Raw genomic sequence first — 144,179 nt, 5'->3', positions numbered from 1 at the left:
GATACCACCACTTTGAAGACGTATATCTACTTACTGTGTTTTTGTTTCATGGTGTCCAATTAACAATTCTCTGGGGATTTCAAAACTTGCCGACATTTTCGCTGCTTGGAATTTTTTTATTATTATTTTTTTTTTTTAATAAAAAGTCATTTTAAAAAATCGTACAGAGAATGAATTGGGGAAAAAATCAGAAATAGGTGATGTGTCGTCGGATTGCTTAAATTAGGACTTGTTTGATGTAACAGCACTTAACTTTTTTTTCATATGGAATGCAGTTAATGTATTTATGCATATAATAGCAATAATCCCCTTTGTGATCTGCTATTGAAATTCATTGGTTTGACATTGAAATGGCTGCATTAAATTATTATTATTATTTATTTCTTAGGACGCCCTTATCCAGGGCGACTTACAATTGTTACAAGATATCACATTATTTTTACATACAATTACCCATTTATACAGTTGGGTTTTTACTGGAGCAATCTAGGTAAAGTACCTTGCTCAAGGGTACAACAGCAGTGTCCTCGACCGGGGATTGAACCCACGACCCTCCAGTCAAGAGCCCAGAGCCCTGACCACTACTCCACACTGCTGCCCAATTTTTGATGGATCAAGTCCATCAAAAATTGAGGGTTACAATATGTGTACCAATAAGTCAAACTGGACTTGGAGAGAATCAGCTGTATATCAGATCTGAACCATTATCCTAAAGCTTGTGAAATCTGAAATAAATAAATAAATAAAGTCACATGACTGCGCAACGTCAATCATTGCTTGAGGTGTCTGAAAATAGCCCTGTAAATATCTGGTCCACCGTTTAAATATGAAATCAAGGCTTAAACTTTTCAGGTTGTGTTTTTAATCACATGATGTCCATTTAAACTTATTTTGAGCCAACTCAGAAAAAGCTGTTAATTGCAAAACAATGTCACTTGTTTTTACCTTCATGTCTTGAGAGAGCCTGATTCTGTTTCACAAATGACGTCAATTGCTTATTGCTGATCCTAATTGCAGCTGTCTAGTTTATCCTCGTGCTTTAGTTATTTTCACTCATTTAACAGATTTGTCCTGACAGATTTTCTATTCAGCATAAAATACCTGGCACAGAGTGTACACCGAGATCAAGTCCATCATTTAAAATCTCCTAGCAAATAAAACAATTATCTTAAATCCGGTTTGTAAATAATCTCTTTATTAGGATGCAGACAGAGCTTAATAAGTACTAATTAACATTTAAAAGGAGGGGCTCCCGAGTGGCGCAAAGGCGCTCCTCGCAGGATGTGCCCTATAGCCTGGAGATCGCAGGTTCGAATCCATGTCACAGCTGACAGTGACCGAGAGTTCCTAGGGGGCGGCGCACAATTGGCTGAGCGCTGCCCGGGTAGGGAGGGCTTAGGTCGGCAGGGGAATCCACGGCTCACCGCGCATCAGCGACCCCTGTGGCCGATAGGGCGCCTGTGGCTCTTCAGCGGAGCCGCCAGATCTGTGTTGTCCTCCGGCACTATAGGTCTGGTGGCATTGCTGTGGATCTGCAGTGCGAAAAATGACGGCTTGGAAGGAGCACGTTTCGGAGGACGCGTGTTCCAGCCTCCGTTTCCCGAGTCGGCGGGGGGGGGTTGCGAGCAGTGAGCCGGGGATACAGATAATAATTGGGCATGCTAAATTGGGGTGAAAACCGGGGTAAAAATAATTGGCGACGACTAAATAAAAAAAATAAAAAAAACATTTAAAAGGGAGGTCGAGATTTGGCAAATAAAAACTGAAAAATTCAAGCCCTAAATAGTTGTAAGGAGTTAAACATGCAGGTTAAAGAGAACGAGACGTCGCCACCTCTGCAAGATGAAATGAAAGGCCGCTCTGTGGTTGGTGGTCCTGACTGCATTGACTGTATCAATAATTTAGCGATTAAAAAAAGATGAAGAGACTGAGAGAGCGTTGCAGAGACAAGGCAACAGAGCTGAAAAATAAGAGAGATGCAGGAGAGGTTCAAAGATAATCATTTATTTTCTAATTAAATTCTCCCACTAGGGCTTTCGGGAATCAGTATTTTTTAATTTATGTGCATAAAATGTGCGGCTAAACTGAAATACACCTCTGTGTGTGTGCGACAGTGAATGTCCCTCGAAATCTAATCCAGTCCAGGTTTTCACTCCAAGCAGGTTCTAATGTAGTTAATTGAATCTGCCAAGAAGCAATGATCTAATTCAGGACCTGGTTGGAATAAAGATCAGGACTGGAATGGATCTCGAGGGTCAGAGTTGAGCACCGCTGGTGCAGAGTATGTCTGTGTGCTTGCTAACATTGCAAACAATGCTTTAAAACATATATATAATTTATAAAATATCTATTTTAATGATCTAAACTTTGTTTTATTTAAGCGGCTTATATTTATTTCCAACAAGCAACAGATTTCTGATAGAAACATATTTTAAAACCTTGGTTTGCACGCCTTTAAAAAAAAGGTCAACCAGTCAGTGAAAACGTTTACCAATAAGAGGTAAGAAAATGGATCGCTCTCTTTTAAAAGAGGGACCGCTGATAATGTTACCACGGCTACTAAGAAATACATTTTTAGAAAAAAAAAAAACCTTTGGTAGTCCTCCTTTGAATGGAAGCCAGCGACCATGACCCCTGTGCTAATGAGAGGCAACACATGATTTTAGAGCAGTGGTCAGCACTCCTTTTAAGGTAGTCCAGTGGCAATGTTGCTGGTACTAATATGAGGCAAGAAAATTGATTTTAAATCCTTGGTTTACCACGAAGCCCTACTGTTCTCGAGCCCCGGATAATGTGATGATTACTCCTGTTAGTCACACATTCCATCAGGGCTCTTCAAACCCTGGGGGCATCTTAGGGTTATTTTTTTAAAATTTATTTTAGATATTTCTATAAATTATTTAGGCAGGGTTACTAAAAGCCCCCCCATGAGGCCTGTGGCTTTAAGCCCCACAGCGGTCCACCCCCCCCCCCCAACACCCCACCTGTGTTGATTTATTGAAAAAAAAAAAAAAAAAAATGCACTCACTCATGCAAAACACAACTCTCAGCACCATTCCCAAATGCAGACACTGTAAAACAGTAAAGAGGAGTAGCTAACACGTGTCTTTTAATTACCTGTGTGTTTGTAGCTGTGTTCCTTTTAATATATGGCCTGTTTGTAGCAATATAGCTTTCAATATTCTGCACACACAGTCCGTTAGCCAAGTTTCTTTCAAGACCTCTAGTGTGTGCTTGCTGTTGTCATTCACATTCTATTACTACTACAGTTTACAGTTTTAATAAATACTTGATTTTAAACCTGCCTCCCATTTCACCTAATTTGCTGCAACCCGACATCACATGCGTGCATTTGTACAGTTAAAAACGATTCCTTTTAAAATAGATTATTTGTGGGGGAGTAGGGGTTATATTATATAAAATAATGTTAATTAGAATTAATACAGATTTAAAGATAGAAGTAAAAATGATGTCACAATATATAGAACACAATTACATCATGCAACAATAAATCATGGATTTGAATACAAAACAATAACAAGTCTTTGTCATGCTGTCAAAAAACTATAAATACCTCCAATGTTTTGATTCAAACACATGCTCCCTTGAGAAAGATATGTGGGCAGCTGGCTCTTTGAGCTAAAATATATATACACTGTTCAAGCAGCGGCCGGAGAGGAATTGTGTATTAAACAGGAACCTGATTGTTAAGACTCCTGCTGCCATATCATTTTAATAATATACTCAACTGGGGGGACTGACTGCAGAGCTAGGCAGAGTTTATCAACCCCCCAATTTGCAGCAGTGCACAGCTTCGGCCAAAAGTTTAGCAACAAGCATGGAGTTCATGACTTTGTAACATTTCTCTTAATACACACAAAACAATCACGAACAGACGCTTATTTTATAGTGTTACCAAAAGAAAATATATTACAAAACTACAAAATGATATCGCAAAAAAAAGTTTAGCGGAAGCCATAATATTAGTACAGTATTTCATGTCACATTTTTCAATTTTTGTCAGCTGAAGCAGAATGTAATTCAATATGTTAACGTTACATTATCCAGCAGGTTTCATGGCGCAAAATTAGTCTATAGGGTGGTGGTGCAACACTCTCTAGCATTACTAAACACACACAATAACAGCACAGCAAGCACAGAATTGCTCTCCATGAACATCCCCTCCCCCTCCCCCTCCCTCTGTACTGTATGTGGAGTGGTCTAGTGTTGGGTGTTCCCTGAACAGTATACAGATCAGAAGTGGAGTTTTCTTTCTTAAGGTAGTGGGCAGCAGTGTGGAGTAGTGGTTAGAGCTCTGGACTCTTGACCGGAGGGTCGTGGGTTCAATCCCAGGTGGAGGACACTGCTGCTGTACCCTTGAGCAAGGTACTTTACCTAGATTGCTCCAGTAAAAAGCCAACTGTATAAATGGGTAATTGTATGTAAAAATAATGTGATATCTTGTAACAATTGTAAGTCGCCCTGGATGAGGGCGTCTGCTAAGAAATAAATAAATAATAATAATAATAATAGTGCTGTACAGAGGTCTGCCGTGTTGACAGAATTAACATCCAGGCTCTTATCGTCTCCACTCCAAGTCTCTCAACCCACGCAGCCTCTGGTAAACAGTACTTGAAAACACACATTAACTCCATCAAAACCTGCTCCAATTTTTTTTAATTTTTTTTTGGTGCCTCATTAAGAATGACTGTGCGAGGACAGCGCAGTGATGATTTTTTTAAAATTAAAAAGGCAATCACAAGGCTCCTGTGCTCTCCCTCCATCGCCCATATGGTATACACTGTGTTTAGAGAAAAAGTAATGAAATTACTTATTCAAAAGGCCAGTGGCTCCATATATATATATATATATATATATATATATATATATATATATATATATATATATATATATATATATATATATATACAGTGCCTTGCAAAAGTATTCAGACCCCTGACCAATTCTCTCATATTACTGAATTACAAATGGTACATTGAAATTTCGTTCCGTTTGATATTTTATTTTAAAACACTGAAACTCAAAATCAATTATTGTAAGGTGACATTGGTTTTATGTTGGGAAATATTTTTAAGAAAAATAACAATTGATTGGTAAGGGCAGGTGGGTGCTTTACACACAGTAGACTTGTTAATACAGGTTTCACTGCACTTTGAAAACTGTACACCTTGCACAGTATGTTGAGTTTTTCTTTTTGATTATGCTTGATTTTCTCTCTTTCTTACTCTGCTCCTCAGCCAGGCAGCATAGTAAAAGAGCTGTGGTGGGAGTTTTCATGAATTGTTTATGTAGATGTGATAATGGGAAGCTCAGTGGTTTCAGTGGGGACTGGCGGCTGGCCAAGGTACTGGTGAGGGCAGATGCCAGCGCTGCACACCAGCGGACGATAAACATGTAGCGCAAAGGACACACACCAAGACACAGAGACACGCAGGGAAAGACAGACACAGACACACGCATTCGATACAGTCATTTATACATCTTGATACACGAATGAATATGAACATTTCTGCCACCAGATACATTTCACGCAGTGTTTGAGCATCTGTCCCAGCATGAATTAGTATAAATGCATGTGTTTGTGTAAGCAAGGTGAAGCCACTCCTGGTTTTGCAAGCCTCTTGTCCCAGGCTTGCTGCAGATACAGCAGGTTGAATGACACAGCAGAGGATGTGTTGAAAGCTCAGGGGACAAAACGGCAGCTCTCAGCGACGTGGCAACAGCTGATCAGCACAGTAATAAACACACGCGCACGCAAGCTCATCCTTTACAGGAGGGCTTATAGAACAGAAATGTCAGCAACATCCACCTCCCACCATGGAGGTATAGCAACAGTATATACAGAAAAGGGTACCGCTTTACATTGTGTCTCTAATGACACTGTATTTACATTGTAGTAAACGCATGTGTGTTTGCACAAATACAATATTAGCGTGCGTAGTTACAATGTACTATTTGCATGCTATGTCCCTAACCCTAACTCTAAACTCTAACCCTAATCCTAACCCCAGAACACTTTCCGGATACAACTGTGCACATACATATAGTGTGCAAAAGTACATTATAACCATGCATAATAACATTGTAATTATGCTTTTGTAATTATTTTCTAAATAACGCAGTAAAATCGAAACACTTCATGTAAAGTGGCACCCAGAAAAGTATAGAATAATTGGGTGTCATTAATTGGGTGTCATTAGGTAAGCAAATGAAGTGCTAGTATAATGGGGTATTTTAAAACAATCAGAAGCTTCCATCTGAGCAAGAGGTATATTACTGATGCTCAGTAAAATTAGATGTTCAATTATTTCCGCAGTCCTTAAATAAAAACACTAAAGTTGTGGAAGTCAACGTCAAGAATAACGCATTTCGGTCCTAAACAGCGTGCCGTCAGCAGTTAAGCTCCACAGTCTGTCGTGTTTAATAATGGATGCGAACGTTTTGGAGCAGATTAATGGGTTTTAAATCTGCTGGTGAAACTGCGTCAGAATTGTTCTTTCCGTGTCGATACATCTAATTGCCGAGCTCATTACAGAAATCCGGCTTGCTACTCGAATTTTAATGACGCAATTCATTCTCACTCTTTTAGAGTTAGTATTATGATTATTAATTAAGTGATTATGAGGGACGGATTGCACTGGCTACAGTGGGTCTTGGTGCGAGACTATAACGTATTACACTGTGCTATACTATCGGGGTATTTAAACTTTGAAACCTAAGCCAATTAAATATTGCCTATACTGGGGTTACCATGTGACTCCATGTAACCCAGGCAATATTATGATTATTTATTTCTTATACAGTTGGGTTTTTACTGGAGCAATCTAGGTAAAGTACCTTGCTCAAGGGTACAGCAGCAGTGTCCCCCCACCTGGGATTGAACCCGTTGATTCGTTTTCAAGGGATGAGACAAGATGCAACACAAACAACTTCAAACATGCTTGCAAACGAACCGTATTCCTTCGAATTTAAGACGCAGCCCAAATTTCCCACCCTCAATTTGAGGAATGATGCGCTGCTTCTCATTTCCAGTTGTGATTACTCACAGCTCTCCCAGTTTGTGAACTGGCATGTCAGAAAATACGGGGGTCTGATTCCCGGTCCGTCCAAGCTGGCATGGTTAGCAAAAGCTTCTCTTTTTAAATTCCTCAGGAAGCTGACAACGCTTCTTTAAAAACGGCTGCCTGTATGTCATGGATGATTCGAGACTTTTCTCAGGCAGTCAGTCACGTTGCTGTTTGTGTACTCGGGTAGTCACATCTTTTGTTGGCGGTTTCAACACACGCATCACTATACTGTACTCGAATTTAAGACGCAGGCTATTTCTGAGAAGCAAAAAATGGCTCAAAAAGTCTTAAATTCGAAGGAATACAGTATTTTAGAGTAAAGTCAACAACAGAAAATCAGAAAGGCAAGTGTCAAAGAGCAAGATCTATTAATTATTATTATTTATTTCTTAGCAGACGCCCTTATCCAGGGTGACTTACAATTGTTACAAGATATCACATTATTTTTACATACAATTACATTATTTTTACATATTATTTTTTTTACATACAGTTACCCATTTATACAGTTGGGTTTTTACTAGAGCAATCTAGGTAAAGTACCTTGCTCAAGGGTACAGCAGCAGTGTCCCCCACCTGGGATTGAACCCACGACCCTCCAGTCAAGAGTCCAGAGCCCTAACCAATGCAGCTAGTGGGAAACAGTTAAAGTGAAAATAGAAATTAGTTAAACTTAAAAAAAAAACAGGATGACTGCAAACACAGCATTGCAAAGGTAACAAAACACACACACACATTAAAACTAATATTTACCCTTCACTCTTTAGAAAGATCAGCTTACCCTCCCGTCCCCACTCCCCCTTCTCCCCAGAAGGCAGGATTATAAAAACACAAGGATTACATCTTTCTTATACTCCTTTTATTAAAACATTTTTTCAGCATAAAAAAAGGACATTTTAAACTTTAATTACGATGCCTGTCATGTGGGGATTTTTAAGAGACTTGCTGGGCTTCTGAGATAGACAACGTTAAAACCTTCTGAAAACGGCTCAAAAAGTAGAAGAAAAAAAAAAAGAGAGACCAGCCTGTTCTTCAATAGACCTCTTCGGGAGACACACAATAATACAGTAATGAATATTTTATTAGTTAGACGTGAGCAAATAAACTGTATTGTACAGGTCTCTATATAACGTCAACTCTGCCAGACTAAAGACATTAAAAAAGACAGCAGTGTGCCACCTCTTATTATTAACAACACTGTTAACCTTTTTAATTTGCTGGAATTTATTTTCACTGTGACTCAGGAGAAAGAGAGGACACTCAAGAGTGCAGGACTGTAGCTATTTGACAACTGAGCCATTCTAATTTATAAAATAACCACATCTCTGTGTACATTCACCCTGTCTCGTCTATTCCACCTTTAACAAGGGCAATGCACGCCAAAGAACTTATGTTTAACCCTAAAATAAACAGCGGAGGTGTGAGATCCTTCAGTGGAGTTTCGCACTTAGCAACGCTGTGTAGTTTGGTTGCACCCAAGCATTGATCCTGAACTGATACATATAGATTAGAGGTTTTATTATTGACGTTCGAAGTACACGATCGATTGATCACGCCTGTTTGCTGGTGATACGAAACTGGATTAAAAGACAATTGCACGTAATCACTTTGTGACGTAATCTGACTATTTTTCTTTTGAGCTGTTCTGACCGTGTGCTGGGCTGCAGTGTGGAAAGCAGCGGGTTTGAGGAGCTCAGTGGTTAGATAAAGAAAGCGCTGGGCTGCAGTGTGGAAAGCAGCGGGTTCGAGGAGCTCAGTGGTTAGATAAAGAAAGCGCTGGGCTGCAGTGTGGAAGGCAGCGGGTTTGAGGAGCTCAGTGGTTAGATAAAGAAAGCGCTGGGCTGCAGTGTGGAAGGCAGCGGGTTTGAGGAGCTCAGTGGTTAGATAAAGAAAGCGCTGGGCTGCAGTGTGGAAGGCAGCGGGTTTGAGGAGTTCAGTGGTTAGATAAAGAAAGCGCTGGGCTGCAGTGTGGAAGGCAGCGGGTTCGAGGAGCTCAGTGGTTAGATAAAGAAAGCGCTGGGCTGCAGTGTGGAAGGCAGCGGGTTTGAGGAGCTCAGTGGTTAGATAAAGAAAGCGCTGGGCTGCAGTGTGGAAGGCAGCGGGTTTGAGGAGCTCAGTGGTTAGATAAAGAAAGCGCTGGGCTGCAGTGTGGAAGGCAGCGGGTTTGAGGAGCTCAGTGGTTAGATAAAGAAAGCGCTGGGCTGCAGTGTGGAAGGCAGCGGGTTTGAGGAGCTCAGTGGTTAGATAAAGAAAGCGCTGGGCTGCAGTGTGCAAGAATGAAAGAACAAAATAAAATCTGTCTTAAAGTTTAAACACTTTCAAGTACCTTACAGAAGCATTCTTCTTAATAAACTGCCTCTTCCTTATTGTTTGTGAATCCCTGACCCAAGCCTTGGACTCTGTTTGCTGTCTAGTTTTATGGACTATTTCATCATCCACGCATCAGAATTTCCCTCCCCTTTCATCAGCTTTACAAACGCAGTCTTGTAATAGGAAGATGATATATGGTAACACTTCTGAAATATGATTATTTAGTGCTGTCGACTCAGTACAAAGTGGCGTCTGGTTTAATTTACTGTACAAAATACACCGACAGGCAGGTTTGAGAGACCAGGTTGTAAATCCTCCCGTTTTAGGACTAGAACGTCAGTTTTTTAAAAAAAGGAGCACGACTGATCAAATATTCATAATGAAAAATATGATCAAATATTGATAGCTACTAGTAGTTATGAAAAGTGCAAAACAGCACTGAGAAAACAGGCCAGTGCAGAGAGAAAGAAAGAATGAAAGAAACTCACTCTATGTTGCTTACTGCAAAACTAAAACAGCAAAAAAAAGATCATAATTGGTCAAACCTTGACTTAATTGATAGTACAGCAGGGTTAGAAACTCAACTCTGTTGCTGCTGCTGCTGCTGCACCCAGTCCTGGTGTTCAGAACTCCACTCAATGAAGTCTAGTATTATTATTATTAATATTGAAATGATCAGGAGCCAGGAGTTTGAGCAGGGTTACAAACTCACACTAGCCCTGCTGCTGCTGCTGCTGCACCCAGTCCTGGGGTTCAGAACTCCCCTCAATGAAGTCTATTATTATTATTATTAATATTGAAATGATCAGGAGCCAGGAGTTTGAGCAGGGTTAGAAACTCACACTAGCCCTGCTGCTGCTGCTGCTGCACCCAGTCCTGGGGTTCAGAGCTCCCCTCAATGAAGTCTAGTATTATTATTATTAATATTGAAATGATCAGGAGCCAGGAGTTTGAGCAGGGTTACAAACTCACACTAGCCCTGCTGCTGCTGCTGCTGCACCCAGTCCTGGGGTTCAGAGCTCCCCTCAATGAAGTCTAGTATTATTATTATTAATATTGAAATGATCAGGAGCCAGGAGTTTGAGCAGGGTTACAAACTCACACTAGCCCTGCTGCTGCTGCTGCCGCACCCAGTCCTGGGGTTCAGAACTCCCCTCAATGAAGTCTAGTATTATTATTATTATTATTATTATTAATATTGAAATGATCAGGAGCCAGGAGTTTGAGCAGGGTTACAAACTCACACTAGCCCTGCTGCTGCTGCTGCTGCACCCAGTCCTGGGGTTCAGAGCTCCCCTCAATGAAGTCTAGTATTATTATTATTAATATTGAAATGATCAGGAGCCAGGAGTTTGAGCAGTGTTAGAAACTCACACTAGCCTGCTGCTGCTGCACCCAGTCCTGGGGTTCAGAGCTCCCCTCAATGAAGTCTAGTATTATTATTATTAATATTGAAATGATCAGGAGCCAGGAGTTTGAGCAGGGTTAGAAACTCACACTAGCCCTGCTGCTGCTGCTGCTGCTGCTGCACCCAGTCCTGTGGTTCAGAACTCCACTCTAATTAGTGTGTGCTTACACATAATTACAATGTTATTATGCACAGTTACAATGTACTTAAGCTGTATCTTTTAGCATGTGTAAATTCACAATTGTATCCGGAAAGGGTTAGGTTTAGAGTTAGGGTTAATTATGTGTAAGCACACATGTATTTACTAAGTAACTACAATACAGACACACAGTAATTATCGACGCTTCATGTAAAGGGTTACAGTCTTTCATTCGTGTTCCAAACAGTCAATTCTCTAGCAGATACTCATGGCTGCTGTGTCGGAAATTAATTAATGATTGGGACAATCTTAAAACAAACAAACAGAAAAAATCTACATTTAAAAAGTAAATCATTTTGCCTGCATAAGTGACAAAGCAATATTTTCCTGCCTAACCCATTAGTGCATCATTACATTTACAGAAGCAGCAAAAAGAAATAAGAGATAAAAATGTCATGAAGTAATTAACGAACAAAACAAACAATCATATTGCTAAAGAGGGTTTTTTCTTCAAACCCTGAGTGCTTCTCATTAGTAGGGAAGCTGACTCATCCCTTATAAAACGGAGGGGGAAGAGCGACGCCCAGATATGTTTTAACACAGAAATAATTTGAATCCACTGTTTGAGGCTGCATGTAGTATTTGTGGATTCTAAATGCAATTACATTACACATATTAAAAATCATACGACTACCATTGAACAGTACAGTTTGGATAAACAAAGGGTCCTGATGGCAGTGTAAAAGCTCTGTTGGTGCACGGGGGGGGGGGGGTGTTTGTAGGGGGGGGGCAAAGAGGAGTTAAATCCCTTGCAAAAACATGTGGGAATGTGGCTGGAGCTATCAATTGAATAAACGATTCAATAATTAATTAGGCTCCAACTGCCAGCGTATTTCACAGGTGATCATGTTGTTGTGGAGGAGAGTGATGGTGAAGGTGCAGTATGGTTTTTGTTGTACTGTGTATATTTGTAAATGTAAATAAATGCAGGCGAGCGCTCAAACTGTGAGCTTTCTGGTCTCCGAATGTCCTTGCCGACGCTACCACGTCACATTCCCGTTGACAGAGTTCAAACCAACGCTTTACAGCAAATTCCTAATGACTTCTGTCTGAATCCCACGGGAATAGCACCTTGAATATCTTTAAAGTCATTCATTTTGAATTCAGCCCCCTGTTAACTCCTGGTGGGTGAGTCAGAGGGTATTCATGCATGTCTTATACATGTGATCAGCCTCATTTCGGTTCAGGACTAGTGTGAGTTTGCAATCCAGGTGTACTGTAGCATAGCAAAGCACTGTAAACTTTTATAAGCACTGAAATGCACCAACATATCAAATAAATTGAAACACTGAAAATCAAGATGCATCAAATCTTTCTTTCTTTCTTTCTTTCTTTCTCATCCCTTACAGTCTTGCGTTTATTATACACTGGTACTGCAGACTTATTCTAGAGAGAGAGGGTGTGAGAGAGAGAGAGAGGGTGTGTGAGAGACAGAGAGAGAGAGAGAGAGAGAGAGAGAGAGAGAGAGAGAGAGAGAGAGAGAGAGAGAGAGAGAGAGAGAGAGCTGTCATTAATGGAAGACAATCTGTGTGGTAATAGGAATCATTTCTGTAGCTTCATGAATAAATGATACATCTCTTTCATTCTTTCATTCTCTCTCTCTCTCTCTCTCAGGCACTGTGTGAAAGCACTCTTCTGTTTACAGCAGACCTAAATTAACTGTAAAACAGGGAGGCTTAATTGAAATCAAATCGAGCCTTCGAAGCAGCCGTGCTAAATTTATAATCACGCTCCGGTTACTGCAGGGAGTCTCATCGGGAGGCTGCATCATGCAGATCTGGATATCGGAACAGGAAAGGAGACCAGTAATATTCAAGGTTTCAGTATTTAAAAGCATCTGTAATACATCTCACTGTATCATTCTTTTTAAATACATTTATTATTCATATTTCTCCAAGCACTGAGCTCCTCAAACCCGCTGTAGCCCAGCGCTTTCTTTATCTAACCACTGAGCTCCTCAAACCCGCTGCCTTCCACACTGCAGCCCAGCGCTTTCTTTATCTAACCACTGAGCTCCTCAAACCCGCTGCCTTCCACACTGCAGCCCAGCGCTTTCTTTATCTAACCACTGAGCTCCTCAAACCCACTGCCTTCCACACTGCAGCCCAGCGCTTTCTTTATCTAACCACTGAGCTCCTCAAACCCGCTGCCTTCCACACTGCAGCCCAGCGCTTTCTTTATCTAACCACTGAGCTCCTCAAACCCGCTGCTGTCCACACTGCAGCACAGCGCTTTCTTTATCTAACCACTGAGCTCCTCAAACCCACTGCCTTCCACACTGCAGCCCATCTCTGGTTTTCTTCTTATTATTATTATTATTTATTTCTTAGCAGACGCCCTTATCCAGGGCGACTTACAATTGTTACAAGACATCACATTATACATTATTTCACATTATACAGATATCACATTATTTTACATACAATTCCCCATTGATACAGTTGGGTTTTTACTGGAGCAATCTAGGTAAAGTACCTTGCTCAAGGGTACAACAGCAGTGTCCCCCACCTGGGATTGAACCCACGACCCTCCGGTCAAGAGTCCAGAGCCCTAACCACTACTCCACACTGCTGCCCGTTTCTTCTTTTCCCCTCTCTCTCTATTTGTCTCACTGTATCTGTATTGGTATACTGTATCCAGGTGAAGGGGATTGTAAGAGTTAGTTTACAGCTCAGGGAGGTAAAAGAGAGAAATGTAATCCCCTGTCCCTGTATCACATAGACTAGCCTGTACGACAGTGTTACAGAATACCCCTGGACTGATACAACAGTCTCACGACTGACTTGTTTTGTAAACGCTTCTTTTAAAACGGGAAAACAAATTTGCAGCACTCGTAAAACTATCCTTGTAAAGGTTTACAATAGTGAAAGCATAGCGAAGTGTAATAGTACACAGTGAAAGTATGGTAAAGTGTATTAAAGCACATTGAAGGCATGGTAAAGCATAGGGAGGCATTGTAAAGCACAGAGAGGTGTGGTAAAGCATAGGGAAGCATTGTAAAGCACAGAGAGGTGTGGTAAAGCATAGGGAAGCATTGCAAAGCGCAGAGAGGTCTGGTAAAGCATAGGGAAGCATTGTAAAGCACAGAGAGGTCTGGTAAAGCATAGGGAAGCATTGTAAAGCGCAGAGAGGTCTGGTAAAGCATAGGGAAGCATTGTAAAGCACAGAGAGGTCTGGTAAAGCATAGGGAAGCATTGTAAAGCACAGAGAGGTCTGGTAAAGCATAGGGAAGCATTGTAAAGCACAGAGAGGTCTGGTAAAGCATAGGGAAGCATTGTAAAGCACAGAGAGGTGCAAAATGACTGTATACAGATATTGTGGTAAACTTTTAATCTATAACTGAGCTGCTACTCAAACCTGCAGCCTTCCACACTGCAGCCCAGAGCTTTCTTTCTCAAACCCATTCTTTCTTTATCCATCTGTTGAAACGCTACTAAAAGAGAGTCGTTTTAAAAAGATCACGCCAAGCGCGGTGCTGCACGACTCGTCTTTTCTTTTATCTTATTCCTCGGAGAGTGCGCCTGGTTGCGGAATTGCAAAGCTTCTTGACTGACTCCAGGTTTTGCTGATAAGCCTCAAACGGCAGCTTTTAAATCATACGATTCGGAGCTCTGCGTTTGCGTGTGCGGATTAAGACTCTCTGTGGGTTCTTTTTTCACTTCATTCTCCTGTTCTTATTAACTAGAGGATTAGCACAACACCCCTCCACCTTCCAAAAAATAAAAAAGCCAGCCAGCCTATTGCCTAAGCCACAAATCATCGTAGCCTATAACCACGTTTAGCTGGGTTAATTTGAAGACTTTGAGAGTGGCTGAGATCTTATCATATACCGGACCTCGTTTTAAAAACTCTACCCATTACACATGACCCCCTGTCGGTATTTAATTAAGACGGATGATAACACAACTTTTTATAATTATTGGTTAATAAAATAATCTGTTAGCTAGAGGACTCCAATTAGCATTGAAGCTAAACCACAAATAGGGGAGAAGTGGACGGTTGGATAAAACACCTGCCATATCACGGTCAATAGAGCAGGCAGAACAGGCGGTCTGACAATCTTCCGGAGGGATAAGTGGACATTCCTCAACGGCTGCTTGTGGAAAGGTAGTTTGGAAAAAAGGAGAGAGGCAGAGCGTGGGGGACATTTTTTTTTTTATTTCACTGACTGAGACCACAGACACACTCCAAAGAGATCGCTCTTTCCTTCTGCATTAGAGCTAACCGTTACACTACCCATTACCCTCTCCCTCCCTAACCTCAGAGATCGGATACAGGCAATCTATGAGATCTCAATCACAGCACTAATGCAACGCGGCGAAGGCCAGGTGTGAAACAACGATCCCACATCCCTGAAGCAAGCACCTTAACCGTAGAGAGCCGGGCTCGTCTGCATTCGTAGTTATAGCCTTAAATCTCATTCCACCGACAGGGAACACAATCTGTATACTGCAGTGCATCACACAACACTGTTCATTCGCTTGCAAGTGAGAAATTAGACATGATTCAGCACTGTCGAACACTGTGGATTGGACGTGATACTGAATGTCTTTTTCAACTTTTGACTGAAGCAATCCAACGTGCTCTTCTTTAATCGCAGGACACAGACACACAGCCTTTCCGAATTTCCAGTTTCTTTCTTCTGTGTGAGCGACAAGATAATATAAAAAAAGAAGTATTTAAGCCAGGCTTGTAATCGTCAGTCCCACAGCAATTAAAACATTAATTAACACCGTATTAAATATCATGCCTCTTGAGATGAATGCTGGGGGATCTTTGGCTAACAGAAATGTCTCTTCTTTCTTCAGCCTCTCTCTCTAAAAAGACAACTTTTGCTAAGTACAATGATCCAAATGATCTTCAATCCTGCAATGCAATGCTGCAAAGGCAATAGAAATGGTTCTGTGCTGTCGGGCAATGGTAGCACAAGAGCAGACACGTTGGAATGTTAACGTAACGTTATTCTGCGGGTTTCATTCGACTTTATGAAGCAAAATGAGTTCTCTAGGGTGACGCAAAAAGGCCAGATTTGTACACCAAAACAAAGGGAGTTCTGAAGAAACAGGACTAGCATGAATTTTGAAGCCCGCTTCACACAACGTCGTGGGTTTATACTGCAGGACAAATCGATTTGCTATAAAAAGCTGGTTTGGTGGAGGTATGCAGCCCCTGTTCATTGCACAGACTCCCTCAATAAACACATGCTGAGAGACTGATCTATTTATAGAGCTCCATACAAAAATAGAATGAGAAAAAAAGGTGGTGCACTTAGGTCGAGCGAACTTCAATATTATTTCAGAATCTCGTTTGATAGAAATAGCAAATGACTGGACAAGCACTTCGAAAGGAGATGAGGGTGCATGAAATGCCAGACTGTCCTATTTGAATTCCATTATTATTATTATTATTATTATTATTATTATTTATTTATTTCTTAGCAGACGCCCTTATCCAGAGCGACTTACAATTGTTACAACATATCACATTATACATTATTTCACATTATACAGATATTACATTATTTTTACATACAATTACCCATTTATACAGTTGGGTTTTTTACTGGAGCAATCTAGGTAAAGTACCTTGCTCAAGGGTACAACAGCAGTGTCCCCCACTGGGGATTGAACCCACAACCCTCCGGTCAAGAGTCCAGAGCCCTAACCACTACTCCACACTGCTGCCCATTAGTGGACTGAAATGTTAAACCTAACTTTAGAGTGCTCACATTATTATTATTATTATTATTATTATTATTATTATTATTATTATTATTATTATTATTATTATTATTATTATTATTATTTGTCAGCCTAAAAAATGCTCTTTCCAAAACAGTTCTTGCAACACTACAGATCTGTAAAAGAGATAAATGGAAAATAAGCAATTAATTGTCTAGGGAAAAAAAAACTAAAACTAATTATGGCCCTATATCATTTAAATATTGAGAGACGGCCTTACTTATCTCTCAGCACAGCCCACTCACAAGAAAGCACACACCACCACAGGCACAATGACTCATGTACATGCGTGTGGCAATCACTGACAAACCCTGTACACACACCCACACATCCCTCACTGAGGCACACAACACTCATCCTACACACACTTGACTAAGCTATCACACACAGCTTCAAACCCGTGCCATGCTTTCCTTGTTTAGGTTTATTATTGAAATAACTTTTTTTTGTCTTAGTTGTTTATTCCTTGTTTAACAGCTTTATTGGGAGCGCTGCTCCTTATTTGAAAATGGTGCGAATGTCGAATTTGATAGCTTTGAAGAATTTAGCCCTATGTGTATTATATAGCAGCAGTGTGGAGTAGTGGTTAGGGCTCTGGACTCTTGACCGGAGGGTCGTGGGTTCAATCCCAGGTGGGGGACACTGCTGCTGTACCCTTGAGCAAGGTACTTTACCTAGATTGCTCCAGTAAAAACCCAACTGTATAAATGGGCAATTGTATGTAAAAATAATGTGTAAAAAATAATGTAATTGTATGTAAAAATAATGTGATATCATGTAACAATTGTAAGTCGCCCTGGATAAGGGCGTCTGCTAAGAAATTAATAAAAAAAGAAATAAATAATTATATGTGTGAATGTTAAAAAATCTTGAGCAACATCATGCCGATTAAAAAGAAACGTGAATGTACTTTGTGTACCATGTTATTTAATATTATGTTTTTATTTTCTCCTTTGAAGCATTACAAAGCATGCACAATGCATGTAGTACACACTGCTTAACTCTTTTCGTTTCAATAGTGTCTTGGAAGAAAATAGGTCTGGGTCTAGTCACGGTCGCCTCACTAGGAAAACAACATTATTGCGCTTGAGAAAGTACAGAGAAGAGTGGCTGTACAAAGCTAATCTCAGGGCTTAATGGCATGAGCTGTGATCACAGGTTAAAAGAATTTAAAAAAACCTTCAGCCGCCCCTGACGGATAAGAGGGGATTTAAATTAAGTTGTTTTAAATCCTAAATGGTAAGGAGAAAGCTCACCCAAAGGCATCGTCACAGGGCACAAATGGAAGCTGTAAAGTTCAGAACAGCAGGCAGGGTGCGGTAATACACAGGGTCAAAGCAATCTGTTTGCAAGCCATGTTAACATCCTCACTTTTTACACTGAGAACTTTAAAGTCTGTTTCAAAGCTCTTTTCAAAATGCCCGCTCTAGCGCACTGAAAGCGTCAGGATTATTACCCACATTATCAAACGGGTAACACAGCAAGAACGATCCATGACGTGGTACGGAACTGAAATTCAATATCAAAACCCGTACTGTATTTGCAACCAGCATGTCTTTTAAAACGTAAAATGATTTAATCTACTGTAACTGGCACACTGCTCTGCTAATAGATAGTATAACTGACACAGTGTTCGATGGCATCCTTACATCAATATTTCACAGCTCTGGTCCCCTATGGAAAAAGAGCTCTCCTTTGTGACAGTGCGTGCCAGTGAGATCTTTCTGAATTATCGTTACTGCATTGCTATAATTCATGTGCAACATAGGGGCCACGTAAACGACATTACATTAATACCTAATGATATTGCTACGCAGTGTGGAGTAGTGGTTAGGGCTCTGGACTCTTGACCGGAGGGTTGTGGGTTCAATCCCCGGTGGGGGGACACTGCTGCTGTACCCTTGAGCAAGGTACTTTACCTAGATTGCTCCAGTAAAAACCCAACTGTATAAATGGGTAATTGTATGTAAAAATAATGTGATATCTTGTAACAATTGTAAGTCGTCCTGGATAAGGGCGTCTGCTATGAAATTAATAATAATAACTGTTTTTTAAAAGCATCCCTCACAGATTGAGGAAGGTCCTTCCATAGCTGCAAAAAGCCCTATTGCCCATGGAGGGAAGCTCAGGTTTGGGTATTGCCAATAAACCAGAGGATGAAGAACGTAGATTACGTACGGATGTGTAATCTCTCAGTTCCTTAATTGAATTACTGTCTTAATTAGTCAAGATTAACAGGTGTTCCAGATCTTTAGCCACTGATGATGTGAAGACACCGATAAAACCTGCTGGATAAGGGCTCTCCAGGATCAGGTTTGGAGACCCCTGCTCTACATTTTGCATCTTAAAGGTTATATTAAATAAGGTTTTAAAATGAATTTCCCAAACCATTACACCAACCGAAATATATGTCTACTTGACTTGGGCAGCAGTGTGGAGTAGTGGTTAGGGCTCTAGACTCTTGACCGGAGGGTTGTGGGTTCAATTCCCAGTGGGGGACATTGCTGTTGTACCCTTGAGCAAGGTACTTTACCTAGATTGCTCCAGTAAAAACCCAACTGTATAAATGGGTAATTGTATGTGAAATAATGTATAATGTGATATCTTGTAACAATTGTAAGTTGCCCTGGATAAGGGTGTCTGCTAAGAAATAATTAATAATAATATGTTTGATACTTCTCATAACATATTATAGACTATAACCTACCATTTGTAGTTTTTATAAGACATATACAAGAATAAAAGGAAAAGAATGGACACACAGACTCAATACCACGATGCCTGAAGAAGGGTTAAATAGAAAGGAACAGCAGATCATTATTTTGGTTCATCTCCACTTAACTTTTTGATTTAGAATATTAACACATTCCAAATACAGCACGATTCTAAACATTTAAAACGTTGCTTCCTGTTCTGTAGGTCAGCCTCACTCCCACAGTCTAGCCTCAGTCTCTCTCTCCTTTTCCAGGTCTCACTCTGGTGCCCCAGTTCAGCTAAAATTACCTTTGTGGAATTAACAGACTTGGCTGTCAAGATCTGCTTTCTGCAAGAGGCTCAGATAAAGAGACTAACAAAAGCCCTTGGAATGAAAGCAGTGAAAAATCCCCACAGCATTTCAGCACCTGTTCTGTAATGTAACTTAATATACAGTCATTCCTTTTCAGGGGCGGACATTTGACTCCTACTGAATAGCAGTTTTTCCCATTCCAGGTCTTACCGCGCTTGATTAGCCAGCACAGTGTTTAGGTAACACGCTCAGGTGTGTCTCATTAAACTCAGAGTAAAACCCAGAGTGCAGATACTCTGCTATGCAATACCACAAATAAGGTTCACAAAATAAAATATATATCATGTCTGAAAACCTTATGGAATAAATTTTTAAAAAAGAAAGAAACAACCTAATTTAAAAACCTGCTGAGTTCAGGACGGGAGCTCCCAGGGGGGGGGCTGCCCGGGTGGGAGGGAGGTTTCCTCGGCTCACCGCGCAACCCCTGTAGTCTGGCCGGGCGCCTGCGGGCTTGCCTATAAGCTGCCCAGAGCTGCGTTGTCCTCCGACGCTGTAGCTCTGAGGCGGCTGCACGGTGAGTCTGTAGCGTGTAAAGAAGCGGTCGGCTGACGGCACACGCTTCGGAGGACAGCGTGTGTTCATCTTCGCCCCTCCCGAGTCAGCGCAGGGGTGGTAGCGGTGGGCTGAGCCTAAAAATAATTACCAAATTGGGGAGACAACAATACTAATAATTGCTGACCACTAAATTAAAATTCTGAGTTTAGTTCTAGTTTTGTAACATTGACGATAAAGAGCTGTCTGGAGTCTTCCTAATATTCCTTACGAGCAGTGGTACACATTCCACTAACTCAAAGCACATCTTAGATGCTGTTTCTTCAAAAGCATCCATAACTATTAAACTCTCAATAGTGAAAAACTTCTTGTCAAAACGTTTTTCACTGAATTCATTAAGTTTCTTAATAAATTCAAACGCAGCGGGATATTAATAGAAGGCAAAACGACCCCTCAACCAATTCTGAACAACACAGTTCACCATGCAGCGACTTATTAATAAAGCAGGCTGTAAAGGGGAGACCGGGGACGGTTGATAACAGCTTGAATTTCTCCAGTCAGAAGCAACCTTCAGGTCTCTCCGTCTGCAAGAGGGAGCTGTCTGTGTTTGGCTTTGGAGAACATTTTTCCCCCCAACTTTGCTTTTAGTATTCTCATCCCCGATTTATGTGCACAATTGATTGCTCTTAGTTTTGCTGTTTGCTGCTGTAACAGGAGCTCCTCTTCCACAGGCAAACAGAGACCTGAACTGAGCACGTGTGGAGTGAGTGATGGGACTCTAGCTTGCTTCTGATTGGAGAAATTCAAGGTGTTACAACCGTCCCCGGTCAAAGAAACAAACAAACAAACTATTAAAATTAAACTATTAAATTATGCAATTTACCTGTGAAGAAACGGGACAGACAGTGATAGAAATTTGTTTAAACGCCATTACTCTCTCATATATCTGTTAATTAAGTTAGTCAATTGTTTAATTTCACGGACACGTTTATTAAACTCGGCATTACAGCTGGGATATGGCTGATATATATATATATATATATATATATATATATATATATATATATATATATATATATATATATATATATATATCAGCCATATCCCAGCTGTATATATATATATATATATATATATATATATATATATATATATATATATATATGTATATATATATATATATATATATATATATATATATATATATATATATATATATATATATATTTGTTCTTTTAACACGCACAGTTTATTTAAAAAAAAAAAAGTTAGCCTGACGCTTACAAAATAATTATTCTGTGGTATCTATTTACTATTTTTTTTTATTCAAATTGAAATAAAATGTATCCTAGTTATAAAAAAAAAAACAACAGCAGCGCAATAATACCTGCAAGCCACTCGTGTTTCATTTCATAAACGTTTTTTTTTTAATTTTAAATAAAGTTTCGTGACAAGTGGGAAAGTCTGATACAAAGCAAGGCACACATTTTGCAGTGGAAAATGTTACTCGTATTTGCTCAAGTTGTTTGCTAAGCTTTACTGTAATAGTTAACATATCCTCCAACAGTTGACAGATGAAAATAGGCACATTATTATTATTATTATTATTATTATTATTATTATTATTATTAGGTTAGAGCACATTTTAAAGTGGTTGTTTTGGCTTTTAAACTATAACTACAGCTACAGACAGGAGTGCACTATTGCATTTTTCTGAATTGATCAGTGTATTTTAAAGAAGGGGGTGGGGATTAGTTTATTGAGGCAATTGTTTGCTTAGCTGGATTGCGATTTTGCGTTTTTTGGAAGCACTGTGTGTTTCAAATCCTAGTGGAATTTCATAGAGGAGCACGAAGCTTGTTTTAAAACACGTGGGTTTTTGACGGGTATTTATATCAAAACAAAAGCATGGCCCCGGTCAGCCTACTCCGGAGTGGATTTAAAAATTCGGTCCACACGACCAGGCTGTGATGATCCGGTAGCACAGGAAGACAGCTAGTACTGTAGCAGGCAGACCGATACGGTTGGAGAGTATGAATTCATACGCCGATCATAATGCGTGTCAGGTCTAAAACAGCCATTAATCTGTTTGATTACTGTTTGAGTTGTTGGCAGTGCATGTTGCCCTATTTACCAGTGTTATGAAAGATAGGCGGGGTAACTATTTTTAGGTGCCGTCTAACACAAAAATGATTCATGCAATTTTCTCATTAGGGATTAAAAATGAATGTTTTTTGATAACCTCCCTCTGCTCTGTGCTGGTGGAGCAGAGAAAGAGAAAGGGAGGCTCTTATACTCTCTGAACAGCCTCCCTCTGCTGTGTGCTGGTGGAGCAGAGAAAGAGAAAGGGAGGCTCTTCTGTTCTCTGAACAGCCTCCCTCTGCTCTGTGCTGGTGGAGCAGAGAAAGAGAAAGAGAGGCTCTATACTCTCTGAACAGCCTCCCTCTGCTCTTTGCTGGTGGAGCAGAGAAAGAGAAAGGGAGGCTCTTCCATTCTCTGAACAGCCTCCCTCTGCTCTGTGCTGGTGGAGCAGAGAAAGAGAAAGGGAGGCTCTTCTATTCTCTGAACAGCCTCCCTCTGCTGTGTGCTGGTGGAGCAGAGAAAGAGAAAGGGAGGCTCTTCTATTCTCTGAACAGCCTCCCTCTGCTCTGTGTTGGTGGAGCAGAGAAAGAGAAAGGGAGGCTCTTCTATTCTCTGAACAGCCTCCCTCTGCTGTGTGCTGGTGGAGCAGAGAAAGAGGAAGGGAGGCTCTTCTATTCTCTGAACAGCCTCCCTCTGCTGTGTGCTGGTGGAGCAGAGAAAGAGGAAGGGAGGCTCTTATACTCTCTGAACAGCCTCCCTCTGCTCCGTTTGAACGGTCGCTCGATTCCTTGTGTACCTGAAGGGTTTTATTGGCAGTGTTTAGTGCTGTCAGCTAGTCATAAATCTGTCACAATCTGTTGGGTTTCAGAATGACGAAGCCTCAGAAACGCGTTGCAAATATCAGGAGATCAGTAATGATCTAGTGCCAGCAAGAGCTACATTATATATTATTATAATAAGTAGATGCCTACCATTTTTTTTATTTTTCTCACGCTTATGTTAGGAATTGCTTTATCCTGCTTCACCTGTTGGGTTTATTACAGTCTTGGGATGAATTCATTTTTCAAAAGCCAAGCGCACGTTATTCTTTCAATTCTTCAGCAGTAAAGGCAGTATAATTAGTGCTGTGTTACTGCATTGAAATGTCTCGGGTGTAAAATAAACCCTGGTGGCACTCCATCAAATTAGCAAACAAAGCATACTGTTATGCAGTGGATTGTGTGGGATTTGTTTCAGTTATCAGTTTCATTATAGTTTTTCTTTAAATCTGGCTTTGAGCTTGTCTGGGGAAAGTGCCTGGCACTGTCTGTCACTATATCTGGCTGTCTATTCTATATAGCGGTTTAGCAGGGATGGCAATAAGACTCCTATTGCACAGCAGTTTCACCCATTCCATGTCTTAATACAAGCTTGATTAGCCCCGGTGTACAGGTAACAAGCTCTGGTGTGTCTTGTTAAACTCCTAGTAAAACCAGGAATGGATCAAACTGCTATGCAATTGGAGTCTTTTTTCTACCGCTGTTTAGTATCTGTGAAGGTCAAAAGCATAGGGTAAAGCATAGGGAAGCATTGTAAAGCACAAAGAGGTCTGGTAAAGCATAGGGAAGCATTGTAAAGCACAGAGAGGTCTGGTAAAGCATAGGGAAGCATTGTAAAGCACAGAGAGGTCTGGTAAAGCATAGGGAAGCATTGTAAAGCATAGCACACCAGGGTAAATGAAGGATGGGGGTCTGTACGATGGGAATTTAGCCCCAAAGTATAGGTGTTAGAGAATATTTGTTCGCCCTAGGAACCAATATTCAGGAACACTGGCTCTCCTTCTGAATATTTGTACCCCCTTACTTTTTATTAAGAAAGTCATCTTTCTTTGCATAGAAGTCTACATGTACTTTCAACTAAAATCTTAATTGAGACCACTTTAACTAACCCTAACCCTGTACCCTATAGCCCCCTCGGTCAGGTCCATTCTCAACTACAATAATACACGATAACAGCCTGCAAACTCTGCTGAGATTTACTAGCATTACACATACAGAATTATTTAAAAAAATAATAATAATAATAATAGGAGAAATAACAAACATGCATGAAGGGGGGAACAAATGTTTGCTGGTGGGAACAGATATTCATTCCCCTGGGGGGTCCAGATATTTGGGGGAACCAATGTTGATTCACACCAACCAAAAATATCTATTATGGAAGACTATTTCATCTTTAATGGAGAAACCACAGGGTGCGTTTGCAACAATGAACATGTCTATTTATGCGAGTGGCATTTTTAAACAGCGTCAGTCTTCAATGTGTGGTTTTGTATTATGAGTCTCTTTTAAAAAGCTGCACACAGACAAACAGACAATTGTTTTCTTTTGTTTTCATTATATTCTCAAAGAGGTACACCATTTTATACATCTCACCAGGACTCATTATACAAACGAGAGACACAGCTGTCCCAGCATTCCCTGCAGGTCAAGGGTCACGCGCCCCAAAACAAACTCCCCCCACAATCCCTCAGTGCTCCGTGTTGACCATTTCCTGACAAAAAAAAACAACAACACACGACTTGAAAGAAGTGCTAACCGCTGCGTTCAGATTTCTTCCCTTTTATTAGACTTAGAAGCTTCAAATATCACTTTATTGCTCCCTTATGTTTGGAGATTCTGTGTGTTCCAATATTGAGCCCTTTATTTTATATACAATTTCCTCTGAACCCATCAGTGTTTATTAAAAAAAAACATAAAAAACGGGCGGAAATCAGTATATTTTCCAGGTAAATATCAAGGGTAATACTTGGAGACAGTCAGAAAATAAGTTCACCTGCTTCTAGTGAATGTATACCATTTATAGCAGGTGAAGTTAATCTGGATTTGGGACAAATTTGTGGGTTAAAAATACAGGCCTATAGCTTTTGTAAAAAACAAGACACGTACGGTACAAATCTGTACACATTTCTTAAATAGGAGAAATGGAGGACCAGTTACTTTGCTAGTGCTAATCGAGGTACGAGAAAGTGGTTGAACCTTTTAATGTATAAAGGACATTAAAAGTGTTGGACAAATCAAATGACGCTGACTTTTTTCATGTTTGCAAGGAGGTGCACGAAACAGGGAGGACAGGTTGAATCTGGTCGTCCAAATTCGTGATATTTGAGTCGCTCTCCCATTTAATTTGAAGAATTAACCGTATGAACAAGCGCTCAAATCCTTGTGTACCCGGAAGGGGTTCAAATCTTGGTTAGCACTCCTTTAAATACAGTCAAACCAAACTGTATTTAGACATTTTCCAAAATAGTTTTATACAGTAGTATTTTTTTTTTTTTAATTTATTCTATTGGTAATGTTACCAGAATATACACAGACTGATTAAACAGAATTATAACCATTTATTACAATATCTAAACCATGTTTAACCAGAGATACCATTAAGAAAAAAGCAGTTTTTTTTTGTTTTTTTTAAATAAATAGGCATTTTGTGTTAAATTTTCTGTGATGAAGGGACAGAACCCAGGATTTTATTTGTTAAAAAAATAATAAAAATAATAATAATAATAATAAAATAAACTGAAAATTTGTAGCTAATAAATTCATTAAAAAAAAAAATTCTATACCTACATAGGTTTGAAACGTGCAGTTTTGAAAGAAACACATTTAAAACACAACAACATCTGGTACTGCGCTAAAGGAAGTTCTCAGTTTGCTTGTCTTGCCTTCCAGGAAATCTCTTGCTGCTTTACTTCTTTTGTCACCCCAGACAGCAGTGTCTTCTGGGTCGTGTCACTGGCTGTGAAAGCATGTCAGTCAATAGTGGAAGCAGCTGATTGGTTATCGACAGGAAAGGAGCCACAGGAAGGGCAAGATGGTCAGAAAAGCACGGCTCCAGATATCGGGTTTTAAAATGAAAATGCATGTTTGCTAAAAAACCTGTTTTTTTTAAACTGCACATTTGAGACCTATATATATTTAGCTACAATTACTTTAAAAGATTTAAATATAAATCTGGGCAGGAAATAGTTAATGGAGCAGCGTTAGATTAGGGTCCAGCAATTTTTGTCAGTGTTCATTTTCTGATAACTAACCACAGAAAAAATTAACGGGTATTAAACATGTCTTTTTGCTTTTTGTTCAGGTTTACAAATACAGTCACGACGGACAGACATGGACTTCAGTGTTCAAACAGGGTCCCATGTACAGCAATACAGCTACAGCCAAATAATTTGCATCACGCTATAAAATTAACTAATTCTGCTTCATAAAGTCGAATGAAACCTGCTGAATAATGTAAATGTTAACATATTGAATTCCACACCGCTTTGTAGTTTTCCCATATAGTTAACGAAAAATGTGACATTTTGAAAATCTAACATGAAATACTACTGTACTGCTATTATGGCTTCCGGTAGACGCTTGCAATATCATTTTGTAGTTTCTTTGATTACATGATGTTAAATAAAATATCTCAATTATGTTAACATAGTTTTTTTTTTTCCTGCTTGCTTTTTTTTTTATTTTTAATTATGTCTCAATCTTAATTGATGTAAACCCTTTGGCCATAGCTGTAGGTAAATAGAATCGATGAGTGACCACGTCCAGTTCAATGGCCAATCCGATTTTGAACATGTCCAGTAATCATGTTTATTTCATAGAGTGTGTTCTTTAGAAATCACACTGCATGTGCTTCCTTCAAAAGTGGTATTGAGGCAGATGAACAAACGCAGTAGGACTGAGGTTGGGGACATCTAAGGGATAATTGTTTCGACATTCAATGTGATACCAGCCCTGGCAGCCATTAAATATTATTTAGTCATTTAGCAGACGCTTTTATCCAAAGCGACTTGCAGAGACTTGGGGGGTGGAACTATGCATCATCAACTGCTGCTGCAGAGTGGCTTCCAATAGGAGCTCGTTTGTTTTACGTCTCATCCGAAGGACGGAGCACAAGGAGGTGAAGTGACAGTGAGGCAGTGGCTGAGCCAGGATTGAACCAGGAACCACCTTTCTCTAACCGCTGGAGCACCAAGCCTAGAATAAAGAACGAAATGTCCCACCCAAGCATTCTGCATCGATCGCAAATGGACATCTGCACATTAAAATATTTTGCCTGTACGTTTCAGAACTTGATCACTGGCAAAAGCTCTGTAAGGTTGGGTTTTCACTTGGGGAGTTGTTTCAACTTGGATGGAACTAGCACTGGTAGTATTTTCAGGAGTCTATTCCCACATTACGTAGCTCCAATCCTTTGCATCCACTTCGTAACCCGGTAAGTACCACATTCCATTCAGAACGCAAGCTGTGTTTATGTCATTTGATACATTCTAAATCAATATTTCTTCACAGAAAAAAAAAGGAATCTTATTTTTGGCTACTAACTGCTGCGTCCTATTTTGAGGACGGCCAAGTTAGACACGACCATAATCGAAGCAGTGAAATTTCATGGTGTCTATGAAGCTCGGCACATAGAAAACGGAGCTTTATCGTCACTGTGGGGAGGAAAACACCACAAACCGCACATTATAACACCGGCACACAAGATGTACTGGAGATCTAACACAGCCTTAATAGGATTTCTCATACATGAATTACAACAGCGTAGAAAATGATACAGCATTACGGTACCCAAGTGGATTAAGTTCCATAGCACCCTGTAATGAACTGATGGCAACAGGGCAAGTTACTTAATTGGTGTTATTTAATTAAAATCAGCAGGCGTTTTGTGGATCTCTCCAGGAGTTTTCATACATGATATCATAAGCTGATAATTTTGATCATCTCAAGCCAGTCATTATTAACTGAATCCGTCCCCTCCCTCTCCCACACTGACAACACTGCCCTCTTTACCTTGATCACAGAACTGCAGGCAAGTTGTTAGCTGGACTTAATTCTGAGCATGCCCAGTTGGGCGATCACGTGCTGGGCTGCACAATTTCAATTTGTTACCAGAGATAGATGAAAGATATACAACAAACACATTCAGCAGGAAATTGGGTGTCTCCCCCACCCCCCTCCCTTCTGGTAGAGTGGTACAGTCCAAACGCAGACGAAGCAGCTCCTCTGTTGTGTTGGGTTCTGTAACCAAGGGAACAGAGGGGAGGCATGGCGAGAGACGGGGAGCTGTGGCTTGGTTCAGGCTGCCTCTAGCCGCTCGTGTCTGGATTTTGGTCCCTGACGCGAGTGGAGGAACATTCCTTACTCAACCGGACAATTTCCTGAGACAGGACTTCGAGATCCTGAAAGAAAGAGGTTGAAGGACGGTCAGGCAACTATTCTGCAACATGTCAGAGCCAAGGACAGATCAATAAGTGGATCTATTATTATTATTATTATTTTATGATTATTATTTAGGCATTTAGCTTTTATCCAAAGGGATTTGCACATCTGGTGGTCCTAGCTGAAATAAATATTCATGAGCATGCTAATTGAGGAAGCGATAAACCTTCAAGCACAGCACAATCACACAGGCTGCCGAGCTGCAGTAAGGTCATTCATACAGCTAGACATTCCCCAAAGTCTCAGCCATCAGCCTCAGAGAATCCCATCGATACCTCTCTCACATCTCACTCATTTATTGGTTTATTTTAGGGTTTTTTTTTTTTTCCCCTCATGAAAAAGGTGGTGGATTGGTAGTTAAAAGACAAGCACAAGAGGCAATCGGATGGAGGGATTATCTCTTTGGGGGGGTGAGTGAAGGAGGGAGCAGATCAGTCTCCATGCCTCAAGCCTGCCCTGGACTGGAGGGAGCCCCCTTTCTCTTAGGGGGGTGAGGGAGGGAGGGAGCAGTTCAGTCTCCATGCCTCAAGCCTGCCCTGGACTGGAGGGAGCCCCCTTTCTCTTAGGGGGGTGAGGAAGGGAGGGAGCAGTTCAGTCTCCGTGCCTCAAGCCTGCCCTGGATTGGAGGGAGCCCCCTTTCTCTTAGGGGGGTGAGGGAGGGAGCAGTTCAGTCTCCATGCCTTTCTCTTGGGGGGGGGGGGGGGGGGGCAGTTCGGGCTCCGTACCTCAATCCTGCCCTCGTTTGCAAATGCTTTAGTCTGAAGGAATTGCGTGTGTGTCTCTGTTTCTCTAATGAAGGTTAAACTGAGTGTTTGTGTAACTTGCTACTCCCCAGAGTCCACCCTCCTGACATTACAGCGTAGAGTGCCACACACTACCACTGCCTCTTATCCATCCTCATATAACACTCAACAGCGGTAAATTTAGAACTACTAAAAAGACACAAATTTAGGTTGGAACAAAGACCAGGAGTGGAAGGGATGGCTTTGGCCAACTCTGTTCTACAGCAACACAGGATCCTCTGGATGAAAGCCAAAATCGACAGATACCTACAAATACCTCCCGCTGCTTTCTCTTCTGTCTGAGGTGATTACAGAGGCACTCCCAAGGGTTTATACAGCAAAGCAAAGGCACCGCTAGCACACAAAATCGAAGGCTGGATTAGAAAGGAAACTGACGAGAAAGACTTTTAGTTGAAACGTGTGTCACTGAATGTGTCATTCTAAACTGACCTCTCTATCTCTCCCTTCTTGTTGTCTTCCACCTCTCTCTCTCTCTCTCTAGTCATACGGTAGGATCTTACTTCCGGTTGCCATAGACTTACTTTGTGAAACAAATCTGATGCTTCACAATCACTATTCATCTTGGTGCAACGGTGGTGTCGTCATCCTGCAGCACGCACGCACACACACACACACGCTATTTCCTTTCACTTGGATTTCTCAATCCTAAACCACAGATTGCAAGGAAGGTTGGGTCCAGTCAGTAGCTCAATGGATGAGCTCCCTGGAAAATCAAGTGGTGCTCAGTCGAGGTATTTGATCTCTCTTTGAGCCAGATCTCAAACAGAAAAGGGTAAGAAGATAAAGAAAAGGGTAACAAGATACAGAGAAGGCAACTAAGTAACTAGGCTCAACCCAGGACTTAAATGGCACGAGCTGTAAGGATGAAGAATGAAATCTCTTCAGCCTAGAAAAAAGAAGGGAAAGAGGTGACTTGACTGAAGTCTTTCAAATCATAAATGTTCTAGATAACCCAAGACAGGACTCCAAATTCAACAGAGAGAACGGGAGGGCAGAAATGGAAGCTGGGTAGAGTTTAGAACAGGAAGTAGGAAGCATTTTTTTTACACAGAGAGTTCTAAATGCATGGAATAGCCTACCAGGTGAAGTAGTAGGCTCTAAAACACTGGGAACATTAAAAAAAACCAGATTTTGTGCTTTTAAATTAGTTCCCTCCTGCATCGCACCCCTCTCCTCCTCTCCTCTGAATCTCTCTTCCCTCCTGCATTACACTCCCCTCTCCCCTCGGGTCTCTCTTACCTTCTGCAGGTGCATGTTCTTGGTCAGCTGCTCCTCCAGCATGTTCTGCAGCTTCTTGTTCATCTCTCTCAGGTTCTCGTCGCCCGGCTTGACCAGGTCTCGCAGGACGGTTCCCAGAATGCCTCGTTCTGGGTGGGCAGCGTGGCCGGCGTGGGTCCCTGCAGCGGCCGCCGACACGTCTGGAACCACGAAGACACAAAGCAAGGTCACCTCCCCCCGTTTATGAATTCAGTTCAACTACTCTGTTACGCTACAAGGAGGAGACCAGACCACGTTTCCAATCTCAACAAGTTTACCATTTATTACATTCTACATTAATCACAAAATTCTAGGTGATGCAAAACTTTTGGCCATAGATTAAACGTTATTGTTTAGATACAGTACGTGCCACTGGTATTACCAGAGATTGATCAAGTTAGCTTAACCCTTGGTGAGAGCCCTCAGACCGATAACACCGATGATCTTGGCAGTATCAAAAAGCTTTCCAATGCCTTGTATTTATACTATACTGGATCTATGTCACTGCAGACGTTTTTTGTTATCTTACCAGTTACCAATAGAAATGATTAAATTAGCAGCTCTGCTTATGGCAAAGCCAGATTCAGCAAACTGGTTTAACATTCCCAACACACTTTACTCTTGTATGACCTCCAATGCATTTTCTCTCATATGATTAGCAATGCACGTCCACTCTACACAGCACACTCAACGTTGCTAGCATGCAGCCTGTATGGGGAGGCAGTTGGAAAGGATAGAGAATGCTTGGCTATGGAAGTGTTAATTAAAATATTAAGACGTTAGCATGTATGTACGTACATGAAAAGATGAACAACCCTTATAAAAATCTCCCATAGTAAAAGCATAGCAAAGTGGAATACAGCACAGAGAGGTCTGGTAAAGCACAGGGAAGCATTGTAAAACACAGAGAGGTATGGTAAAGCATAGGCAAGCATTGTAAAGCAGAGAGAGGTCTGGTAAAGCATAGGGAAGCATTGTAAAGCACAGAGAGGCCTGGTAAAGCATAGGGAAGCATTGTAAAGCACAGAGAGGTCTGGTAAAGCACAGGGAAGCATTGTAAAGCAGAGAGAGGTCTGGTAAAGCATAGGGAAGCATTGTAAAGCACAGAGAGGTCTGGTAAAGCACAGGGAAGCATTGTAAAGCAGAGAGAGGTCTGGTAAAGCATAGGGAAGCATTGTAAAGCACAGAGAGGTCTGGTAAAGCATAGGGGAGCATTGTAAAGCACAGAGAGGTCTGGTAAAGCATAGGGAAGCATTGTAAAGCACAGAGAGGTCTGGTAAAGCACAGGGAAGCATTGTAAAGCAGAGAGAGGTCTGGTAAAGCATAGGCAAGCATTGTAAAGCAGAGAGAGGTCTGGTAAAGCATAGGGAAGCATTGTAAAGCACAGAGAGGCCTGGTAAAGCATAGGGAAGCATTGTAAAGCACAGAGAGGTCTGGTAAAGCATAGGGAAGCATTGTAAAGCACAGAGAGGTCTGGTAAAGCATAGGGAAGCATTGTAAAGAGACAGAGAGAGAGACATAGAGACCGAGAGAGAGAGAGAGAGAGAGAGAGAGAGAGAGAGAGAGAGAACCTGGTTAACCAGAAGCGTGTGTGAACATGCTGGAGAGTGACTATCACCTCTGCAGTGACATTCACACACAGGACCCCGACAGCCTCCTACAGCACACTGAAGGTCATCTTCCCTCACTCACACACCCAGGACGCTGAAGCAGGCTTGATATATTCAAGACTGGGACACAAGCAGAACCCTGTCTCTCCAAAACTAAAAGGCACAGCCACAACACGATGCACACAGAGGCTGTAAATAAACCATCACAGCGACTAGGAGTAAGAAACACAAAAACAAGGTCATAAAATGGGGATTAATTAAACTACAAACCTGTATTTTCAGATGACAGGGCGAGTTTTAAAAGCAAGGAACTACACATTTAGTAGGAGATCAACAGTAATCTTATATTGATTCAGATTTCACTGGCAAGAGTTGCAACTGAGAAAAGGTCTTTACGTATTCCCTCTAAATAATAAATCAGAAAGTCAGTCCTCTCCTAAAGACTGCCTGCGGGTTCATTCACAAACACATGCACACGTGTCCTCTCACTTTCTCTCTCGCTCTCCCTCTCTCCACGATCTGAATTATTCACGGGGAGAGGCAACAGTGGTACTGAGGTAATTGTTCTTGCATTCTCCGAGCACACTGGCTTAGATTTTGATGATCTGCAATCTTATTTGTAGGCATCTTGCAGAAGTTTGGCTAATACGCTCCTCCATGTCTATTATTAATGGTACTGTCCTTTCCAAAGGTAACCAAAAAAATGTTTGAATTGGTATTTCTTTTTTTTAATGAATTAATTTAAAAGTGTCCAATTATTTTACCCCCGATTTTCTCCCCCAATTTAGAATGTCCAATAATTTTTTTCCCCCTTCACTGCAGCAATTCCCCGCACAGCTGCTCAGGAGAACTGAAGGCTCAGCGATTAGCAGAAATACATTTTTAGCCTAAGACGGAAAACATGAACAATTCACTGCCAAGTGCTGGTTGGTTCTCCTTGTTCAGAGAGTTTTATCAGTAAACAATGGCAAAGTAACAAAGACAGTTTATTACAGGAGCATGTTTGGAGCCAGTGATCAGAGATTTCCATTCATCAGCTTCAAAGAAACATTGTCAACAAGCTGTGCACTATCCACACAGCTAGGTCTATATTTGGGATGGCACTGAATAGTCGACTAGTCAAACAGTAAAAGTGACAGTCGACCTCAGAAAAGTGATCAAACAAAAAGAAGTTCAGTTTTAACATAAAAATGACATTGCAGAACATTAACATATCGTTTTTAAAATTCCCCAAGCAGCTTTAAGACGCAGTGCATAAAACAGCAAAGTGATATGAATCATTCACAAATAACTCTGTCAAATAAGCAAATCGCTCGATCCCTACTCTATATTGTATGACAATATTAGCAGGGTTCCAGAAATGTAGCTGCTGGTTCTTAAATCGATTTTACATTGGCATTTGCTTTAAGACAATGGGGTCCAATCACCACTCCCGGTCCTGGAGGGTTCAATTAAGCAATTTAGAACAGGGTTGGAACAAAGACCAGCAGTGGAAGGGTCAACTTTGGGCAAACAAACCAGGCTCTGTCCATCTGAGGGTAAACAGACAAAAGCACATTTCTCATCTTTATAGTGTTAGAGCTGGACTGCGGATATCCAATTGTATTGCTCTTCGGTCAAACAGGAGGCAGGAGAGAGGATTATAGATGGACCACCTGTCTCTGGTGAGGAGCAAGGAGGCGGCTGACCCTCGGACTCAAGTGCTCCCCGCTGGAGAGAAGTTTTAATGGTTTCCTGAGCTATAAATGACTCCCAGCTGAACCAAGCTGCTAACTCACTATCTCCCTGCAGCAATGCAATGCTCCCCGCTTGCACGCTGATCAGCCACCCAGAAAGAGATAGTGGGAGATATTCTGAATACTGAAAATAGAAATTTGAGTCTTTGTGATTTAAAACGCAGTGCGTTTCCCCCCCCCCCCCCCCAAAAAGTCTAGTGTGGAAATGATTGACAAAGCTATTATGTTTAAGGCATTACTAGGGAATCATCCTGAATTTTATCCACTAAGTTTCCCATCTGCCACTGGGAATGACTTGATTTGAAATCCGACTCATTCATTTCCATCAGCAGCAGACCAAATCTATTTTAACTCAGTGGTACCCATTAGACACTGTCTGGTTATCAATTGCACGACCAACTGGAAGCAGTATACTCCAGCCAGCTGGACTTTTATTACAACACTAGTTTGCATCAACTTCCTATCTGTGGTTATCCCAAATAGTAAAGCCATATCTCAACCACCACCATGAAACCAGTGTGTAAAACTCAATTTCAAGCCGGTTCCATCTACAGTCTACAATCTGAAATCAAGCATTACACAAAATAACATGTATGCATCACGTTTTTGTATCATTGCTATTTATAAATGAATTCACCATCCATGTCCCTGACGGTGTATTCACATTCTGCCTCCTTGTATTTGTTCTGCAAATTTAAAACTCGCTTCTTGCGTCCAAACTGAAATTGTTCTGATCGGCTCCTAATCGAACGAGTCTGATGCAAAATCGTTTTAAAAAGACAAGGTCGCGGAAACTTCAAACATCTTTCATGGTGCAATCCACGTGGATTCTCTTTTAGCACTTTCCCTGCCACTCACACCCATCGTGCTTAACAAAAATAAGCTCTTCCTCTCCCTATAGCTGTCTGGACAACTCCCAGCTGGCCATCTATGACCTACAGAGTGTGAGATTAGTGTACTAACACAAGGGCAGAGACGCTTCAGCAGCACATTAAATAAGGATGGGGTCTAAACTCCAAGACCGGGTATCGGGTCAATTTAACCAAGGAAAGGGTAGGGAGGGGGAAGAGAGACAGAGAGGGGAGCTGCTAATGGCACGATGAGAGCTGACAGCAGCTGCTCTGAATGATTCAGGACCAGGGCATGCCTGAGTCTTAACACTCCTCTCTAATAATGCAACATTCACTGATGGAGTCGCTGCATCTGAGCCCACATGGCGCCGAGCCCCGTCCAGATAGGATGCCTCAGCTTTGAACTCACAGTAGAGGGCGCTGTAGCGCGGTGAGGAGAAACAGACCCATGGGACTGCCACAGCCCATGTGCTTTTATCTAGAGCCCTATATAAAAAGAAAACTGCATTGCACCGTATAGGTATTCATTTCGTATAGGTATTCATTCACGCTCACAGACCAGTTCCACACCACCAAATTAAAAAACAATTACCAAGGCAATAAGCCAGCCACGATCGGAGGAGTCCTCAAGCTGTAGAACACAATATTTACATTTAAAGCTGTCCACTATAACAGAAGCAAGCATGCCATTAAAATGTTAAACCGGTCAGTCATGAAATTAAAAACACAGAGCCAAGCGCAAGGATAGAGAAGGAGGGAGAAGGAATTATTAACCTGTTACTGTACTGACTTTTCCGTCGTATTTATTTTATTTTTATTTTTTTCAAACCCAGGCACTGAGGAGAGAGGTTACCAAATCGTTTGCTAGGGTAAATATTTGAAAGTCTTTCACTCGCCCTAAACTGACCTGACAACATGCGGAGAAGGGTTTTAAACTTTCAACTCGCTTGTTTACATAACGTGGCAACAGATGGTCTTTGAGGAGCTCAGTGGTTAGATAAAGAAAGCGCTGGGCTGCAGTGTGGAAGGCAGCGGGTTTGAGGAGCTCAGTGGTTAGATAAAGAAAGCGCTGGGCTGCAGTGTGGAAGGCAGCGGGTTTGAGGAGCTCAGTGGTTAGATAAAGAAAGCGCTGGGCTGCAGTGTGGAAGGCAGCGGGTTTGAGGAGCTCAGTGGTTAGATAAAGAAAGCGCTGGGCTGCAGTGTGGAAGGCAGTGGGTTTGAGGAGCTCAGTGGTTAGATAAAGAAAGCGCTGGGCTGCAGTGTGGAAGGCAGTGGGTTTGAGTAGCTCAGTGGTTAGATAAAGAAAGCACTATACAGTGAAGTAACAGTAACAGTTGCAAGTTGAGAGTCTAGTTTTGAGATCCCTGATAGAGTGATTGGTGAGGCACCTGGTTCAGGGATCAATAGCTGTGTCAAGGCAGCTTTATCTGTTTATCAAAGATGATTTGGGGGGGGGGGGGGGTGATAAGAGAGACAGTCCAGGGACAAAACACACTGCCAGAACCCTGCTGTCAAAACACACAGACACACACACACACACACCAGGGCTAGTCCCTTCTCCACATCTGTTTCTGAAGCTAGAATAGAAATGTCATTTATAATCTCCAATAATACCTAATGTCTATCCTATGACAGTCTGCTGTATATTCTAAAGAAGTTTCAGAGGGCTGGATGGCATCAATATCAGGGTCTAGTGCTATATATTATAAAGACATTTCAGAGGGCTGGATCGCATCAATATCAGGGTCTAGTGCTATATATTATAAAGACATTTCAGAGGGCTGGATGGCATCAATATCAGGGTCTAGTGCTATATATTATATAGACATTTCAGAGGGCTGGATCGCATCAATATCAGGGTCTAGTGCTGTATATTATAGAGACATTTCAGAGGGCTGGATGGCATCAATATCAGGGTCTAGTGCTGTATATTATAAAGACATTTCAGAGGGCTGGATCACATCAATATCAGGGTCTAGTGCTATATATTATAAAGACATTTCAGAGGACTGGATGGGATCAATATCAGGGTCTAGTGCTGTATATTATAAAGACATTTCAGAGGGCTGGATCACATCAATATCAGGGTCTAGTGCTGTATATTATAAAGACATTTCAGAGGGCTGGATCACATCAATATCAGGGTCTAGTGCTATATATTATAAAGACATTTCAGAGGACTGGATGGCATCAATATCAGGGTCTAGTGCTGTATATTATAAAGACATTTCAGAGGGCTTATGACATACATATCAGGGTCTGTTGTATATTACCGTATAATTATCTATACAATGAAAACACGCTGTTCCCAAAATTACACAGGGCTCTTATTCCTTTCCAAAAAGTCTCCTGTCTGCAGTGGATTATTTAAGAGTCATAAAATATTCATTGCTTTAGTGAAGCAGCAATTCGAGCCATACCAGCAAAAACTTCTCCTCCTCCATCTCTTTCTCTCTGCCCGTTTCCTCTCTCCACAGCCTCATAGACCTTTCTGTATCTTTTTTTCTACACTCGAAACCATCCATCAAAACCAGAATCCCTTGGACAAAGAACAACCTCAATAACAGTAATAACCCATAAAAACCAAGGGAGTTAACAAACAGTAGCTTCATTTTACAGTTAACTGTCACTTTTTTTTTTATTTAGTGGTGGCCAATTATTTTGTATCGTTTTCTCCCCAATTTAGTAAATGTCCAATTATTTTTAGGCTCAGCTCACCGCTACCACCCCTGCGCTGACTCGGGAGGGGCGAAGATGAACACACGCTGTCCTCCGAAGCGTGTGCCGTCAGCCGCCCGCTTCTTTACACTCTGCAGACTCACCGTGCAGCCGCCTCAGAGCTACAGCGTCGGAGGACAACGCAGCTCTGGGCAGCTTACAAGCTTCAACACACCTCTACAGGCTTTACTCTTCTCAAAATCAGTGCACTGATAGTGTCAGGATTATTACCCACATTGTCAAACAGGGAACACAGCGATAACGACCCATGATGTGGTACGGAACAGAAAAGCCAGAGCACTCCTTATGTTTTTTTTCTTCCTGTAGTGATTTAGAGGACATATCTCAAACCCCAGTGCACTAGAGCGGACATTTTGAAAAGAGCTCTGAAACAGACTTTAAAGTTATAAGCGTAAAAAACCGTCAGGATGCGAACAATGAAAATAAAAATGACAGGTCCGTTATTTAAACAGTTGTAGCAACACGTGGGGAGATTTTTCTGAACTGCCAACTCCTTTTAAAATTACAAAGACTAACCCTTCTCTAGACCTCAAATGCATTGAAGAGGTTAACAGTTTGAACACTTTACAAAACAGTGAGTTTCAAATCACAGGTATGGAAAGAAAACTCCTACCATTCTGGTTTACTGCCAGCTTGACTTGCCACGGGGTGCACAGGTAACAAGCTCAGGTGTGTCTTATTATTAAACTCATAATGAAACCAGGAATGGATCACACTGCTATGCAATGGGAGTCTTATTAGCAGCCCTGAAGCAACAGACAGGTAACGTACCTATTCTGCTGTCCATGACGTACGTCTCGATGATGGCGCTTTTGTTGCAGATATCATCCGCCATTGATGAACAGCTCACCTCCAGATGTTTCACCTGAAACAGTAAGATGGTCAGGTGACTGGTATTCAAACCTGAACCTGGAAGGAAACTCGCTTGATATCTGCAAACCAATGGCTATCTTGGTAAGTTTCCATTTCTTTAGCGAGCCCATGTGTTTCAGTGGTGGAGACGCCCCTATATTAATGATGTTGCGAGCCCATGTGTTTCAGTGGTGGAGACGCCCCTATATTAATGATGTTGCGAGCCCATGTGTTTCAGTGGTGTAGACGCCCCTATATTAATGATGTTGCGAGCCCATGTGTTTCAGTGGTGTAGACGCCCCTATATTAATGATGTTGCGAGCCCATGTGTTTCAGTGGTGTAGACGGATCTACCTTCTCCTCAAGCATCCACTTCTCCTGCTGCACTTCAGCCAGCCTCTGAAACAGCTCCCCCACCTCATCATCGGACAGCTCTGCAGGGCGCTGAGATTGGGGGCTGCCTGTGTTCGACTGGAGAGGGAGAGGGAGAGGGAGAGGAGAGAGAGAGAGAGAGAGAGAGAGAGAGAGAGAGAGAGAGAGAGAGAGAGAGAGAGAGAGAGAGAGAGAGAAGAGAGAGAGAGCAATTAAATCAGCCAGTATAAAACATATGCTGCTATAGTTAAATAGTTTAATAGTTAAACAAAAAGGCACGACTTGCATTCAATGTAGAATGATTAATTAAAAAAAAGACAAAGGACTTGAGTTTTTAACTGAAAAGACGACGCGTTGCATCCGCTGTCCATTTAACATTGTAATAATAATTTAAAAAAACAACATATTTTAAACATGTCATTTCTATCTGAACTGTGGTTGTTCATTATAGTTTACATTTTTATGCTCAAAGCTAAGCATTTTAATTAATCTCACAAATCCTGACTAATTTAACTACTGTACTAAATTCAGCTTCTTTTCATATAATCCAAACGCAACATACTTTGAAACAAAAGGTAATAGGCAGATTTAATATTGGCATTTTTTTGAAATTGTTACGCATAACATAAAAGGTATCCTGTGTTCTTGTCACTTTTTAGTGAAAGAAAAAATGCATCGACTCACCACTGAAGCAACTAATGGTATATCCACACTCAAGGTTTTAATGCAAACCAAAGGGAGACTTCAAACTGGGTTCTAATTTGATGCCTCGATTCACCAATATGTAATCAAAGCTCGGGAAATTTAAGGGCAGATGATCAATGACCGATGCACTGATTAATTGCTGCCCCGCTAAAACTATGTGAACATAATTTCAATCTTTTACTTAACATCATGTAAATCAAAGAAACTACAAAATGATATCGCAAGAAAACTTCTAGTAGTACAGTAGTATTTCATGTTAGATTTTGAACTAATTATGTAATAGCAGCAGTGTGGAGTAGTGGTTAGGGCTCTGGACTCTTGACCGGAGGGTCGTGGGTTCAATCCCAGGTGGGGGGGACACTGCTGCTGTACCCCTGAGCAAGGTACTTTACCTAGATTGCTCCAGTAAAAACCCAACTGTATACAATTGTATGTAAAAATAAGGTGTAAAAAATAATGTAATTGTATGTAAAATATGTGTGATATCTTTCAACAATTGTAAGTCGCCCTGGATAAGGGCGTCTGCTAAGAAATAAATAATAATAATAATAATAATAATAATAATAATAATAATAATAATAATAATACCAGAAAATAATAATGTAAGAAAATTGATTCCGCCCCCAGTGGCCAGAAGAGGGTACTGCACCTTGCTGCTGCTCTGTGCTGCAGTTCCTTCCTTCATCATCTCCCGGTAGCTGAAGGAGGAGATGCTGCTGCTGTCTCCTGTCTGCGTGTGGCTGGGAGAGCTGATTTCAGACAGGACAAACTCCTCCAGACCTGACATCACAGAAGCAGAGTGTGAGAGACAGGGAGGGGGGCTGCACTAGAACCCCGATCACAGCATATACTCTGCTTTTATTATAGCTAACCATGGCTTGCTGTGTTTTTTTTTTTAATATGCTTTACCATACCTCTCCGTGCGGGGATAGCAATAAGACTCCCACTGCACGGTGGTTTGATCCATTCCTCGTTTCACTATGCAGGCATGGAAATAAGACTCATACTGCGTAGCAGTTTCACCCATTCCAGGTTTTGTTGCCCGCTTGATTAGCCACGATGATTTATTGATTCCATTAGAAAGTAAAGTTTTAGAAGGAGCAAATGCATAAATAAAGCGCGTGTATATCACCCTGCAAATATGAGTCTCTATCTGAAACGTGGGGGAGAGATGTTCTTCTGTGCAGTAGACTGTGTGTGTGATTCATTTTCATTTGTACATTGCCTTCGGTCACAAGAGAAAATATATCATTCCACGTAAAGGCAACTAGGCTGATCCCAGGGAGTATGAATCTACAGTGTGGGGGGGTCAGGATGTGGGGTCCCTAATACCTGCTGCACAGGGAGAGTGAATCTGCAGTGTGGGGGTCCTAATACCTGCTGCACAGGGAGAGTGAATCTATCATTTTTAAAAGGCTGCATTCCACTGTTAACTAATCCACTGGTGTCCTACTCTAAAATGACTGGAACTCCACTTTTCAGAGAGCAGCCATTGCATTTTAAGGAGTCTGAATTATAGATGCCTCTAAGAAGATAACCTGGCTGTGCCAAGAAGGCAGTGCTAGAAAACTCAGCTAGTCCGGGCCGACCTCAGATCCCTGAGGCAGCCTTTGGGAATCCATAAAATATTCACTGATTCATCTTTGGGCCTGTCATAAGAACAGAAAGAAAGAAAGCGCTGGGCTGCATTGTGGAAGGCAGCGGGTTTGAGGAGCTCAGTGGTTAGATAAAGAAAGCGCTGGGCTGCAGTGTGGAAGGCAGCGGGTTTGAGGAGCTCAGTGGTTAGATAAAGAAAGCGCTGGGCTGCAGTGTGGAAGGCAGCGGGTTTGAGGAGCTCAGTGGTTAGATAAAGAAAGCGCTGGGCTGCAGTGTGGAAGGCAGCGGGTTTGAGGAGCTGTGGTTAGATAAAGAAAGCGCTGGGCTGCAGTGTGGAAGGCAGCGGGTTTGAGGAGCTCATTGTTGGAGCTGTTTTCCTATTTGCAGTCTGTGATACATTTTCAAACCACAGGAGAAGAGACTCTTATCAATATTGCAAGTGGCTCTTTGCTCAATATGCTCAGTGAAAACTACGATCACTCACTCACACACACACACACACACAAGTACACTGAAAAGAGCTCACACACACAATGTGTCTTTGTACAGTTGGTATTTTTTAACTTATTACAATGTTTGCAATCATCCCCAGTGGTTCTCGCTACAGTTATTTGTGTATTTTCTCTTGAATTTGTAAAGCACAGAGAGGGATGGTAAAGCATAGGGAAGCATTGTAAAGCACAGAGAGGTCTGGTAAAGCATAGGGAAGCATTGTAAAGCACAGATAGGTCTGGTAAAGCATAGGGAAGCATTGCAAAGCACAGAGAGGTCTGGTAAAGCATAGGGAAGCATTGCAAAGCACAGAGAGGTCTGGTAAAGCATAGGGAAGCATTGTAAAGCACAGAGAGGTCTGGTAAAGCATAGGGAAGCACTGTAAAGCACAGAGAGGTGTGGTAAAGCATAGGGAAACATTGTAAAGCACAGAGAGGGATGGTAAAGCATATTCAAACCATAGCAAAACTCTGGGTATGGCTTGTGGGGTTAGATTTATACATGTGTGAATGTTAAAGTCTGTATTATAAGATTGTGTGTATGTAATTTAAAAATGTAATAGAATATAAATCAAAAAAGAACCACTGAAAAAGCATGGGAAATGTAAAAAAAAAATAAAAAAAAATCATGAAATGACATCTGAAGCAGAATGATAAGAGGTCAGAAAATGGATTTGAAAATGCTTGGGTAATCACAACTTTAAAATGTTGGCGTCTGATTTTATGCAACGCTTGCTGTATCCGAGCTTGTGATATCTAGGTAGGTCACACTGACACGACTATCAGAGAGATAGACACAATCACAGGCCATTATCAGTGGGGAGAGAGAGAGAGGGGAGAAGAGAAACGAGAGCTGCCATCGATTGACAGGGCACACGCGCCTCTCTCTCTCTCTCTCTGCAGCCTTTTCAAGGGCAACTAAACTAAGCCTTTTTGAATGAGGAATGTGTGACTGCTGAATTTGATGTCAACGTCTGTCTTGTGACACGCAAACCAAGTCTCCAAGAAACAGGGCCTTTTTTTGCTGGTTTAAAATTGAAAAAACGGCGCATTTGATTTGACCTTCATATTTACTAAGAGCTCAGAGCTGCATGAGTCGCTTATTCAGTGATCTGATTATTCGGAGCGAGCCCTCTACAGAAATCAGGGGCTGATAATCCGGTGAGGGTTATTGGTGTAGATTGGGGTGTGATTTATCATTCCAAGTGAAGGCTGGGTGTTCTCACCGCCAGTCTTAAGAAAAGCAACGATCATCACAAACAAACCGAAGCAGCTGTTTTTTCGTATAGAAAGTCATTGACACTCTGAGTGAGAGATCTACACCCTCAGCGTAATTGTAAGTGTTGCTTATCGGTCCCAGTGGGGGACTTATAATATAACACGCTGATGTCTGTTTTCAGTTGTTACTGAAGGATCGGGTACAGAACAGAGGCTCCCATCTTTTATTACTGCTACATTAGTTACACACATTAGGTACCCTAGTTTCACAAACTCTTTTTTAAGTGCTTTAATTAAAATCACACAGTTCATGCAGTCAGCACTGCGCAAAAGGCTGTAACTCAGCTATCTGATTTTCATCGCTTTTCTCAAGCCAGGAATGGCACAAATGTTGGTTAACTGCCTGCATTTTTATCCCCACTAATTAGGAAAAACTTGGATCAAATTGTGATGAAATGCAGAATGAACATGCTGTCATTGCAAGAAGTTGTTCTACATACTGTAAATCAGACTTTTTTTTTATTATTGTTTTAAATTTAGAATGTCCAATAATTTTTTTCCCCCTTCACCGTAGCATTCCCCCGCACAGCTGCTCAGGAGAGCTGAAGGTTCAGCGAGCGTCCTCCGATCCCAAAACCGAGCCAGCTTCCTATTCCACACCCAGGAACTCGAGAGCGGACGTCAGCGAGCTACCGCCCTCTAGAGGACAAGCCCTGCAGGTGTCCGCTCTGAGCTCGCTGGGCGCCTGGCCGGTAGGGTTTGCTGCAGCACGATGAGGAGAGGTTTTGTCTCCCTATCCCACGTATATAGAAAACTACAAAGCGGTGTGTAATTCAGTATGTTAACAAGGGAACATTATTCAGCAGCTTTCATTGGACTCTATGAAGCTGAGGGAGTTCATTCTATATAGAGGGGGTGGAATTCAATATGTTAACAAGGGAACATTATTCAGCAGCTTTCATTGGACTCTATGAAGCTGAGGGAGTTCATTCTATATAGAGGGTGTGGAATTCAATATGTTAACAAGGGAACATTATTCAGCAGCTTTCATTGGACTCTATGAAGCTGAGTGGGTTCATTCTATATAGAGGGTGTGGAATTCAATATGTTAACAAGGGAACATTATTCAGCAGCTTTCATTGGACTCTATGAAGCTGAGTGAGTTCATTCTATATAGAGGGTGTGGAATTCAATATGTTAACAAGGGAACATTATTCAGCAGCTTTCATTGGACTCTATGAAGCTGAGGGAGTTCATTCTATATAGAGGGTGTGTGATTCAATATGTTAACAAGGGAACATTATTCAGCAGCTTTCATTGGACTCTATGAAGCTGAGGGAGTTCATTCTATATAGAGGGTGTGTGATTCAATATGTTAACAAGGTAACATTATTCAACAGGTTTCATTCAACTTTATGAAGCAAAGTTAGTTAATCCTATAGGGATGATGCTAAACTTTTGGCCACAGCTATATGTTTGACTAAACCCTGTGCACTGTACATACAGTGTATTGTACATAGGAGCACCCTTGTTTTGTTTGTAACTTTCTACAGTGCTCTGGGGTGCTACGGCGCGAAGGGAGGGTGCTATGTAAAAATGCATCTGTATTGTATCGCAATGTGTCTCAGGGGTATGGCGCAGACAGATAAATGCTGTACCTGTCCTGGCTTTGGTGTTGGTTAAGATCTCCTGCAGTCTCTCCTGTAGCTTGTCAGCTCGCTTTCTCTCCAGATGAAGCTGTCTCTTAAGATCTTTAAGCTGGGGGGAGGCGGAGAGGGAAGGGAGGTGCAGGCAAGGGGGAGAGGGGAGAGGGGAGAGGGAGAGAATTAGCACCAGGGTTGTGGTCAATTCCTGTTTTTCATTTTTCACTACCATTTACTTTTTTAAAATCATTTCCCAGTTCCAGTTCCCATCTAATCATTTCCAAAACATCACTGATGACTTTTGAGGAGGCTGTGTGGTCCAGTGGTTAAAGAAACGGGCTTGTAACCAGGAGGTCCCCGGTTCAAATCCCACCTCAGCCACTGACTCATTGTGTGACCCTGAGCAAGTCACTTCACCTCCTTGTGCTCCGTCTTTCGGGTGAGACGTAATTGTAAGCGACTCTGCAGCTGATGCATAGTTCACACACCCTAGTCTCTGTAAGTCGCCTTGGATAAAGGCGTCTGCTAAATAAACAAATAATAATAATTTGCAATTAGCTGCATTCTGTCAAAATGTGCTTCTAACAAGTGGCAACAAATTACTTCAATTGAAGTCACTGTTAGTTCAATTAAATTTGCTTCAAATGAAAGCAGTTGAACAACCACAACCATTATCATGTCTTTAAAATAGAAATTCCCATTCCTTCGAAGGACCTGAAAACTGATTTTAAATTGGAATTGAAATATCGGAACACCCTGACAAGCACGAGAACAAAACATTTCAGAACCTCTGAAACATCAAATCACATACCAGAAACCAAAGATCCCACCTCCAGCACAATTTGAAAGCTACCTATGATTGTGTAGTACACTGAAAACTACATCGCTAAAAACATGTGCTTCTTTCACAACTGCACATTTGAGACCTATACAGTGAATAAAAATGCATGAAACTATTTTATCTTGAACTACTGTAATAGCAACTGCCAAGGACTATATTCATTTTATTTTTGGTGACTGATCGATCACTGGACAGACGTTTTACCTGCAGACTGATAGACAGACAGACATTTTCCATCTCGTGTTTTGTCGATACTGCTAACATTTTAAATCCTGCAGGGAGATGGGTCAATAGCTGTCCTAACGTTGTAAATCAATAGACTACTCCAGACAATTAATTTATGTCTCCGAAACAAGTATTGTGTGTTGTGTTGTTAATCCCAAAAGTGACAATAAGAGACTCCTCAAAAAACTGTGTTTCTACTGCCTGGCACACTGAGGCTTCAGTTGTCCACAGCCAGCTACCCAAATGAAAAGAGCGTTTCAGGTGGTTTTTATATCCCAAATCCTGGCTAACCTCAGAATGCTGTGTGTTGAAGGAACTGGCAGTAACCACAGGCTCATTACAAATACAAAGGAATCTGGTTAAGAAAAGCCAAAACAAACAGCCAGGTTTTGTCGTTGTGTTTTATCAGGAATAAAACACACACACACATAAAAAAAATTAACCGTGGAGAGGCTCTGTGTCGTGGTCATGGAAACGGGGTAACAGACTTACCGCTGAACTGCCCTTCTTCTCCAGGATCCTCTGTCCGTCCACAGTGTCCTTGATTTCCTACATCAAAACAAGAACTTGTCTTACAGGGAGGCTCTGAACAGCCTCCCTCAGTGCTGGTGGAGCAGAGAAAGAGAAAGGGAGGCTCTTATACTCTCTGAACAGCCTCCCTCTGCTCTGCATTGGTGGAGCAGAGAAAGAGAAAGGAAGGCTCTTCTATTCTCTGAACAGCCTCCCTCTGCTCTGTGCTGGTGGAGCAGAGAAAGAGAAAGGCAGACTCTTCTACTCTCTGAACAGCCTCCCTCTGCTCTGTGCTGGTGGAGCAGAGAAAGAGAAAGGGAGGCTCTTATACTCTCTGAACAGCCTCCCTCTGTACTGGTGGAGCAGAGAAAGAGAAAGGGAGGCTCTTATACTCTCTGAACAGCCTCCCTCTGTACTGGTGGTGCAGAGAAAGAGAAAGGGAGGCTCTTATACTCTCTGAACAGCCTCCCTCTGCTCTGCATTGGTGGAGCAGAGAAAGAGAAAGGGAGGCTCTTCTACTCTCTGAACAGCCTCCCTCTGCTCTGTGCTGGTGGAGCAGAGAAAGAGAAAGGGAGGCTCTTCTATTCTCTGAACAGCCTCCCTCTGCGCTGGTGGAGCAGATAAAGAGAAATGGGAAAGAAATTCGTACCTGCTTGAGATTGGAGATGGTGGTCACTTGATCATCCCTCTCTTTCTCTACCTCTCCCATCTGCTGTTTTGCTCTCTCTATCTCACCATCCTTCACCTAGGAAAAGGGAGAAAAGAGAGACAGTTATATATAATATATACAGTCGTGTGCAAATTTACTAGAACACCTCACTGAACTCACTCAGCTTCAAATCCAACCACTGGAACTGAAAATCTTGGAACGTTGTCAAAATAGGCTAAATTAATGATTGTCTAATTGAATTGATGCAATTCACTTCGATACAAAGTGGTCTAACATTGTCACACACGAGTGCCTGTTGTTTCTACATCACTGATTACTGACTGGAAATTGAAATTCTCACACCTAGAGGTGCTTTCATGCAAGCAGGTATATAAATGACACATAAACTTGCACCCAACTGTATAATAAATTCAATGTCATTATAATGTGAAGTGAATCTATACAGGAGCACATTATTTCAGAGAGCTGTGTAACGCCCAGCCTCGGATCTAGACACACCAGTAGCTGTGCAGTGTACACTTCATGCAGATTTCTGATCTCTTCTTGCTTTTGCAGTAAATTCTTCTCGATGGTTTCCTGCAAGAGGAGAGAAGGGATGCCAGAACTGGATCAGTTCAATTAAACTAATTACAGCTCACAAAATAATTCAACATAGAAAAAAACCATAACATTTTTTTTTTTTTTTTTTTTTTAATACACAGCGCATCAATGACCCCTGGTGGCCGCGTGCTGTAACTGCGCTAGTTTTTGAATGGCCCGGGTAAGTGAGTGGCTGCAGTCCCTACCTCTGCCTCTTGGAGTCTGCGCTCAAACCAGCCCTTGGTCCCCTCCATGGACTGGATCTGCAGCTTCAGCTCCTCCACTGTCTGCTGCAGCCCCTCCAGCTCCCTGCTCCGCGCCTGAAACACAGCAGAGGCACAGATCTCACTCTCTCGCTGTGCTCCTCTCTCCCTCCTCACCCTCTCCTCTCGGAGCTGTGCTCCTCTCTCACCCTCTCCTCTCGGAGCTGTGCTCCTCTCTCCCTCCTCACCCTCTCCTCTCGGAGCTGTGCTCCTCTCTCTCCCTCTCCTCTCAGAGCTGTGCTCGGATCTCCTCTCTACCCTCTCCTGTTGGAGCTGTGCTCCTGTCTCTCTCCCTCCTCTCCCTCTCCTCTCGGAGCTGTGCTCCTCTCTCACCCTCTCCTCTCGGAGCTGTGCTCCTCTCTCACCCTCTCCTCTCGGAGCTGTGCTCGGATCTCCTCCTCAGTCCTGTGCTTCTCCTCGTGCAGTCCCCTCAGCTCCCTCTCGTATTTGGCCCGGATGCTCAGCACCTCTTTCTCGTGCTGCAGCCTCACGTCGCTCATCTCCTCTTTGTGTCTCGACTTCTCCTGCGCCGTCCCGATCGCCATCTCATCCAGCATGGCTTTGCGCTTGTCTGCAGTCTGACAACCAGAGAGAGGCCGAGAGAAAGAGTCATCAGTACACCCAGACTGGGTATGGCATCACCCTGGCGTGGGGCATGTTCTCCTGGCATGCTCTTGTAGATCTCGTCGATACTTGACCACGCTGGATACAATAAGCTACTAACAACCAAACGAGCAAGATGGGCCGAATGGCCTCCTCTCGTTTGTAAACTTTCTTATGTTCTTATGTTCTTAATTTCTCTCGTCTGACTCGGTGTTTTACCTGACAAAACTGTTTTGGAAGCAGCAGTTTCCTTCTGTACAGCGCTAGCCTGTGCTGTGAATAGTGCTGAATACGAAAAAGCTGCTCAATGCTAGAAATCTTGACTTTTTTTTTTAATGGTACCTTGCACATTTCCTCCAATTCTTGCTGTACTTTTTCCTTCTCTTGCCCCAGCTCTGTCAACTGTTCCAGTAAACGGCCACTTGCTCGAGTCGCCTCCTAGAAACACACACAGAGAACACAGGATTAACAGCAGCTAATGCAATAATGGCATCTTACCCGTTGTGCTGTTACATTCGCCACCTATTGCACTGGGAACCATTAGCAGCAATTATTAATTAATTAATTAATTAAGTAAGTCACTTAGCAGACACTTTTAGCCAAAGCGACTTAGAGACTAGGGGGTGAACTACGCATCATCAACAGCTGCTGCTGCAGAGTCACTTCCAATAGGAGCTCGTTTGTTTTACGTCTCATCCGAAGGGCGGAGCACAAGGAGGTGAAGTTGCTGAGGGTCGCGCACAGTGCCGGAGCTGGGATTTGAACCTGGAACCTTCGCTGAGAGTCTAGATCTCGCATTGAGAATGTCATTGACTTTCAAAGCGTTTAAACCATAGCAGGTCCTATACCTTATTTAAGTTTTAGAAATCTGAAAACTTTTTGTGTGAACACTAGGAGTTTGAGAAGTTGCCCTGACCTAACTTTGAAAAAAAAAAAACAAAAAAAAAAAACACATGCATTATAAAATAGATTTATAAGAGAGGAAACTGAACATGGTTCAACTGCACACACAGTGACTGAAGCTTTTTGCACTGTCGTTTTGCACTGTCATCTTCATCAGCATTTTCAGCCTTCTTAAAAGAAGTGGTTTGCAATAGAAGATGTTCCTAATGCTCGTTTCATTGCATCAAGAGGACCAGCGACTGAATCAGACAGGCGTGCGGGAGATGGGAGTCATGTGACTTCGCTTGACTATTCTGCGACACCACAAACCTGGATCTGGGAGTGGAGATCGTCTTTCTGGGCCAGGTAGTTCTCCTGTTCTTCCCGATGCTGCTGAAGCTCCACAGTCAAAGCCATGTTCTGGTCTCGGAGGAGACTCATCTCCTGGGTTTTTGTAGTCTGGATCTGACGAACACACAAAGACAACACGGAGCTCATCAGTTCATCCCTCGCTACAGAACAGCTCACTATACTGAGAACTGTATTGACCGATTCCAGTGGTCCGTCTGTAAAAATATTGCAGGTATATCAGTGTGTCTAATAAAATCAATCAGTTTCAATCAGCCCTGTTCAGTTGCAGCCTGTGTGAATGAGGTCCATCTGTTAACAGAGGGGATCCTACAGGTTCGGATATCACAGGTTCTGCTGTACAGATATGGCTAAAAGTTTTGCATCACCCTGTAACTAATTTTGTTTCAGAAAGTCGAAACCTGCTGAAAAATGTTACGTTTTCATACTGAATTGGTAGCCAGGTCTTGGGTGAGGGTGCAGTACCTGTTCTAGAGCTGCTAGGTTAGTCCGGAGCGCATCGTTCTCAGTGAGGATGCTCTCCGCTTGCTCCTGACTCTCTGCGCTCTGACACGCTACCTGCAGCACAATGTCACACACACAGGGAGAGGGAGGAGGAGAGAGAGAGACAGGGAGGAGGAGAGAGAGACAGGGAGGAGGAGAGAGATGGAGGAGAGAAAGAGAGAGACAGGGAGGAAGAGAGAGAGACAGGGAGGAGGAAAGACAGGGAGGAAAACAGAGATGGAGGAGAGAGAGAGAGAGAGAGAGAGAGAGAGAGAGAGAGAGAGAGACAGGGAGGAGGAGGAGAGAGAGAGACAGGGAGGAGGAGAGAGAGACAGGGAGGAAAACAGATGGAGGAGAGAGAGAGAGAGAGAGAGAGAGAGAGAGAGAGAGAGACAGGGAGGAGGAGGAGGAGAGAGAGAGAGGCAAGGGAGAGGGACAGGGAGAGACAGAGACAAAGAGGAGGAGGAGGGAGAGAGAGGGGGAGGGAGAGACAGGGAGGAGGAAGAGACAAGGAGGAGGAGAGAGGGAGGAGGAAGGAGAGAGGCAGGCAGGAGAGAGGGACAGGGATGAGGAGGGAGACAGAAAGGGGCAGGGGAGAGAGAGAGAGAGAAAGAGAGACAGGGAGGAGGAGAGAGAGAGGGAGACAAGGAGGAGGAGAGAGGGAGGAGGAAGGAGAGAGAGACAGGGAGGAGGAGAGGGAGAGGGAGACAGGGAGGAGGAAGGAGAGAAAGAGAGGGGCAGGGAAGAGGGACAGGGAGAGAGACGGAGACAGGAAGAGAGAAGGACAGGGAGGAGGGAGAAATAGGGAGGAGGGAGAGGAAGGAGAGAGAAAGAAAGATGGAGGAAGAGAGAAAAAGTGAGTGGGGAAAGAAAGGGTAAGAGAAAAGCGGAGAGCAAGGGGGAGGAGGACAGAAGGGGGGGGAGGGATAGGAGAAGCAGAGGGGCGAAAAAACCAGACAGGAAGAGAAGGTGGGTATTAGCACAGGAAAGAATAGACAGACAGACACCATGATAAAGAATCATTTCAGAGAGCCGTCGACACAGCACTGTGCCGTTACTGCATTACCTCTGTGGCGAACGATTCATTTAACATAGCAATTCAAAAAGCAGTTTATAGACATCAAATGTAAAGTTTTGAAAGAAACACATATCTGGTACTTCACTAGGGTAAAATAAATCTGTTTTTGCAAGCTCTGCTTTTAGCTGCTTGTTTAATTTGGTGGGTGAAATTGTCCCCACCCCTTCAACGCCTTCTTAACCAACCAGCTGCTTCTTCTAATGACTGACATGCTTTGCAGCCAGTAACCCTAAAGACACTGCTAAAGTGAACTGAACTAGGAAATTAAACAGTGACGAAAATGAAACTTTCTTGAACACAGTGCAGTACCGACATATAAAGATTTAAATTGAAAGTTATGTAAGTTACCCTCCTATAGGGGTCACAGCCAACAAATGAATGCCATTACCTCTTGTGAAAATCTAACTAACCCTACGTAATGCTGGCTATCAGGCATTTTGTTGAAAATGAATGTTAGCTATGGTTTGTCTCTTTCAAAACAGCCCATTTGAAAACTATACAGCAAACGGTTTAAGAAGCAGGTCAGAGACTTCTTCCACGGCCACCACAATCCCTGGATCCAACCGAGCACGTGTGGGATGAACTTTAACGCCAACCCGATCCTCTGCCTACCTCACCAACTGGCTGAACAGATCCCTCGAGAGACCCCCCAGCACCTTGTGGAGTCTGCGCCACCACCACGAGCAAGGTGGTGATCGGGGCAAACGGTGGGCCAATCCGACATTAGATTCTGGTTCTAATAAAATGGCCAGGCAGTTTAAGTCAAGATAGGTAAGAGTTCAGAAAGCCAGGACTGGGTCTCCGCTAGTTTAGGGGGTGTTGTTGGAATGGGGGTCTGGTATTGATACCTGTTCTTTGAGGGACTGTAGGGCCATCTCATGATCCCTCTGCTTAGTTTGGAGCTGTTCTTTCAATTCACTGATGATCTGCAAGAGAGACACAGGCCATCAGCCACACAGTAAAGTACCATTATAGTACTTACAGCTAATAGATTCCAGTAAGTCTGATCGAATCTGCATTGCCCTCACTTCATAGAGCTCGGATTTTCCTATAAGAAAGAGCCATGTCTGTAAACTCAATCAATGTGTACCAGTTATACAGCCTCTTAGTTAATTGTGTGCTGCTAGAATCGTTACCTGATTGGTTGGATGCTGGTGGAACTGGTACCTGATTGGTTGGGTGCTGGTGGAACTGGTACCTGATTGGTTGGGTGCTGGTGGAACTGGTACCTGATTGGTTGCCTGCAGGTCCGCTTGGAGTTTCTGGTTGCGGATATTTACTGACTTCAGCTCCTCTTCCTTCTTCTGCTGAATCTCATCGATTTTAGTCCTAAAAAAAGAAATGAACAGGGCGAGTCATAATTCACACAACACTGCCGGCTCATCGAGAAGACTGGAGCGTACGTGGAGGATGATACGCAAAGAAAAAACGTCTGTGACAGAGACGCTCTGCGACGCACCGTTTGGCCACCAGAGGGCTGTTCAATAATGTCAACATCTAAGTAGAATTGAAAATCAATGCAAAACAACGATGCAAAACAACGTTTGCGTGAATTATGAATCACCCTGCAGATCTGCAGATGCTGACAATGGTTGAAGTATATTAGAGTGACAGATATACAAATTGAGGTGCACACCATTCAGTGCTTCCACCACACATTTCCATACAGGTTACTGAATTTGTATAATGAAAAATTAAGTTAGGAACAAGTTGGGTATTTTAACGTAGGCAGGTTTTTACAGCAATATACTTAAGAAAACACTGTAACAGTTACCCTCTACAATGTCATCTGTTACACGAACATGTGAACTCACAAAGTCATAAACTCACACTGGGGCTACACGCTAACACTCCAGGTGTTTGTGTCTCTATTTTAAATCAACATTTTAATAATCCTTTACCTGCTGTCAGTGTATAAGGTCTCCTTTTCAGTTTGCAAACGCAGAAAGCTAAAAGAGAAAATGCGCAAAAAAAATGAGTTATACACCTTGTCACATATTTATTTATCTAACCAGGAGATTTACCCATTGAGACCGAGGCATCGTTTACAAGGGGGTCCTGGAAAACAATGTACAAAGAACACACAGACATGGGGTTCACACTTAATCAGCAGCACTCAGAGATCCCAACAGAACAAATGAAGACGTGGATCTACTTGTTAATGTGGACTGAAGGAGGAGAAGCCCTTGCATTTGATTATTATTTATTTCTTAGCTGACGCCCTTATCCAGGGCGACTTACAATTGTTACAAGATACCACATTATTTGTACATACAATTACCCATTTATACAGTTGGGTTTTTTACTGGAGCAATCTAGGTAAAGTACCTTGCTCAAGGATACAACAGCAGTGTCACCACCAGGGATTGAACCCACGACCCTCCGGTCAAGAGTCCAGAGCCCTAACCACTACTCCACACTTTAAGATGAAGCTACATCCACTTAATGAATTCACTTAGCTGTCCTTCCTTCACTTTTACAACCGAGTACCAATTAACGGCAATTAACTTCTGCACAGTGTTCTAAAAGCCGATTAGAAGCCGTACCGCCATACGGGGGTCACTGATTGGTACTTAGTTGTAAAGGTGAAGGAAGGACAGCGTTTCTTGCTTTGAAATCATTATGTTAACGATGGGATTTGTTTAAAAGCAGCTGGTAAATACTTCTTAAAAAGGCAGGAGTAGGGGTAGCAGAACACTCCTAAAAAAGCAGAAGACCAGACCCCTACCTTTCCTGTTTTTTCTTCAGCTTCTCAGACAGCTACAAAAGAAATAAAAAGGAATTAGGAACGCAGGATTGATTCACTCAAGCTGTGAGAAGCCAAGTTGACCACTTTTACTGAGAATGCCTACAGTACTTCACAATAGTTTGAAGAAAGAGAAGACACACTGTGATACCTTGTTGATCTCTTCCTGAAGTTTGGATGAATCAGTGTGTGCGGCAGACTGGAAGAGAAAGACTGGGTGGGTTATTTGTCATTTGGATTCAGACTGTGCTGTTAAATGCTTAGTGTGTATCCACCTGACTTTTCAGTGCCAAACTGCACATTTGAGATGCTATATATATATATATATATATATATATATATATATATATATATATATATATAAACACATACACTGAGCATCAAAAGAAATATATCACTGTTATAACACATTTATTTTCGAAAAAAAATAAGGTATGTAAATGATGGACATTGACGAAATGTTTTTCTTTTTAATCGCTCGATCATTCATCCTTGACCACGACGCGCTTGAGTGACTGTGACTGAAGCATATGCACTTAATCACCTAATCAGTGAGACAGCTGATTGGACGCTGGATGTGGAGTGATTTCAGCTGTTGAATTGCAAGCTTGAATAAAAGCAATAAAGAAAATCACAGAAAAAAAAAACCAACATGCCACGTCTGTCAAGAGAGCAGCGCCTTCGTGCGATCGGCATGTTGGAGGCTGGACTCGGGCAGCGTGCTGTGGCTCGCCGTCTTGGGTGCTCACAGCCAGCGATTTCAAACCTGGCGAGCCGGTATAACCAGACACACTCTGTCAATGACAGAGCCATGAACTGGGAGACCAAGAGTCACAACACCTGCCCGAGATCGACAGATCATTCCGCAGCATCCTCGTGATGTCAATGGTTAATCAGCACGATAAAAAGTCACTGTGCCTGCTCTGAAACAGAGTTTGTCACTTTTTGATCACATCTTGGGAATTTTATCCAAATATAAAAGTGATATGTTTCTTTTGATGCTCAGTATATATACCGAATATTTATGGAATTATTCTGTAAGCCACAAATACCTGGAAAAATAATACAACAAATATCTATAATTTAATGTTATGCGTTTGAAAGAAGCACTTTATTTTAATCAAATTATGTGAAGTTCCTGTTTAATTAATACAGCAGGAGAGATCACACTTTGCATGGCAGCCGCACGCTTACCTCCAGTGACTGCAGCTGTTCTTTCAGCAGTCTCTTCTCCTCTCTCTCGGTCTGCAGCTGCAACTCTATCTCTGTCAATACAGACACACATTGCAAACATTTTTGGGGTGTGCTACCACCCTCAGATTGTTATCAGTGCACCCCTAGCTATTTTTAAAGGCCCTACTACAGGGATGGCAATAAGACTCCTATTGCACAGCAGTTTCACCCATTCCAGGTTTTACTATGATCTTGGTTAGCTGCAGTGTGTAGGCAACAAGCTCAGGTGTGTCTTAAACTCCTAGTACAATCAGGGATGGCTTAAACTGCTATGCAATGGAGTCTTATTTCCATCCTTGCTACTATTAGACCTTACTAATTTCACTGAGAAAATCATAGAATGCAGCTTGAGGCTGTATCAAGAATATGTGTAAAACAGTGTGCTATTGAAACAGGTAGGTCTATATTTTCCCCTATGGGTAAATTGCTGGCAAATTGCCCTCTCCATATTAAATGTATTATATTTGCCCACAGTGAAAAATCAGACTCATAATGTTCACTGGACACCACCCGGATTGGAACTGAATTGAGAGAATCATAGAATACAGCCATGTACCCATTATTAAGACAGTAGCTCAAAACAGGATGCTTAATTAGTTGTTCAGCTTTAAATTCAGAGCCATACTGTAGGACTGAGACACTTACCGCTCAGCTTTTTGAGACTCTGCTCCAGTTTTGCAGACTTCAGCTCAATCTGCAAATAGAGAGACACACAGTGAGGGACGCCTATAGAAAAGTAGGCAGTAAGTGAAGGTGTTCTGTTTAAAGCTCTGTGAAAAGTGGCCCCTTTTCTCTGACCTGCTCTGGGATCTCTCCTTCCTCCTGGTTGTCTGTCTGTCCCGGGACCCCCTCTGCGTGCGTCTGTCCGTCTGGGTGGTCTGTGTGGGACACCCTCAGTCCGTTCACCTCGGCCCCTCTCCTTGCCTGGACGTCCCTCTCATAGCGCTCCTGCAGGGCTACGAATGCAGAGCAGGGTTAGAGAGACTCACATTCAGGGTACAACGACTACTACAACAATCGAAGTTAATTGAATAAACCTGCGATCCCCTGACTGTGTGACTCACCCTACACACCACGCGGCCGTGCCTTTACCAGGGGAGACCCTCGGGGACCCCTGCGCTCCCGACTGTGTGACTCCTCCCTGCACACCACGCGGCCGTGCCTTTACCAGGGGAGACCCTCGGGGACCCCTGCGCTCCCCTGACTGTGTGACTCCCCCCTGCACACCACGCGGCCGTGCCTTTACCAGGGGAGACCCTCGGGGACCCCTGCGCTCCCCTGACTGTGTGACTCCCCCCTGCACACCACGCGGCCGTGCCTTTACCAGGGGAGACCCTTGGGGACCCCTGCGCTCCCCTGACTGTGTGACTCCCCCCTGCACACCACGCGGCCGTGCCTTTACCAGGGGAGACCCTCGGGGACCCCTGCACTCCCGACTGTGTGACTCCCCCCTGTACACCACGCGGCCGTGCCTTTACCAGGGGAGACCCTCGGGGACCCCTGCGCTCCCCTGACTGTGTGACTCCCCCCTGCACACCACGTGGCCGTGCCTTTACCAGGGGAGACCCTCGGTGACCCTTGTGCTCCCCTGACTGTGTGACTCCCCCCTGCACACCACGCGGCCGTGCCTTTACCAGGGGAGACCCTTGGGGGACCCTGCGCTCCCCTGACTGTGTGACTCCCCCCCCCGGCCGTGCCTTTACCAGGGGAGATGCTCCCCTGACTGTGTGACTCCCCCTGGGCACCACGCGGCCGTGCCTTTACCAGGGTAGACCATCGGGGACCCCTATTGTTTTAAAATGTCATTTATATTCAGAAATAGAAAAATAAACTTAAATTCAATAACAAACGTTCTGATTTCAAAAGCAGAGTGGCAAACGTTTATAAGGGTATATCTGCCTGTTACAGTATGAAGTTCAGAAATATTATTGTTAATATTGTTTCGAACAAGAACCTGAGACAAAACAAGGTGAGTGATTTATGAAATATTTCTGAAAATGAAGGATCCCTGATATCCTGAACTCACCATCCATGTTCTTCTGGAGGGCGGAGTTTTCAGCTTGGAGGCGGAGCAGCTCCCCATCTACTGGACTGGAGGCGGGGCTTACTGCTACTGGCCCCGCCCCCTGCCCCACCCTTAACTGTTGATTCTCCTGCTCTAGCTCTTCAATCTGAGAACACAGCTGAGAGAGGAGAGAGAGAGAGAGAGTGAGGGAGAGGAGAGAGGAAAGGACAGGAGAGAGAGCAACAGCGAGAGAGAGAGCGAGAGAGAGAGCGAGAGAGAGAGGAGAGAGCGAGAGGAGAGAGCGAGAGGAGAGAGCGAGAGCGAGAGAGGAGAGCGAGAGAGGAGAGAGCGAGAGAGGAGAGAGAGAGCGGAGAGCGAGAGAGAGCGGAGAGCGAGAGAGAGCGGAGAGCGAGAGAGAGAGGAGAGCGAGAGAGAGGAGAGAGCGAGAGAGAGAGCGAGAGAGAGGAGAGAGCGAGAGAGAGGAGAGAGCGAGAGAGAGGAGAGAGCGAGAGAGAGGAGAGAGCGAGAGAGAGAGGAGAGAGCGAGAGAGAGAGGAGAGAGCGAGAGAGAGGAGAGAGCGAGAGAGAGGAGAGAGCGAGAGGGGAGAGAGAGAGAGCGAGAGAGAGGAGAGAGCGAGAGAGAGAGCAGTAGTGTATAGAATACTATAGATACTGTACATAGTTTAGCCCTTAATTTACACAGAAACCACAGATTGCTGTTCCAGCAATTATTTACTGCCTAATGCCATTCGTATGCAAAAAAAGTAAGGATGAAATGTGTTAATCGCTAGTGTGCACACTGAAACAGTGGTAGTAATTTGATATTGCAGCTGGTGGATATGTTTGCATGTGAGGCTGCTGCCAGGCTAGATCAGGACCATGGAGAGTTCCTAGCTGTGAAGGGGGTGGGACAAAAAAATAAATAAAAAATAGAAACTCGCAATATGTAGCACAAACTTTGTAACGTCTCGATCTGGGAAAGATCATTCAAAACCGCAGCGCAATCTAGCTGTATTGGAAAGATAATGAATCCCAAAAGCAGACCACTAAACTAATTTTATATAGTGCCTTTGCAAGATAGAAAATCAGATTTTATAGGTTATGCAAATTCTAACAGCACCCTTCAGTTTAATTGGCCACCTCAACGATCAGACCACACTCTTTGAGATCGTGTCTGTACTGTCGGTACACGGCTGCGTTCTATGATTCTCTGGTACCTTGGAGAGCTCTTGCATAAGGGTGCTGTTCTGCAGTCTGAAGTCCTCCTCCTGGCTGTGCAGCTTCCCCAGCAGCATCTCATTCTCACAGAGCAGAGCATCCACCTCCTTTAGGAACACAGAACAAAGAAAGCTGCTGAATAATGTTCCCTTGTTAACATATTGAATTCCACCCCCTCTATATAGAATGAACTCACTCAGCTTCATAGAGTCCAATGAAAGCTGCTGAATAATGTTCCCTTGTTAACATATTGAATCACACACCCTCTATATAGAATGAACTCACTCAGCTTCATAGAGTTCAATGAAAGCTGCTGAATAATGTTCCCTTGTTAACATATTGAATTACGCACCGCTTTATAGAAAAACGGACAAAAATGTAACATTTCGAAATCTAACATGAAATACTGTACTGCTATTTTGGCTTCCGGTAGACTTCCGCGAAATCATTTTGTAGTTTCTTTGATTACGTGATATTAAATAAAACATCTAAATTGTGTTCATATAGTTTCCTGACATTATAATTCAGGGTTGATTTTGAACTTAGCAACGTGAAAGATCAAAATGAACCAGCGAGCTAAATCCGAAATATATACTCAGGACAAAGCAGCCAACGCTAGCAATACACTAAAATATCTTCAAATTATAACAAGCAAAGTGAAGGAACTCACCTGAGCCTTCTTACTCTTGTTGAGAGCCTGGGGGGGGGGGGGGGGGGAAGCAAAAACAGATTAATAAAAATATAGGACTGCATTTTACACCCTGATTAAGATTTACACCCAGGGAGCTCCACAGCGGATAGCAGCCCCTGGTGGACAAAGGGCAGCCCTGCAGGTGTGTCTGACACACAGATGTGCCAGCCACACTGCTGAGGCATGATAACCAAGTGAAACAGCAAAAGCAAGCACATCTTTAACAGCTATCATGCTTACCATGAGTTTCTTACAAAACTGCGCTGTACAGCAGAATGGAAGTACACAACACAGGGATGGGAATAAGACTCCTGTTGCATAGCAGTTTCACCCATTCCAGGTTTTACTACGAGCTTGATTAGCTGCAGTGCAGAGGTAACAAGCTCGGGTGTCTTATTAACCAGGAACGGATCAAACTGCTATGCAATGGGAGTGTTTTTTTCTAACCCTGCTGCACCATACTTCTCTGGGTTTTATAATGCTTACCTGTGCTTTACCATGCGTTTGCTGTGCTTCACTGCTATTTGCTTTGGTATTAATATAGGGATACTTTTATAAGGGTTAGTTCGTCATTGTTTTTTGAATATGCTTCACCTTACCTTCAGTGCTTTGGTTAGATCCTTCTCTTGCGTGGAGGTCTTCTGTCGGAATGCATTGAGCTCTGGAACAGAACACAAGAGTACTGCGGTGAATATAATTTGTCAACTGGCTGTGCTTCAGGCGAGGGAGGCTGGAAAAGACTGACCCATCGACGCGGAGTTTCCGATCTCGCTGTGCGATACCTGCGCCAGCCCAAAAGGGCTGGAAAAGGGTTCGGGAGGAGACAGAGTTTTCTTACCAGCTGTGTTCTTGCGCAAGTCATCAGACAGCTGGTAGTTCTGGGTCCTGAGCTCCAGAAGCTGGGCCTGTGGGTGAAAGCACAGGAAACAAGGTCAGTCCCGGAGAGTTTGTAAAATCAATGTCAGTCACACAGACAGCTGTCGTCATATGCCATCCGTAACTAAAGCTGTATGTTTTTTCAGAGTTATCATGGTTTCTGTGACACTTACCCATTGCCGTGTAATCTGTTGTCCCCGTAGAAATTCTCATTGCTGAATGAATAGTTTAAATATATTTTTTACCACTTCAAAATAAATACAGCAAACGTTTGCCCGACTGCCTGTTACCCTGCATTCAGGAACCTGGCAGCCTGTTCAGTTCGCTTCCTTCCTGTTAATGATTGAACACACACTGCACAGAGCTGCACGACTTCTTTAAAATGCCTTCAACGGAAAAGACAGCAGCTGCATCAAAGATCGGAAATGATTCTGCTGAAGATCGCTCTGTCCCGTACAAGAAGGGGAGATTTCACATGTCTGGTGTTATTTTTCCACCGTGAAATAAAGCCATTTTTTACTATGAAAAAAAGACAGCCCTAAACATAACTATTGAGCACATCTCCTCCCAGCCAGCAGGTTATCTCTGCAATGTGCAGACTGACTAAACGAATGAATCACAGAGCTATAAGGAAGAACACCCTTAAAGGATGTTAAAATGTATGCTGAGGCCTCTTGAGTGGCGCATCCAGTCAAAACACTCGCTAGGGTGCAGGATGCACCCTATAGTCTGGACGTCGCCGGTTCGAGTATTTACTCAACGATAAAACACGCTTATTCTTCATTCAAGAACCACTTGATGAACTACAATGAGCCACGCCGTGCTTTTGTGTGCAAGAGACACACACCTCTATTGCGATACAATGCATCGTTGTGCAGAAATTATCTCCATTCATCATTTCACAATGAAAAGTTACCGCAGTTTTAACTGGAGTTTGCTGACAAGACAAGAGACCATATTGAAAGATTTGATCTCCATATTTTCCGGATGGAAATGAACTATCCAAACCACTTGCAGGTCACTAAAAAAAAAAAACCAAAATGGTAACATGTTTTTAAAAAATCACCTGTGGCTTTTCCTGGCGGGGTACAGGTGAATAAAATCGACTCTTAAAAATCAACACCGACATAATTCATGCGTTTCATTTCATTGCAAGCGCCGCTGCCAAAATATTCACAAAAACACATTCTTAATATTACCACTGACTTCGCTTTCTCTAAAATTAACGTCAATACAACAGACTACTGTCACGAAATGTCGCGTTTATTTTAACCACTCGAATTAATAAATGGTACAACATGTATTTCTCCAAAGCATACTATTATTATTATTATTATTTATTTATTTATTTAGCAGACGCCTTTACATACGAAACAAGTTTCCAGCACACTATCCCATGACTAAACGTGTCGAAATTGCAGGCCAAATAAATAAATTAAAAATTAAAAAATAAAATAGCGTGCATTGCAACGTATTTGTAAAAGACAAGCGAAATAAAATCAGAGAACTGCCATGAGAAAATAACTGTACGGCATTGACATTGGAAAAGATTAAATGAGACACATTTTATTCATATTTGCAATTTTCTAAGCATCACACTTAACGCGTATTCTGTAAACAACAATAGTCAAATATGAAATGCTTTGTACAGTACGGTGAATATACACACACAAGTGCTATATTTCACAATATCTTTATTTTTTTAAGCAAATTAATATATTGGATATAACTGGCAGTCTACTGTAATTTAATTAACGTTAATTTTATGTTGTGTAATATATAGAATACCGGTAACCCGTTAGTTTCTAGAAAAAAAGAGAGAGATTTGATATACTATAAATAAACTAAATCTAAATCGAATGGTTTCATTATTTTCCTCCCGGATGAACTGGTTTTCCGTCTCTACAATAGACACCTATCCCCAAAACCACACGCCTCTGCTGGGAAGTCCCATCACTCGACCCCGGGGATACAGCCGCGGCCTAGGATGACAGGTCTCTTTACACCCGCGGTGGCCCGGCCCCAGTTACTCGGACCTGGTTGGGCGACGGACCCTGCTATTTTGCTATCCTCCCAGACTCAAATCGGTCCATGCCCGGTCTCGGCTCGGCTCGGTTCGGTCCAGATTACTGTTTGTTTACCTGCATCCGATGGAACTCCTCCTCCGATAACGCTTGCGCCATCTTTACTGCGTGAAGAGCCGGTCGATACCAATGATCTTCTCCGCGGGGGCGATCATATGAAAAGATATTGTTCTGCTTGCGATACCCATCGACTACATCCCAGCTTAATAAACCGCAGTTCAAAGAATACGAAGAATTCCCTTATCTGAGCATGTTTAATGAATGGTTACGTTTAAAGTGATTTAAATAAATAAGGGTGGTCTATCCATGTAGTACAATCCGATGTAAACACCCAACCCTGCACTACCATACCTGGCCAGCAGGGGGGTTATTATAGATGGGTCATGTACTGTACATAAAATTATTATTATTATTATTATTATTATTATTATTATTATTATTATGTTTTAGTTATATAAACATTTGAAAAAGAAAAACGTCTATGTAAGGGGCAGCAGTGTGGAGTAGTGGTTAGGGCTCTGGACTCTTGACCGGAGAGTCGTGGGTTCAATCCCAGGTGGGGTGACACTGCTGTTGTACCCTTGAGCAAGGTACTTTACCTAGATTGCTCCAGTAAAAACCCAACTGTATAAATGGGGAATTGTATATAAAAATAATGTGATATCTTGTAACAGTTGTAAGTCGCCCTGGATAAAGGCGTCTGCTAAGAAATAAATAATAATAATAATAATAAAAGCAAAAAGGAAAGGGTAATGTAGGTACATAATAATGTCAATAATTGATTGATTATATACAACTATATATATATATATATATATATATATATATATATATATATATATAGACGAATCTTAAGGTGTTCAAATATATTTGCACACTGTTGTATGCTGATAAGGTTTTGTAAGGAACACTAAAGCTAATATTGAAGGAAAGAAAGAGAGTCAGACAATCAGATCGTACTATTAAATATTTGTATCAATTTGTACTGGACAGAATACAGCTCTGGTCAGTACCCGAGTCCCTCAATCTTTTAATCTCCCAGCAGTAGCTCAACGTAATCATATATTTTGTGTTACGGCCGCAAACATCCCGGTTCAAATCCGGGTCACGGCATATGAGTTGATTTCAACACCCCCCTCCCCTTTAAAAAAATATTCTTATACAATTAAAACATCTTCCTGCGAGAAAACACATGGACCATTACACAAAAATATACAGTAACTTTACAAGTTGGTGTCATTATTTAGTTATTATTTCTCTTTATATTTTCAATAAAAGAAATGAACGTTACAATTAAAACCCGGGTAATTATATAACACATGGTAATTTAAGAAAGCCTCTGTAGTAAATGCTGTGTATTGTATATGAAATTGCAACACAATTATACTATTAAAAGCAGAAGCTGTTTCATAATTTAACGATTTACAGACGTTTCGCAAATGGTTTAGCGGTTAGGATTCCTGGTTTTTCACTCGGGTTCCTGGTATGGGAATGACAACACACTTTAAAAGCATTTATTAAATTATATTAATCCGGCGAGGTTACAAAACCTACCACCAAATTAGTTTATCGTCTCGGGGTAGTGCAACTGGTTTTAAACCAAAAAGAAAGGGAAAAAAAATGATATATGTTTTTTTTTTTAAAAATCATTTCACTCTCATACGTCACACTCAACAGCTGCTGATTAATGATTATGTCTGTGGATGGGACGCGCCTTCGATGGCACAGACGTCACCTCCCCGGTAGCTCGCCGTGATCGTATAGTGGTTAGTACTTTGCGTTGTGGCCGCAACAACCCCGGTTCGAATCCTGGTCACGGCAGGGAAAAAAATGATATCTGTTTTTCTCCCCACCCCCCCAAAAAAATTAAATCCATTGGAATCACTGTCCTAATTACACCGAAACAAAATTCCAGCCCTTAAATAAAAAAATAAAAATAAACGACAGTAGCAAAACAGAGAGACGCACGCAGAAGACTGTGCTTTCTGTTAGACTGGTTTCATTTACATCTAGATTTTAAAACAGCCAGTCGTTTGTAGATCAGCCATGCGTGTTTTGTGACAATACATCTTTGAAAACTGAACAGGAGACAGAAAAAGAAACACACAAACGAGGTTTGGGATCCTCCAACAAAAAGTTTAATTGATGAGAAAAAAAAACACAATCCACATTATTACATGAAATAACAGATCCCAGTACAGACAGAACCTGGGGGACTAAAATAATGTTTACTTACCCACAACCGCTAGGCTTTTAACCCCTTCAGGTACGCATTGCTCAAACATGTTTTTTCTTCAAATACATTTGAGATTGACTCAAGGGCCACGATGAGCAAACTAACACATTGGGAGTTAAATTCACACAGGCCAGCCAAACTTTGGTTCGTTAGGCGTTCCAGTCCAGTTTTTCCATTCGAACCTTATGCTCACTTAACAAGACCTTTGAACCAATTTCTCTGGCAACTACAGAGCTTCCACATTTACAAATTCTGTTCACTGGCTGTTGGGTCATGTTGACAGTGAATCGTACAGGTGTTACATTTCATGGTCTAAAAAAGGATCTTCAGAATGCACCGTTTTCAATATATCACATGTTTTTTGATGTTTAAGTAACGAGAGACCCACCTTAAGTTGTCGGGGTTCATTTCAAAGCAATTCACTCACCCCCCCCCCCCCCCCCAGACCTCATACCTCATACCCCATACCTCAAACCCCATACCCTGCTAAATACAAGGGTATGATTGTATTGATAATTATCCAAACAATTAGCATGCTGCCCCACAAGTTCAGCAAAGCCAGTGTACTGCTCTGGGTAACTGTGCCAGGCTAGGGGGTAAATCTTAAAACGACCCCAGACTCCGCGCGCGCGCGCACACGCACGCACGCACACACACATCACAGAACCAGACTCTGGTTTCTATCATCGTTGAAAAGCCTGAGCTCAGACCGTTTCATATGTGCATGAGTGCACCTTCCACATACATATCAACCCAAAGAGTCCACCATAATTGCGGTACAAGATCTAAGAGTTGATTTTTATATCTGTTACATGCACAAAACAAAAAAGAAATGAAAAAAAAAAGACTGTTGGGCGACAACTGAGAGCGATTTAATAGCGACCATTTTTTCACAAAGTCATTTTTGTGTTGAATGCAAGAAACTGCGTCAAATAACACACTCAGGACATTTAATGATGAAGGACGATAAGCGAGGGAACAAGTACATTGTGAAATGGGCTTAAAAGACTCCCTGACCCCTAGAAATTTAGATTTGTCCCTCAAAGAAAAATCTAATACAGCTGTACCCCCCCCAGTTATCACAGTGAAATGTACTCAAGCATTGTAAATATATATATTTTTAAAATGTCTTTAACAGAAAAGTCACCAGCTGCATCAAAGATCGGAAACGATTCTGAAGATCGCTCCGTCCATCACAAGAAGGGGACATTTCACATGTCTGGTGTTATTTTTCCATTTATTCATGTTTTTATGGTGAAATAAAAAGTGGACATAACAAACAAATGAGCATTTACTGTTTTTCAGACAAGCATTTTAATAATTTCGGAACATTTGTTCCTTAGAGAGAATTATCAATTTTGAACGGGGCAAGGCGACTTTTTTTTTTCCTGCTTTAATAAATACGACGTTTAAAAATCTTGAAATATCTACCTATTTTTAGATTGTGAAAATATGCAATTTTTACCATGAAAAGAAAAAAAAAAAAAAACAGCCCGAATAAGGATTTAAAGTACCCCCCCCCCCCCCCCCTCACAGACTCTGATTAAAACTAATCTTGGATTACTTCTAAATCAGGGTCAGTCGATAGGATTCGATCAATGTGTATTAATTCTGTACCACAGCGCCTATTTAAATAAAACGACTTCTATAGACATAGTCCTGGTTCCATTATAAAACAAAAATTAAACTACAATGTATATATTTGTATGAAGAAACAGCTACAACCTCTAACACACACACACACACACACACACACACACGCGTAACAGATTAACTTACGTTCCTGAGATGCACCTCCCTGCCTGTTTGCATTTAGCACCTGCTTCTTCCTCTCCCAAGACTTTAGGCATTACTCAGAGCTAGGACTCAGACCCTGGTTTCATTATCAAACCCCTGGATTCTATTATCTTCAAGCACCGCGGGTTTTTTTTGGTAGGCAAATCACTGAGAAAGTATATTTTGGAAAAGATCGGGCTAAGTGCTACAGTTAATCGACCTATAAAAGAATGAGGGGGGGCACAAAAAAACACACTCAACCAATCACAATTCATTACCCACTGTGTCCCAGAAAGGTGGCCAGGTCTGTAGCCAATCACAGCCAAGGAGGCCCTATAATAGGCGTTCAAGTCACGCCTTTCGCCACTGCGAACCAAGCACTCCTCCAATAGCAGGCAAGGGAAGCCGATTCATCCAATAGAAAACAGGGCAGAATCAGTCCTTATCCTATAAGAGGATTAGGAAGGTGGGAAAGCCTGGTTTTTAGCCAATGAGAAAGGGGCTCTGCAGTCCTGGGCCCTACGGCAGGGAGAGGAAGCCGTTTTCGGTGGTCTCCTGTCTGTCAGAACCCCCCTTGCCCCCCCAGGAGCTCTTGCTGGGGTTGGGGGTGGTGGAGTATTTGGGGGGGTAGCGGATGAAAAGACGCTCCTCCTCTTTCTTGATCCAGCGCAGCAGTTTGGTGATGGCATTGATGGCAGAGGCCTTGGTAACCAGAGGGCTGAAGCAAGTGTACAGTTCAAACTTACTGGTCACCTGAACAAAAGGACACAGAGACAGAGAGAGACCCAGGTTAACACCTTGTACGGTACAATGTGTTCAGATTAAAAACGAGAATCTACTGCACCTACAAGTCTTTAAGGCCAACCTGGTAAAAAGATCTCTCCACAATTAAGGCCATTTACTGTATAGCAGCAGTGTGGAGTAGCAGTTAGGGCTCTGGACTCTTGACCGGAGGGTCGTGGGTTCAATCCCAGGTGGGGGACACTGCTGCTGTACCCTTGAACAAGGTACTTTACCTAGATTGATCCAGTAAAAACCCAACTGTATAAATGGGTAATTGTATGTAAAAATAATGTGTAAAAAAATAATGTAATTGTATGTAAAAATAATGTGATATCTTGTAACAAATGTAAGTCGCCCTGGATAATGACGTCTGCTAAGAAATTAATAATAATAATAATAATAATAATTATAATAATTAGTCCCGTTCCTATTGGGAGTAAATGTAAAATAAGCTCTGTTAACCCTAACATCTCTAGTCCCAAACGAATCACGTACACAAGCTGCAAAAGTACCGTCTTTCCTTATAAACTCTTAACAACTGGATGCGACCTGATGGGCAGTGGTGGGACGAAACTGAATCTGACATCTAGAGAAGTTGCATGATTAGAAAGAGGAGGCGCAGCATACCCAGGCCAGCAGAGTCTCCTTCTCCGCGACGTGGTAGAGGAGTTTGAGCGGTCGGGTGGCGCTGTGGATGCAGCTGTGCAGGTAGCGGTACAGGTCAAAGAGACGCTCCCTCTCCTCCTCTGTGCTGTACGGAGCTTCCATCTCTGGGCTGCGTTGAAAGGAAAGAAAATACCACCCTCCTGTTACACATTGATCAGTATATCCTGCTAGCCGCAAGAAATCAGGAAAGCTATGTTCTACTTTTCCATCACTCGTTGCCTGTGAAAGACGCGGGTTATTTTTAACTCTGAATCTACCCAGGAGGCAAGTAACAATATAAAAGGACTTGTATACCATGTAATACTAGGTGTGGGAGGCATAAATTCATGCTTAAAGCCTTGGTGTTGGGTCTTTAAGATCCTGTTAGGGGCAGTGCTAGTTTGCATGCTCCTCAGCCAAACGAAATTAAGCTTACAAGCCAAGACAGGAAACAGTTTGGATGCTCCTGTGTAGATGTGACCCAAGCTGGCTAAGTGAGCCAATTTTCTTGATCACCATGGCTTTCGTTTTGCAAGTCTCGATCCACATTCATCGGCTGATTAACTGCCCGGGCGCGCTACAGCTAGCTGCCCTGTAACACGTGCTTTCCTTGCGCATTCCCCAGACTTTTCTCCCTGCTTTTTAAATGCATGTTTCCAGTCGTCCTTGAAGGCTTTCTCTTAAACCTTGACACGTCCCCCCTTGTAAAAATAAGATACTCAGCTGTGTTACCTGGTGAACTGCGTGAGCTGCTTGTGGTTCTCTGGCACGTCGAAGGGCTTGTACATGAAGTGTCGGAGGTCCGGCACGCCCACCTGCGTCACGCTGTAGGCCCGAGCCTCCTCCACGGCCCGCAGAGCGTTCTGAGCCCGCACGCCGTCTTCGATCTTCCTCTTGCACTCCGCCACCGAGTAGAAAGCCTCCTTGTCGGTAGACAGCAGCAGGAGGCAGACTGTGCACTGCGGGGGGTCCAGGTACGAGATGTAGGCATAGAAATAGCCGTCAGGGTTGAAGAGGGGGAGGCAGATGGGAGTCCAAATCTCCCCAGCCTGGAAAGCGGAGGAGGCCCCGATGAGGTTCAGCAGCAGGTGGAGGTCAGCCGGCTCCAGCCTGGCGTCTTCGATGACGGCCTTCTCCTGAACGATGGCCAGCAGCTGGCTCTTGGCGATCAGGATGGAGAACACCAGGTTGGGGGTGATGGCTTTCTGCAGGGTCTGGCTCAGGGAGTCACGCAGGGAGGAGGCCAGGGGCAAGCAGCGCACGGCAGAGAGCAGGAAGCTGGGGTCGGTGTCTACCAGGTCCAGCAGGCCGTCCAGGATCTTCTCGGAGCCGGCCAGCAGCCGGCGCAGGTCGTAGTTCTTCTTGCGCTCAAAGATACGGGTCACGCTGGCCTGCGTCAGCATGCTGATGATCTGGTAGTACACGTACTGGAGCTCCTGCCGGAGCTGCTGCTCTGATTGCCGGCTTTGGGACACGGAGACCAGGACCAGGGGACCCTGCTGCATGAACACCACCTTGTGGTCCTCTGGAGACCAGCCGAGGGGAAACAGCGAAAACAGGTACGTCAGCCACATGGAGTACAGACAGTAACTTCAAGACAAGGGTAAGACTTAAAACTACGTCAGCTAGATAAATTGTTTTGGCTCTAGGCTTCGTTAAGTTTTGTCTACGTGCTTTCTGTCTCATTTTTAACATACAGCGACTCAAGATTAATTATGCAGTAGCCAATACAACTGTATTATATTGAAGTACGTACACCAGTTTGGTGTTGGAATAAAATGGTTAGTACATTGTCCAGGTACAATCCAGTACATGGGTGTGGAGTAGCGGTTAGGGCTCTGGACTCTTGACCGGAGGGTCGTGGGTTCAATCCCAGGTGGGGGGGACACTGCTGCTGTACCCTTGAGCAAGGTACTTTACCTAGATTGCTCCAGTAAAAACCCAACTGTATAAATGGGTAATTGTATGTAAAAATAATGTGATATCTTGTAACAATTGCAAGTCGCCCTGGATAAGTGCGTCTGCTTAGAAATAAATAATAATAAATGTATTTTTTTTATTATTGATATTTCAAAATGATAGACAGCAATTTTGAAAGTGTGTCAGTTTCAACGAAATTATGAACAGGCCCTTTGAAAGAATGGGCTGGTGTCGGCTTCAGTCAGTGGCTGGAGGCTGGGATGTGCGGAGATTTAAAAAATAAAGCCTTTAAGCCATGGAGATAATACCGATTCTGTTGGTACTAGGTCGGACATACTTAGAATATCCCTTTAGTAGTAACTCTTGGGACCTTTACTATGTCAACGTGAAGATGAAAGGAGACTGCTTACCAGAGTAGATGGATCTGATGAGGTTGTCCCCACTCTGAACGAAGGACACCAGGGCCATCATGACCCCCATGGTGGAAGACAGCGCCTCTTCATTTCCGTAGCGTGAGTAGATGGGTTTCCCCGCCTCGCTCAGCACGAACACGTGCTTCCTGTGCCCCCGCCAGCTCTCTGCCGTCACGTCCTCGTCGCGGTGCGAGAGAGGGGGCGCGCCGGGCTCGGAGACCCCGCTGCCCAGCTCCTCCGCGGCACCGGCCAACACAGCCACCGGGCAGGTCTCCGTGAACTCGCCCGAGTCCTCCAGGGTGTTATCGGTGGAACCCGAGTCCGACAACTCCCCGGCCTTCGGGGCGACGCACGCATCCCCCTCGGGTTCTTCCCCGTTCCCTGAAGGTTCAGGAAGTTCAGATTCACGATTAAGCGTCCCATCACGTTCCGCTTTCTCTTCGGGATCGCCCTCTGGGTCCAGCGAACTTGATCTCTGCCCCTCCGTCACAGAAGTCTCTTCTAGTTCATCTGTTTGGGTACCTGCTCCTTCCTCCTCCGTCTGGTCTCCGTCTGGGATAGACTCCCCCAGGACTGCTGCCGTACGGTGATAAGGAAGAGCTTCTGAATCTTCACAACCTGAAAACGACACAGAGTGAGGTGTCTCTACATCCTTGGTCTGGAATCTGCATGTAAACAGTTGCACAGGGAGTGAATCTGCAGCACAGCGGCAGACTAAACTATTATTATTTATGTCTTTCTTAGCAGACGGCCTTATCCAGGGCGACTTACAATTGTTACAAGATATCACATTATTGTTACATACAATTCCCCATTTATACAGTTTGGTTTTTTACTGGAGCAATCTAGGTAAAGTACCTTGCTCAAGGGTACAGCAGCAGTGTCCCTCACCTGGGATTGAACCCACAACCCTCCGGTCCAGAGTCCAGAGCCCTAACCACTACTCCACATATTGTTAGGACTCTTCACTGACTTGAGTGGGTTAAGAAAATATATTGAGGTATTCTAATTTTAAATGGTATTTGTTGCCATGAACTTTAAAATGGACTTCAGAGTCAAAGTGAAAATACCTGTAGAGTGGAAAATTAAAAAACTATCTACATAAGAATGATAAGGGACTCTTAAAAAGGTTGTCTGATTCATAAGAGGCAAGAAACACAGCGGTGTTATTTGTATCCCTGCAAATATAAAATAATTTCTATAGGATTAACAAACTACAGGTGATGCTTGATTGCATACCCCACTAGGAAATTGTCGTGGGCGATTGCTGCTGTATTTGTTACAAAAACGACAACAGGAGACTTCTTACCAGCTTGATTGTGGCTGTCCGGCAGTGATGGATCACACTGCTTCACCTCTGGCTCCTCGCTCTCTCTCTGTCCCGTCTCCATCTCACCATCCCAGAGCACCTTCAGAAGACACACTGACTTAGTACATCTCTCAAATGTTATAACAAGTGAACAGCAACCTCCAGTCCAGGGCAGGCTTGAGGCACAGAGACTCAACTGCTCCCTCCCTCGCCCCCCTAAGAGAAAGGGTGCTCCCTCCAGTCCAGGGCAGGCTTGAGGCATGGAGACTACACTGCTCCCTCCCTCCCTCCCTCACCCCTAAGGCACACTTGCTTCACAAACTCACATTTCTAGCTGTCTGACTTTAGACCACATTGGAAGCTACGATACACCCAACAGTATAACATTACTAGAAATAAAGACGAGTTGCACCTAAAACAGTTCTAACTGAGCTTACACACAAGGGGTTTGTCCAATTTGGCACACTGCAAAACCTAAAATGGTTACCGATACAGTAATCCCCCCCCCCCCAAAAAAAAAAACCACAATAATGTAACATGCATTAAGATTTTCGCCACTGTGCCTTGTGACAGAGATTTCTGGCATTCCATGTGATATGAATCACACGCCCATCATGTGACCCGTTTAGTTGATCAAATCCAAATTCTGTGCATACAAATCTATCTTTGTAGGGATGGGAATAATTCCCATTGCAGAACAGTTCAATCCATTCCTGATTTTACTATGAGTTTAATAAGACACACGTGAGCTTATTATCTACATACACACACACTGTGGCTAATCAAGCTTGCTGTAAAACCTGGAAAGGATGACACTTATGCAACAGAAGTTGTACTTCCATCCCTGCATTGAATGTATTTTAAAAGTACGATTGAAAACTAATCATGAAATCCCACTTTACTGAATCAGTCACCTAGCTGATAAAAATGAAGGTATACATACAAACAGTTTTGTTTTTTTTAGTTTTCACATCTAAAATGTCAGATCAGCTCCAGACGGCATGAACTGAATAGACCCCGATAAAGACATCTCCTCAAAACCGGACTGATTTTTATACACTATTTTGCCATCAAGTCAAAACCAAAACTGTGCAATAGTGTAATTACACAGTCGTCAGAAAAAGGAGGGGGGCTGGATTAGAATTAGTCAGAAATGGATTATCGCTAAACCAGAACAAAATTGCTGAATGCTACAATTTACCAACACAGCAGTTCAAAACCTTAGCCACGACACAAATATTTTACAATACATAATTGAAGTCTGTAAAGTCTGATTTTGGTGATCAGAAATCATATCGTTCAACGATTTTTTTTTTTTTTACTTTAAAACCAACTGTTTAAGCATACAACATGAACCATATGGAACGGATTAGAATCACAGGCTTGTGTCGATTAAAGACTATACTTGACAGACAAAAGCCAGCGTTACCAAAATAAACATTACACTGTATATAACTGTACTGTTTACGATGGCTGTTGCTGAAGTGTCTCTTTTATACAGTAGATTACACATGGCTAAATCATTAAAGTCGACACTAAACAAATGGAATTATTTCTGTCAAGCATAAACCGTTTACAGACGTTGCTTTCAATTTCAAATTGTAACACAGGCTGGAAATTACTACCGTGTCTCCATTGTAATACAACTATGATCCATTATAAACGTATTTTATTTTCTAAAATGCATCTTAAATAACCACAAAGCATCTGGCAACCACGGCACGCATCAAACCGGTGGATTGCTTTACATTCACGGATGGTGTCATAGACCCAGGTTGGTATCTCTACCACCTAAAATATATATAAAAAATAACATTTTCGCTGCAAGATTAGTGCTAATCGGGGTCTGTGAAGGGAAGCCGGCCGTTTTAAATAGGAAATAGTGAAACATTACGCGTTTTCATAACGAGGAAACATCCATAATTAATATCGATGCATACATTTTTAAAAAGAGTAAAACATGCACCAAGCAAGCAAGTATGTCCTGTACTCACGTGTTGTATTTAATGCTGTTTTTCCGATGTCCTGCTTAGCGATTTGAGGACTGGATGTGTCCCTTAGCATTCTTGAATAAACATTTAATCGGGTCGGAAAACAACAAACTCGGCCCCGCTTCGGTTATGGGCCTAATATAGTAATATAAATACAGAAATAAATTAGATAGGGGTTTTAAAACGGGGGGGCAATATAAAGAGTTCACTAAAAAAAACAAACAAAATCAAAACAACATCACAGAACATACAAAGCCCACCGCACAGAAATAACATTGGAATATGCGGCGCTTCCGGGACCGGATGCTGTTGATGACAACATCGCCAGCCAATCCAGCGGGAAGAGGCGTCGCCCACTGCCGCTCGGACAATCTGATAGGTTAGTGCCATGCTGGCGGCGGGGGGTATAATCCCAGGCACCGCAAATCAGAAATAAGTATTTCCACGCTGGGCGGGATCAATGTATGGGGAATGAACCAATCAAATGATAGGGGTGATTAATATTAATAAGAGAGGTATGACGTCACGTCGGGTAAAAATGGCTTTGTCAGAATTAACTGCATCGTGAAACCGTCGTTACGATATTTGTGTTAGTTTATATTACATTTTAGTTTATATTACATTACATATTACATTTATATTATATATTTGTTCACAACTGTAAGTCGCACTGGATAAGGGCGTCTGCGAAGAAATAAATAATAATAATAATAATAACAATAATAATAATAATAATAATAATAATAATAATAATGACTGTGTAAGGAAGTGTACACCGAGCTACGGCTAAGTTAAATTGTTCACGTAAATATAATCGGTTCAAAAACCGATTATATTTACGTGAAAAAAAAAACAGTCATATCAAAAATGTGATACAACATAGGTCAATATATAATAATAATAATAATAATAATAATAATAATAATAATAATAATAATAAATACGTCTGTGCTTAATAGCGCCAACTTACCCAACGTTTCAGTACCTGTCTGAAAGGGAAGTGTGTCTGAAAACAAACCGTGGAGACACTTAAAGGCTTTTGGCTGATACTTGGTCCTGGAAAAGTCACTCGGTTATTTCTATTTAAATCTAAGAATGTGTTTATGAAGTCGTTTACCACGTAGTTAATGATGCAACGAGCAGGTCATTTTTCCTTTCTGTTTAAACCTGACGCCCTCGTGGCTTTAAGTCGATTTATCCATGTATGATCCTTTATTGTTTTGTAAATAAATACACGCATAAATAAGACAGCCCTGTGAACACGTAATGGGCCAGACTTTCATTACAGTAAAAAAAAAACGGGGTTATAATTGAATTACCATGTCGACTCCCCTTTACTGAAACTGTGAGATGTAGGCGTGTAGTTCAATCTTCCTCTAAAAGTAGCGTAGAAGATCATAGCAAGGTCACGGACGGTAAAATAATTGTACTGGAGATAATGGGATGCAGGCGCACGGTTTTTACCCGTTCAGTGCCACGTTTCTGTTTTTTTTTTTAACTGGCGTGGACCGGTTATATTAATTTTCTCTTGGACATATTGTTATGATAACGCACTATACAATTCTATGTGTTTTCCTCGCGATAAAGCTCAATTTTCTATGTGTTTAGCTTCATAGCCGGCGTGAAATTTCAGACTGTCCTCAAAATAATATATTTTGTAAACATGCCTGTCATTTTAGATTTCTAAAAGATTCAACACTTTTAAAATGGTAGCATATTGATCTAGAATGTATCAAAGTACACAAAACCAGCACGCGTTCCGATTTTTATCAAAGAAAAATGAATTCGGATCTTTATGGAAAATTTTGTTGGACTGTTTTAACGAGGTATGACACAGGCCCGGTTTTTGGGATGGAACCGCATAACAGTCTCGCGTTTTGATTGGTCCATGTCTGTCACATGAATATGTCGTCACACGAGTGGAAAAGCGTGCTGGCATTTTTAACATTGTGATCAGATAGAGGGAGTGTTCTGCTTTCCACAAACTTACCATTAAAATATAATGTGGTATTACACTGTACTGATATTACAAACTATGAGGAATTACTTTATATAAATTATCATGTTATGCACGAATGTAAGAATTGGCTTTCTGTGGTGGTGTACTTTTTTCTTTCAAGTAGCATATATCTATAATCGTTTTTGCGATATATTTTAATATAAAACATATACGCTATTGCAGTTTTGTTACAGGATACATTAGTTTATCTCTAATGTAATCACAGTTTTACATATAGACTGCCCCTGTTTTCATTTACGTCGCAAATTCTGGGCCGCTTTACTTTTCAGATAATGTCCCAAATTCTGGGCCGATTTGGTTTGCAGATAACATCCCAAATTCTGGGCCGCTTTGGTTTTTAGATAACGTCCCAAATTCTGGGCCGCTTTGGTTTTTAGATAACGTCCCAAATTCTGGGCCGCTTTGATAACATCCCAATTTCTGGGCTGCTCTGGTTTTCAGATAACGTTCCGAAATCTGCATTTTCGAATTCAGGCCAGTTTTTGAGATATTCTGCTTAGCTGACAGCCGAGTTTCTAAGTCATGCATGCACAGTTTACCATAAACTGGACCGTTAATTCATTTAAGAGTACATGAATCAAAGTTAATGTATTTTTTACTCTCCTCAGAAAACATTTAGGAACATGGTATACCAAAAAAAAAAGGTAATCTCATTTGCTTATGTAATGTCCATCAATATATAGTGAGGCATAGGGGTTTATCAGAACTTCTGGGTTTAAGAGACCAGTGCCCTTCAACAACTTCAAATAAATCCTATTGTATTGTATTAGTCAGCATTTCCCTTATCTATTCCTGATAGTTTATACTGTAGGTCAGGGGTTTTCAACCTTTTTTTGAAACTGTACCCCTTCTATCTGGAGGTTTCAGCTCGAGTACCCCTTTACATTTTTCGCTTGACTGAACGGTACCTCAGTTACAATAAAATGGAGAATAATCTGATGACCCCCCCCCCCTGTTTATTTAATAAATCTGGGTGACAAACTGCTGGTTTAGGACAGAACAACAAACAGTAAGCTTAATTCTTAAAACTTTTAACTACAAGTATTTGGATGCACAGAATTAAAAAGACAAGTATTGGGTTAGGAGCACACCTATTTTTTTGTAACTTTGACGGCCTTTTGTAAAAGTTTGAAGGCCTTTTGATACCCAGCATACACTGCAATACCCAGCAAAGTTATACACTGATATTCTGATAGCACAGCAATTCAAATGAAGTTTGTAATTGGTTGTGTTCCTCAAATACACAATAAAAAGTGATATTTACAGGGTATACAGTTATACAGCGATACAGTGGTTTCGGACATCTAAGAACAGGTACTGCGAGCATCTGGATTTATACTCAGAGGTACTCTGTAGCCTCCTGGGACATTCACAGCTTGTTTGACACCCTCTTGTAGTTGCCCGTTTCTGCATATAAAGCAAAATGCTGTTTGTCAATCTCTCTTTTTTCTTATAAATCAGTCTTTGCAAGAATCATTCCAAAAACACTTGAATCAGTTAGGCACTACCAGTCTGACACTACAGGCCTTTAAATTGCAGTACCAATTTGCAAGTTGCTAAGTGGTTGCGTTCCTCAAATTTGCACTGCAAAGTGATATCTTAAAGAATAGGGTATATAGTGCTTTTTTTCGCCTCCCCTCGCTTTTGGTGCAAAACTGTGCTCCGATACACTCAGGCTGATACTGTGATCACAAAACACTTGGAATGGACTTAAATTTGAGCTTCTGTACTCTTTTTTAGATGCACAACAATCTTAGCTAAAGAAAATGGATTCCTTCGAGTTCGTAAGACCCACGACCGCCATTAGCTGAGCCTTACCCCGATGGTATTTTTATAATGGGATTTGCCATAGGGAAGGGGGTGGTCTCTTATCGTACCCGTATCTCCACGACCCCTGGGCCAACAAACTCAGAAAGACATTCTTTGCGTGCACAAGAGTCTTAGCTAAAGAACGACATCAGCCACGAGTTCAAACGACACCCCACCAGATGGTGGGCGTTGCCCCAAAGGGGTTTTATAATGGGATTTCCCATAGACATTTTTCAGGGTGCTGTATCTCAGGTTCCGGGGGTCCCCAAGACTTGAAAATCGGTATGGAGGTCCACCTCGGGGCCCCCGTCGATCCCTCCAAGTGACGTGTCCCCAGCTAGAAAGGACACCAGTTTAGACTTTTTTTTGCCAACCTGGAGCTCAAAAGCTATTGGAAATGCAACCTTGACATGCCATCATGCTGAAAATGTGAAAATGTGTTGAAAATGTAGCATTTGAAAACGGGTGGCTCCCTGTGAAAGAGGGCCCCCAGACATGACCCTAGGAAGTTCAACCCGGTTTCTAGGCCTCTGGGTCATGGAGATATGACCCCGAAAAGGGTAGTTTTTGGACATTTATGACAGGGTGTATCTCTGGTTCTGTGGGGGTTAGGAACTTGATTTTTTTTTGCGTTGGGGCCCCATAGGGCCCCGCACAAGGAGTCACCATTTTCATGGTTCAAATGCCAGGACGGCTTGGCAAAGTGAATTTTTTCGTCATGACATGAGTTTTTGGGTGAACCACCACACCTTTTTAGGGGGTGGTTTGGGGTGCTCCCCTGAGTCTATATCACTTTGAATGGTGGTTCTACGTGCTCGGGTTCGAGAGATATGCCTGAAAATGTGTTTTATAACAGTGCCATAGACATGAATGGGGCTGAATACCCGAAAATATATTTTGCAAAGAATTGCTACGGTGGGTGTATGCGTGCAGGGGTTGCATGGTGGTGTGTGCGTGCAGGGGTTGCATGGTGGTGTGTGCGTGCAGGGGTTGCATGGTGGGTGTATACGTGCAGGGGTTGCATGGTGGTGTGTGCGTGCAGGGGTTGCATGGTGGTGCACGTGTGTGGAGGGGAATTGGAGTTCAGGTTTTGCGCACAAGAGGGGCGGGGAAAAGACTGGGAAGGGTAAGGTAAAAGAAAAATTACTACAATCATTTATTTTCACTTTCGACTCCCAGTCTCCTTTCCCTCACTTTATGATTTTATTTTGTGATTATTTAATTATTGTCAAAATAAACGGCCTTCATCTACTCACAGTTGCAGTCTCATTTCTGTCCAAAAAGACCCTGAAACACTACAATATATTGATGGACGTTACATAAGAAAACGAGATGTCCTTTTTTCGGAATACCATGTTCCTTCCCAAAAATGTGTTTTAATATTAGCCTTTAATAAAGGAAAACGACTGCTTAAATTAATTTTCATGTATCTATTTCAGTGCAATGTAGTTTCTTCATGTAATAAGAAATACGTTTTTTAACATTTACATTTTTGTTTTTTCATTAAAAAAAAAAAAAAGATTTCTGGGGAGAGTAAAAAATACATGAACTTTGATTAATGTACTAAGGGTTACTCTCAAATGAATTCACTATCCAGTTTATGGTAAACTGTGCATGCATGCCTTAGAAACTCGGCTGTCAGCTGATTCCCCAAAACTGGGCTGAATTCGGAAATGCAAAGCGGCCCAGAATTTGGGACGTTATCTAAAAACCAAGGCTGCCCAGAATTTGGGACGTTATCTAAAAACCAAAGCGGCCCAGAATTTGGGACGTTATCTAAAAACCAAAGCGGCCCAGAATTTGGGATGTTATCTGCAAACCAAATCGGCCCAGAATTTGGGACATTATCTGAAAAGTAAAGCGGCCCAGAATTTGCGACGTAAATGAAAACAGGGGCAGTCTATATGTAAAACTGTGATTACATTAGAGATAAACTAATGTATCCTGTAACAAAACTGCAATAGCGTATATGTTTTATATTAAAATATATCGCAAAAACGATTATAGATATATGCTACTTGAAAGAAAAAAGTACACCACCACAGAAAGCCAATTCTTACATTCGTGCATAACATGATAATTTATATAAAGTAATTCCTCATAGTTTGTTATATCAGTACAGTGTAATACCACATTATATTTTAATGGTAAGGCTGTGGAAAGCAGAACACTCTCTCTATCTGATCACAATGTTAAAAATGCCAGCACGCTTTTCCACTCGTGTGACGACGTATTCATGTGACAGACATGGACCAATCAAAACGCGAGACTGTTATGCGGTTCCATCCCAAAAACCGGGCCTGTGTCATACCTCGTTTTAACAGCTTCGTCCACCAGATGGAAGTACAGCATTTATTCACTGAAAGAGTCAAGTGATTACGTAGATCTTAGCTCATTATGCACCAAATTATTTTTGCTTTGAAAAAAAAACACACACACAACACAAGCTGTATTTGTTTAATGAGACACCTTACATTTAGACAACTTTTGCTGTCAACAAAATTGCACTAACTTATCATAACAATATTGTTAAAGAAAAAATTAAAATAACAGGTAAATTATGCCAAAAAACGCTCTCAGAGTCAGTCACACGCGCAGCACTACAACACAGACGTTCACTGTTAATAAAATATCTTGCCTTTAACCCAGGATTTGCATTTCACAGTAGAAATAAGTAAACTGTATATCCTTTATATAGAAGTAGGTAAACGCTATATTGCCCAAATTAAAATTGGTTATATTGTGAGAAGTGTTGAATTTAAATCAAGGGAAGTAATGTTAAAACTTTACAATGCATTAGTAAGACCTCACCTAGAATATTGTGTTCAGTTCTGGTCACCTCGTTACAAAAAGGATATTGCTGCTCTAGAAAGAGTGCAAAGAAGAGCAACCAGAATTATCCCGGGTTTAAAAGGCATGTAGTATGCAGACAGGCTAAAATAATTGAATCTGTTCAGTCTTGAACAAAGAAGACGACGCGGCGATCTGATTCAAGCATTCAAAATCCTAAAAGGTATAGACAATGTCGACCCAGGGGACTTTTTTGACCTGAAAAAAGAAACAAGGACCAGGGGTCACAAATGGAGATTAGATAAAGGGGCATTCAGAACAGAAAATAGGAGGCACTTTTTTACACAGAGAATTGTGAGGGTCTGGAACCAACTCCCCAGTAATGTTGTTGAAGCTGACACCCTGGGATCCTTCAAGAAGCTGCTTGATGAGATTCTGGGATCAATAAGCTACTAACAACCAAACGAGCAAGATGGGCCGAATGGGGCCTCCTCTCGTTTGGAAACTTTGTTCTTATGTTCTTATTTACCTGCGTATTTTTTATAGATGAAAGCTTACTCACCCTGTCTTTTTTTTAAAACAAAATAGTCCATCTTAAATGATCATTTGATTTCAATATGCATCGTACAAGCAGCCCATCGCACCTATCGTGATGCATATCGTATCGTGACGTGCATATGGTGAGACGTATCCTATCGTGAGATCCGTGTACCCCTAAACAGAACTCAGAACCATTCAGAATAATTGCAAATAGAAAAAAATTGAAATGATAACTGCGGCTACCGGTTATATCTATAGCTTTAATTCGACCTTGGAAAGTGCTCCGTTTGGATGCTTTCAGCTAATATGTTAAACAAATAAGAACTAAGGTAAGAAGAGAGGTTGCCTCAATTAATACAAAAATATATTATTATTATAATTATCAAACTATTAATGTGAACGAACTTTACCGCGGTGCGCACATTGTAAAAGTTTCTCACAGTAAAAGCAGAGCGAAGTGTAATAAAACACAGTTAAATCATTGGTAAAGGATATGTAAGCATTGTAAACTAACCCTTATAAAAGTTTCCCATAGTTAAAACACAGCGAAGTGTAATAAATCAGTGACATTGCAAAGCACGAGGGGAAGTAGCGATCGGCAGGCAAATTACTACCTAATTATCTCAGTCCCGACAAATCCGGTGTAAGACGCCAAGAAAACTCTCCAGTATAAATCACTCTTGTGCGTCCTACACCGGATTTAAAACGTGTGTGTGTGTGTGTGTAATAATACAGCTAATCTAAATGTGTCTAAACGAGGCTAAATATGAATGTCATTCTGTATTTGACTAAAAGTTTTACAGCAAATACTATTTAGCTAACTAAACTACACATACAAGATTGCAATTCTGCCTCAGGTTTATTGTTGATATTTTTTGCAACCTCGCAATCTAACCACGTGCAGAGAGTTTCAACACGCTGGGTAGACGTGATGGAAAAATAGAGCCCAACTTTAAAGAAATATTCAGTTATTTATCAAACGAGAAATACCCGGATACACTTAAAGGCAACAGTGGAGGAAAGGCTAATTTTCGGAGACAATGCCAGCGTTTTTTTTAAATTAATTTTTAAATGGACACGTTCCATGAGTATACAGGAGTTGTACTTTTGTATGGTAATACCAACTGGTACCACCCTTCATTTAAATATGCTTTATTTTGCTCTTATCTGCCCCCTATTTTACTACATTTAATCCTGTACTTCAGAATATTGTAATCTGCCAAGTGTTTAACCTGTAGTACTTTGTATTTAATCATATCCTGATGTAACTATCACTATCTAATCATATCCTGATGTAACTCTCACTATTATCTGCTGTATTATTGAATTGTGGTTTGTCACACTTGAAAAAAATTATTGTATTTCTTGCTCTTATTGTATGACTTGTATTGTAACACTTGAATGTATTTGCTTGCGATTGTAAGTCGCCCTGGATAAGGGCGTCTGCTAAGAAATAAATAATAATAATAATAATAATATTTGTTCAAATATTAATTAAACATATATGTGGTTTTTTTTTTTGTTCATTAAAGTTTTATTCGACGAGGTGTCTGTATTAAAACACACGTATCGCAAAACAATTTTTTAATCCCTCGAGAATGATTGCTGGTTTGGGAGCAAAATAACTTAAACCAGAATGCTTGAAAGAAGGTAATCAATTAGCCATAAATGCCAATTAACTGTATTCGTGCGTGCGTGTGTGTCTGTGTGTTTCTGGCTGCAGTACTGTGTTGTTGTTTTTTTTTTGTTTTGTTTTTTTTTTGTTTGTTTTTTTAAATGTGTATATATGTTTTTGCTTTTTATATTTCAGCTCTCTGTATTTTGATAATGTATTTTGTTCATCAAACAGTTACTGTGTGTTGTACGTGTCGTGCGTACTGTTAAGCTGGTACGCATGCGCGCGTGTGTCTGCGCAGCCGGGAGTTCGATAGATTGCACGGGGGCGGCGGACTGCGCGTGCGCGCGCGAGCGGCGGACGTTAGGTTTTTAAAAAAAAATAAAGTGTGTGTTGAAAAATTCCGTTTGGTAGTGAATAAATAAATTTAAAAAAAAAGACTAAAACGACACTCACCTTCTCAGCGACTTCATTGCCGGTGCCGTCAAGAAAAGGGACGGCGCTGCGGTACGTTTCTATGGTTACAGTTTCTATTTATTTGTGAATTGTTACGTTGGTTAATTCAGTTAGCTTTAGCTGGGGGGACGACAACGTTTGGGAGTGATGAATTCCAATGTCATAACATAACTGTAAACATCTACTGTAAATGCTTTGCATTTAAATGTAGCTTACAAGTAAAGCGTTTTGAAAGTGATCAATGCGTTGAACGTAACGTATGGAGTTGTTTTTAGCGTGAGCGTGGTTTGAACGTAAAGAGGCTGTGTGGTCTAGTGGTTAAAGAAAAGGGCTTGTAGGAGGTCCCCGGTTCAAATCCCACCTCAGCCACTGACTCATTGTGTGACCCTGAGCAAGTCACTTCACCTCCTTGTGCTCCGTCTTTCGGGTGAGACGTAGTTGTAAGTGACTCTGCAGCTGATGCATAGTTCACACACCCTAGTCTCTGTAAGTCGCCTTGGATAAAGGCGTCTGCTAAATAAACACATAATACTAAATATATACAAGACCAGAAGAGAGTCTAGTTGCTATACCATTTCCTTTGTAAAAAGTATCTGGTATTTTTATCCCCTGCTCCTGTGAAGGGATCAGTGGAGACGGTTGTACTGTTCTGTGAGTTTGTGGGTTTATTAATAGCAGCTGTTCACACAGCTATGTAAAAGTACAATGTATTCATAACATGAACTTCATTGCACTGGGTGCAGGGCCAGTGTGACTTTCAAATCCTGCTCTCAATGCATTTTAATATCGTACTGTGTGCGCTTTGTGTGGTTCTCCAGTGCAGTTTCTGCCAAGCTTACTAACTATTCCAGCAAAAAAGTAATCCATCAGGTTAGATTCCATTACATTTCCTAAACATTAACACGTTAATGCTAAATAAAAACATAATCATAAAGTAAAAGCAGAGGGTGCGTTCACGGAGATCATTCTGCGCAGATTCTGCGCAGAACCTGACCAGTTTAGCCAATGATCTTCTAAGAATGATCTCCGTGGGCGCACCCATTGGCTAAACTGGTCAGATTCTGCGCAGAATCAGCGCAGAATGATCTCTATGAGCGCACCCAGAGTCTCCAGCTCAAACTGCTGCATGCAGCAGCTGTGACCAATGATTAAAGGGCAGGCAAGTTCAGAGCCAATCAGGGCGTTCTAGGGGCGTGACTGTTTGCAAACTCTATCACACACAAGGTCCATAGTACAGTCCATAATACCTTAACTATGTACTTGACGCTGTGCATACATTTAATTTGGATTTTAAAGGGTACTTCCTCGTCTCGCTTTTGACTGGGGAACAAAAAACACAGAGGAAACACGAATTTAATATCTTCTTCCTCCTTCTATGTAAAAACGTGACACTAATTTGATATCTAGAAGCAGCCCAACCAGTTTCGCACGCTCGGATGGTGACTGTACACCTTTTTTGAGGGGTGAATATTTTGTGCGATTGGAAGCAGAATGGAGGAACATTTGTGGTCATTTCTGGAGCTGGTGAAATCCTTAAAACCAAACGGTGACAAGGAAAATGGTATTGCAACAGAATATAGCGTGAGTATTGTATTTGTTATTTGAAATGAACCGCTTATTATTATTATTATTATTATTATTATTATTATTATTATTATTATTATTATTATTATTATTATTAGGGACACACCACCAGTTAAACAGTATCGTATAGTTGTATGGACCTTATATCAAAGTTTACCATAGTAAAAGTATCTCAAATAAGCATATTGAAAGCATAAAGCATAGGTAAGTTATGTGGTCCAACGGTTAAAGAAAAGGGCTAACTAGGAAATATCCGGTTCAAATTCCGACTGAGCTACTGACTCATTGTTTGACCCTGAGCAAGTCACTGAACCTCCTTGTGCTCCGTCAGCTAATTCATAGTTCACACGTCGATCGCAGCGTACCAAATTTAGTCCACCTGATGAGTCTAACTGGCGGATTAAGCAGGTTTAGTCCACTCGCTTAGACTAAAGTTAGTACACATTGTTAATCCCGATTGCATCGTACCAGAAGATAATCATCAAGTGGATGATCCTCTAAATCGGACTAAGCGAGGTCCTGAATGCAGTTTACGAAATCGGACGTGAGATGTTCCTGTTCAGGTGGGGTCGTTCAAGTGTTCCAGCGCCTCTGGATGGACTAATATATGATAAGACTAATTTAGCACGAAGACAGCGCCATTATTCTCTGAAATGACGTCTAGAAACCAGTGAAGTGAAAAGTGAACCCTTTGGAGCATTTTGTCTAAATTTATTATGGTTGAGGAACAAAGTCACTGGTACACTGCAATCGACCCTGCAAGTCGCCTTGGATAAAGGCGTCTGCTAAATAAGCACATAATAAGCATTGTGAAGCACAGAGAGGTCTGGTAAAGCATAGGGAAGCATTGTAAAGCACAGAGAGGTCTGGTAAAGCATAGGGAAACATTGTAAAGCACAGAGAGGTGTGGTAAAGCATAGGGAAACATTGTAAAGCACAGAGAGGTCTGGTAAAGCATAAGGAAGCATTGTAAAGCACAGAGAGGTGTGGTAAAGCATAGGGAAACATTGTAAAGCACAGAGAGGTCTGGTAAAGCATAGGGAAGCAATGTAAAGCACAGAGAGAGTATGGTAAAGAATACGGAAGCATTGTAAAGCACAGAGAGGTCTGGTAAAGCATAGGGAAGCATTGTAAAGCACAGAGAGGTCACGTAAAGCACAGGGAAGCATTGTAAAGCACAGAGAGGTCTGGTAAAGCATATTTAAAAAAAGGTAAATTAATAATTGCATTCTGAGCATAGGGAAGCATTGTAAAGCACAAAGAGGTCTGGTAAAGCATAGGGAGGTATGGTAAAGCATAGGCAAGCATTGTAAAGCAGAGAGAGGTCTGGGAAAGCACAGGGAAGCATTGTAAAGCACAGAGAGGTCTGGTAAAGCATTGGGAAGCATTGTAAAGCACAGAGAGGTCTGGTAAAGCATAGGGAAGCATTGTAAAGCACAGAGAGGTCTGATAAAGCATAGGGAAGCATTGTAAAGCACAGAGAGGTCTGGTAAAGTACAGGCACGCATTGTAAAGCACAGAGAGGTCTGGTAAAGCATAGGGAAGCATTGTAAAGCACAGAGAGGTCTGGTAAAGCATAGTGAAGCATTGTAAAGCACAGAGAGGTCTGGTAAAGCATAGGGAAACATTGTAAAGCACAGAGAGGTCTGGTAAAGCATAGGGAAGCAATGTAAAGCACAGAGAGAGTATGGTAAAGAATACGGAAGCATTGTAAAGCACAGAGAGGTCTGGTAAAGCATAGGGAGGCATTGTAAAGCACAGAGAGGTCACGTAAAGCACAGGGAAGCATTGTAAAGCACAGAGAGGTATGGTAAAGCATAGGCAAGCATTGTAAAGCACAGAGAGGTATGGTAAAGCATATTTAAAAAAAGGTAAATTAATAATTGCATTCTGAGCATAGGGAAGCATTGTAAAGCACAAAGAGGTCTGGTAAAGCATAGGGAGGTATGGTAAAGCATAGGCAAGCATTGTAAAGCAGAGAGAGGTCTGGGAAAGCACAGGGAAGCATTGTAAAGCACAGAGAGGTCTGGTAAAGCATTGGGAAGCATTGTAAAGCACAGAGAGGTCTGGTAAAGCATAGGGAAGCATTGTAAAGCACAGAGAGGTCTGATAAAGCATAGGGAAGCATTGTAAAGCACAGAGAGGTCTGGTAAAGTACAGGCACGCATTGTAAAGCACAGAGAGGTCTGGTAAAGCATAGGGAAGCATTGTAAAGCACAGAGAGGTGTGGTAAAGCATAGGGAAGCATTGGAAAGCACAGAGAGGTCTGGTAAAGCATAGGGAAACATTGTAAAGCACAGAGAGGTCTGGTAAAGCATAGGGAAGCATTGTAAAGCACAGAGAGGTCTGGTAAAGCATAGGGAAGCATTGTAAAGCACAGAGAGGTCTGGTAAAGCATAGGGAAGCATTGTAAAGCACAGAGAGGTCTGGTAAAGCATAGGGAAGCATTGTAAAGCACAGAGAGGTCTGGTAAAGCATAGGGAAGCATTGTAAAGCACAGAGAGGTCTGGTAAAGCATAGGGAAGCATTGTAAAGCACAGAGAGGTCTGGTAAAGCATAGGGAAGCATTGTAAAGCACAGAGAGGTCTGGTAAAGCACATGCACGCATTGTAAAGCACAGAGAGGTGTGGTAAAGCATAGGGAAGCATTGTAAAGCACAGAGAGGTCTGGTAAAGCATATTTTTAAAAAAGGTAAATTAATAATTGCATTCTGATTTAGAATGTTGGCACTGTAGTACTGTACAAGTTATATAACTTTGTATTTATATGCTGTGCTCCATTGATTCGCAATGGTTGAGATGTACTTTTCTCAGGTTTTTTTTTATTTTTTAATTCGATTCTACGGTAAATCACAGTTAACTTTCATGGAGACGAACCCCGGAATACAATTGTGCAAGAGTCGGCAAGAACATTTTTCATTTGAAAACACGCAGTGTGCGCGGAGCACATTTTGCAGAAGTTGAGTCATTTATTTCGGAGCACATACTTACTTGCTGGAGTCTAGATCCTGATATTTGCTCACTGAAAAAAAAAGACAGATGGACAAAAAATTAGAATCACCTGCCATAACAGCCAATGGGGTGTAGGACTACCATGAGCAATTAAATCTGCACTAATTCCACGTTTCCCTCACAGCATAATATAAACCACATAGTATAATAATAATAATTAAAAAAAAAGTCTGCATACATATTTCGGCAGTCAGAGATGTCAGATCCACAGTGCAATACAGTTACCCCCCATGTTGCTCTCTATAGAGTAAGCCGCTTCCTTTTTTTATTAACCGCAATAAGTTCCGTTTTATTTTTAGCACTGTCCAGCGGTTCTCCTGCTGTGAGATGCATTAGATCACATACTTGCTTGGACGCAAGTTTGGCGGTTTTTGCGACGGTTTTAGTATATGGGGGAAAAAAAGTGCTTGAAGTTAACATCCTCACAATCAAGGGAGCCTGAATTGCATGCGTTCTTAAGCACAGATTGTTGAACGAATCCTAATCTGTCTGTTCTGTCTCACTGTATGCATACTGTCTGCCTACTTTATTAAGATCTGTACCTAATAACGGGTTTGCCCCGATCACAGCCCAGATATATTTTAATATACTTTCCCACGACACCTCATTTGCTTAACTAATGACAACATGATAGTATTCACTGCCATTTCTTATTCTTCACCGTAATGTACGTGCTGTTGATATGTCGTCATCAACATTTATTTTCGTCATACCGATGGCTCTAATTTTAAATTTACAGCCTTAGCAATGGGGGGTACTGACAGGCTATTTTTTATACTGTACACTTAAAAAAAAAAAGGTTGGTGAAATAGGGAAACAAGTATTCATCGTCCATATGCTTCGGTGTACAATGCTTCATATACAGCATTTTGAAGGACGTACAGTCCAAATATAAGCGCCAACGTTCGTGGTTTAGGTTTGCATGAAACCAGCGTTTACCTTTTCAGGCTTTGATTTCTGAATGACTTTTACGAGGAATAAGCGCATATTTTAAACTCAGTTTTGTTTGAGTATCCTTTTTAAGGAACTCAGCAACTCACCTTGTCCTTTTATAATTAACACAGCCCCACAATTAGCATTTTCGAGCGTTGTTGCATATCAGTTGATCTGCTGGGTTTCGTGTTTTGTGGAAGTCACGTTTTTCTATCGGTATCAACACATTTCCTGTACGCAAACAAGGACGGCTTTGCAACATATATATATTTACTATTTGGTTGTCTTGGTAACCCTTTCGTCAATGGCCATGGAGACAGACTGGCAGTGTTAGGACACAGACAGCTACAATGGGACGATGCTGCCGTTGGTAGAATGGGTCTACAGCATGCTAACTATCCTCTTCCCAAATGATCTTCAATGGGGATGGAGTCAGACAGACAGACCGATAGGATATAGCAGCTGCAATGGGCTGAGCCTGCCGTTGGTACTACAGTGGGCAGATATTTTGGCACACAGATGCATTTTTACAGTAAAAAATGCATTTTTACAGTTTGCACTGCAGTAATTTTATTTTCGCACTGCATTCCTTTGTAGTTTTAGGCTTCCGTGGAGATAGTCAAGGACAGAGAGTAGCTACTTCTTCACTCACACACACACTTCAGCACACAGCGGTGAGGGTATGGAATGGGTTACCTAGCCTTAGACTTTCATACACCGTGCACTTCGTTTGTAAGAATCACTGATATAAGAATCAACCGCTATAGTGATCAAAACCACTGGGGACCAAATCATTCCTATACGAACCATGCTAAAATACTGTGCTTGTAAGAATCATTTCGGGGCAAACTGTGCATGTAATACGATACTGTATCAAGTGCATATATATATATATATATATATATATAAAGAGTTATTTTTTCAGAAGGCATCTCTATGACGCCTGGCTTCGTGTGCTGTGAACTCACTTGGACGCCTGCCTCGAAGTGCATCGGTTTCACACTCAGCTAGAAGTGCAAACACAAAAAATAGCTTGAAATCAAACAAGGTTTAAAAAAAGATGTGTGTGTTTTTTTTCCCATCGCTTATATTTATCTCTGTGTGGTAGGGCAGCGTTGCAGTCAAGGCTAGTCTGCGGCAGAAATAGCTAAACCAGAGTCGGAAAACAAAACGAAAAGGTTTAAACAAACAAACCAAACAGTATGCAAGTCAGACAGCACTGTGACAAAGATGTCTTTGTTCAGGTTAATTAACAATGGATTAGTCAGTTAACACCTGACCGTATTCTACTCTTTTCCAATTTAACTTAAAAACCATGTGGCTTCACTGTTTGCCAGTTTTTGAGCCAGGTTGGCCGCCAGGCACAAAACCCCAGATTTCTAACTGTGAAGGGGCCTCTGCCCTGCCATACTCTGTTTCCTACATTAACCAGAAACAGGCTTTGTTGGTAGGCCAGTTTATTTACACCGTCAATGCGATCATTGACCAAATGATGGCCCAGCTAAGGAAAAACATAGCCGGTCAGAAATGATGTCAAAACTGAAAGTGGCGACACGTGTAATTAATGGTGGAGTTCCACTGAAGAACTCAAATACTTGGGAAGAGGAGCTCTCGTTATCTGAAGTTCAAAGCTTTGCTCCCAGACTAAAAACAAGCAGGAGCAATGAAGGTTTTCATCCAAAAACAAGACAGCTGTCTATCTGCACTAAGAGACAGGAAACTTTCTATTGCACTGTAGATCAGATTAGGGAATTCATGGCATATAGGTGGACTGATGTACAGACACCCCCTTATGTCCTCACTCCTCTTAATGCTTAAAAAGTTCAATATTCTGAAAGTATTATATTATAACCTCCAATACAAATGCTGTAGAGTCTCTACTGGCCGCCCTTGACAGCAATGTACAGCTATGGCCAAATGTTTAGCATCACACTTTACTGTGCACTCACAATGCTTTATTACACTTTGCTATGCTTTTCCTGTGGCCACTTCTCTATTTAGCCCACTGACTGACTGATAAGTTTCACAGTATATTATTTACTGTAGCCCAAGGCTGTGGTTGCCAAGTTTGGGTTATCAGATTATTTCTTTTTTAAAACACATACTGTACTAAGACCAGGAGGAACGTCTTATCAGTGGAAATGAGGAAGGAGGCTTTGTGATGCCCAGTCACAATAAAACCCTGTACCCTTCCCTTCCCTTCCCTTCCCTGTCGTGCCCCGCTTAGTTGAAAAGAAAAAATCATTTTGGACTCCTAATAAATATATTTCATTTTGCATTGGTTTATATGGGGGAACAAAATGGCAGCCAGCTCATATGAGGCCATCATGCATTTGCGTCATCCATATATCCCCATATAGGAGGCTGTGTGGTCCAGTGGTTAAAGAAAAGGGTTTGTAACCAGGTGGTCCCCGGTTCAAATCCCACCTCAGCCACTGACATTGTGTGACCCTGAGCAAGTCACTTAACCTCCTTGTGCTCCGTCTTTCGGGTGAGACGTAATTGTAAGTGACTCTGCAGCTGATGCATAGTTCACACACCCTAGTCTCTGTAAGTCGCCTTGGATAAAGGCGTCTGCTAAATAAACACATAATACTATAAATATATACAAGACCAGAAGAGAGTCCAGTTGCTATACCATTTCCTTTGTAAAAAGTGTCTGGTATTTTTATCCCCTGCTCCTGTGAAGGGATACAGTGGAGACGGTTGTACTGTTCTGTGAGTTTGTGGGTTTATTAATAGCAGCTGTTCACACAGCTATGTAAAAGTACAATGTATTCATAACATGAACTTCATTGCACTGGGTGCAGGGCCAGTGTGACTTTCAAATCCTGCTCTCAATGCATTTTAATATCGTATTGTGTGCGCTTTGTGTGGTTCTCCAGTGCAGTTTCTGCCAAGCTTACTAACTATTCCAGCAAAAAAGTAATCCATCAGGTTAGATTCCATTAAATTTCCTAAACATTAACATGTTTAAACCTGATCATGCTGGGGATGATTGTAACCTATCAAGAAAGTCATTTTAAGAAGCCCTTCTTTTTATTAATGACAGCAGCGTATATGAGTGCATACAACTCAGCTGTAAGAGTTTTCACTGGTGGCCCAACAGAACTCACCATAGCAACCTTTACAAAGTTTAACTGGCTTTGTCTTCGTACAAGGTGACTGAAACACCAGTACGTGTTAACCAGTACGCAGGCTTACTTACATAGGTTACTGGAGCTTAGTAGTAATATCTATCATGGGTTCAAATGAATAATGCCTGCTAAACATTTGAGACCTGATTTGTGAACTTCATGGAATAATGTTGTTAGCTACTGTGCATTTTCATATATATACTGTATATATTTTTTTACACCTTTGTGTGCTTCCAGGAAGTACATCTGCAGATGTGTTAGGGTTACCAGCACAAACACAGAAGCTATTGCGAAATTCACAAAAAGAACCCGCTGTCTAACTTCACACTGTTTTCACCACCAGTGTGCTTTACTGTGAAGTGTTGCAACTGACTTCTGTCTCCACAAAGAGCACTGAGACTCACTCACAAAGACACTGTGTGCCTGTTTTGCTGTTTACATTTCGTTTCATGTTTATTTCACTGGCCCGTTTTATGAGGTTTGCCAACATAAGTGCTGGAAGGCATGTCAGTCATTCGAGGAAGCCGCTAACTGTATCTACACTAACAGCTTCAAATAAATTACCATTGAGAAATCGAATGCATCTTTGCCATAATGTGTGTTGATCACAGAAGAACAGCCGAGATATATTGATTGCAATATGCAATAGGCAAGATTTACTGGAATTAATTTGTTAGGACCAGGGTCAATTCCTTTTTAAAATCAATTACCAATTCCAATTCCCTTCTAATCAATTCCAACACATCATTGATCAAAATTGTCGCAGTATTCTGTTAAAACAATCTTCTCACAGTGGCAGCAAATGACTTCAGTTGAAGTCGCTGTTTGCTAGTCAATTAAATTGGCTTCAGACGAAAGCAGTTGAACAACCACAGCAATTAAAATTACGTCTCTAAAATATCAATTCCAATTCCGTCGAAAGGACCTGGAAATTGATTTTAAAAAAGGAATTGGAATTGAAAAACAGGAATTGACCCTGATCTGAACAATTGCATGATTCAGTACCAGCAGATATACACCTTTTGTAACTTTAATTTCACCCATGTACATACTGTGTGCATTGTGCACGCACAGGACGTTCCAAACAGGGTCGATGTTGAAAGAGCTAGGAATCAGATTGCAACTTCATGGTACCCAATCAATTCCTGTCAAAACTGACCTACAGTATTGATTAGGCTCAGGACATTTCTAACAGGGACGATGTTGAAAGACCCACTTGATAAAGCTGTGCACATGTCAGCTTTGTATGCTATTGTGCCATCTGTGTCTGCATTTGCATTGACGTTCTCGGATGGGTTTGGTAGTTTCACAGCATGCTGGTCTCATTAGGGAGGTGGCTGAACAGTGGCTTGATACATTTGGGACTGCAGAAGGCGGCCTTAACCCTTTAAGTGCCACTGTCCTCATTTGATTTTCATTAGCAATGGATACTGTAAGTTGCAACACATTTCTAGAACAGCTTTTTCAACTAACATTTGTAAGGTCAGATGTTTGCTATCTAATCACACGCACGTTTATTAGTGGCACCCCAGTGAGAATTACACACAAAAAAGGATTGCTGGACGAAATGTTTCAAATGAAGGAAAAAACGAGCGAAGACTGCCTTATCACTGTAAGGGGACCAGTGATAAGGCAAACAAGACAAGAGATGGAAATGACAGCGAGAAGTAATTAATATCAGACTAATGGCATGCCCAGGATCTAACACCCAAGTTTAATCAGCCTGGCAGTCTGATATTGATGACTTAGCCAGATTCTCCCGGGATTCGGTTTTAGTGTAGGAAAGTGAAGTAGGAGAAAGGAGGCGTGTGCTGATACTCCAACTCATAATTACCTTTCAGAAGTATTTACTGGCAGGTTCATTGTCAGTGTGTACAGCAGCAAAAATGCCAGCTCCCCAGACGAGAGGAAAACTCACCTCCGATCAGCTTTTAAAACACTCAGTGCGGAAGATCTCCGCCATTGATTGGTCACTCAATTGCAAAGGTGAGGGAAGGACTGCTTTTCTTCTTTTGAAATCAGAGCATTAGGGAATGGATTTTTAGTGAAACACTTCTCAAAGGCAATAAGAGTGGGGATCAGCAGGAGAAAGCAAGCTCACCCTGGACCTTTGCTCTCCCTCCCTCCCCCCAGAGAATCCGCTCCCAGTCAGTGATGAACAAACAAAACAAGGATCTGACCACAGAGGCAGGAGGGGTGAAGGAAAACATCAAGAAGAACCGTTACAAAGATATCCTACCTTGTGAGTACTGACTTAACATACCACCTACCTCCAGCACTAACCCTGAAAACTGCTTCCCGGCTTCTTGCAACCCAGAGGTGGTTCACTGGTTTTTAGCTAACAAAATCATCCCAGTACATCTTATCCGTTTTCCACTTCCATCAGTCATGCGATCGGTATTCTTCTATTTTCAACCAGTGACCCCGTTTGTTTGCAAAAAAAAAAAAAAAAAAAAAAAAAAAAGTTATGTAGTATGTTGGATCCATCCTTTTGCTTTGCTGGCAATACACAAACTGTGCACTAAATGGCGTTGGTGCTCACTAATATAACTTTGGCTGATCTAGCCTACATTACACACTTCTGTGGCATCTCCTGAATCCTAGTCAAAGTACCTTCGCACAGACTTGAATCTTCAAAAACATGAATTGAGTTACTGCAATAAATGACCACTCAGAATCCTTACCGACATCATAAAAAGGTCATTAATATGAATGATCCCCCACTAGTGATGTAAACTGGGCTTGGTAGCATTGCATGCATCTACAGAACCTCTTGTCCCATTGTGATGGAACTCGCTTTGGACCTTCTTTCATTCCGATTCCAAATGCCACTGTGAAATTCTAACTTCCCTCTTCTCTGTTTCAAGATGACCAGACGCGCGTCACACTGCTGTCAGACCAAGGCAGCTCAGACTACATCAACGCCAGCTTTATCAAGGTACAGTAATCCCATTCTAGTGTCTGAACCGCAGAAATCACGACTCAGACTTCCACGTTTGAACAGTACTTACACAAAATACACAATCACTAAAAGCCGAAATCTATTTGACCTCAGTTTACATGATAACAAAAATTCACAAATTTCATTCTATCAGAAATATACGTACAAAATTCTCTCTTTTTTTTTTTTCAGGGAGCGACGGAGAAACGCTGCTACATCGCCACCCAAGGGCCCCTGAGTCACACTGTGGTGGATATATGGAGGATGATCTGGCAGTATAAAGTCAAGGTATCTTATGGTAGAGCAACACCCTACACTAGCCATTACCAAGCCATCTTCAGTGGAATGCAGTTGGGGTTCTAGAATGTTGATGCAGTAGTTCCTCAGTAGCTAGAAAGGGGTGCAGCACGACCAATATGCCTTTCCTAAATTGGCAATAGCAAAGCAGACAGACAGTGGCACTGGCAGCACACATACTGTATAGGGCAGATACAATTAGATGAGGCTGCCGTTGGTAGAATGGGACCACAGCATGCCAACTATGCCCTTATCAAATGACCTTCAAAAGTAATGCAGCCAGACAGTATGGGAATGGGTTGTAATTGGTAGAATGGAACCGCAGTAAGCTAACTTTTCCCTTCCCAAATGATCTTCAGTGGCAATGCAGGCAGTACCGCTACAATAAAACCCCCTTTTTGTCTGTTTCAGGTTTGCATAATGGCTTGCAGAGAGATCGAGCATGGAAAGGTAAATACATCAATTGCATTATTCAAACCTGAGCTCCTCAAACCCGCTGCCTTCCACACTGCAGCCCAGCGCTTTCTTTATCTAACCACTGAGCTCCTCAAACCCACTGCCTTCCACACTGCAGCCCAGCGCTTTCTTTATCTAACCACTGAGCTCCTCAAACCCACTGCCTTCCACACTGCAGCCCAGCGCTTTCTTTATCTAACCACTGAGCTCCTCAAACCCGCTGCCTTCCACACTGCAGCCCAGCGCTTTCTTTATCTAACCACTGAGCTCCTCAAACCCACTGCCTTCCACACTGCAGCCCAGCGCTTTCTTTATCTAACCACTGAGCTCCTCAAACCCGCTGCCTTCCACACTGCAGCCCAGTGCTTTCTTTCTTTCTTTCTTTCTTTCTTTCTTTCTTTCTTTCTTTCTCTAACCACTGAGCCACTCAAACCGACAACATATTTTTTTGTAAATGAAATACACTAATACAATATTATTTTCTTGTAGAAAAAGTGTGAACGGTACTGGGCAGGCCACAGCGAGACGTCAGTCTTCGGGGATTTTGTGATCACCAACGTGAGTACACAGCTTCTAGAGAAACACGTCCAGTCGAAACGTTTATCACTGAAGCTATTACATTCCTTTAAGTCTTTTTTAATTGAGCACTATTAAACGTTTAATAGCTATGGATGACAAAATTACACAGCAGACCAAAGCAAAGGTGCAGTGCTGTATTAAAATAACTCAAATCTACCTTCTGTTTTCCAGGCTAAATATGCTCCCTGTGTCCTCCTACCTCATTAGATTAGTTCGGTTGCTCTTCTCTTGACTCTTGAATGATGTCATGTGTCTAGGGCAGCAGTGTGGAGTAGTGGTTAGGGCTCTGGACTCTGGACCGCAGGGTCGTGGGTTCAATCCCAGGTGGGGGACACTGCTGCTGTACCCTTGAGCAAGGTACTTTACCTAGATTGCTCCAGTAAAAACCCAACTGTATAAATGGGTAATTGAATCTAAAAATAATGTGTAAAAAATAATGTAATTGTATGTAAAAATAATGTGATATCTGGGTAAGGGTGTCTGCTAAGAAATAAATAATAATAATAGATTGCAGTGCTTCCCTCACTCTTCATTGCTTACATTTTGCAAAATATACATGTTTCATTTTCTGTGCTGCGTTTTGATAAAAAAAATAGTTAAACACAGTAAATTAAATGTCTCGACTAAAAGCCTCTCTCAATGCCTTGGTGCCTGTCTGCAAGACTTCTAGTCAAAACAATTGCCACCGTTTTTATAATTTCATTGGCTAACAAAGGATTTGGAGGCAGTAGAAAGGCAAGCTATCTCTGATAGGCTAGAATTTGACTAAACTACGAACCTTCTAAATCATAATCATATGATAATGCTGCATTTATATCCAGAAATCGTACGTGCCTCTAATTAGTAAGGCCACATTTCGGTTTGTTCTTTGCTCGTCTCCCTTGGAGAGGTTTCAGTGTATCTAAATAATGTTTAATTGTGATGAATCTTGGTTAGAACGCAGTATTCTGTGCTCTCACCACAGTAATGTATTGTGAAGCTGCCCCTGTATTTTCTTCCAGATTGACGAGTCCAGTCCTAATGCAGACATCACCATTCGAACGCTCTCTGTGCAGTGTCGGGGGGTAAGTGCAGCTAAACCACAGACCATTGCAATTACACTACTGTAAAAACTAACCATTAGCAAAATTCCCCCTATTAAAGCATTGCAAAGTGTAAAAAAGCACAGTGAAAGCATGGGTAAGCATTGTAAAGCACAGAGGGGACTGGTAAAGCATAGGGAAGCATTGTAAAGCACAGAGAGGTCTGGTAAAGCATAGGGAAGCATTGTACAGCACAGAGAGGTCTGGTAAAGCATAGGGAAGCATTGTAAAGCACAGAGAGGTCTGGTAAAGCATAGGGAAGCATTGTAAAGCACAGAGAGGTCTGGTAAAGCACAGGGAAGCATTGTAAAGCACAGAGATGTATGGTAAAGCATACGGAAGCATTGTAAAGCACAGAGAGGTCTGGTAAAGCATAGGGAAGCATTGTAAAGCACAGAGAGGTCTGGTAAAGCATAGGGAAGCATTGTAAAGTCAGAGAGGTATGGTAAAGCATGTTGAAAAACAAGCCATGATAAACTAACCCTTATAGTTTCCCATAGTAAAAGCATAGCAAAGTGTAATACAGCACAGTGGTAGCATGGCAAAGCATAGGTAAGCATTGTAAAGCACAGAGAGAAAAGCATATTAAAAAATGGCAAATGCATATGAAAAGCAAGGTACTGTCAAAATGCAGAGAGAGTTAAAAAGGTACCTTGGTGGTTCCTGTGTAAAACGACACTGGATGAAGCTAATAATACAACCATTTTGCTGTGCTGCAAAAACTGAACTGGATTGAAAACGTTGACACTATACAGTATATAAAACAGATCCATGCTAACTGGTGCTTTCCCTACAGGAAATTCGGACACTTTCCCACTTCCAGTACACCGCCTGGCCAGACCATGGGATTCCCAGCGACTGTGACAGGATTCTGGACATGATGGAGGACGTCCACTCCAGACAGGGCAGTGACACGGCCCCCATCCTCGTCCACTGCAGGTACCCTAATAGTAGGCTTGGTGGTCCAGTGGTTAAAGAAAGGGGGCTTGATACCAGGAGGTTCAAATCCCAGCTCAGCCGCTAACTCACTGATGCGTGTGACTTTGAGCAAGTCACTTCACCTCCTTGTGCTCCGTCTTTCGGATGAGACGTAAAACAAACGAGCTCCTAATGGAAGTGATTCTGCAGCAGCAGTTGTTGATGATGCATAGTTCACCCCCTAGTCTCTGTAAGTCACTTTGGATAAAACAGTGCTAAATGACTTAATCACCAATTAATAATGAACCTGCTGACTTGGGGTGTAACGATATACTAACATCCAGATATGATACATATTGACAGATCACAATACCATACTGTGTCATGTGATGATCCAGTTTGGCTACTTGTGTGATGCATCATATATGAAATGATCATTTAACAACTGTTGTAAAAAAAAAAAAAAAAAAAAAAAAGATTAAATGAGATAGGTAAGGTTGAGGTCAATTCCTGTTTTTCCATTCCAATTCCATTTCAACTTCCTTTTTGAAAATCAATTCCCAATTCCCATGGTCTTTTAATCAATTCCAACACATGATTGATCAAAATTGCAATTAGCACCATTCTGTTCAAATGAACTTGCATTAGCAGTTTGTTAGTCAATTCAAATGGGCTTCAAATGAAAGCAGTTGAACAAACTCAATAATTATTATCACCTATTCTTCAATGAGCTACGCTGTGCTTCTGGTCTTGTATCACAATACCAGCGATGCACGCCTCTGTTACGATACAACATATCCTGTAAAGAAAGTATCACGATTCATCGATACAAAGTGAATCTTTACACCCCAAACCTCAACTGCACATCAGCTAGAAGTTGCAAGGCAACTAGCTTCCTTCAACCTGGTGTGGTAGCAGATATCATTGGTGTGTGTCTTTCTCTGACAGTGCTGGCTGTGGGAGAACGGGAGTGATCTGTGCCGTGGATTACGTCCGCGATCTCCTTCTAACAGAGGTACGGTGCTAGAAGTAAGCTTCTAATAGCATTATCCTCTCTGTGCTTTACAATGCTTCCCTATGCTTTACCATACTTTCCTGTGCTTTACAATGCTGCCCTATGCTTTACCATACCTCTCTGTGCTTTACAATGCTTCCCTATGCTTTACCACACCTCTCTGTGCTTTACAATGCTTCCCTATGCTTTACCAGACCTCTCTGTGCTTCACAGTGCTTCTCTATGCTCTACCATGCTTTCACTGTGCTCGAATACATTTTGGACACAATGCTGTACACTGCTTTTACTAACTTGTATAAGGGCATTGTCATCCTTTGATATCTGCATACTGTAAGGTCACAGTCATTTGACAGATGCTGCTATTTTATTCGTTTTTTGTTGAGAAGTTGCAATTGTTTTTTTTTTTGTGCTTCCGTAGCGAATCACAAGTAACTTTAGCATCCTGGATATTGTGCTGGAAATCAGGAAGCAGAGACCGTCAGCTGTGCAGACCAAGGTAACCCGTCTACCCCTCATCCATCAAAGCAGCTCCTAGAGAGAGTTTTAAAGAGTCATAAAGACCAGATGATGTTTCTCTGTGCTTGTTGATTATGCTTCGGATACCACACCTTGATAATCGAGTGATGTGAGCTATTTCACTCAATGTTTTTCCTTCTTTATGCAAGCCAATGTTGTTATAATAGCAGAAAACACTAGTGGAGGCTTTGAGGAAATTGTTGATGCTCATATATACACTCATAGAACAGAATTTTCCATTTAATGTTTACGATATTCAAACGCCTTGATGGAATTACAGCCTCATTACATCCAGTTATTATTATTATTATTATTATTTATTTCTTAGCAGACGCCCTTATCCAGGGCGACTTCTACTATTATTATTATTATTATTATTATTATTATTATTATTATTATTATTATTATTATTATTATTAATACAGCCCCCCCCCCCCCCCACATATCTCTCCTCAGGAGCAGTATGAGTTTCTTTACTACACTGTGGCTCAGATGTTCCAGAAGGCCCTAAAACGCCATGACAACGACTATGAGAACGTCAGTGTGGTAAGAGACTGCCAATCCGAACCACCGTTACTGCAGGGTGCATACAACACAGGGGACACACTGACAGCTACACCCTGCAGGAAAATGAAAACGAAGCGACATCGCCCGAGGATTTCATTTGCTGTTCAACAAGTTTTTCATGACCAGAGTGCTCCTAACTGGAGCGAACGATCACTTTCAGACACAAATTAGAATAAAACAAATCAAAGCTTAACAGTACTCTGATTGTATTTGACTTCATGCAGGGCAGAATCAGTTACATTTCTTAATGACCTGTACTCAAGAGTATGTGCTTGGAATAGGAATGCAGTCAAACACAAACACAGCAGTTTGTCTTTCGCTAAGCTTTACTGCCACCTAGTGGAGACAAAGTGAATTTACGTGTCATTTTTCTTTAGCACAGAGTTGGAGTTTACTGAAGCTGTTTAAAGCACAGAGGTGTCTGGTAAAGCATAGGACAACATTGTAAAGCACAGATAGGTCTGGTAAAGCATAGGGAAGCATTGTAAAGCACAGAGAGGTCTGGTAAAGCATAGGAAAACATTGTAAAGCACAGAGAGGTCTGGTAAAGCATAGGGAAGCATTGTAAAGCACAGAGAGGTCTGGTAAAGCATAGGGACGCATTGTAAAGCACAGAGAGGTCTGGTAAAGCATAGGGAAGCATTGTAAAGCACAGAGAGGTCTGGTAAAGCATAGGGACGCATTGTAAAGCACAGAGAGGTCTGGTAAAGCATAGGGACGCATTGTAAAGCACAGAGAGGTGTGGTAAAGCATAGGGAAGCATTGTAAAGCACAGAGAGGTATGGTAAAGCATAGGGAAGCATTGTAAAGCACAGAGAGGTCTGGTAAAGCATAGGGAAGCATTGTAAAGCACAGAGAGGTCTGGTAAAGCATAGGCAAGCATTGTAAAGCACAGAGAAGGATGGTAAAGCATAGGGAAGTATTGTAAAGCACAGAGAGGTCTGGTAAAGCATAGGGAAGCATTGTAAAGCACAGAGAGGTCTGGTAAAGCATAGGGAAGCATTGTAAAGCACAGAGAGGTCTGGTAAAGCATAGGGAAGCATTGTAAAGCACAGAGAGGGATGGTAAAGCATAGGGAAGCATTGTAAAGCACAGAGAGGTCTGGTAAAGCATAGGGAAGCATTGTAAAGCACAGAGAGGTATGGTATGGTAAACACAGTTGGAAATTAAGTGGAGATAGACTTAGGACAGAGGGAAGGAGACACTGCTTCACACAGAGAGTGAATGGGGTACCTAGTAAAGTGTTGAGGCAGAAACATTTGGATCCTTAGCCAACTTGAGATCAATCAACTACTAGGAACCAGACAAGCTCAGATGGGCTTAATAGCCTCCTCTAGTTTGTAGAGTAAAAATGCAGCATATTGATGTTAAACACGCAAAGTTTTATTAAATAGGGAAAGCAAAATGAAATAACAGGAAGCTGTAGTTGTGACGGTCTGAAAAGATGTTTTTGCACCTCGTTTTGTGTGATTCCTCCCCTTGTGTGGTTTTGAAAAGGATCTATTGCAGCCAAGTTCATAAAAACAAATAAGAAAATATTTCAATGCGCCCACTTTCTTTTGGCAGCTCTGGAGCTTTTGCACTTTGCACAGAGCGGAGTCTGTCTGTTACTAACAAGAGCCAACACCAGACAGCTTCTGTCTCCCACAAACCCACTCCTCGCTTGCCCACAGGATAACGCGTGCCTTTACGACGATGTGGAGTACCTGAACCAAATCCAAAAACCTCTTCTCCCCACGAAGACGAAGACAGTGGAGGTGCCCAAAAAGTAGGACATTTATTTTCATTGTATGGTCGACCGCACATAACTTTACATCTACAGCTGTGGCCAAAAGTTTTGCATCACCTAGAATTTTAGGACTGAGATGTAAAAAAAAAAAAAAAAACTATATGAACATAATTATGATCTTTTATTCAGCATCATGTAATCAAAGAATCTACCAAATGATATCGCCAAAAGTCTACCGGGAGCCATAATGCAGTGCAGTATTTCATGTTAGATTTCGAAATGTCACATTTTTCAATTTTTGTATATGGGAAAACTGCAAAGCGGTGTGTAATTCAATATGTTAACATAACATTATTCAGCAGGTTTCATTCCACTTTATGAAGCAAAATCAGTTTATTCTATAGGGTGATGCAAAACTTTTAGCCATAGCTGTAGATAGTGAATGGAAAATGCATGGAACTATTGCTGGTTAGCTGCAAGGACTTTATGTTCAATGACAAACGTTTGCTATTGAATGTGCCTCTAGCCTTTCGAAATGTAGCACTATTATTATTATTATTTATTTATTTATTTATTTATTTATTTATTTATTTATTAGCAGACGCAGTACAAATAATCACATTATAAAATATCACATTACAGAATATTATTATACAGATAAGAGCAGCTATGAACGTACAAGAAGATCAAATTCAAGTAAGAGCAAAATAAAGAATTGCAGTTAATTATAAGAGCGAGTTCGACTAAGCAGTTATAACTTCTAGTAAATATTTGCTTATATGAGTAAAGTCCAGTAAGAACACATAGTAAGCATGATAAATGGATGAGAATGATTTCAAATATGAGCAAATACAAAAACATGAGCACGGATACCTATAAGAGTAAAATCAAATACAAGATACAGTAGTTATAATTAAGAGCAGTAGTAGAATATGTATGGAGCAGTTCAGTGCAGGTACAAGCTGATGCAAGTACTGCTACAACTGGGTGCCATACAGTCCAGTATAGTGGAGAGTATGTGAGGTTTACAGATGCTGTCTGAACAGGTTATGAATGGAATGCAATTAAGCATGTTTTGCAATATTAACATGTCATTCTCTATTAAAAAACTTGGAATTAATTTAAGTCTGGAGTACATGCTTTGTCAGAGTTATTGTCTCTTTAATTCTGTGCAATGAACACGGAAACCTAACTTTAAAAAAGGAACCAAAAAAAAAAAAACTACCTTCATTTAAATAACTGTGAGTCAAGCTTTGTGTCAGTCAGAGAAACAGGTCAAGACTGAGAAGGCTATTCTCTGTAGTTTCAATGACCCCACCATCACCCCCAAATAAAAAACGTGTTTCTATCGAAAAGCTTTTCATAACTCTACAGTAGCATTCCATTATAAACACAAATACAAATCTGTACAGTACGCTTACACAGTATTACAGTACAGTAGTAAAATCAAATGAATACCTAGTCATTTTACTTCAGCCTGTACACTACCGATAACACAAAATAAATCATGCTGCTGCATTGAAACCAACTCATTTTAGCGTTTTTTAATTATTATTTATTATTATTATTATTAACTTGGCCAACTTAGTAGCCTAGTCAATTAACACAAAATAGATAATACCGCTAATTCATATTATCAAGAGTAGCCTATAAGCCAAATGTATACTGTTTTTATTAAAGTTTGTCAAGGCTGAAGTGCTAAATTGTGCACAATTACAAACCACCTGCACATTAATAGAACAGGTGTGTTTCCTATTCCTATACAGATGCTGTGAATAATGTTTAAGCTAAATCAACCAAGGAAACTTACCGACACATCAACTGGTATTGTGTGCACTCGTTCACAATCGATCCACAATAAATAATGCTTCTGCCTTACTGTTTTCTAGCAAGCCCCCCCTCTCACCAAGACCCTCGCTCCCTTCTCCGCACAAAAATATGAGTGACACCTACGCAGTGGTCAACAAGACTAAACCGCGCCTGCCGCCGGACAATCCCACCGCTGCCACCACCAGCCCCGCCCCCCCGAAGACCAGACACGAGTATGACAATGCAGAGGCGGTCTCTACAAACCGACAGCCCCCAGGCTTGGACGCTCTGTACAGTATGGCCAAGCCCAAGGCCCAGTTTCCTTCAAGCCCAAACAAGCAGGCCGCTCCCCCAGCCTTCCCTTTAGTCCCCATCTACAGCACAGCCTCCCCCCCTCCCCGGACAGGAGTCAATGCCGGCCTTCAAGAGAGAGAGACCTATGACACTGCAAACAGTAAGTGTCTTCTGTGTGTTCCAGGCTAAATGGATTCAGTTCTCTCAACCTGTTTTCTTATCTCATTCTTTTAATCCATGGGATCAGTCTTTGCTGGACTCTCTCCAGGGGCACACTGTCTCTAAATAAACAAATAATAATAATAATAATAATAATAATAATAATAATAATAATAATAATAATAATAAACTGTAATAGTAAATGCAATGGCATAATCCCAGGAAAACTGCACATTTCCACCCCTGGAGTCAATTACAATTGCAATTGTGCAATTCATAATGGTAATTAGAATTGTAATTACTGCAGCATAATTGGAACTAACTGTAATTGAACAAAACCGCATTTGAATTGGAATTGCAATCTCTGCAAACAAGGCTGCTGTAATTGTAACTGCATTTGTAATTGTAATTGTATTTGTAATTTTATTTGTAATTGTAATTGAGCATAGCTCTGGTGGCTCCCATGTGTTTCTCACCTGCTCTCTGCGTCTCCTCTCTGTTCTGCAGGCAGGAATAGCAGCTCTCTTGACAGGCCTTCTTACAGCAACAGGACCCAGAAGGTAATGTTCTACCTCTACCATTCACACTGACTTCAAAATGCACCCACAGCTCTGGCCAAAAGTTTAGCATCACCTAGAACTTTAGGACTGAGACATCATTAAAAAAAAACAAAAAAAAAAAAACATTCTGAACATAATTTAGATATTTGATTTAACGTCATGTATTCAAAAGAAACTACAAAATGATATTGGCAAAAAAGTCTACCGGAAGCCATAATCGTAGTACAGTAGCATTTCATGTTAGATTTCGAAATTTATTAATTTTTTGTCAGTTTTCCGTGAATTATAGGCATTATTCTCGCCCACCAGGGGATTGTGAGAAGGGTTCATTCATGCACATTTTTCTCTTCATGCTATAACAAACGATTTTAAATTTCCTTTGGTATTAAATTAAAAATACATGAAAGTGTCATTCTTGATTCTGTTTTATCCCTTTTGTTTTCAGAGTGACAGCTTGTCATCTTTAAGGAAGAATTGTGAGTCTGTATATGTATTTACTTTATGAATGTATTGCTAATGTCCTGTATAAGCATCATTACTGATCCAGCCCACAATCTCTGATGGTGATGTCGTCTACTTATGATAATGCACCCGTTTTAATAGTGGAGGCCCCCTGGCTGGGTTAGAAACAGAGGGGACAGACCTCAGAATAAGCTATATGCACCATCCCTACTTTACCATTTAAGTTTTGCATAGATCTTCAGAACCTCTTGTGCAAAAATCACAGAACTTGCTTAGTCTTTCTGAGTGTCTTCAATAGAAACACTGAAAGAGACTTCATAAATTCAATGGCAAACGTTTCCACTAGAAGTATTTCTCACCATCTTCAATAGAAACACTAAAAGAAACTTAATCAATTCAATGGCAAACGTTTCCACTAGAAGTCTTTCTCAGCGTCTTCAACAGAAACTGTTAGAAAACATGGAACAAGAATTGCGTAGCAGTTTGCTACGCATGTAGACTGGCAAAGCTACACGTGTTATTTTCTGAAAAGCAACTGACACTGGAGATAGCAGACTGCTAGTTCCAAAATGCATGTACTGCTGACAATTGATGAGGGCCAGAGTCACAGACTCTGGGTCTACAGTTTACTTGCCCAGCATTGACTTCAAGCAGGCAATAAATAAGAGCACTATGGGCTGGAAGGTGCCCAGGCTCTCAGGAGATTTTTAGAATGCAAGGCTTCAGCAGACGATAAATAGCAGTGCTACCGGACTGCCAGGACCCCAAGTAGGGAATTGAGTCATGGAGGATTCACTCTGAAGAGATAACAGAATGTTGGACCAGAAGGGGCCCCAGCGCTTCACAGACACCTGGAGAACATATCTGGCCTAAATTAGCAAAAAGCCAGAAAGGTCAAATGCAAGTTTAGAGTTAGTCACACTACAAGCTACACGCACACACACACACGCACACGGCACATGGACCCTGAAACAGCCATAAATCAGCGAGGTGTAGTCTCGGATGATTGGCCCACAGCCAGGACTGGGGAGGGGGAAGCCCAATCTGCTCTTTGCTATAAAAATGTAATGTGCCTTTTTCTCACTGAATCTGTACCTGGAACCTGATTTCCTGCAATACATTTACTGAAGACAAGGACTTTGTGCGTTTTCTTAAATCTACTTACTCACTTTTTAAATGACATCAGAAACACTAAAAGAAACTTAATGAATTCAATGACAAGCGTTTCCACTAGAAGTCTCTCTCACAGAACTTGCTAAATGACCTTCTTCTGCGCAAATCATTCAGTCAGTCATCTTTAAACTCCCTCTTTGGAGGACAGGTATGACAATATTATTATTATTTATTTCTTAGCAGACGCCCTTATCCAGGGCGACTTACAATTGTTACAAGATATCACATTATTTTTACATACAATTCCCCATTTATACAGTTGGGTTTTTACTGGAGCAATCCAGGTAAAGTACCTTGCTCAAGGGTACAGCAGCAGTGTCCCCCCCACTGGGGATTGAACCCACAACCCTCCGGTCAAGAGTCCAGAGCCCCTAACCACTACTCCACACTGCTGCACAATAGCTATGACAATAAGAAAATATTTGGATAATATTGAGACCACGGACGTTGGTAAAGGTATCGCGATTGAGAAATTTCACAAACAGAAACAGTTTTTTGTTTTGTTTTTAATACCGGGCTCTGCTTTCTCCTCTCTGCTTGAGATCGCCCACAATGCACTGCGCACCAACGCTGCCTTAGTTGATTGTAGTTTCCGCTGGGTCCTGTTAGTGACTCTATACTGACTAGTGATTATACAAATAAATGATTTTGAGATGAACGTTTTAGTACTGCAAGGAGGCTGTGTGGTCCAGTGGTTAAAGAAAATGGCTTGTAACCAGGAGGTTCCCGGTTCAAATCCCATCTCAGCCACCGACTCATTGTGTGACCCTAAGCAAGTCACTTAATCTCCTTGTGCTCCGTCTTTCGGGTGAGACGTAGTTGTAAGTGACTCTACAGCTGATGCATAGTCTCTGTAGGTCGCCTTGGATAAAGGCGTCTGCTAAATAAACAAATAATCTGCAACGTGAGGGGGACATTTCCCCATGTAAATGACGCCTCTGGCTGTAAAGTTGAATCTGGGGAAGTATGCCACCGAAATACATGCTGTTGTCTATTGAATGAGTTGTCAATCACACAACTTTGTGTTAAAATTGATTTGACTCCTTCTGTTCCCAGCTGGTATCTCTCAATCGACTGATGACAATTACGAGTATGTAACAGGCTCGCCCCAAGGAATTCCGAGCGACTGCACGACCAGTGGATTAGGTACGCAAGGGCTCCTCTAATAAATCGAGAAAGATCTTGGTGTAAAGTGAAACGTGTTGGCCATCAAGAATATGTGTTGGGAATGTTAAAACTCGTTTGCTGGAGCAGAGTTGTGAAGATAACTTTAAAATGACTGACGTGATAAAGCATGTGCAGGAATGTATGGGAATATGCCAAACACTGTAACCACGGTAACCTTGTGAAGGAGGGTAGTTAGCGGTTGGTTGCACTTAACAGCTGAATAACTAATTTCTATTATAACTAGTAAGATAAAAGAAGCAAGCTGTATTGAGTATAAATAGCAGGCACAGAGGCGACACAGACAGAGAAGCTCCCAATACCTCCAGATCATCAGCACCATCGCTGTAGCGTCTGAGGGCTCTCTCCATGCTTTGTGATTTTTCACACTTTGGTTCTTACATTGCTATGATTGAAGTCTCTGATTAATACAAGTGATTGCTTCATTTGCAATAGTGAACCGTTGACCTCTAGTGTGAAAATGCTGCTGTTGGAAGGTTAACAGTCCTTCAAATACCTCTTGTTTTTTTGTTTTTTTTCCTGCAGGTTTTAACTGTCGGGTTGGGAAACCTAAAGGACCCAGAGACCCTCCTTTCGAATGGAGTCAAGTAGAGACATAGCAAAAGAGGGTCCTTCAATAGCAATGCAGAGAGACGGACAGACAGTGGCACCACTATCAAGGGTCCGATACTCAGGGGGCAATGGTAGCTACAATGCCAGCAGGTTATCGATTCGTCCCCTGGATAATAATTATTATTTTTTTGTTTAACACGGGTTGGTGTTCTGAGAAGCTTTTTCTTTAAAATCAATGTGAAGTTTTTGTATAGCTAAAAAAAAAAATACTAAATAAAACGTGTTTGATTTGATGTCTCTGTTTCGTTTCAATTTCCTGTCTAATGTGTCTTAAATTTAAAAAGGAAAAGAAAATGTATTTCGCTGACACAAATAACCAAGGTGTTAAAATCCAGTTTCTTACCTCATATTAGCACTGCCTATTGACATCGGGGTTAAATCCGACCGACCTGGCAGGTTGTGTTGCTGAGGGGCAGGGGGTATTTGTTATCAATCTTAAATCAGGTTAAAAACTTAAAACAAAACTCAGCTACTGCCTTCTTCAGTGTATGGTCCTGTAGATGCCTTTATCCGAAATGTCTCTCTGCTTGAGTGAGTTTCTCATACGCTTGAAAACCTGACTGAACTTTTCCAGAGTCATGGATTTTAAAGTCCTCCGGTCAAGAGTCTGGACTCTTGTCTGGACTCTTGACCTGAGGGTCGTGTGTTCAATCCCAGGTGGGGGACACTGCTGTTGTACCCTTGAGCAAGGTACTTTACCTAGATTGCTCCAGGATAAACCCAACTGTATAAATGGGTAATTGTATGTAAAAAAATAATGTGATATCTTGTAACAATTGTAAGTCGCCCTGGATAAGGGCGTCTGCTAAGAAATAAATAATATATAATATAATACTGCTTGTCACCCCTTGTGCAGACCTGTGCAATAAGGCAATGCATGTGATTGATGAGGGAATGATAGAAGCTCCACATTGCACAGGTACGGTTTAATGGTGCTAATCAAAAATGAATGCTTGTTCTGCTAAAATGCATTGATATTTGTATCCGCACCAGCACAGTAATGTATTCCCAGCAATGCAAAAGGAAACATTATCCAAAGTGGCAGATCGCTCTATAAAATGCACTTGATGGCCAATGTAGCCTGTGTTACATTCATCTATTAAACTGTACTAAAAAACACTCAGAATGGTTGCAAACATCCTGAAATGTTCAGGGGACGCTAAAAACAAAAAACGAAGAAAAAGTGTAATTCGAGAATAATTATAGGGGACATTTTTTTTTTTTTTTTTTTTTTTACACGAAAGTATTTTAACAATGAAAGCCAGGTTTCGGGCACAATGCTGTAGACCGAAAAAATCAACTGAGAATTTACTAGGAGATAATTTAGCCTTCGACATAACGACTTAGCCTTTCTACGCAATAAATCACTCAACGCACACTCTATAAGTAAGCACCCTCTAGTCACCACTCCCTGTTCTCCTCTCTCACTCCCTCTCCCTCTCCCTCTCCCTCAGATACACACAGCACTTCAATCTAAAGCACCACACACATAGCAGGGTTGCATACAAGTGGACTAGATCAACCAGTTCCTATGTCTCGTCATGGAAATCCAGACGGTTTTGTAATTTCTCTGTATATTTCCTTGGTTGACATGGCTGTAGCATTTCTACACACGTTTCTTGTTATTTTTCTATGCTGTGGATTTTCTGAACAGAAAATGGATCGGGTCACCTCACCGCAGAACTGCACATTAGACTGTGTCTTAAAGGTAGGTCGATATCAATGACGCTCTTAGGAAAGATTTATTCTTACAGATGGTGCAGGCACTTTAAAAAGGCTGATGGAATGCTATGATGAGGTTTTATAATGCACAGGAGAGAATGGACCTGTAATACTGTGATCAATTCTGGTCCCCACACACAAAAAAGGACAGCTTTGAAATCCAGCAAAGAGCCACCAAACTAATCCAAGGACTTATTATGAAGATTGAGGGAATCTGTTTAGAGTACCACAGGAAAAAGACTGAAGTTAAAATTTAAACTGAATGAACTATTTTCTGTCTCCGAACAGAAACCACAGCTGAAAATAGAGATGACTTAGGACAGAGGGTAGGAGTGGTGAGGGGATGGAATGGGTTACCTAGTCATGTTACTGAAGGAGACACTTCTTAACACAGGGAGTGGGGAGGGGATGGAATGGGTTACCTAGTCATGTTGTTGAAGGAGACTTCTTCACACAGAGAGTGGTGAGGGGATGGAATGGGTTACCTAGTCATGTTGTTGAAGGAGACACTTCTCCACACAGAGAGTGGTGAGGGGATGGAATGGGTTACCTAGTCATGTTGCTGAAGGAGATGCTTCTTCACACAGAGAGTGGTGAGGGGATGGAATGGGTTACCTAGTCATGTTGTTGAAGGAGACTCTTCTTCACACAGAGAGTGGTGAGGGGATGGAATGAGTTACCTAGTCATGTTGTTGAGGCTGAATCAACGGGATCCTTTGAGACCCAACTTGACCAAGTTTTGAGATCAGTCAGCTACTTGGAACCGGACCAGCATAAAAATCAGGGAATATACTAAAGTGAAGACAAAATATAGTAAACTGTGAGGAACCTTCGCTCTCTGGGTTTACCAGAAGCCCTCGATGAAATGTCAGTCTTATTGTGTAAATTAAAACTAAACTAACCCACTGTAGTACACTGAAGACATTACTGAAGGCTATATTGTGTTTATTTAGATGGTAACAATCTTGACGATAAGGCAAAAAATGAACATGTTTTAATGCAACAAAGAAACAAAAAAGGTACTGCATCTTATCACTAAGGAACAGGGACAGCATTTTTGTTTCTAGATCTAATGCACTGCCCTTGACTTACAGCTGCTTGTGTTGTTGGTGCTGGTAGCTGCATGCCCACTTTTGCCTAGCCGTGTTTTAACATAATCTTCAGGTTTGAACGATACCAGCGGCGGGGAGACTAATGAGCAGGAGCCACAACACTGTTATTATTATTATTATTATTATTATTATTATTAATAATTTCTTAGCCGACGCCCTTATCCAGGGTGACTTACAATTGTTACAAGACATCACATTATTTTTACATACAATTCCCCATTTATACCATTGTGTTTTTACTGGAGCAATCTAGGTAAAGTACCTTGCTCAAGGGTACAGCAGCAGTGTCCCCCACCTGGGACTGAACCCACGACCCTCCGGTCAAGAGTCCAGAGCCCTAACCACTACTCCACACTTTTTATTGTACATTTTCTGTATTTAGAGTCCGCCCCCCCCCCCCCCCCCCACATACAAACTGAGTTATTCTCTCTGGCAGACAAAAACAAATACGTTTACACAGAGAGTGGTGAGGGGATGGAATGGGCAGCAGTGTGGAGTAGTGGTTAGGGCTCTGGACTCTGGACCGGAGGGTCATGGGTTCAATCCCCGGTGGAGACACTGCTGCTGTACCCTTGAGCAAGGTACTTTACCTAGATTGCTCCAGTAAAAACCCAACTGTATAAATGGGTAATTGTATGTAAAAAGAATGTGATATCTTGTAAGTCGCCCTGGATAAGGGCGTCTGCTAAGAAGTAAATCATCATCATCATTATTACTCTCTGAAAGCAGTCAAGCTCTAATTACCAGCTGTTCCTATTTCTATGCTATTCACCTTGCAGCATTTTTAAGCCTGATCATTCCTGTTCTACTATCACATACATTTGTGTCAGTCAAACCTAAAACCACTTCCATGGAATTTGAAAATTAGCCCAGGGGAAAGTCAACATTAAAAAAAAAAATAATAACATGCTTCTACAAAAGGTTAGGATTCTATTACCAAGCCAAACACTCCCTATAAAAGTTTAGTAAAAGTATGCTTTACCAGGACTCTGTGCTTTACAATGCTTCCCTGTGCTTTACCACACCTCTCTGTGCTTTACAATGCTTCCCTGTGCTTTACCAGACCTCTCTGTGCTTTACAATGCTTCCCTATGCTTTACCACACTTCTCTGTGCTTTACAATGCTTCCCTGTGCTTTACCATACCTCTCTGTGCTTTACAATGCTTCCCTATGCTTTACCAGACCTCTCTGTGCTTTACAATGCTTCCCAATGCTTTACCAGACCTCTCTGTGCTTTACAATGCTTCCCTATGCTTTACCATACCTCTCTGTGCTTTACAATGCTTCCCTGTGCTTTACCAGACCTCTCTGTGCTTTACAATGCTTCCCTATGCTTTACCAGACCTCTCTGTGCTTTACAATGCTTCCCAATGCTTTACCAGACCTCTCTGTGCTTTACAATGCTTCCCTATGCTTTACCACACCTCTCTGTGCTTTACAATGCTTCTCTATGCTTTACCAGACCTCTCTGTGCTTTACAATGCTTCCCTATGCTTTACCAGACCTATATATGCTTTACTATGCTTTCCTATGCTGCTTTACCATGTTTTCTTTGTTTGTCATTACATTTTGCTGTGCTTTTACTAGGGGAAACACAGTATCCTTACACAACACATATTTACAGATTGATTGTGTCTTCTGTCAGGAGGCCTAATGACAGGTGGGCTGTGAGAAAATACTGAATACAAAATTGCAGGATGAGAACACATGTATTTGCTTCTAAATCCTTTGTTTCTGTGTTTACAGGGGAGATCAGGGTGCGAGTTTTGCTTCATCACAAGCAAGGATATTGAAATGACTCTGGGGATCAGTACACAAAGCCTGTTTGGTAGTAAGTGCTGGCATTTCTTTTGTTTTTTAGTCTTCATTTGTGAATTTCAAAGCTAAAAGCTTCACAAAAGACGCTGTAAAAAGAAAATCCAATGACAGATGTTTTGACCGAAAGTCTTTAATGAAGCTATGGGAGAAAGACTTCTAGTCAGGACGTTCGTCATTGAATTTTCTTTTAGAGTTTCTTAGTTCTGTGCTATTGAGCGTATCATAGTGGATGAAAAGCCAAAGTGAAAGAGAGATCAAGAGTAAGAATACGCTAGAGAACAAAGCTATGGTTGGCATGTGTCCCATTATTTAGCCCCCATAGTGTGCCCTGTGCATTATTTCTCAAGTGTATGATGAAATCCAGTTTCCCAGAAGTTTCTTGTTCTTCTGTGGTCATTATTGGCACCAACGAGCACTTGGAATGGTGTCAAATCTCCCTCTGGATGTAATTAAATAAAAAACAAGAGGCCAACATGTGTCAAGCAGAAGACCACATCAAAAGAAAGCGAGCAACGCTGGAAAGCAAACACCAAGTTTGGTTCCCATTCTGACATCAGAAAACCCAAAGCAGGACCAGATTGAATTGAATTCTTCATCAGATGGAACTCATTTAATATCTAACCTAGCACGCCAACAGCTGGAATTTGCTGACAGACAGTCTTTTCAAACCTGCATCACAGTTACAATTTTTGTCCCAACTGGATGTGCAGTTTAACCACAGTAAATGTACGAATCTCTGTGCCAATACTAAGACTTGACCGTGGAGGATTTCTGTGACTGTTCTATGAAGATGCGTGTGTGTGGGTCTGTCTCTCCTCTCCAGGCTGTGTCCCCAAGCCCTGCTTCTCTCTTTTCGGATCCGACTCCCCGGCCTGCCATCACTTTGTGAAGGCTCCTGAAAGTGTCCAGCTCATGTTCCTCAACACGTCCGACCTGGACAAGGACGCGGTGGTGGTCACGTGGAAACCCAGCGAATACGGTAAATACCAATCACTTTGTGCCAGTGTCAGCATTGTAAATCTGCATGTTTCTCTAGCCCATTGAAAATTCACAAACCAGAGTGAGTTCCAGAGTCCTTAACGCGGCTGTAGCAAACGCAACGCGGAATGGGCCAATTTAAGAATAAATGATTGGTCAGGCTTCGGAAAAGGGTCTGTTCAAGCAATATTCTCCTGCGTTCAGGGGCTGGTGTCTGGAGTTTGAGCATTTAGGGTTGTGCAAAACATTTTAGTACTGAACAATGAAGTACAACAATATAGTTTTTTATGGTTCAAAAATAGATAGAAGTTGAGATGCAATAATTGATTATTGATCGCCGTGACTTATTTTGCAAGCCTCAATTGAACATTCATTGATTGATTTGACAGGGTATAAAGTACCTCTTCAGCACCCATTTATCTAGGACATCATGAGCTTTGCTGGTCATCCAATTAGAAAACGAAGAAATTGAAGTCAATGTTTTATTAAAAGATCTGACCTGCTGTTTTTCTGCATTTGACGATATAAGAGTATAGGGTATACCGTGCTCTCTTCTACTGTCAGTCTGAACGCTTTGCGTTTGGTATGCTATTTGCGTTTTTTTTTGTTTTTGGTTGTTGCTAGTGTAGTATTCAGCTGAATTTGAAGGCTTCTGTCACATGGGATGTGTGTTGTGTGCGATCTCTTACCTGCTCTCCTGTCTCTCTCTCTCATAGGTATAGAGTTCTTGCGCGGATACCAGGTGTCATTACAGAAGCTGGGGGGGTTGCTAGTAGACTGCCAGCTGCTCCTGTTCAATGCCAACCTGTCACTGGGGGCTACTGATACACAGCGGGTACAGTACAATATGACACGCAACTAGAAACCTGTCTGCCGAGGAAAAAAGCAAAAGTCTGCCAGCTTACCTCTCTAAAACCAGGCGAAAGCCCGATCAAACTTGAATTGTAAGGAGGGCAGTATAGAAATAAAGGGAAGGAGAACTCCTGTAACAGCGAGAAACCATTCTAAACACTCAGGGGAAATGTTTAAAATATGAACATCCATAATGCTTACATGGGAGAACTTTTTAGAAGCAGGGATGGAGAGAAGACTCCTATTGTATCGCATTGCACCCATTGGAGTTTTTATTTTTTACTCTGTTTGTCTAGCTAACAAGCTCAGGTGTATCTTATTCTTGAACTCATAGTGAAACCATGAACGTTCATGGTGTACAGCAATGCAGATCTGGTAAGGAACATTTGTGGTAGTGGTTGTAACACTAATAAACGTTTACAAGAACCTAATTCAATTTAGAACGAACCCAGTGCACAAAGACTCCCGTTGCATAGCAGTTTCACCCATTTCACCTTTTGCTAGCCACAGTGTGTACAGGTAACAAGCTCAGGTGTGTCTTATTAAACTGCTGTGCAACGGGACTCTTAGATGGTCTGGAGGATAGATTCCTTTGACGTTCACTTTGTTTCAGGTATACCACTCAGATCCGTTTCCCAGTTTGGAACTGGAATCCCAGTACGTCGTCACGGTGATGCCTCTCCCAGTACCAGAGGCATGGGAGAGTCTTCACCACAGCCACAAGTTCAGCACTCGCTGTGAGTCTCTCCATTATTTTGATGTATTTATTTGGCAGACGCCTTTATCCAAGGCGACTTACAGGTGTTGCAGGGCAGTACAGAGTTACGATTCAAGCTTACAGTGTAGTTTACAGTAAGTGCAAATAATACCACTGAAATACAATATGAACCGGAATGCAGTAAGTTTAGATTGCAACAAGTCTACAACGAGATAGTAACACAGGGTTGTGTTCAGAGGCCGAACGAGAGTCGGGAGGTGAAGCACAAACTGTGTTTCTTGAGGGCCTGACGTCACCACAAGCAATCACGTCACACTGCCCAACAGACACTTCTGCGGGAGGTACAAACGTCCAGCTATAAACTCGGTCCATTGCTTTTCAAATGCCATACGAAGAGAGAGAAATGGAAACAGAATATTAAAAATCACGATGAAAAACAGCCCTCATGCAACACAGTTAAAGCACGCAATATATTCAAGCAACTTCACAGAGCAAAACTGTAGTACATTCACTCATGCCTTATTTCCATCTGCAACATTGAATCTCAAACTGGGGCTGCAGCAGGATCCATCAGCAATCCAGTCTCAGGCATACTGGAAAATAATAAACTCATTAGAAGCTTTGTGCTATAATTAAATTAGCAACATTTCGTTTTTCATTTGATACACCACTTGTCAACGGAGTTTGTTACTGTTTTCACAGCTTGCTTAGAAAAGATGGGCTTACAGAAATGCAGATCTGGTAAGAATTTTTTATTTATTATTATTATTATTATTATTACAAAGCAGACCCTTGAAGGGCTTGTCCTGCAGGGGGCGGTAGCTCACATCCGCTGTGGAGCTCCTGGGTATAAAGAGATGATTGGCTTGGGGGATCGGAGGATGCTGGCTGATCTTCAGTTCTCCTGAGCTGTTGTGGGGAGTTGCTGTGGTGAGGGAGCGTAAATGGAGATTCTAAATTGGGTAGAAAATTTGGGTGTAAAAAAAAAAAAAGATTTTAATGAGAACCCCGTCCTAATTTTACAAGAAGCATCTTTAAAAGGTCCTTTTTTTCTCCACAGACTGGCAGCCCAACCCCAAAACTGTCAAGGTGCAACAGATTGGGACGGATGTCACTGTGACCTTTGACCTGGCCCCCCCCAGTCTGAACATCCACGATTACTTCACCTTCTGTGAGGGCAGGGGGTTGAAAAATATATCCAAGATAACAGTGGTGAGTTAACCGCTAGGGCCAGAACAAGTGTGTGTTTTAGTGTATATTTTAAACATTTTGCACACCACTTTGTAGTTTAAAGAAAAAAATTGAAAAATGTGACATTTCAAAATCTAAGGTCGGCTCACCGCGCACCAGCGCCCCTTGTAGTCTGGCTGGGCGCCTGCGGGCTTGCCTGTAAGCTGCCCAGAGCTGCGTTGTCCTCCGACGCTGTAGCTCTGAGGCGGCTGCACGGTGAGTCTGCAGCGTGTAAAGAAGCGGTCGGCTGACGGCACACGCTTCGGAGGACAGCGTGTGTTCGTCTTCACCGCTCCCGAGTCAGCGCTGGGGGGTAGCGGTGAGCCGAGCTTAAAAAAATAAATAAATTGGGAGAAAATAATAAAAAATAATTGGCGACCACTAAAAAAACAAAAAAGGATCAGCAATATTATTATGTGCTATCTACTAAGAGTAACATATACTTCCCATCTGGACAAGGAAGCATGACACAGGACTCCTAGAATAAAATGCGGTTTATAAATAGGGGTTAAATAGCGCCCCCTACTGACACCTGAAGGGATTGTCCTCCAGAGGCCAGTTGCTCATATCCTCTTAAACACACACACACAAAAAATAAAAATAAACTGACTTCTCTTTTCTCAGAATGACAAGGAGAATGTGACTCGTCATAGCTTCATACTGTCCCGTCTCAAACCTGGTGTCAACTACTCCTGTGAGGTAACTTTCTAGTTTAAATAAGATGTCTGACAAATGTTTACCAGAAAAAGCATCAGGAAGCATTGTAAAGCACAGAGAGGTCTGGTAAAGCATAGGGAAGCATTGTAAAGCACAGAGGTCTGGTAAAGCATAGGGAAGCATTGTAAAGCACAGAGAGGTATGGTAAAGCATAGGGAAGCATTGTAAAGCACAGAGAGGTCTGGTAAAGCATAGGGAAGCATTGTAAAGCACAGAAGGGTCTGGTAAAGCATAGGGAAGCATTGTAAAGCACAGAGAGGTCTAGTGAAGCATAGGGAAGCATTGTAAAGCACAGAGAGGTCTGGTAAAGCATAGGGAAGCATTGTAAAGCACAGAGAGGTCTGGTAAAGCATAGGGAAGCATTGTAAAGCACAGAGAGGTGTGGTAAAGCATAGGGAAGCATTGTAAAGCACTTTTAAATTCCCTGCCTCAAGATGGCTTCCCATGTACCCGCATGGACCTCTCAGAACTACATTTCCCATCATCCTCCTGCTCACTGGTAAATCCATCTCAGTTACATGTGTGAGCCTGAGGATGATGGGAAATGTAGTTAAAAAATAAAACAGTACACACACCTTACATAAACACAATAAAATAAAAAGGTCCTCATGAACCCTTTAATAACTGGGTATGAATGTTTATTTGCTGTTTTTATGTCTTTCTCTGTGCTGTCCAGATATCAGCCGACATAGTGGACCCTCTAAAAACACACATCAGGTTTCAGGTAGGAAAAGGTAATTAACAGAGAAAAGAATGTTTCTGTCTGTGGTAAAAGCATTCCTGGCATGGATCCAGGGCAGGTGTTTGAACATGCAAGAGAAATGCCGTAGAACTGCATATGATGTCAGAGAGCAACCATCTATTAAAAGCGGGCTTGCAGGACCTTACAGGAATAATAATGAATTATTGCAACTCCACCTGCTGTATAGCATGCTACTTTCGGGGACCTTTGGCATCCTCTTCCTTGTGCAGAAATGAACAACTCTGGAGCACAGCTTAAGCAGGGGCACTGGCCCCTCCAATTATCACCTCCAAAATAACGACTTCTGATTATCAGCGTATTGCGTTTGCCCCTTTCTGTCACTGACTCTCACAAACCGAACAGATTTCCTCATAACGTGCAGTTAAGGACTGGCGCGCGCGTGTCCCCTGAATGTTTGAGTCCAGCTGCAGTAGTACACATGCTAAACTGAAAACTGTTCACATACTAAAGGGAACGCACTTGTGAAGCTGATTCAAGAATTTCAATGCAATGCAACGCGGTTTATTTGTACACCACACTGAGCCTATTTTTAACGTTCGCGAATCGGTCAATGCAATGCCTTCGACAGAAGTCACGAAGGTTTGTAAAAAGAACACGACCTGGGGCTTCTGTGTCCTGATGTATTCCACCTACTGGACGCTACCTGTTACAGCTGCAACTGCAGAAAGATGTTTCAGTGTTAAAAAGCTCCACATCGTCTGGACTTTCATTGAAATGGCGAGTGTAATGCTATTTAATTATATAACCACATCAACACACGCGCGCGCGCACACATTATATACAGATATAAATTAATATAAATGTTTTTTTTAATGGTTAAAGATCTGGAACACCTGTTAATCGTAACTAATTAAGCCAATAATTGGTGCAATTAAGTAATTGAGAGCTCGGTTGAAATGAAAACCAGCAGACCCGGTAGCTCTCCGGGGCTGGAGACCCCGGCTCTAAACCAACACGGCAAAGACAATGCATTTCGTGTAAATGCTACTGGGTGTTCTGTGACCCTGCTTTGTGATTCTCCCCAGTGAATGCAGAACCGCAGCGCCCCAATTCTGTACCCCTGGCTGTTCTGCTGTCTCTGGCGCTCCTCGTCTTAACCGTCGCCGCAGTCCTGCTGTTGCTACCCCACAGGAGAACGAGGAAGCCGTGCAGGGGTGAGTCTGCAGCAAAACTCAAAGAAACATCGAGAGAAAGCAGGAACCGTTTAGGACGTTTGCAATCCTTCGCTTTTAACACACACACTGTCTTCCTTATATAAGTACAAACAAACAAAAAACACAAGATTTCAATAATTACAACCACTTGGAATCATTGCAAACTTCGTAAAAAAAAAAAAAAAAAAAGCAACGAAACAGTAAAATATGAAATAAGAAAACTTGATAAAAAAAAACGACCCTGCCAGGAGAAAACACAGCTGGAGCATTTTTACAGCGCTGTGGGCAAAACCTGCCTGGTTATCCTGGAAATGTTATTTATGCAATCATGGTAGGTTCCCTGGAGATGTAAAATGCTTGACAGAAATCCAGCTGTGGTTTTATGCTGGGTTTGTGGTGGGATGCATCTGCTCACAAGTACTCTAAGTCAAGTTGACGTCCCTTCCTTTAATCAGCTAATGGCATCATGCCGCTTACTCAGGTCACACGCCAGTAGAACTCTCTTCTGGTAATGCTCTCAACAGTTTTATTGAGGTTAATCTAAGACAAACAGTCAACTGCTGTAGAGTATTAAGCTATTAAGCATTAGGGCTATTGAGCTCAGAGATAGACTCCCGTAGGCTGTTCAGCTGGTTCTCTGTTGGCCTCCGTTTTCAGGCGTGCGGTCGGCAAGTGACTTGAAAGAGGATCTCTTCCTAGTCCCTGGTTTGGGTTCTCCGGTCTCGCCCCCCCGCGTGTTCATCTGTTACTCCAGCGCAGACGGGCCCGCGCACGTTGCTGTGGTGATGAGATTCGCTGCCTTCCTGCAACAACACGCCTCTACTCGGGTAAGAAGAGCCAGCACGTGAGACCAACTAAGAGCTTATGAATCTTGTACTGTAAGTATAGTACGGAAACTAGGACCAGAGGACACTGCTGGAAATGAAGTGGAGATAGACTTAGGACAGAGGGAAGGAGACACTTCTTCACACAGAGAGCGGTGAGGGGATGGAATGGGTTACCTAGTCATGTTGCTGAAGGAGACTCTTCTTCACACAGAGAGTGGTGAGGGGATGGAATGGGTTACCTAGTCATGTTGTTGAAGGAGACACTTCTTCACACAGAGTGGTGAGGGGATGGAATGGGTTACCTAGTCATGTTGTTGAAGGAGACACTTCTTCACACAGAGAGTGGGGAGGGGATGGAATGGGTTACCTAGTCATGTTGCTGAAGGAGACTCTTCTTCACACAGAGAGTGGTGAGGGGATGGAATGGGTTACCTAGTCATGTTGCTGAAGGAGACTCTTCTTCACACAGAGAGTGGTGAGGGGATGGAATGGGTTACCTAGTCATGTTGTTGAAGGAGACACTTCTTCACACAGAGTGGTGAGGGGATGGAATGGGTTACCTAGTCATGTTGTTGAAGGAGACACTTCTTCACACAGAGAGTGGTGAGGGGATGGGATGGGTTACCTAGTCATGTTGTTGAAGGAGACACTTCTTCACACAGAGAGTGGTGAGGGGATGGAATGGGTTACCTAGTCATGTTGTTGAAGGAGACACTTCTTCACACAGAGAGTGGTGAGGGGATGGAATGGGTTACCTAGTCATGTTGTTGAAGGAGACACTTCTTCACACAGAGAGTGGTGAGGGGATGGAATGGGTTACCTAGTCATGTTGTTGAAGGAGACACTTCTTCACACAGAGTGGTGAGGGGATGGAATGGGTTACCTAGTCATGTTGTTGAAGGAGACTCTTCTTCACACAGAGAGTGGTGAGGGGATGGAATGGGTTACCTAGTCATGTTGCTGAAGGAGACTCTTCTTCACACAGAGAGTGGTGAGGGGATGGAATGGGTTACCTAGTCATGTTGCTGAAGGAGACACTTCTTCACACAGAGAGTGGGGAGGGGATGGAATGGGTTACCTAGTCATGTTGTTGAAGGAGACTCTTCTTCACACAGAGAGTGGGGAGGGGATGGGATGGGTTACCTAGTCATGTTGTTGCCGAATCACTGTGATCCTTTAAGACCTGACTTGACAAAGTTCTTGACAAAAATCTAAATGGCCGTGTAAGTATTTTGGGGTAACTTTTAGCAGATTTCTTTCAACTCTGGATGTTTTTCCTATTATTTATCACTATTAATATGACCAAGCCCATATATTATATGTATACATTTATTACAGAAAAAATTATAATAAATAAAAAATAAAAAAAAATCTTCCATTACCTTCAGTCGATTGTCACAGACGGTTCTGACATGTCCCTTTTGTGATGCGAGTCATCAGATCCGTTTCCATGGTTGCAAGGGTGTGCGGTTCTTTGATGGACCCAGATTCAGTTCAAATGTGTTTGCCCTCTGACGATGGGAATGCAGAGATGGGAGCCCAGCTAACAAGATTGAAGTTTTTGCAGGTATCAGACTTTTAAAAGACTCTCATCCACACCTGTGAGCAGAAACTGACCCAAGACTGTCACAGCAGGAAGCAGGCTGATCTTTGGGAAACAAACTGAACATTTGCCAAACTGCAACAAATATTGACTGTGATGTGTTTTAGAAAATATTTTTATCAGATGTGTGCAGGCGTGTCGTGTTCACAGAACCACTCCGAGCTGAGCCTGGTGCAGAGTTCGAATCCTGTTGGGAACGTGCTGAGTTATTGGATGATGTAAACTAACCTGTATTGATTGAAATAATATGATATACTCTTTGTCAATAATTATAGTGATGCTGTATATGTTCCTTTCAAAAATATCTGCATACTCAGTTGAAAACAATGGATAGATGTGGTGTGCAGTCTTTGAAAGCACATGCTGGAAGGAGTCAAACTCAGCAGGCTCTCATCATAAGGCCTTATGAGAAAAAGTAGCTTCATGTCTCTCATTAAATCAACACCAACAAATTGGCAAAAAGCAAAGGTTGTCTTAAAACCTGTTTCAACTAGATTTTGTATGAACAGAGAAAGGGGTCAGACTTAATTCAGTAAAATAATATTAGCATCTGTTATACTGAAGTAACTGAATTAGAAATACATGTTATAAAATCATTTAAAGTTAAACTGTTATACAAATAACAGTATCATTGTTGAACGAACATATTGCAGTTAAAAACGAAAGCAGTTCAGCACTAGCTGACACTGTCAGAATATTGTAATAATTGTACTGTGTTTTAAAGAATATAAAACCAGCATAAATAATATTGCAGCAAATTATAAACCGGTTATGATGATTTGAACCAAGAAAACTGAACAAGTGTTAATGTTAGAAAAAAAAAGCTTTTGTTATTAGTGCACATACACTCGTGGAAGTCTGTAACCGTGAAAGAAAGGCGCCTGGGGGAATTAAACACAGAGGCTAGGTATTGCAAATTAGCAGAAAGAAAAAGGTTAACCCTTTTAGACAAAACGATATTTGAAACTAAAAAGATCTCTTTGATTTTATTTGATTTTATTTGATAGGAGGCTGTGTGGTCTAGTGGTTAAAGAAAAGCGCTGATAACCAGGAGGTTGAACTGACCACTGTATGCTTATTCAAAGGCAGTCTTTGTCAAATACCTCACACACATTTGTATATGAAGTTAAACTGGCCCATTAAATACACACTGAAAAGATAACATAATATGCGGCTAGAAGGGACGTATATTTTTTGACTCGGCTTAATATAATCAAATAGAGCTGGTGTTACATATTAAAACATCTCTCATTTATACACATATACATGTATTATATTATAGCCAGGATTCTGTAGGAGTTGGATAAAGAGAGCGATGAAATCATGTTCCAAAATTTGGGCAACTTACAGGCAAGCCGCAGGCGCCCGGACAGACTACAGGGGTCGCTGGTGAGCCGAGGACACCCTGGCCGACCTAACCCTCCCTCCCTCCGGGCGGCGCTCGGCCAATTGTGCGCCGCCCCCTGGACTCGAACCGGCGACCTCCAGGCTACAGGGGGCATCCTGCACCCCACGCGGATCCCCCATACTTGTCATTTTAATTTGCTTTTTTATATTCCCCTTCACGCTGTCTGGAGTGACCTGTGAAACCACATGACTTGATTCTGAAATCGGACAGCGCAAGGCGTAAATAACAGCCATTACCCAGGGTGATCGTTTGTTGTGTAGCCAAACCATTCATGTGCAAATGGCCAAGACTGGTCTAAACCACTATGGTGGCAGTGTAATAGATCTACTTCTAGTAGGCTGATTGAATTAGTAAGACTGAATTCTGAATTAGACTTACCTGGTGATTTCAGAGGTAGGTTAGCGGTTTGAGTCCGGTCCTCGCCTCTCCATTCGATTCAACAGGTTGCCACACCATTAAAAAGTGAGTACAGCAACAAGACCTTTGATATGTTATATTTATTTCTCCACTAGGTGTCTCTGGACTTGTGGGAGACTCTGAGGATAGCGGAGGAAGGACCAATGGGCTGGATGTGTCATCAAATTGAGGAGAGCGATTTTGTGCTGGTGGTCTGCACCAAAGGGCTGCGGGCCCCCCACCAGGGAGAGAGGGAAGCTGGGCAAGGGGGTACTTCACAGGCAGCTGTCGCCCACATCGGAGAGGAAATGGGACGTGCAAAGTCCAGGGGGGAGGACCTGTCGAAATACATCACCGTTTTCTTTGAATATTCGACAGAGGATGAGGTACCAGGCATCCTGAGGCTGGCTTCCCAGTATCGCCTCATGCAAGATCTGCCATTGCTGTTTTCGCACCTCCACAAGGTGGCGCTGCAGGGACCGGGCAGGCAGCTGCAGGTGGAGAATATGTCCCAGGAGAGCTACGTGAAAGTGCCAGCAGGAGCTCTGCTCTACAGCGCCATCCAAGAGGCAAGCTGGTACTGCAGGAAGGGTCAGATGCTTTAGGTGAACGGATATAGTTTGTGGTTAAGGATCATACTGTACAGCTCTGGCCAAAAGTTTTGCATCACCCTGTAGAATGAACTCATTTTGCTTCATGAAGTCGAATGAAACCTGCAGAATAATGTTACGTTAACAAATCAATTACGCACCACCGCTTTGGAGTTTTCCCATATAACTGACACAAATTGAAAAATGTGACACTGTGACATGAAATACTGTACTACTATGATGGCTTCCGGTAGACTTTTGCCAGATCATTTTGTAGTTTACATGATCTAAATTATGTTCGCATAGTGTTTTTTTTTTTTTTTTTTTTTTTTTTAAAACTACGTCTCAATCCTAAAATTCGATGTGATGCAAATCTTTTGGCCAGAGCTGTAGATGAAACACGTGCGATGGAGAAAATGGTTCCTGGGTAGGTGTTTTGTGTGCTGGTGTGTACACGCAAAACACATTTAAAAACTTGTTTCAGCAGCTTACCAACAATGAATTGATGCAAGACCTAAGGAATCCAGCTAATCTCTTCGTCAACTGGAGCTGAAATGACCTGGAGCTCGTATTCCAGTATCTGCAGATACTACTTAAACTGACAACATAATTGTAGCGTCTGTACGGTTCCTTCCAGAAACAGCATGGGTTCTTTCATTTTGAACCTCTTGACACATACTGCAACTGGGTACTCGCGCAAACTTGTATCCAAATTGGACTGTTGGCTCTATTTCTACTTTAACGAAGTTGAAAACAAAGGATCAGGGATTTTATGATGGCTGTCATGACCTCTCTAACTGTAAACAAGTTTGTTTGTGTTGAATCTTCTATCGTAAGAATACAGATGTGTACCAAATATAAAAGACAATAACTCAAAGCGTACTGTCTCTAAATTCCCCAACCTGACCTCAGTATGACAGCCATATAAAGTGACCACAGCATACCAGTGTTCCTGAAAACCCAGCAAATATGATGACGTCAATACCTCCAATGAAGACATGAGGCTTTGACAGTGGTGGTGGCAGCACTGTAACATTACTGATCAAATTTGACTTGGAGAATCACAGAATGCAGCTGTGTACCGAGTATGAAGCCAGAATCTCAAAGCGTTATATGTGAAGGGGGGGTGTAGGTTACAACCTAGGAGTTTCAATAACACTGAGTATATGAAGTCTGCATCTCAAACGGCATGCAAGATATTAGCAGTTGAAGTTACAATCAGCCAGAACTACGCACATAGTAGTAATGTGAAAATGCCGAATTGCTTGCTTGTATTGTAATGTGCATGATCAGCCAATTGCTTAAGTCAATCTTATAAAAACTGCAATTATAATGGTGTGTATTTCTGAAAATGTGGTATCCTTGCACTCTAAAATTTGTGCATTATTTTTTATTCTTTTTTTTTATAAATAATATGTTCTAATAATATGTGGAGTGCAGGGGGTCATGCAGGCAGGAGCTTGCTGGTTCGAATCCTGGTTGCGCCAAGTTGGTGGCTGGGGACTAAGGCTGAGGCGATGCATCGTATCGTTTGACAAGCATCGACAGTCAAGCCTGTGCGTCGTTTTTGTGTAAAGGGTTTATTTTACATTATATTTGGAATCGGCCATTATTTTTCGCATTAAAACGGAGCTTCTCTGCTCCCCTCAGGTCTGATTTGCTGAATCTACATGCAAGTGTTTACTGATAGCACTGGACCTGTGCTGAGAAAGTTGAGAGCGTTGCACTAGAATTACAAATACTGTATCGACCGAGCCACAGTGCCTTCCGACGTTTGGCAATCATTTTCAAAACTAAGATGGCAAGACACTAAGTAATGTTGGGGATACTCCGGTAACGCGACTAATTTGTTTAATGCGATGGCACCCTTCAAAACCTGAAACAAAATCCGCATTTATTCATCTGAACTACTAGTAAAAATGAAACAAAACAAGATTGTTCCAAAAGTTGTATATTTGGTCAGAAGTATGAAGCATCCTGGCTGCGTCAGTCCCTAGGGAGCAGGTATTCTGTAATGCTGGACAGATTGTAAGCAAGTGTCGGTCATCGCTTAAATGAAAACAAAATGTGGACACTATTATGTTCCTTAACACAATTCAAATGCAAACCATGGACAAAACTGCTGTGGACTGCGATAACTGTTTTTTTCTGATTGGTCGTTACTCTGACTTGTTATAGATTTAAACAACTTTTTTTTTTTTGGGGGGGGGGGGTTGCTTTGACCCCCAACTGGTACAAATCAAATTAATAAGGTTAAATTACTATATGCATAAACTGATATAATCAATTGAATATGCACAATAGTTTTTAAAGCGTTACTAGCAATATTACGCAGCAATCCACAGCTCCACATGTATTACTGCGTTTTGTATTTATTTTTTACCCTTTCATAACGTCGATTAAATCAATGCATCAGGTTTTTTGGAGGACGACATATCGATGGTGAAAAATTAGGCATCGCCCCAGCCTTACTGGGGACCCGTTGGGGGAAAGCTGCATTGCCTTTTGCACTCCTGCAGGGTTAGGGAGGAAAATCATCTGGGGTTAGTTTAGCTCACTGCACTTTAGCGACCCCTAGAGGTCGGGTGCTCCCACAGGTCTAAACTGATATTTCCGAGGCTGGACCCTCAGAAGCTTTACACTTTGTATTGGTTTGGAGGGTAAGGAGAGAGGAATGACTTGCTCTCTTTACTTTCAAAAGAAAAATCAATCGTGTAATTTCTACACATCAGAGAATTCAGTTCTATGTAAGCATTCGTCTTTATATCATAATTTACTTTTTACTGTACAGCTCTGGCTAAAGGTTTTGCCTCGCCCTATAGAATTAACAAATGTTGCTTCATGAAGTCGAATGAAACCTGCTGAATAATGTTACGTTAAGATATTGAATTACACACCGCTTTGGAGTTTTCCTGTATACTTAATGGAAAATGGACAAATTGAAAAATGTGATATTTTAAAAACTAAATACTGTGCTACTATTATGGCTGCCAGTAGACTTTTGCCATATATTTGCCATAACTCGAGGTCTATATATGATGAATGTTTGGTTTTTTTGTTGCAAATATTGTAATGAAATTCCTATATTTGACATTTTTATATTACAAAAAGCAAAACAGTACATTTGAAAATGTACAGAGCTATATATATTTATATGCATGGTCATTTTATTGACAAATAAAAAATATCAGGTACCATGAAATGTTCTGCGTTGTATATTAAATATAATTATTAACCACTTCCTCCAAAAATGGAAAAAAAAAAATGACTCGAATTTATTTTTAAATTCTATTGTGCTACTTGTTTTAATATTTATATATTTACAGACATATTCATCTTCAGCGAAAAACCATCTAAACTTGGAAATAATATTAACAGTCTTCTTTGGGTGGTTTTATAATAAACAAACAGAAACACAGGTGTAACAGAATCCTACAAAAAGAATATTGGGTCAATGTTAGGCATACTTTCAAAGCCTTTAAATTGAATGAATCAATTCACCAATCAGAAACACACAATGTATGCGAGTACGTAACAATTTGCAACCCACATTATAAATGTACCAGCTTATACTGGGAGATACATCTGTTTATTAAAAGGAAGTGTAGCGAACAACGTCAATTTCATAAAACTTCCATGATCTAAACCAGTCTCAAAATGTGCAGTTTCAAAAGAAACACATGTTAACAGCTCCCATGTATTTTCATTTTAAACGTCATATCTGCTGCTACTTGAGGTTAGCTCTCTGTACGCTTGAGACCTATATAAATAATGGAAGAGTTATGGAATTACAAGACCTTCAGTTGTATTACTTATGCCGTGTTTCCATTAGCAACACGAAACCAGTCGTCCAATCTGCAACCAGTCTAGTGTCAAAGATCACCTGTACAGTATGTATCATGTGTTTTTTTGTATAACTGCTATTTATAAATGAATTCACCATCCCCTCCAACAGTCCCCTGACAGTATAATAGTCACAGCGCTCATGTTCTGCCTACATACTGTTTTACTGTTCAGGTTTGGAGAGATCCAGTTCTGCCAAGCCCGTTATCCTAGCAGTGTCCGACAGTCCCGATTGAAACTGATCTCGGTTCTGCTGCTGATGGAAACAAACAAGCCCGATTTGAAACCGCTTTCAAGCCAGTCCCAGTGACCAACGGAAACTTAGCATGAAGTGGTTCTAGTTTTGTGAGAGTAAACAGCTGTGTTGCTCCTGTATGGTTAAAACAACAGACAATTAATGCTCTGAACGCCTGCCTGGGTGCAACGGGACAGCCTCAAACCTTGAGGAGGATACACACAAAACGACAGGGCTGAGCTTCTCCCTTTGTTGTGGTTACCTAGCAACAGGCTACAATGGGGACCAGAGGCCACAATACTGGAATGCTCCTAACGGCCAGTTCTTTAATGACTCCCATCATTTTAATGGTAGAAACAAGCAAAGTGCAATAATTCAACTTTGTAGCAGTAGCAGCTTCAAATGTCATTATTTTGGTTTTCACATCACTGCCAACACCTATAGTAATGGAAATGTTAAAAAGAGATTAAAATGACATTTGTTCTGAAATTAAGCCTTGGCACTTGCATAAAAGGGCAATGCATATAATAATGTCACAGCAGTGTGCAAATGTATGAGAAGACCCCGTGGCTTCTGTGGTTGTGATTTTGTTGTGCGTATGAAATCAAATCACTGGAACTGAAAATCTTGGAAAATGGGCTAAATTAGTGATTGTCTAAATTAAATCGATGACTCTATAGGCCACTCATGCAACGAATTTAAAACGGTAAGAGAAAAGGAACACACAGCCAAAAATGTTCAAACGCACTTTTTAGAAGTTGTTTAAGAGGCCTGATTAAAGCACAAAGCGGTCTGATGTTTTCACACACGAGAGCGTAGTGTTTCTGTATCACTGATTACTGAGCAGAAATTGAAATTCTCACACCCAGAGGTTTGCATGCAGGCAGGTATATAAAGGATATCAATGACAGATCTTGAGGTGTTCATATATATATATATATATATATATTTTTTTTTTTTCAACAGTAAAACCACGCTGTTGTAGTGCAGTCAAATACAGACATCAACTGTTCAAAAGTGCTTAAGATTCATTTGGAATTGCTTGGCGAACTCAAAACTAATATTTGTCTTATTAAAAAACACAGGCCTCATTAGAATTGGCGCTTTTGTTTTTAAAACAGGTGTAGACACTAATGAGGACTGAAAAAGTACAGTGCTGGCTGAAAGGTTCTGGGTATTGTGTGGTTCTGATTAGGTCACAGAGCCTACACCTTGTCCCTTAATCTTTTTTTCTTTGAAACAGTTAGGGTTGTATTCTGTAATGTGGCTTCTGGTGTTGTATCAATACAGAAGACCTCAGTCTTGAGTCAGTCTTTTAAGCAGTGGCTTAAACCTGTCAAGTCCAATTATGACAAGTATGTCATTAAAAATTCCCCACCCACCACACTATAAATTGAATAAAATCTACTAGCTTTTCATCAAAATGTACCTAGTCTGAATAGTGACTGTTATATGCCTAGCAGAATCTCTCTGCTGTTCAGTTTCATTGGGATTTTGAATCCTGTTAACCTGCGATAACATTTACAGTTTGGGAAAAAAATAAATAAATAACGTCACAAAGGCCCCCCTTTACAGTACAGCACAGCTCCGCTTGCAGGTTGCATAAGAATCTCATATCAGAACGCATTTTCCTATATCAAAGGCATTATAAAAAACACTGGTAATGAGGACATGAAAAAAAAAAGCGTTGTGCATATTTTAAATCGGTTGGATAACTTGTGTTTAAGCTACTTGCTTACAAGACGACTCAAGATGACACAGATTTTTGCAGGGATTACTTTCAACAAAGCATCGACTGCACAACAGAGAGACGCAGCCACTCCAACACAGTAAGACTGCATTAGCCAGTACAGCATGTGTAAAAATCAAGTCAACACTGTCCAAAAATATCCCAAAGGACAGATGAAACCGTATCAAATATTTTGACTCAACTGGTGGCTCCAGTTCAGTTGGTCTTGGTCTTGCAATTGATCAATGGCTGTCTCTGTCTTGGCACAGACATTATGTACAGTAATTGTATATTCTCAGTGCACAGTTGATGCCTTGTCCATTGTGCAAGATATCTTCGTAACACACATCATGATAATATTTCAGAAATCTAATTCCATGAACCTTTCCTGCACTCTACATACGCCTCACCTGTACAGTTTTTATAACATGTTAAAGAAACTAAAATGTATTTAAATTTTGATACCTGGTGCCATACACGGTTGAAGAAATTTCTCAGTTTGCGTCCTTTGCTTTCAGGTAGTCTTGCACTTCTTAGATTTGCCTGGAGCGTGAAATTGTCCGCACCCCTTCAATGGCTTATCTACTGTTGTTAACCAGCCAGCTGTTTCCCTTATTGATTGACATGGCTTCAGACAATAACGTGACTCTGAAGACACTGTGTGAAGTGAACTGACTAGAAATCTAACCGATAAACATGTGTATTCATTTGAAAACATCCGGTATTAGAAAACTGGTCAAATAAAGTTATTGGTGTCCTTGCTTTACCTTCAAAGATATCAGCCACTCTTCCTGGGTCACTTCGGAGTTTTGTTCAAGGTCAAATAATTTTTACTGGCTGCAAAGAATGTCCGTCATAAGGGGAGGCAGCTCATTGGTTAAGGAAGGAAAGAAGGAAGGTATTGAAGTTGTGGGGCTATTTCACTCCACAGCTCTGGCCAAAAGTTTAGCATCACCCTACAGAATTAACTAATTTTGTTTCATAAAGCCGAATGAAACCTGCTGAATAATGCTATGGTCAACATACTGAATTGCACACCGCTTTGTAGTTTTCCAGATACTTAACGAAAAACTGACAAAATGTGCATTTTGAAATCTAACATGAAACGCTACTTTTGCGATATCATTACATGATGTTAAATAAAAGATCTTACTTTTTAATTCTTACACCTCAATCCTAAAACTCTAGCGGTGCAAAACTTTTGGCCAAAGCTATACAGGTGAAACATTCAGGAAAGTATTGCAAGCAAAACCTGCACTCAGTCTAAGTGTCACGTTTCGAAATGCAAATGCAGGCAAAACTACACAATGGACCAGGAAAAATATATAAAACGAAGCAATAAATTATTAAATAAATAAATTAATTAATTAATTAATTCCGTTTTCATGGATGTTAATACACATTTAAAAAACACACACACACTTCAGATATACTAAAGACATGAATCTTGTTGTTTTGTTATTTTTTTTTTCAACTATATACAAATTACAGTGTTTTCATGTCGCATCGTTCCATTTTGACAGAAATATCCCTATAGTTCGTAAAAGTATGGTGATAGTCGCTATTTTTTCCAAGTATCACTGTTTAAAAAATTGTTACAACAACACAATAAAAGTATACAGCTCTGGCCAAAAGTTTTGCATCACCCCCCTATAGAATGAACTAATTTTGCTTCATAGAGTCCAATGAAAGCTGCTGAATAATGTTCCCTTGTTAACATATTGAATTCCACACCCTCTATATAGAATGAACTCCCTCAGCTTCATAGAGTCCAATGAAAGCTGCTGAATAATGTTCCCTTGTTAACATATTGAATTCCACCCCCTCTATATAGAATGAACTCCCTCAGCTTCATAGAGTGCAATGAAAGCTGCTGAATAATGTTCCCTTGTTAACATATTGAATCACACACCGCTTTGTAATTTTCCAGATACACAACAAAAAACTGTTGAAAAATGTAGTTTCTCTTTGATAACATGATGTTAAATAAAATATCTAAATTATGTTTATTTTTTTTTATTGTGTCTCAATCCTAAAATTTTTGGCCACAGCTGTAGTTTTACTGTTCCGTTGCTTTAACAGATCTAGTTGATAGTCCAGTATGTTTATATTCCCTAATTTTTTTTTAATTTTTTTTAATTGCACGAGAGAAACATTGAATCAAAGGTCATCAAAACCACCTTAAAAGGGGAGGGGAATGATCTAGGGAGAGACGATTATTTAGCAGGGAAAAAAATGTGTGTTTTTAAAAAAAAAAAAAGTTCTCCCTTGCATTTGTGCGTTAAGATTTTTTTCTTTATATAAATTCTCGATTACACTTTTTTTAAATGTTGTACTATTTTTTTGTTCCCTAGTGAGTCTGCTTTTCTCACATACCTACATCCCAATTTTACACAAACATTATTACTTTCTTGGACCGTCTGAAACGATCTTAGATAAGGAAGTCCCACATTAGTGCTACTCAAGGGCTGTGAAACCATCTGCATGTGTATTACCGGCTACACATGTACAAAAAAAAAAGCCTTGTGATTGGTGGGTTACCAAGAAACGTTACAGAATCAACCAATCACAGTTCTCGTAATAAAAATCACAGCGTCTTTTCAGCCATTAAAACAATTCGTCACTTTGTGAGGGACAACAATAGGCTGGGCCAGAGACAAGGATTGTATCAAACTTTAACCCCAAAACATACAAGTAAATCGATTCAATTATCTAAACAGTACCAGATCTTAATATTGAGTAAAGTATAAAAGAGCCTAGGAAAGCACAGGTAAGCACGGTAAAGCCCAGAGAGATACGGTAAAGCATATTAAAAACCATGGCACACATGGATGGAAATAAGGCTCCCATTGCATAGCAGTGTGATCCATTACTGGTTTTACTATGAGTTTAATAATAAGACACACCTGAGCTTGTTACCTAGACACACTGGGGGCTGATCAAGTTGGTAGTAAAACCCGGAAAAGGTCGAAAACTGCTATGCAATAGGAGTCTTACTTTCATTCCTGGCAGAGCACGGTGAACGATGGGAAAACCACAAAATCTCTGTGCAAATTTCCTGTCGTAATTATGGAGGGGGGGGGAATCTTTTCAGAGAGGAGTTGAGCATTGTAATATTTTTATTGCACAGAGGAGAGGGTATGTAAGTCATCTCCCACCCCACCCCACCCCAGGGTAGTTCAAAACATTACCCGCCCAGGACTTTCTCAAATCGGGTTACCTTGGAGCAGACTTGCCCATCTCGGATTCTCTCACGGTTCTTTTAAATGACAGAGAGAGAGAGAGAGAGAGTGTCTGTTGCTGTGTCCGAGATGCTGCCTTGGCTAGCTGGTCCTCACAGCATGGTGTCCGCAGCACACCCCCCTCCCAGCGAGGAGCGGAAAGCCTGAAGCTGAGACACCCCGTGCAGGTGAACCACGGCCCCAGCCACAACCAGCACGTGGAAGATCTGATGGGAGTGGAACTGCACAGAGACAAGACACAGGTCAGTGTCCCGCGAGTTTGAGGTCAACTGCCACCAGAGCATTACTACTTTAAAACCAACGAGAGACACATTTTTGTATATGTAATATATTCTGACTCATGTTATTATTTTATCTGTTCTATGCTCTAGTGCTATATATTATAAAGACATTTCAGAGGGCTGGATCGCATCAATATCAGGGTCTAGTGCTGTATATTATAAAGACATTTCAGAGGGCTGGATCGCATCAATATCAGGGTCTAGTGCTATATATTATAAAGACAATTCGGAGGGCTGGATCGCATCAATATCAGGGTCTAGTGCTGTATATTATAAAGACATTTCAGAGGGCTGGATCGCATCAATATCAGGGTCTAGTGCTATATATTATAAAGACATTTCAGAGGGCTGGATCGCATCAATATCAGGGTCTAGTGCTGTATATTATAAAGACATTTCAGGGGGCTGGATCGCATCAATATCAGGGTCTAGTGCTATATATTATAAAGACATTTCAGAGGGCTGGATTGCATCAATATCAGGTCCTGCTCTATATTACACATCACGCATTTGACCAGGAGCTCAGACCTACCCAGATGTCACACCTGCCAGGGAAGAATCTCTCTGGGATGCGGGCCGCGTACAGAGCCACCCCTAGGATGTAGCAGATCGCCATGAGGAACAGCCAGCCGATCTGCCCTACCGTGATGGCGTGGATCAAGCCCTCGGAGAACATGAAGTGAAGGGTGGGCACCAAGCCGCTGAGCCCGAGCCCCAGGAACACCCCTGCCACGAGAGAGAAGCATGATTTCATACCAAGCGATTTAAGTGCTGTGTAATTAAACCAGGTAGAATCGAGATTATATTCATGTTTATATTTAATTGGGTAGAAATACTTGAATTCAGCCCCCCCCCTATGTTGTGGGAGGCAACAGTGACATGGGTTTATTTGAAAAGACCAACAAGCAAGTTGCAATTGATAAGAGTTTGTTAAAAACGCGATTTGAGATAATCGTGATCGATCATTCGAATCGTCACAACCCTCATTTCCTTATCAAGTGTGCAGCTGTGGACAAAAGTTTTGCAAGTTTATTTCGCGTGGTAATCAATTCAATATGTTAACGTGACATTATTCGGCAGGTTTCGTTCGACTTTATGAAGCAAAATGAGTTCATTCTCTAGGGGGGATGACGCAAAACGTTTTGTCCCAGAGCTGTACACTCACAGACACGTCTGTCTACTTGACTCATCTTCTTATAGTTTTGTGGGTGGTTCTACAGGGCTGTTTACCTGCGCGCACGGCTCTGTACTGGGGGGTAGCGAAGCGGTCCCACTGAGACACCACGATGGCTGTGATCCCCAGCACACAGATGATCACCAGGTAGATGAGGCGAGGCTGAGGGGAGCAGTAGAAGGAATAATACAGCCAGGGTACAAAGCTGCCCATGATCAGAAGAGCAATGCCAGAGTAATCTAGTCTGGGAGCGACAGAGAGAGACAGAGAAAGAGAGCTTATCCATACGGACAAGGATTTCACAAGCGTGCCTACAGATCTGCTACTTCTGTATTCAAATTTGGCAGATGCCTTTATCCACAGGTGCTATAGGGCAGTACAGGGGTACAATTATTATTTATTTCTTAGCAGACGCCCTCATCCAGGGCGACTTACAATTGTTACAAGATATCACATTATTTTTACATACAATTCCCCATTTATACAGTTGGGTTTTTTACTGGAGAAATCTAGGTAAAGTACCTTGCTCAAGGGTACAGCAGCCGTGTCCCCCACCTGGGATTGAACCCATGACCCTCCGGTCAAGAGTCCAGAGCCCTAACCACTACTCCAGATTTGTATTTAGTTTACAGTTAGTGCAAATAATTATACTGCTAGAATACAATATGAACTAGGATGCAACAAGTTAGGACTACAGCAAGTGCATGCACTCTTGTAATCGCTTAATAAAATCACACAGAAACACCCAGCGTAAACCGATGGTTTATTTAGTCACACGAGATAAACTTGGCTTGGTGGTCCAGCGGTTAAAGAAAAGGGTTTGATACCAGGAGGTCCCCGGTTCAAATCCCGGCTCAGCCACTGACTCACTGTGTGTGACCCTGAGCAAGTCACTTAACCTCCTTGTAGTCCGTCCTTCGGGTGAGACGTACAACAAAGGACGTGCGACTCTGCAGCAGCTGTTGATGCAGAGTTCACCCCCCTAGTCTCTGTAAGTCGCTTTGGATAAAAGCGTCTGCTGAATGACTAATTCATAACAAACCGACGTTGGCAAACGAACGTCCTAGTTTCTCAACTGCATTTCTCGGCTGCGTTTCTCAGCCTGTGGGCTTGGGAGCTTACTTGGAGAAGGTGCGGGAGACCTTCTCCGAGTGGCAGTAGACGGTGTGGAAGAGCCAGGAGAAGCAGAGGCACAGCACGGCTCCCAGGAAGAACATGCCGAGCACCACCTTCTCCTGCACCGGAGACACGAAGTTAATGTTGGGGCTGAACATGTAGGCGATCCCCAGGATTAGGAAGAAGAAGAAACCTGGGAACGCAAGCAGAGCAGAAAAAAAAGCATCCCCTAGATGTTTTTGAAACTTAAAAAAAGCCATAGAAAAAAAAAATATTACGCAATATAAAAACAGATGCAAAGATAGGAAACTGAACATGGTACTCTTATATGTGAAGCGATTGAAGGGGATGTGCAGGTCAGAGGCGTTATAGGTGTGGAGTCCTATGGCGAGTTTCACAGACCCTGATTTGGGACTATGTAATGTTACATTAGGGAATACAGTCCCAGACTAGTGCCAATTGTAGGAAGTGTACAATGTACGGAAATCTAATGAACGTCAATGCGTTTGGCATGTTTAAACCACAACAGGTTCTCTCTAAACAGACTGCATAAGTTTATGGCAGCTTTTCATCTGTTTTTTTTCAATGACAGACCCAAAACAGCAAAGAGCGTGCGAGAATTACATTCTCAGCTTGATGAGGCCACTTAGAAAACACACATTAAATACATGAATTTTTGTTTCACAGAAAACAATTTGGTGTGAATACCTTCACAAATCTGGTCCTTATGCGAACAAAAAAAAAGACAAAGACAAACACGTGACTGATTTTGTATTTCATTTCACCAGACACAGTACTAGCATAGGATTTCATGATACTGACAGCTCTTGGATATAAATCTGGTATAGGTCTGATTCTGAAGGATCGAAAACGCTGGCTTTTTCTTGGCTTTAAAGAGTGAGCGAGTGAGTGAGTGAGCGAGGGGGTAAAGGCTGGTCTGCAGTAACACAGTGTGGTAACGTGTATAAACCCTGAGACTCATCACTCTGGCCGTGGCGCTTTGCCTCACCAATCAGGTGTGTCCAAATGTTGCCCGTCTCGGTGTGCATTCTGAAGATGCTTTGGAAGCAGGCTCTGAACGAGGGCATGGGGGGGCGGTGCCCGTGCAGCAGGAAGTCATTGTCCTTCAGCCAATCAGGGAGCACATCGTGAGGGATGACCCGCCATCGCCCCTCCCACACCTGCAGACGAAACACGCAGGGAGAGGATCACAAAAACAGACGAGGCAGGGGGGGGGGTCTGTGTTCTATACAGAGCTGCAAGAACCATGAGGCACTAGCTAAAAACTAGCTGAAACTGAGTCAAGCTTGTCTGCTTGACTCAGTTTCTTATACAGTGCACTGATGAAGGCACCAGCCAAAACTACTACTTGACTTTGTTTAGTCTTAACCTTAGCATTCTGATTGAGCGTTTTTGAAGTTATGGGTGTGTTCAATAGAGAATTATTCTGTCAATTCGTTGCAGAACTGTAGAACTCCAAAACCCGTTAATAAAGCAAATTATAAAATCGCTTATGAGAAATCAACCAAATCGCTGTTAAGGACAACATTCCAGCACATCTTACCCTGTGCACACAGATGTCGTCCGTGTATTGACCATACTGCACAGTTCTGAAGTAAAAAAAAAACTAAAAAAAAACTACATTTTCAATAGCAGTTCCATTTTTTCATCCTTGCGATTTCTAATAAGTTAATATGTTGTGTTTAGGGAGGGGCGTCTCTCCTTATTACAGCAGAAAATAATTTTGTGCAAGCAGCCTTTGCTTACACACGAGAAAACCAATGTGAGACACTCTTTGCACAACCTATTAATTATATAAGAAATACATAAGAACGCACAGCCTTGGTCAGCACGCCTTTAAATTCTACTCACAGAAGCCTCAAGCTGAGACTTTGTCTTGCTGGTTGACTGTGATTCTCCAGCCTCTGCTCTCCCCCGTCCTTTCCTACGCTCCTCGCTTGACTCCTCCAGCTCCACCTTGTTATTCAGCCTTCCTCTGCTTTCCTTGATATCAGAGCCCCTTTCTATGCGCGGGACAGAGGCGAAACTGGGTTGCCCTAATTCGGACTTGCTGTTTAGCCTGTGTTTGGGCCCCTTTGGTTTTGGGTCCTCAAATCTCCTCATCTCCATTAAGTTCAGGGCTTATAAAAGGATGAAAGCGGGTGTAATTTCCATTAGCTGCCCACAAGGTGGCGCCACAGTAAACATCATGTGCAGTGACCACCAAATGCTGTAATTTCCAGGTACGGCCAGCAGGTGGAGTGCTTTCCCCTACTGGGCGCAGTTATCTTGGATTTTGTTCTTCAAAATACCCAGAGCAGTGTCCTTATTCTAACAGTAATAACAACAACAAATAAATATGAACAAAACTAAAAAAGCACGGCTATATTTTTCTACCACTTTCTACGCGAACATGGCTGCGATACTGACATTAGCCGAAATGTTCGCCTACTTCATACAGTTTTTGTTCCTGAGAGTCTTCTGCGGTAGCGTGGTTCATGATGTCATAATGGGGCTGTGATGTCACATGTCAAGGCCAGGAAATGCAAAAGGCTTTTTGTGTCAAATGACAGCAAACGGTTGAAAACGACTGATGATATCACATATGGATAGATGAAAGATATACATTGTCTAGTGCTTTACTACCAATGGCTATGTGCACTGAATACAAACACAAGTTTGATTAGAACCAGGTAAATACATGCACTAGAGGTAAACTGAATTTGGCATTGTGTTTTAAGGTTTTAAACTTCCTGTATAAATTATATAGAGGATACACCAGGATTGTTCATAGAGTCAGGAATGGAAATAAGACTCCCGTTGCATAGCAGTTTGATCCATTCCTGATTTTACTGTGAGTTTAATAAGACACCTGAGCTTGTTATACACTGTGGCTGATCAGGCTGGTAGTAAAACCTGGAATGGGTGAAACTGCTGTGCAATAGGAGTTTAGTTTACATCCCAGTAGAATACTGTAGTTATGCCCTGAATAACCCCCAGTGGTGTTCCTCATTAAAAGGGGTTTGACCTTGAAAACGAACTCCTCCATTTTCTCCATGGCGTGATGCGCCTGCAGGGGCAGCGTAAGGACACGGACCGGATCTACTTCCTCGGCCTCTTCCTCCTCCTCCTCCTCCTCCTTCTCCTCCCAGGCTCCGCCCTGCTCCTCTCCGTCATGCTGCTCCTCCGCCTTCCCATCAACCACCTCCCTTCCTCCGTCCTGCCAGAACAAAACAAGGTCTGGTCAGTCACAAGCATGGTCACACCCACACCCCGGCTCCACTTCAGGAGCAATGTGGTCAGGCTGTGGAACAGGAGTAGCCTTAACTGAGGTTCTCCTATTTAAATACAGGGAGACATTCAATTGTAAATCTGTCCCCCATTTTCTCTCCAATTTAGAGTGTTAGCTGCTCCGGAGAACTGAAGGTTCAGTGAGCGTCCTCCGATCCCACGACCGAGCCAGCTTCCTCTTCCACACCCAGGAACTCGAGAGCGGATGTCAGCGAGCTACCGCCCTCTAGAGGACAAGCCCTGCAGGTGTCCGCTCTGAGCTCACTGTGCGCCTGGCCAGCAGGGTTCGCTGTAGCGCGATGAGGAGAAACAATCCCTATCGGTTTTGCCTCCCTGACTCAGTGCCAGAGCCAATGCGAAGACCGGTGACTTCTCACAGCCAGGACACGAATCTAAGTGGGATCCCCAATTGTAAATACTTTTGAATCATATTATTTAGACTATATAACAGTATGACACTTATGCAAATAAGTGATGAGTGAATATGTTTACTATAAAATATTGAAAAAATGTCGTGAATTCACATGGAACTAATTTACTAAATCGCAATCTATGTATAACCTCAGTACTTAACCATTATTATTATTATTATTATTTTCTTAGCAGACGCCCTTATCCAGGGCGACTTACAATTGTTACAACATTATTGTTACATACAATTACCCATTTATACAGTTGGGTTTTTACTGGAGCAATCTAGGTAAAGTACCTTGCTCAAGGGTACAGCAGCAGTGTCCCCCACCTGGGATTGAACCCACGACCCTCCCGTCAAGAGTCCAGAGCCCTAACCACTACTCCACACTGCTGCCCTTGTGCGTTAACTGAATAATTTAAGGAAAACTAGAATCAAAAGGGATTTACCATTTGAGCCCCGCACAGACACCCCTCTAGGTGTTCCAAACACTTCACAACAACAAGACTTTAAGCAAACCATGCCAAAAGACGAATTCAATACCTTAGCGTTTGCCTGGTTTTTCATGGGCTTTGCAGACCCCTGACCTTACCGTGTCCTGGGGTGCAGTGCCAGCCTGCTCCAGTAGGTGTCTCTGCGGTTTCTCTGCAGGCTCGAGCAGGGCGGGGCCTCCCTGGGAGCTGGGGGGCGGGGAAGCCATGGTGTGGGGCAGGGAGCTGGTGCCTAAATCGATCGCCCAAGAGCAGCTGTGCAAAGTCGCTATTCACCCTGCAAGATCAGGGCTTCACCTCCACATCTGGGGGAGAGGAGAGGAATAAAAAACAAATTTAAAAATGTTACAGAGATATGCTAGAAGGTTTCCCTGAGGATCAAAATGCTTCTCCTTCCTGTAGGATTACTGTGTGTCTATGTAGTCTGTGCAACAGCCCCCTAGCTATATTTTGAACCAGTTGGCTGTACTTTGTAAATCTCTGAGTCGATGCGTGTTTCGAAAACACACATGCCATTTGGTCAGTCACTCTGACCTTCTGATACGGTCAAGAAATTGTGCTTAGGAATGTCCTTACCAAGTTTCAGCACAACAGGCTGAGCAGTTCTCAGTATACTGCTGGCTTGTTAGACCTTTCTTGTAGGGCACCGAGCACCAGAAGAAACAGCATTTCTCGTGCGCTCCACTGTGCCGATTGTGATTCCCTCTCCAGGCTTCGCTTCACATGAACGACTTCAATGGCAGATGGGTTTTCTGTTGTGACAACAGCACCGAAAACACCCCAGGGTTCAGATGACTAGAAACTGTGTGACCTTCAGTCTTGCTGTTTACAATGGCTCGCTTTTTCTATTATCTGATTCCCTCAGCTCCAACTACTGAGCTAAACTGCTTCCGTCCCTCCCAGTCCCTCAGCTCTAACCACTGGGCCACACTGCTTCCCTCCCGCCCAGTCCCTCAGCTCTAACCACTGGGCCACACTGCTTCCCTCCCGCCCAGTCCCTCAGCTCTAACCACTGGAGCCACACTGCTTCCCTCTCTCCCAGTCCCTCAGCTCTAACCACTGGGCCACACTGCTTCCCTCCCTCCCTCCCAGTCCCTCAGCTCTAACCACTGGAGCCACACTGCTTCCCTCCCTCCCAATCCCTCAGCTCTAACCACTAGACTAGACCACACTGCTTCCCTCCCGCCCAGTCCCTCAGCTCTAACCACTGGGCCACACTGCTTCCCTCCCTCCCAGTCCCTCAGCTCTAACCACTGGGCCACACTGCTTCCCTCCCTCCCAGTCCCTCAGCTCTAACCACTAGACTAGACCACACTGCTTCCCTCCCTCCCAGTCCCTCAGCTCTAACCACTAGACTAGACCACACTGCTTCCCTCCCTCCCAGTCCCTCAGCTCTAACCACTAGACTAGACCACACTGCTTCCCTCCCGCCCAGTCCCTCAGCTCTAACCACTAGACTAGACCACACTGCTTCCCTCCCAGTCCCTCAGCTCTAACCACTAGACTAGACCACAATGCTTCCCTCCCGCCCAGTCCCTCAGCTCTAACCACTGGGCCACACTGCTTCCCTCCCTCCCAGTCCCTGAGCTCTAACCACTGGGCCACACTGCTTCCCTCCCTCCCAGTCCCTCAGCTCTAACCACTAGACTAGACCACAATGCTTCCCTCCCGCCCAGTCCCTCAGCTCTAACCACTGGGCCACACTGCTTCCCTCCCTCCCAGTCCCTGAGCTCTAACCACTGGAGCCACACTGCTTCCCTCCCTCCCAGTCCCTCAGCTCTAACCACTGGAGCCACACTGCTTCCCTCCCAGTCCCTCAGCTCTAACAAATAAGCTACAATGACTTTCTCCAAGTTGCCCAGGTAAAAAACAATTAGATCACAAATAAATTCACCCTCCCTGTCCCTCTGCTCTAACCACTAGACCGGGTCACACTGTTTTGAGCTAACGGTACGAGAAAAAAAAAAGGCAGGCAAGCGAGATATGGCAAAGCAATGGGACGGAGACGAGGGGCTGGGAACGGGAGGAAGACTGGCCTAGCGGTTGTGGTTATAGTGAGGAGGGATACAAAAAAAACAGGTTATTTTTTTAAAACGAAACACTGCGCAGGCAACTAACACGGGGGGGGGGAAAGGAGGGGACAGCAGGTTTGCTGTATGCCCCCCCAAAGGCTGGATTAAAATAACAAAAGGGGGGTTACATGATGAATCCCGTTTGTGTAAAATACGTTTATAAAGACGTAGCGGCACCATTTCGCTGCGCACGTCAGTAACAAAAACACATACCAAGTGTGAATCAGTCATTAGAAATAAGACCGTGCAATAAAATAACGAAGCAACGCACGTCATGCTTTTTTAATTTTTTTTTTTTTTTTTTTTGACAAATAACAAATAGCTAAAAACAGGCTCGGCTGCATGTCGTTTTTAAATACTGTGTATGAGGTCGACGTTAAAAAGCGTTGTACACAAACCTTGGTTCTGCACCGTTATTAAAATCACGTCCTCTGAATTTCACCCAGCCGCAGATTCACTTCAGCAGTAAACAACGGGGCGAAAGAGACTTCCGGGTGCCCGCACTCGCAGTCTCGGCAGCTGATTGGCTCGGCGTTCAGCAGACTCGGTGCTTGATTGGCTGATCCCGCTGCCTGTTAAATCCCTGCTATTTCCACCGACGTTAATTGATAACATCTGGGCCAGTGTGAGATTATATAGAAAAACGCTCCGCCACTTGAATATTTATATTATTTGTACAGTATATATTGACTGCCGTCCACTGTGTGAACGCTGCAAATATAATTACATCATTTATTTATTTTGTAGCAGACGCCCTTATCCAGGGCAACTTACAATTGTTACAAGATATCACATTATACAGATATCACATTATTTTTACATACAATTCCCCATTTATACAGTTGGGTTTTTACTGGAGCAATCTAGGTAAAGTACCTTGCTCAAGGGTACAGCAGCAGTGTCCCCCACCTGGGATTGAACCCACGACCCTCCTGTCAAGAGTCCAGACTACACGTTAGCAATTTGTACCTGCACTGAACCGCTCCATACCTCGCTATATTCAACTCCTGCTCTCAATTATAACTACTTCCAGTGTCTTCTGTTTGATTTAACTCTCATAGGTACCCGTATTCACGTTTTTGTAATTGGTCTTTTTTGAAATCATTCTCATCCATGTATCATGCTTACTACGTGTTCTAACTGGACTTAAACATATAAGCAGATATGTTTAATATGTTATTTACTCTTAGTCAAACCCGCTCTTAAATCTAATTATTTACTATATTCTTTATTTTGCTCTTATTTGAATGGGATCTTATTTTCTTCCTGACTGTATTGTACTTTACAACTGCTCTTATATGTAATGTGATATTTTGTGATAACAATTTTAAGTCGCCCTGATAAGGGGGTCTGCTAAGAAATAAATAAATAAATAAATAATATAATTCGCGTCTCCATATGTTGCTTGTCATAACAAGGCTATATAATATGGTACAGATGTCCGCCTCTCTCCTAATAACAGCTCCCATTCTGCACGCCTTCAGAATGCAAAGCTGTATTACATTTGAAAAATCAGGGTTCAGTACATACTGTATGCATATGAAAATGTAAGAACGCACATACAGACAGATTGAATAGGAGTTCAGATTTGGTGGTGACATCATTCTAACAATGGCAACACTCATATATTCGAATTGAAAGTCGGTGTTGTTAGACTGGCCTCTCGTGGCTTTTTAAGGTACTGCAAGCTATAACCGACAGCGTCTACGCCATTCTTCGCTGGACAATTACAAAGAAGTTTTAAACCACTGTTTTAAATTTTAGGTTCTATATTTATTTATTTATTTATTTATTTATTTATTTATTTATTTATTTATTTATTTATTTAAAAAATAATAATAAAAAAAATTGTCATTCCCATACCGGGAGTCGAACCCGGGCCGCCTGGGTGAAAACCAGGAATCCTAACCGCTAGACCATATGGGAACCTACAATATAACTTCAGCGACAGACCTGCTACAGCTAAATTGGACTGCATTACCTATAAGTGTTTACTGACTAGACCATGACTATAGCTTTATCAAAATAGTTTAAAAGTTAAACCGACTTACCGACGCTTTTCCAACTCGCCTTTGTGCTATAGCGCCTCTATACCGACTGCAGCTAGTCCACAACGCCGCTGCCAGGATCCTTACCAGATGTGAAAAACGTGATCACATCACTCCCCCGTCTTGCCCAGCTGCACTGGCTACCTGATATATCTAGCCTGAAAAAAGGAACCGTATAATGCAAGCAGAATTTAACGTTTGTCAAAAAACGCAGCGCCTGCCTGTTTCAGGAATGTGGTGCAGCAGAGTTCAGAATGCGTCATGCTCCTCAGTAGCTCGCCGTGATCGTATAGTGGTTAGTACTTTGCGTTGTGGCCGCAACAACCCCGGTTCGAATCCGGGTCACGGCAGGAGAAATCCTCGCACGGCAGAGGAGCACAATTTTTATTATTATTATTTTTTATTTAATTTTACGAAAATAAAGCTATTCCTGTTTTTCCAATTAAATCTCTCCTATAATAACAATACTACTACTAATAATAATAATTATTTGTACAGTATCGCCATTTAAAGCTAGCTAGTCAAACGTTCGTTTAGGTGAATTGGAATAACTTAAGAATAATGTACGGTTATTTCTGGGGTTTTTTTTTTTTTTTTTCGGCTGTTTAATTTATTTCTATTGTGCGTTTTACACCTTTAAAAAAAAAACGCCGTTGACGAAGCGGGAGTCGAACCAGATAGCCATATAGTTCTAACTGAGGCTGGCTGTCTTGTAACATCAATACAGAGAATGGTTCTTTAGCGACGTCTAGTGGCTTACAAAGAAATTGCACGACCATCCCAATAAATATCAGGGGCCAATATCGGGGGGGGCGGGGGCTCCTGTGTTTTATTTCAACTGATTTTATCCTGGCCAATCATTCTGCAGTTGGAGCTGGCTGCAAAAGAGACTTTGAGGCTCTGTTTAGCGATTTCTATATTAAGCTTGCAAAACAATAAAATAAAGCTACTTGACATTTTAAAAAGTAACTAACTTGTCCAAAGAGGTACAGTCACGTTAAGAATGAAAGGTATTTGTTGTGTTTTTTTGACTGTATTTTGTTCTTTGGATTTTGAAAAAAAGGCAACTCTCTACATACTCAGCCAACCTCAAGCTGGGAGCAGTTCAGTCTCCGTGCCTCAAGCCTGCCCTGGACTGGAGGGAGCCCCCTTTCTCTTA

General features: G+C 42.0%; 5 protein-coding genes and 2 non-coding genes across 14 annotated transcripts; 3 read left to right on the top strand and 4 right to left on the bottom strand.

The window, feature by feature from the left end:
* Positions 1 to 25,906: 25,906 nt before the first annotated feature.
* On the bottom strand, positions 25,907 to 62,185 carry LOC117404390 (GRIP1-associated protein 1). 2 transcript variants are annotated; one of them, XM_059017327.1, is made up of 28 exons: positions 61,933 to 62,185; positions 59,754 to 59,820; positions 59,515 to 59,576; positions 58,895 to 58,921; positions 58,224 to 58,331; positions 57,029 to 57,185; positions 55,801 to 55,958; positions 55,648 to 55,696; positions 54,964 to 55,034; positions 53,921 to 53,968; positions 53,752 to 53,783; positions 52,925 to 52,972; positions 52,253 to 52,352; positions 51,872 to 51,949; positions 49,928 to 50,020; positions 49,424 to 49,558; positions 48,554 to 48,649; positions 47,974 to 48,186; positions 47,552 to 47,665; positions 47,265 to 47,342; positions 46,746 to 46,841; positions 46,079 to 46,135; positions 44,536 to 44,635; positions 40,222 to 40,352; positions 38,850 to 38,966; positions 38,415 to 38,508; positions 30,690 to 30,868; positions 25,907 to 28,607 (listed from the first exon to the last, which is right to left on the bottom strand). In XM_059017327.1, the coding sequence occupies exons 1-28, from the start codon at positions 61,972 to 61,974 to the stop codon at positions 28,515 to 28,517; spliced, it is 2,643 nt and encodes an 880-aa protein (XP_058873310.1). In that variant the 5' UTR covers positions 61,975 to 62,185; the 3' UTR covers positions 25,907 to 28,514. The 2 variants fall into 2 exon arrangements, with proteins under 2 accessions (XP_058873310.1, XP_058873311.1); XM_059017328.1 differs by lacking the exon at positions 49,928 to 50,020.
* Positions 62,186 to 64,959: 2,774 nt separating this feature from the next.
* LOC117404246 (vacuolar fusion protein MON1 homolog B-like) lies at positions 64,960 to 73,242 on the bottom strand. The gene is made up of 6 exons (XM_059017368.1): positions 72,952 to 73,242; positions 70,958 to 71,057; positions 69,646 to 70,266; positions 68,048 to 68,840; positions 67,298 to 67,445; positions 64,960 to 66,640 (listed from the first exon to the last, which is right to left on the bottom strand). Exons 2-6 carry the CDS (start codon positions 71,037 to 71,039, stop codon positions 66,407 to 66,409), a joined length of 1,878 nt encoding a protein of 625 aa, XP_058873351.1. The 5' UTR covers positions 71,040 to 71,057; positions 72,952 to 73,242; the 3' UTR covers positions 64,960 to 66,406.
* A 10,155-nt stretch (positions 73,243 to 83,397) lies between these two features.
* On the top strand, positions 83,398 to 107,430 carry LOC117404250 (tyrosine-protein phosphatase non-receptor type 18-like). Of its 2 annotated transcripts, none has more exons than XM_034007069.3 (17): positions 83,398 to 83,759; positions 92,977 to 93,085; positions 93,711 to 93,781; positions 93,977 to 94,072; positions 94,493 to 94,531; positions 95,027 to 95,095; positions 96,118 to 96,180; positions 96,995 to 97,137; positions 98,065 to 98,131; positions 98,550 to 98,627; positions 99,104 to 99,193; positions 100,888 to 100,982; positions 102,833 to 103,206; positions 103,713 to 103,765; positions 104,211 to 104,241; positions 106,457 to 106,546; positions 107,111 to 107,430. In XM_034007069.3, exons 1-17 carry the CDS (start codon positions 83,670 to 83,672, stop codon positions 107,182 to 107,184), a joined length of 1,632 nt encoding a protein of 543 aa, XP_033862960.3. In that variant the 5' UTR covers positions 83,398 to 83,669; the 3' UTR covers positions 107,185 to 107,430. The 2 variants fall into 2 exon arrangements, with proteins under 2 accessions (XP_033862960.3, XP_033862961.2); XM_034007070.3 differs by lacking the exon at positions 83,398 to 83,759 and adding an exon at positions 92,708 to 92,829.
* Positions 107,431 to 108,663: 1,233 nt separating this feature from the next.
* Positions 108,664 to 123,408, top strand: si:ch211-207e14.4 (interleukin-17 receptor D). The gene is made up of 12 exons (XM_034914939.2): positions 108,664 to 108,905; positions 111,779 to 111,863; positions 112,674 to 112,829; positions 113,545 to 113,663; positions 114,294 to 114,417; positions 115,101 to 115,139; positions 115,459 to 115,610; positions 116,253 to 116,327; positions 117,022 to 117,079; positions 118,134 to 118,262; positions 118,920 to 119,089; positions 122,613 to 123,408. The coding sequence occupies exons 1-12, from the start codon at positions 108,729 to 108,731 to the stop codon at positions 123,099 to 123,101; spliced, it is 1,773 nt and encodes a 590-aa protein (XP_034770830.2). The 5' UTR covers positions 108,664 to 108,728; the 3' UTR covers positions 123,102 to 123,408.
* Positions 115,144 to 141,484, bottom strand: LOC117404239 (adiponectin receptor protein 1-like). 6 transcript variants are annotated; one of them, XR_004544636.2, is made up of 9 exons: positions 141,371 to 141,484; positions 139,002 to 139,205; positions 137,735 to 137,926; positions 135,716 to 135,887; positions 134,713 to 134,899; positions 133,647 to 133,834; positions 132,949 to 133,142; positions 132,114 to 132,356; positions 115,144 to 115,351 (listed from the first exon to the last, which is right to left on the bottom strand). XR_004544636.2 is itself a non-coding variant. In XM_034007041.3 (8 exons), exons 2-8 carry the CDS (start codon positions 139,107 to 139,109, stop codon positions 132,228 to 132,230), a joined length of 1,170 nt encoding a protein of 389 aa, XP_033862932.2. In that variant the 5' UTR covers positions 139,110 to 139,205; positions 141,371 to 141,484; the 3' UTR covers positions 126,338 to 132,227. The 6 variants fall into 6 exon arrangements, 5 of the variants coding, with proteins under 5 accessions (XP_033862932.2, XP_033862934.2, XP_058873295.1 ...); XM_034007041.3 differs by lacking the exon at positions 115,144 to 115,351 and having other exon boundaries at positions 126,338 to 132,356; XM_034007043.3 differs by lacking the exon at positions 115,144 to 115,351 and having other exon boundaries at positions 126,338 to 132,356; positions 133,647 to 133,752; positions 134,713 to 134,825.
* A 1,342-nt stretch (positions 141,485 to 142,826) lies between these two features.
* Positions 142,827 to 142,898, bottom strand: trnae-uuc (transfer RNA glutamic acid (anticodon UUC)). Its single transcript has one exon. It is a non-coding gene; the product is annotated as a tRNA-Glu (tRNA).
* Positions 142,899 to 143,298: 400 nt separating this feature from the next.
* On the top strand, positions 143,299 to 143,370 carry trnah-gug (transfer RNA histidin (anticodon GUG)). Its single transcript has one exon. It is a non-coding gene; the product is annotated as a tRNA-His (tRNA).
* Positions 143,371 to 144,179: the final 809 nt, after the last annotated feature.

This window comes from Acipenser ruthenus, chromosome 56 (assembly GCF_902713425.1).
Source record: "Acipenser ruthenus chromosome 56, fAciRut3.2 maternal haplotype, whole genome shotgun sequence".
Taxonomy (NCBI): Eukaryota; Metazoa; Chordata; class Actinopteri; order Acipenseriformes; family Acipenseridae; genus Acipenser; species Acipenser ruthenus.
This window is presented reverse-complemented; position numbering and strand designations above follow the sequence as displayed.

Coding starts and splice junctions, on each gene's coding strand:
- LOC117404390 (XM_059017327.1), bottom strand. CDS start 61,974: ATGGCGCAAGCGTTATCGGAGGAGGAGTTCCATCGGATGCAG. Junction 51,950..52,252: donor ACCTGCAGGCAACCAATCAG/GTACCAGTTCCA, acceptor TCTCTCTTGCAG/ATCATCAGTGAATTGAAAGA. Junction 46,136..46,745: donor CCATCTCCAATCTCAAGCAG/GTACGAATTTCT, acceptor GTTTTGATGTAG/GAAATCAAGGACACTGTGGA.
- LOC117404246 (XM_059017368.1), bottom strand. CDS start 71,039: ATGGAGACGGGACAGAGAGAGAGCGAGGAGCCAGAGGTGAAGCAGTGT. Junction 68,841..69,645: donor CATCAGATCCATCTACTCTG/GTAAGCAGTCTC, acceptor GCTGGTCTCCAG/AGGACCACAAGGTGGTGTTC. Junction 67,446..68,047: donor CAGCTCACGCAGTTCACCAG/GTAACACAGCTG, acceptor CTTTCAACGCAG/CCCAGAGATGGAAGCTCCGT.
- LOC117404250 (XM_034007069.3), top strand. CDS start 83,670: ATGGAGGAACATTTGTGGTCATTTCTGGAGCTGGTGAAATCCTTAAAA. Junction 98,628..99,103: donor CGTCAGCTGTGCAGACCAAG/GTAACCCGTCTA, acceptor ATCTCTCCTCAG/GAGCAGTATGAGTTTCTTTA. Junction 103,207..103,712: donor GACCTATGACACTGCAAACA/GTAAGTGTCTTC, acceptor TCTGTTCTGCAG/GCAGGAATAGCAGCTCTCTT.
- si:ch211-207e14.4 (XM_034914939.2), top strand. CDS start 108,729: ATGTCTCGTCATGGAAATCCAGACGGTTTTGTAATTTCTCTGTATATT. Junction 115,611..116,252: donor ATATATCCAAGATAACAGTG/GTGAGTTAACCG, acceptor CTCTTTTCTCAG/AATGACAAGGAGAATGTGAC. Junction 116,328..117,021: donor GTGTCAACTACTCCTGTGAG/GTAACTTTCTAG, acceptor TGTGCTGTCCAG/ATATCAGCCGACATAGTGGA.
- LOC117404239 (XM_034007041.3), bottom strand. CDS start 139,109: ATGGCTTCCCCGCCCCCCAGCTCCCAGGGAGGCCCCGCCCTGCTCGAG. Junction 137,927..139,001: donor GCACTGCACCCCAGGACACG/GTAAGGTCAGGG, acceptor TTGTTCTGGCAG/GACGGAGGAAGGGAGGTGGT. Junction 133,143..133,646: donor GTACAGAGCCGTGCGCGCAG/GTAAACAGCCCT, acceptor CTCTCGTGGCAG/GGGTGTTCCTGGGGCTCGGG.